General features: G+C 36.3%; 1 protein-coding gene across 1 annotated transcript; it reads right to left on the reverse strand.

Moving 5' to 3' along the window:
• Positions 1-34,794: 34,794 nt before the first annotated feature.
• Positions 34,795-114,239, reverse strand: LOC149259094 (uncharacterized). Its single transcript, XM_089374895.1, has 5 exons — positions 114,101-114,239; positions 113,837-113,958; positions 113,380-113,584; positions 113,203-113,285; positions 34,795-35,011 (listed from the first exon to the last, which is right to left on the reverse strand). Exons 1-5 carry the CDS (start codon positions 114,168-114,170, stop codon positions 34,952-34,954), a joined length of 540 nt encoding a protein of 179 aa, XP_089231021.1. The 5' UTR covers positions 114,171-114,239; the 3' UTR covers positions 34,795-34,951.
• Positions 114,240-144,179: the final 29,940 nt, after the last annotated feature.

The raw sequence follows: 144,179 nt of genomic DNA on the forward strand, positions 1-144,179 counted from the left end.
CTGATTTCAAAAAAAAAAAAAATCAGTTGAATCAGAGTCCGAATGAAGGAGGTATCGCTGATCTAAAAATCAGTGGGGTTACAAACAATTTTTCAGGGTAGTGAGTTTGCGGTGCATATCTGGATGTCTTGGTGCAAGATCTACAAAATCTAATAGCATATTTGGATTCTTTGTGAAAAATTACCCAATTTAAAAAAAAAATCAGTCAAATCGGAGTCCGGATGAGGGAGATATCGCTGATTTAAAATCAGCTCTTTTTTGAGAATTTTTGGTGACGGCGAGAGAGTTGCAAGCACAAATCTGAAATTCCAGTGCCTGAATCAAGATTTCTATCACATGGGAATATGCAAAATGGTTGTTCCATTTCCAAAAACAGGTCATAATAGGAATTCTGAGCAATATTGACGGAATTGTGGCCATTTCAAATTTTCGCCAAGTAAGTGACTTTTTTTCAAAACCTTCTTCATGGCGGTTCTATATTTTACAAGAAAAGATAATGGTCTTACTATTAAAGAATACATAAAAGAATACAAGAGGTCAAGGAAAAAAAATTGGAAATGGTTTGTAGTGCAACTATTTAAAGATGATGCAGCCACATGGTGGGGATTGCTTAACCAAAAGAAGTGTTACAACCTGCTTGATGAAGAATTTGAAAAATTCCTTTTAGACCAATGGTCTCATACTAGAAAACAAGATAAGGAGAAACATGTGGGGTTATTTCCTATTGGTATATCTTTATTGCAGGTTCATGGATTGATTCAGAAGGAGAAAATCATTGTGTCTATAAATCCTAGTTGCAAGAAAAATCTTATAAGTGTTAATTTGGCAAAAAGATTGCAAGTTCCAGTGAAACACATTGAAACCACATAGATTGATAATGAGGATGTTCAACTTTATAAAGATTTGAAGTTTTCTATGGACAACTATGTATTTCATTCTAATTTTAATGCTTCAGATATGGCTAATGTGGATTTTGTTTTGGGATACCCTTGGATGGAATCAGTGGGTACTATCAATATTAATGTGCAGAAGAAATTCCTGAAGCTTTAGTATAAAAAGAAGAAAATTACCTTACAGGATATTTCCATTAATAAATAGTTAAAGTCCAAGGAGGCTGAAACAAAAGATGTTCCAGGGACTGACATATCAGATGATGAGCCAGTGATGATTGACAATCAAACGCAAACAGAGGCTGAAGTAGAAAAGTTTACAGGTGTTGATACATCAGATGAGGGCTCAGTGGTTGAAGTAATATTGAAAGATAAGACACCACAGCAGGCACCACAACATAACATTTAGGCTCCAGTAAGGGGTGAATTAAAGAAAAAGACACCGTGGGTGAAAAATTCAACATATCATCACCCACATCACCCCGTAAGACAACAACCAACAAGATGGCAACCAATTAGCCACAAGGACAACAACCCCCGTAGGAAAAATAGAGAGGAGCCAAGATCCACCAACTACACATCAACAGAGAAGAACTACCACGGTCAACTTCCATCTCAAGCGAGCAAGGCACTAGCGAGATCGAGGGTTCACCTTTCTCTTGGATGGCTAGATGCACATGCATGGTACCAGTGGACTACTCTTTTGAGTAGATCTTATTATTTGTGTTTTTCCCATGTTTCATGGACGAAACATGCTAAGGGGGGTGGAATGTTATATACCTAGGGGGGATAATATGGGGTACAAAGGGAGGTACCCAAGGTAATAATGTAATAATGGGATGGGCCATAGTAATAAATAAGGTGGTTAACCCATATCATGTAAGGGAACACAAGTAGTTAGTAATAATGTAATGGGTCCATGGTATTAGTCGATGGTACGAGGGAACCATGGTAATGACCCATGGTATTGTATGTATGAGGCCTATATAGAGGCTAGAGACTCCACATGGAGAGATGGCAAGGAATATTGTATGAACAGGGATATGGCTTGTGGAGTGTTCTCCTTCCTTAAGGAGTGAATGTATGGTGTTGCCCTACCTTAAGGGTTTGATCAATAAAGAGAATCATTTCTATCTATTTCGATCTTATTATTCTTGGGTTTATTTCTATTATCATATATTTTTGGGTTAGATCTATAACAGGTGGATTGACTTTAAGAATGCTTTCCTCTCTTTCTTCCTCAACCTCCATAGGTGGAGGTGGAGGTTGGTTATCTAGGAGAACTCTCCCAGATCTCAGGATAATCTCTTGGATTTCCATGGCATAAGATGGATATGATGTCTCTCCACTGTATACTTGCTAATCCTATCTATTGTTCGGGTTCGGATTTGGCTGGGCAGGCATCTGGGGTTGCTTGGGTGGAGCAGACTGTAACAACTTTTGTTGGGGAGGTGGTGGAGGTAATAAATCTAGAGCATTGTTGTATTGGGGCCTCCACCCCTAGGGTGGTGCATTGCACTGAGGTTTTGGTGGAGCATATGGTTAAAATGACTGGCTGGGAGTGATACTGAGATGCAAAGGACCAAGGAGGGGGTGTATACTAGGAAGGATGAGGAGGGAGTCCCCAAGAAGGTATGGCCATGGTTTGGTTGGGGTTATAATATGCATGGGATGACCCTTGCATGCCCTACTAGTATGGTCTAGGCCCATGAGGTCTCCTTTGGTTTATGTAGTAGAGTTCCTCAGTGACTCCTTCATCTCCTTGATATACAACTTTGAGTCCAGGCAAAGAAGGGCACTTCTCTGTGGAATGGTTTTCTTCATAGGTTGAGCAAATTTCAATAGAATTCAATGGACATTCATTCCTAGGATGCCTCTTAGTGCATATAGGACAAAAAATGGCCAAAGCTCTCTTTGATTCCTCCTGCTTTCTCTTAATGTGCATAGTGTCCATTTGCAAGGCAAGGGTTTGCAGCATCTCACTTTTGAAATCTTCCAACATGTTTCCAATTTCACCCTTGATGGATGAGTTGGAAGAGCATGTACTGACCATAGGTTGACTACCCCTACCATTTTTCCTAGCTACCCTAGAGTGGTTTCTAAAGACAGTCTTGATATCCTCATAGGGTAATTGGTAGATATATCCTCCTGCTAACAAGTGTACGGTATCCAGAAGAGCTTCCCTTACTCCCCTAAGTAGGACTAGCTTTAGTGACTCAGGGTCAAGTGTTCACCTAGCCCTTTTGTAACTAAGCTGGAATATTTCTTCGTAATCCTCTAGGGATTCATCATTGCCTATAGTCATCCTAAAAATTTCCTCCTTAGTATCCTTTGACCAACAGTAGTCTCGATACTTGTTGTTAAAGTCTTGCTGCATTTGAGCCCAAGTTGTGATGCTATCCCTAGGTAAACCCATGAACCAATGCAATGTTGCATCCTTGAGGGTAGATGGAAATAGTTTTAACTTCTGCTCATCATCTGCATAGTCATAGGTTCGGCATATAACAACAAACTCAAATAGGAAAGTGTTGGGGTCTTTTGTGGTCAAGCCATGGAAATGAGGTAGGGAAGAGGGGCTTATATTTTTCATTTAGTGTCCCCATTGGTTTCCCTAATGTGGAAGGCATCCTCAACTCTCTCTCTATTCCCTTTGTCATTTCTATTTTCAGCCATTGGTTGAGTAGCAATGGGTTCTTCTTATTCTTCTTCCCATATAGGTTCTTCAAATATGTTAGGTTTCTCACCTAAGGATTCCTCTAGTTCATAGCCACTGAAGAAGAGGGAAGGTTGGTTGTTTGATGAAGTGGGGGTATTTGCCAAAAATTTCCCTAAGTTATCCCTATTCCTACAAGGCATGAAAGGAAATGTTTTTGGGTTCATTTGGTGTTTTTTTTTCAAACTTGGAAAGTACTTTGCAGAATTGAAATTGTTGATTAAATAAAAACTACTAACTGAGTGAAAAGCTACTTCCTAAATTGAAATCTTGCTTGCAAAATGGAAAGGAGAGCAGAAAATGTAGAATGAAAAAGGAAGAAAATAAATTACTTTTGCATAAATAAATTAATTGCAAAATATTAGAGACAAGAAATAGAAGAAAGAAGCAATATTCACATATTACTCAGACACCTCCCCGACAATGGCACCAAAAAGTGATGAGCACTAGTATTGAAACAAGAATGCTGCAACTCTTGGGCTACCAACTTTACTTTGTCAACCCGGGGTTCATACAAACTTGGAGGTGTCAGTGTTGTATACATAAGTAAAATTGATGGTTCTTCCTTTTTTCATTGTTTAGCTGGAGAGAGACCACTAGGGTTTTCAAGCCAGACTTCTATGGAGTTAGAAGAAGCTTGGTTTCTTGATGGAAAAAAGGGAAATCTTCTCTGAGGGAGAGCTACTCTACTGCAATAATGGAAAAGACCGAAATTCAATGCTAAATCACACCATTTCCTAATTAACTGCCAAAAAACTATGCTTTGCAATTATGCTAAATTAACATGAACCAAATGCCACTATCTAAGAATGGAAGTAAGAAGCATCAAACATCACTAATGTGCAAGTAAAGGGACTAAAATAAATTAGTTTTTGTCTTTTTGTCTTTTGATGCAAAATCAAGTATGCAAACTAATTTCTTTTGGTGATGTGGCAGGTGGATTAGGGATGTTGGAGGATGACTGGAATGGTTAGGAAATGGTTGGATGGTGTAGAAGACCCTTGGGAGGCTTTTGGTAACTTCCTAGAGGTTTTCCCTCAATTCGGCCTCAAAACAGGCCATTTCAGGAAAACCTACAGGATGTACTAGAAACCTACAAGATTCCCCGTAAACCTATAGGATACAGCTGAGAGAAAAATGGAACTTGTTGGAGGTGATGGAAGGATTAGGGAAAGTAGTAGATGAGTGGAATGAAGTGAAGAAAGGTATAGGATCACTCAGAAGCCAACAACAAAGATAGAGGATGGTTGGATTCGCTCAATGTGCTTGGAAGGATTTCTATGAAAAATGATGAAAACTAGTGAAGGTGATGGTGAAATCAAGGAATGACTATGGTGGATGGAGTGGAAGGTGTTTGCTGGCTACAAAGTCTTTGTCTCCTCCTAAAGCACCTTCTCTTCATAGAACATGTATAATTCCCAAAATAGTATGTAAACAAGAAGCATTCTCATAAGCTAGAAAAGTAGAATTAATGAACTAACTGCCTACATGATGCATGAGGAAAGCTGCTGAAAGGAATGAAAGCATGGATGAGATCTACTGCAATGGTGAAGATAGAAGACATGGCAATGAAATCCTACTTTGAAAAACTGATCAAATTCTAACTTAAATACAGTAAACTGTAAAGCTTATGTAAGAAATAGAAATATGTGTTTTTGGGGCTGCATAAAGGTCCCTTCCTCACATCATGACCCCAAAGGGGGAAATGAGGCCAAGACACCCATTAACAACCTTGTGGTACTTCTCTTATCCCTACTAACCTACTATTGAAGTAAGGAACAAATGGAAGCAAACTAATAAACAACCAATCTAATCTACACTACTTGCAATGAAAACACATCTGAAAGCAAATTAACAATGAATCTATGAGACTAATCTAAACATACAGATACAAGAAAATAGTTGCCTTGGCTGCTAGGGTTGGGCCCTAACCCAAGAGCTTCAACCCTCTAAGTTAACTCAGTGCTGGCTCAAAACAAAACTCATTCTTATTACCAAAATAGAAAATTACATCAATAAAACTTTCACAAGTCTGGAGCTTGAAAATAGCTTAGAGTGTTATGAAACCAGCTCACAAAAAGATAGAAAGGATAGATCAACGACTTAGAATTCAGCCTCTTTGAGGGGTCAACCTCCTTTACATTACACAAAAGAACAATTCTTGGATGATTCAAATGACAAAACCTCCTTTCTATATATAGGAGTATAAGGGGTCACAATATAACCAAGCCAACCTAACAATAATAATATAAAGGCACAAAAATAACAATAGTGGGATTCTATGGGGCACAATAATAAAAATATGGGGAAAATAGGGGCACAACAATAACAATAAGGGATACAACGATAATAGTAATGGGGGAATCACTATTATAGGGACCTAACATAACCCTCCCATTTAAAAAAGTGTTGTCCTCAATGCTTGAGTAGTTCTAGATGCTTCTGTATAAAATTATCATCCTCCCATGTGGAATCTTCAATGGGTAAGTTCTTCCACATGATGAGATACTCTGAAATTGATCGATTTCGTAGCTGTCGAGTTCTTCTTTCTTTGACTGCTTCAGGTTCCAATATTATTTTTCCTTCCTCATCAAGTTCTAGCAAAATTGTTTGAACTGGAAGCTTGTTACCTATAACCTTCTTTAAATATGAAACATGGAAAACTAGGTGCACTCGGGAAGCTACGAGAAGCACCAATTTGTCTGCCATAGTACCTATCTTTTGCAGCACCTTGTACGAACCATAATAATTTGGTGATAATTTATTATACTTCTTAGCTTGCTTGAGGGACACTTTTTTATGTGGTTTTAGCCGTAGAAATACCCAATCACCTACATCAAAACTTCTTTCGCTGCGATGTTGATATGCCTACTGTTTCATCCTATTCTGTGCCAAGGTGAGGTTATCCTTTAAGATTCAGAGAACTTGTTGCTGATGCTCGATGTGATCTTCCACTGCTTGAACATTAGAATTTTCTCTTAAATATGACATGATGGATGGTGGATGATATCCACAAAGTGCCATAAATGGGGTCATTTTTGTTGTAGTATGGAAGGAGGTGTTATACCACCATTCAGCCAGAGGCAACCATTTGATCCATTGTGTCTGTTTATCAGATACAAAGCAACAAATATATCATTCCAAACATTTGTTTACTATCTTAGTTTTCCGATCAGATTGAGGATGATAAGATGAGCTATGAGCTAACTAAGTACCAAGACAAGAAAATATTTTTGTCCAAAAATTTCGAGTGAAAATGGCATCTCTATCACTTACAATAATCTTTGGGGTTCCAGAATCCTAGTAGTCCTAGACAAGAATCGCATCAAGGACTATGCCTTGAAGGTAGTTGATGTTCCAGTTGACGTTGATCCGATACAGAAGTACGAGGAGGCCCAGGTGAAGGCTAAATGCATGACGCTATATGAGTTCAAAGATCATGTGGTCCCACACATTTTTGAGAATGACATATCAAGGGAGATGTGGGAAACACTAACCACCTTGTACCAGGGGACTTCCATTCAACGGAAGATGTTATTCGAGAATCAACTAAGACAGTAGCAACTGTAGAAGGGAGAAGAGATTGATCCCTTCCTTCTGGGTTTGCAAGAGATTTGAGACCAGTTGACTTCCATGGGGTCTACATTAGATCCTGAGTTCATGGTTAGGACTACCCTGAATGTATTCATCGAAGACTAGGAGACATTTGTTGAGAGTATCTTGGGTAGAGCTTCTCTCCCTACTTGGGACGAAATGTGGGTAGCTCTTCAACAGGAAGAGATCAGGAGTCTAACAAAGGTAGGAAGTAGCGCAAAGGAGTTTGGGTCAAGAAGGAGGAGGAGGAGGATGTAGCTCTTGCATCATCGGGACAACATGGGCAACAGAAAAGGAAGAAAAAGGATATATCCAAGGTTAGATGCTTCAGGTGTGGTGAGCAAGGACATTTCACCACTCAGTGCCCCCAGAAGAAGGGAAAGGAAGAGGCTCCTGACTCAAAGGTTGGTGTAGTGAAAGCTGACAAGGAGGATGATGACGAGGATTATGCCATGAGTGCTCATGCACCTCTGGAGATGGGGAGACATAGAGCTATAGTCAGGAGAACTACACAAGGGGCAAGATCCTTGAGGTTCCTAAATTCTTAGATCAAATACGGCTACAGGAGCCCTTAACGATAGTAGTAGAATGACAGAAGTTAGTTGGTGCGAGGGATGATGGAGCAACAGTGGCAGAGCTAGAGTGCCAGAGTTTGGAGTAGCGCAGTGGAGGTTGCAATAGTGCAAGAGTCACTGAGCAGATTGCAGTAGTGAAATATTAGCAGGGGTCAACACAGATTAGTAGTAGAGGTAGCTTCAACACCAAGCGGCATCCAGATTGACCAATATGTCAACTTTTGGGTGGATTTTTCAGTTTCTTACTTCTTAGCAACTGAGTTGTAGTGTAGTAGTTAGCAGTGGCAGTGCTGTGGGCAACATGATGCAACATTTTGACAGGGAGATGTAGTACAGATGCCACAGTCATAGTGGCAGTTTCATAGGCAAAAATACAGGGTGTAGTAGTGCAGTGGATGAAGGGAAGCATGCCAAGCATCAGTAGCACATAGGACCGATGATGTGGATCAGTGTGATGCTTCTAGTTGGAAGTATTGCTAGAGCACATTCCTCGCTAAGAGGGAGTGTTGATTGTGGGTAGCATCAGATGTGCTCTAGCTCCAAAATTTTGTGGAGGGGATAGAATACATAAGATATTCAAGACCCAAAAATCGTTTGGAGAAATTCCAACCGAATGAGTAGTTATTAAAATAATTATAATTTTTTTGGGGTTCCTAAGTCTAAACATAGGAAAGTAAATATATTAATTGGGATTAATAAACATATGGGTGAGAAGCTTTTAAGAGGCGAGGATCAAGTTTGTTTTAATCTTAACCATTGATTAGGACTTAATCTCTGTCATTGATCCATCAAGAAGAAGAATATAAGAGGAGGCTTGAGGGTCAGTTGGAGATAAAACAATTGATCAGTCAATTTAATTTTCCTGGGGCGAGGTTTGCTGAGAAAATCAAATACGTGATCTGAGTTATAGTGAGAGGGGAAGTAGCAGAGATTTGGATTAGAAGGGAGTTCCGAGCTAATGAGTACCAGGTAGAGAGGAAGCAGTAGCATCAAAGAGGCAGCAGATAGGCCTACGTAGCCCAAGAAGGGGCTCACGCAGAGATTGTTATGCAACCAACTCACAAAATAGAAGGAAAGTTAGATCAATGACTTCAAAATAAGCCTCTTCAAGGGGGAAACCTCCTTTACATTACACAAATGAACAATTCTTTGATGATTCAAATGAAAAAACCTTCGTTCTATATATAGGAGTCTAAGTGGTCACAATATAATCAAAGTTGAGATAACAATAATAATATAAGGGCACAATAATAACAATAGTGGGATTCTATGGGGCACAATAATAGCAATATGGGGATAATAGGGGCACAACAATAACAATAAGGGCTACAATGAAAATAGTAATGGGGGAATCACTAAAGTTATAGGGACCTAACATGCCCCTCTCCTTCAAAAAAGTGTTGTCCTCAACGCTTGAGTAGTTATGGATGCTTCTATATAAAATTCTCATCCTCCCATCTAGAATATTCACCGAGTAAGTTCTTACACTTGATGAGAAACTTTGAAATTGATTTATTTCGTAGATTTCGAGTTCATGTTTCTGTGACTGCTTCATGTCCCATTATGAATTTTCCTTCCTCGTCAAGTTCTGGCAATATTGTTTGAACTAGGAGCTTGTCACCGATAACCTTGTTTATGCATGAAACATGGAGAACTAGGTGCACTCGGGAAGCTATAGGAAGCTCCAATTTGTATGCCATAATACCAATCTTTTGCAACACCTTGTATGGACCATAATACTTTGGTGATAATTTATTATCCTTCTTATCTTGGTTGAGGGACATTTGTTTATATGGTTGTATCCGTAGAAATACCCAATCACCTTCATCAAAACTTCTTTAATTGTGATGTTGATATTCATGTTGTTTCATTCTATTATGTGCCAAAGTGAGGTTATCCTTTAAGAGTTGGAGAACTTGTTGTTGATGCTCGATGTGATATTCCACTACTTGGACCTTAGAAGTTTCTCTTAAATATGATGTGATGGATGGTGGATGATACCCATAAAGTGCCATAAATGGGGTCATTTTTGCTGCAATATGGAAGGAAGTTTTAAAATAATTTCTTCTTGGCGCACTTATGACCTTTAGTGTATTTTCTATCACAACTGAACAAAGCCTTTTTTCTCTTTTTTCTTCCAATTGTTGTGGTATCAACCTTGTAGGTTGTCAATGGCTAGGGGAAAAAACACTTCCATCTTTATGATTGTGAGTGGTATGCTTCCTTGTTGCCATAATTTTGCTTTCCAATTTTGTTGCCAACCTTAATGCCTTCTCCAATGAATCTGATTCCCAAAGGCGAACCTCTTGTTGGATGTTATCTTTTAAAGTCCCTATGAACACATCAATCCTATGCTCCTTTGGAATATCTTTTACCCTTATATTCAATTTTTGGAAGTCCTCAATGTGCTCCATCATTGAAACCTTTTGTTTGAGATTTATCAATTAGCTAAAAAAAGTGTTGCTTTTTGTATCCTCATAATGTTCTATCATTTCATTTGTAAAAATAGCCAAATTGACAATTTGTTTATGGGAGCAAAGCCATCGATACCATATAAATTGATTTGGTTCCAAATATAAAGTTGCAATACGTACCTTTTATGTGTTTTGCACATTATGGAGATCGAAAAATTGTTCCATCTATAGTATCCATGTTCCAGGATCCTTACCATCAAACTTCCTCTTGTCAATCATTGGAACATGGTGGTTCTTTGATCCAACGTTAGAGTCTATGAAATCATGATTAACATTTATTTTGTTCTCATCATGAGTTTCCTTTACTACCCTTTCACCATTAGTAAGAATTTCTTGTAGAAACTTTGTCAAATCTGTCTTCAAATCTTCCATGCCTTTCTTTAAATCATCCATCTTAGCTTCCACGCCATCCATCATCGCTTCCACACCGTCTATTTTAGTTTCCACATCATCCATCCTAGCTTCCATGCCTTTCTCTAAACCATCCATCTTAGCTTCCATGCCATACATCTTAGCTTCTATGTCTTTCTTTAAACCATCTATCTTAGCTTTTACTTTTTGTGTGAGTGAAATTTGTTGCACTTGGTCTCGTAATTTTGATATATCATGTTGCAATTCTTTCTCTTCTTCATGATTCATGCTAGAGATTTCAGGTTTCTTACTAGGTGTTTCCATTTTCTTTCTTCGGAGCATCAATTATCGATAATAATGCTTCACTATGCCCTTTGAATTCCTTCAAACTAATTTTTCAAACCAAGATTATGCAAAAAATTAAAAACAACTACACACTTTTTTTCACTTTGTAGGAGCTCATTATTGAATCTGATGTGTATCTATAATTTTGGATCTCCAAGGTTTGAAATTGCTTCCCGCGGTAACCCTCTGAGCAATATTTCAAACCCCGCAAGTCTGATCAAGATTGGATTCTCTAATGAAGAGTTATGCCAAATCTCCCACGATGACCTAAGTATAGACTAGTTCAGTAGAGAAAACTTTTACAACGTGCGACAGGTCACTTTCTCAACCTTAGGTTCTCAAAATTATACCCAACAAGTTACAATCTGTCCTCTTTCTATAAATTTTTACGGCAATTCAATCTGATGCTCAAAAAGAAAGTTATGATGATTTTCCCAAAGTGACCTGTTTGGAATGTAATTCAGGGGTTTGAAAAAACCCTAACTTCTTCATATTATATCTCCGAAATTATAGCAAGATGGGATCTGAAATTCGGATCCAAGGTTTAGTCCGATTTATTCTCAAATGGGTTTTTGTTTTAGCTTTTGAAAGTTTGTAGAAAACTAGTTACAACAAAAATTCCACGATGACTTGTTTTAGATGAAATTCTAGAGCTTGCACAATCTCTAACTTCCTCAGATCATATCTCTGAAACTATAGTGATACAAGATCTGAAATTTGGACCTGAGGTTCAGTGAGACTTTGTCTCAAATGGGGTTTTTTATAGCTTCTGAAACGTCGCTAAAAAAATGTTATAGCGAAAATTCCATGATGACCTATTTGGAGCAGTGAAACCCTAGAATCCAAAGCTCTGATACCAAATGTTATGAAACCAACTCACAAAAAGATAGAAAAGATAGATCAATGCCTTAGAATTCAGCCTCTTCGAGGGGTAAACCTCCTTTACATTACACAAATGCATAATTCTTAGATGATTCAAATGACAAAATCTCCTTTCTATATATAGGAGTATAAGGGGTCACAATATAACCAAGCCGACCTAACAATAATAATATAAAGGCAAAAAAATAACAATAGTGGGATACTATGGGGCACAATAATAACAATATGGGGACAACAGGGGTACAACAATAACAATGAGGGATACAATGACAATAGTAGTGGGGAATCACTTTTATTATAGGGACCTAACATAGAGTTTTACAACAAAAATTCGAATCCTAATTAGGCTTTAGGCCTATCTACTTATACAACTAAATTCTTCAACGACTTCCTTAAAATTATTGAGGCTCAGCTCCCAAACTCGACATAAACTAGCTCTTTGTCTCTCACTTGCTCGATTGCCTTCTAATCCTCATGGCTTGGCTGCTTGCACTCCGAGTTGGTGTGATGGATGGAGGAATATTCAAATGGAGGAGAAGTAAATGAGGAGGATTTACCTCCTACAATCCCTCTCCCTTGTCCCATTCAAATTTTAACCTTAGTATTTGCTAAAATTCCTTGATTTTCTCCTTCAATTCTGCATTCAATGCATATTAGTCCACTAGGAATAATATCCAACTCTAACTCATCTCATAAACAAAATATAATCAAAAACATGTAATAAATTGTGAGAAAAGTTGGTTTGACTAAGCTAAGAGGTGAATTAAGGCCCATATAATTACCCAATGATGAGGCTCATCACTAATATGGATGGTTTAAAGAAAGGCATGGAAGCTAATATGGATGGTTTAAAAAATGGCATGGAAGCTAAGATGAATGGCATGGAAGCTAACATGGATGGAATGGAAGCTAAGATGGATTGTATAGAAGAAAAAATTAAAGGCAACATGGACGATTGGAATATAGATTTGACAACGTTTCTATAAGAAATGCTTACTAATGGCGAAAGGGTAGTGAAGGAAACTAATTATGAGAACAAAAAAAATGTTAATCACAATTTCATAGACTCTAATGTTGGATTGAAGACCCACCATGTTCCAAATATTGCTATGGGGATGTTTGATGGCAAGGATCCCATAACATGGATACTACATATGGAGAAATATTTTGATATTCACAATGTGAAAAACACACAAAAGGTACACATTTCAGCTTTGTATTTGAAACCCAATTAGCTTGTATGGTATCGATGGTTTTTCTCTCCTAAACAAATTTTCACTTGGGTAATTTTTACGGAAGAAATGATTGCACATTATGAGGATAAAAAAAGAAACACCTTTTTTAGCCAATTGATAAATCTCAATTAAAAAGGCTCAATGGTGGAGCACATTGAGGACTTCAAAAAATTGAATATAAGGGTAAACTATATTCTAGAGGAGCATAGGATTGATGTGTTCATAGGGACATTAAAGGATAACATCCAACATGAGTTTCACATTTGGGAACATGATTCATTGGAGAAGGCATTCAGGTTGGCAAGAAAAATTGAAAGAAAAATTATGGCAACAAGGAAGCCTGGCAATCACAACTATAAAGATGGAAGTGTTGTTGCCCCTAGCCTTCCATAACCTACAAGGTTGACACCAAAAAAATTGGAAGAAAAAATAACAAAAGGGCTTTGTTACAGTTGTGATAGAAAATACACTAAATGTCGTAAGTGTGCTGAGAAGAAATTATTTTACATAGATTGTGAAGAGGAAGAAGAAAAGGAATAGGAAACATCAAAATAAGAGGATACACGCCAGGAACAAAGCCTAGAGAAAGAAGAAGTGAATCTGACCATATATTGTAATGCATTGGCTAGAATAACCACTCCTCAAACTATCAAGATAGTAGAGCATATCAAGAAGAAAAAGGTAATAGTGTTCATTGATTCGGGGAGTACCCAAAATTTTATTCATTGTAAGATAGTGAAGGAATTGAATTGCTTCCTATATCCAGCACTAGAGTGTCAAGTCATGGTTACAAATGGAAGAAACATAAATCTCTCTGGAAAGTTCCATAATATCAAGCTATCCATGGGAGAATTTGTGTTGAATAGTCCAATGCTTTCCATTCCAATGGGTGGTGCTGATGTTGTACTCGGAGTCCAATTGCTACAATCTTTGGGTACGATAACTTTTAATTTTCAGGAAATTTTCTTGAATTATTTTTTCAAAAGGAAAGGCAGTTGAATTAATGGGTATCGTAGGGAAACCGGGAAGGATAAAAAGCTCTAACGGTGTGACAAAGCTTCTAAAGAAATAACGATGTGGCATAATTGCAAAATTATGTTCGCTAGAGGTTCCCACATCGAAATGATATATTTCTCCAGGTCTCCAAAAATTCTTGGACAATCATTCCAAGGTATTTGAGACTCCCAAAGGCCTCCCACCTATTCATGATCATGATCATGCTATTCATTTGATTCTAGAGAGTTTTCCTCCAAACATCAGGCCTTACAGATATCCCTATGCTTAAAAGAGTGAAATTGAACGTATGGTTGAAAAAATGCTAGAGACTGGTATAATTCAACCTAGTCAAAGCTCTTTCTTTGCTCTAGTAGTATTGGTGCACAAGAAGGATGGATCATGGCGCATGTGTCCATATTATAGGGAGCTTAACAAGCTCACTATTAAAGATAAATTTCCCATTTCTGTCATTGATGAATTATTGGATGAATTGCATGGAACAACTTACTTCACCAAGTTGGACCTTCATTCAGGATATCATCAAAATTTCAGAATGAAGCGTGAAAACATTCTGAAAACAACATTTAGAACTCATGAGGGTCATTTTGAATTTTTGGTCATGCCTTTTGGCCTTACCAATGCACCTTCTACATTTCAAGGTTTGATGAATTCCATTTTCAAACGCTTCCTTTGAAAATTTGTGTTAGTATCTTTTGATGATATATTAATCTACAACAAGTCTTGGAAGGATCATGTTCAACATGTTGATAGAGCGCTCAAACTATTGGAGGAGAAACAATTATATGCAAAAACCTCCAAATACTTCTTTGGAGTACAAGAGGTGGAATATTTGGGTCATATTGTATCTCATGAAGGTGTTACAGTAGACCCTAGGAAAATTAAAGCCATTAAGGAATGGAAAATCCCCACGTCCATAAAGCATCTACGAGAATTTCTTGGGTTGACAGGCTATTATCGCAAGTTTGTTCAGAATTATGGGAGAATAACAACACCTCTTACAACATTAATGAAGATAGATGCATTTTCTTGGACTCCAGAAGCAATGAAAGCCTATGAACATCTTAAAGAGGCAATGTGCCAAGCACTAGTCTTAGCTACGCTAGACTTCACAAAAACCTTTATTGTGGAATTTGATGCCTCAAGAAATGGAATTGGTGTTGTTTTAATGAAAGAAGAAATACTTATTGCCTTTGAAATTCATCCAATCAAAGGAAACTATTTACACAAAGCTATTTATGAGAAGGAAACGTTGGCAATACTACAAGCACTTAAGAAATGGAAACCTTACCTAATGGGAAGACACTTTAAGGTAAAAGAAGATCATCGTAGTCTTAAATACTTTTTAGAAAAATATTATCTTCAGAAGAAAAAGAAAAAATGGGTTACAAAAAAGTTAGGTTATGACTTTGAAATCATCTACAAAAAAGGGAAGCAAAATGTTGTTGCAGATAAAGTCTCAAGAAAGGATGAGGATGTGGAAGCATTTCTTTCTTCCATTTCTATTATCTAACTAGTTTGGATAAATGAAGCAAGGGATGAATGGAAGAATGAAGAAGAAATGTTGGCACTCATTCAAAAGTTACAACAATACCCCAGTACATCTAATACATTTAGCTGGAAAAAGGAATCGTTATGGTACAAAGATCGCTTATACCTCTATAAGAATTCCTAACAAAAACAAAAGATTCTTATGGAATTGCACACCTCTCCCTTAGGAGGGCACTCAGGATTTTGAAAAACTTACCACAAGGTTAAGAAGGAATTTTTTTTTTGATGGCCTTAAATATGATATTCAAATGTTTGTGGCAGAATGTTTGGTTTGCCAACAAAATAAGGTTGAAACAATTAAGACCCCAGGTCTATTACAAACTTTATCCATTCCAAGTGAATGTTGGGAGAAGGTTTCCATGGATTTTATCACAGGTTTACCCAAGTCCGAGGGAAAGAGTGTCATCATGGTGGTAGTTGATATAATTACCATGTATGCACACTTTTGCGCATTATCTCATCCCTTTCAATCTAGTACAGTTGCTACTCCATTTATGGAAACAATTCAAAAGCTATATGGAAACCCAATCATTATTGTAAGTGATAGAGATCCCATTTTCACTGGAAATTTTTGGACAGAATTATTTTATTGTCTGGGTATTCAGTTACTCATAGCTCATCATATCATCCTCAATATGATGAGCAAACTGAGATAGTGAACAAATCTTTGGAAGTATATCTTTGTTGCTTTGTATCTAATAAACAGACACAATGGGTCAAATGGTTGCCTCTAGCTGAATGGTGGTATAACACTGCTTCCATACTACAACAAAAATTACCCCATTTATGGCACTTTATGGATATCATCCACCATCCATCACATCGTATTTAAGAGAAAATTCTAAGTTTCACGGAGTGGAATATCACATTGAGCATCAACAACAAGTTCTCCAACTCTTAAAGGATAACCTCACTTTGGCACATAATAGAATGAAACAACAGGCAGATCAACATCGCAGTGAAAGAAGTTTTGACGTAGGTGACTGGGTATTTCTATGGCTACAACCATACAAACAAATGTCCCTCAAGAAAGCTAAGAAGGATAATAAATTATCACCAAATTATTATGGTCCATACAATGTGTTGAAAAATATTGGTATTATGGCATACAAATTGGAGCTTCCTACAACTTCTCGAGTGCACCCAATTTTCCATGTTTCATGCTTAAAGAAGGTTATAGGTGACAAGCTCCAAGTTCAAACAATATTGCTAGAACTTGACAAGGAAGGAAAAATCAGATTGAAACCTAAAGCAGTCACAGAAACAAGAACTCGATAGCTACGAAATTGATGAATTTCAGAGTATCTCATCAAGTGGAAGAACTTACCCGCTGAAGATTCCACATGGGAGGATGGGAATTTTATACAGAAGCATCCAGAACTACTCAAGCATTGAGGACAACACTTTTGTAAAGGGGAGGGGCATGTTACGCCCCTACAATACTAGTGTATTCCCTTATTATTATTATCATTGTAGCCCCTTATTATTATTGTTGTACCCATATTGTCTCCGTATTGTTATTATTGTGCCCCATAGAAGCCCACTATTGTTATTGTTGTCGACTTGACTATATTTTGACCCCTTAGACTCCTATATATAGAAATGAGGTCTTTTCATTTGTAGCATACCAGAATTGTTCATTTATGTAATTTAAAGGAGGTTCGCCCCTCGAAGTGGCTAATTTTGAAGTCGTTGCTCTATATTTTCTTCTATTTTTTGAGTTCGTTGCATAATACCTTCACCACCCTTGAGGAATTTTCCTGTCTACACCCTTAGGCTTTATCGTGTATCATTCCATTACGGGTCAAGGGATTCCTAGGCCTTTGGGAGTTTTCTTGAGACCACCTCACCGCGGACTTCAAAAACATTCTGTAATCCAAAGCTCAAACTAATAAAGAATCCCATCACACCATGGTTATCTAGCAATGGCAAGGCTAGGCTAAAATCAACTTTCGAATCTTGGCAAAATCCATGCCAGTGATAGCAAAAGAACCAAATACCAACATGCACATACTATGCATGTCAAAACCAACTAGGAAATCATACATGCAACCTATTACCTACAAGTATTTCCGGTGAAGCTTCTTGATCCATGCCATTCTTTTCTTTCCTTGTTCTTCTTTCTTTTCTTTTCCTTTCCTTGCTTTTCCTTTCCTTTCCTTGCTTGCTTACTTTCTTTCTCCTCTTGGTGCTTTCTCCACTCTAAGACAAATTCTAACACAAAAATGAAAAAAGGCTACCAACTGATGTTGAGAATCATTTTTATCCTTGATGCATCTATTTTCTTCAATTTCCTATATTTTCCTTCATTTTCCTCCTCACATGCATCATGTGACCTTTCACCTTCCTTTTCTCCTAATTCCCATTATTTTCATAAATAAAATTCCAATTAATGCCTCGTGCCTTTCCAACGCCTTTTCCAATTTCCCTTAGCCATAAACACATCAAATGATGCCCATTAGGGTATTTTTCCCAACATTCAACTTGGAATAAGTGTCCCTTGCCCGTGGTTTTATTTTTCCTTTATTATATTTATTACATGAACTTTTAACATAGGGATGTTACACTCCCCTACAACACTTTTGAATCTTATAGGGCTAAGTTAGATAGTGGGAATTGAGCCCGTTGTTTATGGCCTTATCTAACTCCTAATCAATGTATGTTACAAAAATACAAGTCTTTACAAGAGAGAAACGTGCTTTTAGTTGTTGATGTACAAAATAAGCACTTTAGATTTATAGGAATTAAATAAAATTCATTATGTATGCAGGCAACTGATAACAATTATGGGTAGATTTTTTAAAGATCCATCAATAGTCGAGAAAGACTGTGCATGTCTTAAAAATTATGACATATGAAAACCAATAGTTAGGCAACATACGTCATGAATATACTCAATATTCAAGAGAGAAATACATGCCAAAAGTCTAATTTCATTAATCAAAGGTGAGTATACAAGCAACTTCCTTTTCAAGTTTTAATGAAAACTCAAAACACAAATAACTTTGGAAGCCAAAGATGTTGAATTTCCATACACTGGGTGGCATGGAAAAATGAAAAGAATAATTTTTTCCTAATTTGTGACTTTCTAATAAGATTGTCACTATCATAGATCTGCAAAAAAATGCACTAATTAGGACTGAAATTACTCATAACTTTAAAAATGGACAAGAAGTTGTAGGAAAACTAAAACAACCTTAAAATAACAAACATGAGTTGATGAGACACAACTCCTTCCTTGTCACTCCTCAAGAAATTCTTGTTGTTAGTAAGACAAATAAGCCTCTAAACTTAGAAAAGAAATTGCATGATTATAATAATGACTACTCAAAAGAGTAGCATACCTCTCTTCACTTTCCCCCTTCCTTCAAAGGAATCTTTATCCTCCTTTTACCTCCAAGTAGTTACAAGGTAACTACCTTAATTTCTTTTAATTTATTTAAGCAATATGTTTTTACTTTTGGGATAAGAGGGTCATTTGAAGCAAAATTTATATTTGTAATTTATTTATGAGTAAGATGGGCCCCTCTAGGTTCCACCTAGGTTCACATCCATCACACATTATTATACATCACCTTGTTACCCCCACATATATAACATGAATGCTAACATGGAATAAATGCAACATCATCAATCATAGTCAATTATATAATCAAATATCTCATCCACACACACACCAAAAGCATAGTAAAAAATCATCAAAAATGGAATGCATGATGTCTTCCTTGTGTTTCCCACATGTACATAAAGAATCATAAAAAGAAACCATAGTATTATTGTCATAATGTGTGTATATGACCATGTCTAAAAATTAAATAAACAAATTCAAGTCACAATCCCAATAACGACAATTCTAGTTCCTTGTGTGAAATAGAAATGTTCCTCTTGTCATCACTCTTATGTCCATTTGTTTTAGATGAAAATATAATAAAAAAAATTCATTTTCTCCCCTCATCATGAATCGTAGGAGTATTGGTGCAAGAATGGGTTGAAGTGACCTTGGTGAAAGAGAAAAAAGCCCAAGGATCATAAGTTTTTTTCCTTTATGTGTTTGCACTGGGGAAATATGAGGCTCTCATACAGGAAAATGTTTAGCATGAGACACAATAGATGGAATTTGAGGGACAACAATAAGTAGAGGAATGTCATGAAAGGAAGCAAAGGGCTAGTTATCAATCCCAAATTTTGGTATGGTGGGGTTGGGGTCCCATCCATCATGATATTAGGGTTTTTATTGTGGAGAAGGATGAGGCTCGGGTATCTTCATGATACTGGGGTGTGGCTGATGATAATTATGAGATAAAAGGGGAATAAGGATAGGTCCTCATATATATAGGTGGTTGGTCTAAGTCGGTTGGTTGAAATCATCTGAATTCACATCAAAATGAATATAGAAACTGACTCTTTTGTTTCTATTTTCATCCAAAGTCACATTTTCTCTTCGATCTTGTCCCCCATGGTTCCCTCTTGAACCCTTATAATGTATTTATTCATTATATCATACATCTTATTCACATGATAAACAAACAAATTAAATAATCACTTGCATGGTTATGCTCAATGCAATAACTCAAGTACTTGAAAACATCGTATGGTAACGAAGAGATAAGAAAGGGGAGTGAAACAGTAAGAAATTTATTTTATTCATGCATGTTATGGAATAGAAGTTCATTGGATGCCACTTAAATAGACGACATAGCTACAACATGAACTGACTGAAATAATACATGAAAAATTGGAAGAGTTCTGGAATGTTGAAGCCGCTGCAATCAATATATTAATGTTGAAACTTAGAGAATAAAGTAATTTTGTTACAAGATGATATAACCATACATGAAAAAAGACTTGACTTTCTTCTGTTTTAGTATGAAAACTATGGAAAAATGAAAGAGTGAAGGGTGAAAAATATGTCTGAGTGATATGATTATGATGGTTGTCAATATTGTTTGTAAAGGAAGAGCCTTTTTGTAGTTGTATAGAACATTAGTAACATGTTGCAATATATTTTTTAAGTGAACTTCTAGTGAGCTTGAATCCTAATTTGTGAGTCTAGATAGGGATAGGTACAATGTAAGGCCCACGTGAAAACTTCTTGATTTGTTTTTGTCACATCAATGATGCATTAATGGAGATACAATCTCATAAACTATATATGGGAATGAAAACATACTAAACACAACAAGGACTTGGAATCGAGTAACTGTATTTCCCATAATTAACATGAAAATAACATCAAGAACTAACCATAGTCATTGCATAGTAACCAATGGCCATAGCAAGGCTAAATGACCAATGAAACTAGTTTTTGTTTTCAAAATAAATCGTTTATCTGTTAACATGAAAATTGTAAATGAAATGGATAATTTTTTATAGAGAAAGTACAAAATATAAGCTAGCAATGAAACATTGTTAACAATAGTGTAATCCCCTCATAATAATATTTTCTCTTAATTCATGCATTCTTGAGTGAGGATCGTGGCTTTTTTGCCACTCTTGTAGCTAAATATCAGTGCCAATGTGATTCATGGGTTCATATAAGTTATGGGGTCTAACCCAGGTCACATAGAAAGAAAGGCATACAAAAGTTTAAACAAATAATAACTACATGTATTTGAAATAAATCTCATAAGGGAATCTATAATTCAAATATGGGCTTGAGTAAATTAATTACAATGTGTGTGAGGATATAATAGTTTAGATTGATTATGGAGTTGTTGTATTCTTTCATTTCTTAAATGGGATATACCATGCACAGTATCGATGTGTAATTTTAATGAGAAGTGAGCATGAATATTCCACTTTAATAAACTCATGCACATCCATTATGGCAAAAACATAGCCAAAATAAGCACAAGAGATAAGATATGGAGAGATATTTAAACTAAACAAGAGAATTAACTAAAAATAATTACAAAAATAGAGCCATTTATGAAACTTCACAATAAGATAGCTACATAGTGAAACTCCATTTCAACAGAGACAAAATCTTGGCATACCTATGTTATTGAACCTTTAAGTTGATTAACAAAAATTAAAGAACCATTAATATGACCCATGCCATGACCAACCAAATGGCCTTCTTGTTAATTCCTCTATGAAATTAGGTTTTATATCAAAGGTAGAGGGTGAGGCGCATGAGAAAAGAGTAGAGTGAAAGTTTGTTGGGTGGAGAGTGAATGCAATTGGTAGGTTGGGGGATAGCCTTGATGCCTTACCACCCATGGTACATGGGAGAAGCATCCCGAGGCATGTCTTTGGGTGTGCACTACTTATTGAAACCATTTTAATCCATGATTGAAATGTGTTGCAACTAATAGTTTTGCTAATGTGTTGTGGTGTAATGCTAATGGACTCATATAATACACCACCAAAATATAATCTATGCGTATTTATACAAGTGATCTAATAAAGTTATAATGAGCCAACCAAATGTAATGTATGTGTCATGGAATATGCTGTGGTGACCAACATATTTTTTTATGCCAAAAACTTTTGCAGGTATTCATTATGCCTCATCAAAGTGCATAGGTCATAAACTAGGTGATGTGTTGACCTTTCTTTACTTTTCATATATATATATATATATATATATATATATATATATATATATATATATATATATATATATATATATATATATATATATATATATATATATAGTTTTCTGAAAGTGCCCTAATTTGTCGATTCAATGGTTTTTTGGTTGCGGCTAACAGCTCTCCACAATTGGATCTCGGAGGTATGGAAGCCTGTCATTTCTGATGAAATTAATATCTACCCTTGTGCTAGGGGTTTCTTTATAGTAGATTTTGAAAATCCTGAAAGCAGACAATGTATTCTAGATTTCGGCCCTTGGTTTTGGGAAATATCAGGCCTATTCATGAAGCCATGGAACCCATCATTCGATCCCTCAACACCAGTGATAACCTCAGCACCAATTTGGGTGAGATTGCCAAGCCTACCTTTGCATCTCTGGAATCTCTCCTCGCTAAAAGCCATTGGAAATGCAATTGGAAAATTTTACTGCAGGTGCCCAGAAACAGAGGAATATGCCAGAACCACCTATGCATGCATTTGTGTGGAAATGGACTTCAGTGCTGGATTCCCAGCGGAAATAAACCTAACAAGTAAAGATTATGTGTGGAACCAGAAACTCGATTATGAAAGTGTCCTCTTTCGATGTCGATCCTGCTTTGAGACAGGCCATCCAGCCAAAAATTTCCCAAAAGCCTCCCAGAAAAGTCTTGGTAGAAAAAACCACCACAGATCTACTTGGTGGGAAGGAGCACAAAAAGAACACTACATTGTCATCAAAGAAGAATACTCTAGAGAAAACTCTGAATCACAAGAAATTGGGCAAGACATAAACAAATCTCAAGACAAGCATGGAGAAAGCCCTCCCCAACAACAAAAAAGTGCACTCGACAACCCCTCAAGCATCAACAGTTATGAAGATTCAAATACCGTACAAAATAAATCTTCATTTAACAGCCAAGCAGATCTCCTAGACCAAACTTCCTCCAACTACCTTCAAAAGGATGAACACAATAGATCGTGAAGCTAAGACACCAATGTCCCAAGAACCAGAAGAGATGAAGGAGACGCAAGATAAAGGCAGTTGGAAGACCGTAGAGAAAAAAAAGAAAGCTACAACACCAATCTCGCCAAGAAAGACGAGGAGCCAGACAATTAAAAACTAAAAATATTATAGGTCCGATAAACCAATTTGGTCTTAGTGGACGGTAACCACTATCATCATCATCATCATATATATATATATATATATATATATATATATATATATATATATATATATATATATATATATATATATATATATATATATATATATATATATATGGATATATATATGTATGTATATACATATATATATATACATACATACATACATATATATATATATATATATATATATATATATATATATATATATATATATATATATATAGATATATATATATATATACATACATATATATATATATATATATATATATATATACATACATATATATATATATATATATATATATATATATATATATATATATATATAGATAAACCTTTTGGCATATCTAACAATTGTGAAATTAAGGGAGGATGCTTTGACAAACAAAACATTTAGTTCATAATGCCTTAGAACCAAAAAAGAAAGAGTTATGTCATGCCATCAAATTCCAGAGGTACTGAAATATAGAAAGAGTGTATTCATAAATAGATATAGCGGTCATGTTTATTGTTTCTCATGGATTAATAGAGCCATTACTTTAGACAAAATTAACCATAGAGCCGATAATCAAGCTAACCTATCAGAGTTGAGTTTTTCCTTTTCTAATTTTATGTCATAGATATCATGAAACAAGCACATGCTATGAGTTGTAGTGATCATAGATCCATGAAACATACAAAAAAAAACATGAGAGCCAACCATATTTTTATTTCTCCTGTAGACGCCACCTACTCCAAATTTCCTATTTTGATATATTGATTTTGTAAGAACATAGAGGGGTTGCAATGGTTTGCATAATTTTTATATAGTAAGTGATTCATAAGTCAACAAAGGCTATGGGTAAGAATCATTAATATCACTTTATGAATAAAATTATCTTCATTGAATGTTTTTTTTTTGGGTTATAGGAAAATGCGGTTGGATACAAGGAACCATAATTCTTGAGTGGTTGCCTACCTATTTTTCTTGGTATAATAAACCCAAACCCACTACCTATGATACCCATTCGTAGAATTATAGAGGGTGTGAATGCTATACAAGATCTAGAATGTTTCATTTCTATCCATAATATGGAATACTCTCTAGTGAAATGGGTACATGGGACTATGGTCCCTTGGAATTAGTGAAGTACACTTTAATATATAGAAGCAAAGGCATCCTTGATTTTAGGGCAAAGGTGATGGAGGGATTCAATTTCTTTTTTAAGAATAAAAATTCCATCCAATTGGGGGGGGATTATTTCATGTCTATAGCCTAGAGAGAAACATCCTTAAATTTTGAGTTTATGAAATAACTATCCTTAATCAAGACTCTTAGAGAAAACGATACTTTTGATGTTTTGAAATTAATTTTACTAACTTGTAGTTGTAGATGGATTTCCAACCACTGAAATAATTTGGCCATAAATATATTAGTTGATATTATCAAACTTTTTTTTATTCTATTACATGAAAAATTGACATATGCATATAAAATCACTCAAGAACTCTCTAAATTCCATAGGAATTGGTACTTATATTTTATTAATTCCATTGGGATATTAGGTGGGAATGTGATTGGATCGAGTAAATACTCCTTCACTCTAAAAAATTAATGTCTTTACTATTGGACTGGATACCACCTTTTTCTCTTTAGATCTAGGGAAATATCTCATAGTGCTAAAGGCTTATGGTCATTATATAGACAAGTCAAACTACTATGACATATTTCTTAAAATGGACAGTATTGAAAATGGATTGGTTGTGATGAGGTGTGCGGCACGAACTTCACCTTAGTAGCATTGAATGTCTAGGTATTGACCACTCAACTCAACTACCTTTATAGAATTTTTTATTAGAATATTGGAAGAAATTGATCTTTTGGATATTGAACCAGTAAAGTTATCTCCCATTTGAAGGAACAAGAGATTTGTGGAAGTTAAAATTGCTATGAGGCATGATATAATTTTAAATGTTTAACCCTTACTTGATGAACTATTTGGGATCAAAGAATAGGTCAATATTGAAGGGGACTCTAACCATAATCTTATCATGTTAGAAGTGCCTTTTAGAATACAGAAATATACCAGACCCTTTAAACTAAATCCATACAGGATCAAGATGGACGAATTTATGGAAAGGATAAAATTCATGTGGAAACATTTTAATGCTAACTTAAAAGTATCTACTACACTTAAATTTTATTAATTTTTTAAAGAGTTAAACATGGTAGTTACTATTGTTGAATTGAGGCTTCTGTGATCCATATTAGGTTTAAGCGAGATTTTTCGGCGTAAATCAAAAGATATTTCATTTGTTGATGCGTTTCGAACCAACAAGTGTGGTTCATCATCAGGACAAGTTGAATGAACAGATCCGGCTAAGCATGTTAAATAGATAGAGTAGAAACCCCAACGGCTATGACCGAGTAACGACTAGATTTGATAGGATGAAAATTAACTAGGGTGGTTAAATTCTTAAAAGTAAATGGGCCCTTTTATACACTTATAAATATATCTCAAAAATAATCATAACCTATAATAATTTACATAACTAGTTAGTTATCAAAGTTGACAAATCTAAAAAGATAGAGTAACAAATGGTTAATTATAAATATCTAGATATATAAGTCAAAGGGACTATTCCATCTGTTAATGAATATTAAAATAATTATAAACCAAATCAATTTTAATAATAGTTAAATAAAGAAGTTATCCAAATACAGAGTAATAGGGTAATTTAAAATTATGATGCTATAAATGTATATATAAAATATAAACTAAATTAATTTAAATAAATAGTAAGATATTCAAGTTATTAAAACTAGATATTTAGATTATTTAATTATAAAAGTTATACATATTAGGGTATAAATAGTAAGTTATATTATTAATTACATTTATAAAATTAAAATTAACTCAATGGTTAATTTAAATAAAAATTCGAGTAGTCCAAGGGTTAAAAAATAAAATAAAATAAAATAATAAGAATTATAATAATAATAATAAAATAAAAATAATATTAAATAATAATAATAATATAAAAATAAATAAATAATAATATTATTAATATTAATATTAAAGAAATAATAATAAAAAATAAAATAAATCAAGGAACAAAGGCTGAAAAAACCTAGAAGACCACAGGGAAAAACAAACTAAAGGGAAGGGAAGGCAGGAAGACCACGACTAGGAGGAGAGGGCTGGGGTCCAGCAACTACTGATCTTCCAGCCATCCTCTCTATTAAGATTGTTTGGTCTTTTTCGATCTCAAGCGCTTCCCTAAATTTCCGGTGATGGAAATGGGACACACTAGCAATCACACTAGCCTCCTCGATGCAGACATGATGATTGGTTTTCTCCACAAGATCTGCTAAAGCAGAATACATGGCCCTTCTATGCTTGAGGTCAATTGCGTGCTCACTAATCCTTTGATTAATGGAATGACCTGTCTCACCAATATAGGGAGTCCCACATGAACAAGGAATAATATACACCCCTTTCATGTCCTTAAGGTCGATAGGATCCTTCACAGATCTGAGGGACTTATGAATGGTGTTGAGAGGTCTAAAGGTCGAGGGGACATTATGCTTCTTAAGAATCCTTGCAATTCTATCTATAGTCCCCTGAACAAACGGAAGATGGACACCGGGAACCCTCTCCTTCTTCTCTCTTTTAGCCCCCAAATTCTTAGCTGCTTTGAGGAACGCCCTCTCACCCAAGTGCCTACTATAACCATTCTCCACAAAGACATTGAGGAGATGGGATTTCTGATCCTATTCGTAGTAGTTTGGTTCCTGAGGACAACGCGTAGGTCTCATTTGGAGGTTTGCATGGAGTGTGGAGTCAATTTTCCTGTTTCGGTGCTTTCTGAACCAAGTCGGGGTTGTTGCATGTTCCTGGTCGATGGTTCGGGCTCGAACCTTCCCCTACGTTTCTCTATCGCTAAGGCATCTTCTGATTTTATTGTTAGTCATAATAAAATTAATAATATTAATTATAATAATATTATTAATATTAACAATTATAATAATATTATTAATAGTAATAATTATAAGAATTGTTTTAGTAATGATAATAATTATAAAAATAATACTATTGATAACAATAATGAGAATAATAATAATAATATTAACAATAGGATTAGTAATAGTAATATTAGTTATAATAAGAATGTGGGTGTTGGTAATATTAAGTATAATAGTATTAATTACAATGAAGAGGACGATGTAATTAATTTTAGGTTAAGGAATATTAACATGGAAGGTAGTAGTAGGTTATTTGATAATAATAATAAGTTTGATGTTCTTAATGGGTACAAGAATTCTAAGTTTAAGAAGAATCCTCATAGTTTTGATCCTCCTCCCCCTCCTTTTCAGAGTAATAAGAAGGTTGTCAATTTGTCTAGTTTCTCTTTTCCCTCTTCTATTTTTAAGGTTTTAAGCAAGGGTTTAAATTTTTCTTTAGCCCCTAAGAGGATCCCAGTTGATGACATTATTTGTGACATAGAGTTTGGGATTTGTGGTTTACCTGATAGCGTTAAAAACACTATTAGGCAGGATTGTGTTGTTGTCCTTAGGAAAGCTAAGACCCCTAAGAGCAACCTAAGTAGGGACGAATTTGAAGCCCAAAAGTCCTTGAATCAAAAAAAAGATATTTTTGTGATGAAGGCTGACAAAGGTGGGGCGGCTGTCATTCTTAACAAGGAGGACTACCGCAATAAAATGGTGGATCATCTTCAGAATAGTGGAAGCTATAAGAAGCTTTCCAAAAATCCATTAAAGAAGATCTCCAGGAAGGTGGCCCTTGCCATCAAATCCAGTGACTCATTGGGTCCCCTACACAGTAAACTCATTGAGAGCAATCCTATCATGCCTAAAATCTATGGTCTCCCTAAGATCCATAAGGAAGGAGCTCCCCTTAGGCCCATTGTCAACACCATTGGAGGTCCTACCTATCTTTTGGCAAAGTTCCTTGCCTTGAAGCTTAAACCCTTAGTTGGTCATACAGGGTCCTTCGTTAAAGACTCGGCCTCTTTTATAGAAGATATCAAGGACATTAAGCTGGACTTGGGAGACATTCTGGTTAGTTTTGATGTGGTTTCCCTGTACACGTGCATCCCTATAAATGAGGCCATGGAAGTTATCAACCGTCTAACCAATCCTGATACCGCTCAGTTAGTTGAGATCTGCCTCACTTCGACCTTTTTTTGTTTTGAAGGGGAGTTCTTTGAGAAAACCTGTGGTGTTGCTATGGGCTCTCCTCTTTCTCCTATTGTTGCGAATCTGTTTATGGAGGATTTTGAATCCAAGGCTCTTAACTCAGCCCGCCTCCTGCCTAAGCTTTGGAAAAGATATGTAGATGACACTAATGTCATCTAGTCTCATGGCCAAGAGGAGTTGGATCTCTTCTTCGATCATCTCAATAATCAGTCCTCGGCCATTAAGTTCACAAAAGAGCAGGAAGTCGATGGCTGCCTCCCTTTCCTTGATATTCTTCTCTCTAAGAATAGTGATGGTTCTCTCTCCCACCAAGTGTTTCATAAGAAAACTCATATGGAGCAATATCTTCATGCTAGTTCCCACCATTTCCCGGCTCAGAAGTTGGGGGTTCTCAACACCCTTGTTACTTGTGCCTTAAGGATCTTTGATGATAAGAGTTTCGAGGAGGAGAAATCCCATTTCCTCAATGTCTTTGTGGAGAACGGTTATAGTAGGCACTTGTGTCAGAGGACGTTCCTCAAATAAGCTAAGAATTTGGGGGCTAAAAGAGAGAAGAAGGAGAGGGTTCCCGGTGTCCATCTCCCATTTGTTCAGGGGACTACAGATAGAATTGTGAGGATTCTTAAGAAGAATAATGTCCCCTCGACCTTTAGACCTCTCAACACCATTCGTAAGTCCCTTAGATCTATGAAGGATCCTATCAACCCTAAGGACATGAAAGGGGTGTATATTATTCCTTGTTCATGTGGGATTCCCTATATTGGTGGGACAGGTCATTCCATTAATCAAAGGATTAGTGAGCACGCAGCTGACCTCAAGCATAGAAGGGCCAAGTCTTCTGCTTTAGCAGAGCATGTGGAGAAAGCCGATCATCATGTCTGCATCGAGGAGGCTAGTGTGATTGCTAGTGTGTCCCATTTCCATCACTGAAAATTTAGGGAAGTGCTTGAGATCGAAAAAATACCAAACAATCTTAATAGAGAGGATGGCTAGAAGATTAGTAGTTGTTGGACCCCAGTCCTCTCCTCCTAGTCGTGGTCTTCCCGCCTTCCCTTCCCTTTAATTTGTTTTTTCCTGTGGTCTTCTAGGTTTTTTCAGCCTTTGTTCCTTGATCTATTTAATTTTTTATTTTTATTTATTATTATTATTTATTTATTTATTTATTTTTATATTATTATTTATTTTTATTTATTTATTATTATTATTATTATTATTTTATTTTTTAACCCTTGGACTACTCGAATTTTTATTTAAATTAACCATTGAGTTAATTTTAATTTTATAAATGTAATTAATAATATAACTTACTATTTATACCCTAATATGTATAACTTTTATAATTAAATAATCTAAATATTTAGTTTTAATAACTTGAATATCTTACTATTTATTTAAATTAATTTAGTTTATATTTTATATATACATTTATAGCATCATAATTTTAAATTACCCTATTACTCTGTATTTGGATAACTTCTTTATTTAACTATTATTAAAATTGATTTGGTTTATAATTATTTTAATATTCATTAATGGATGGAATAGTCCCTTTGACTTATATATCTAGATATTTATAATTAACCATTTGTTACTCTATCTTTTTAGATTTGTCAACTTTGATAACTAAATAGTTATGTAAATTATTTTAGGTTATGATTATTTTTGAGATATATTTACAAGTGTATAAAAGGGCCCATTTACTTTTAAGAATTTAACCACCCTAGTTAATTTTCATCATGTCAAATATAGCCGTTGTAAATTTAGCCATTACTTGGTCATAGCCATTAGGGTTTGTGCTCTATCTATTTAACATGCTTAGCCAGTTCTGTTCATTCTCATTCAACTTGTCCTGACGATGAACCACACTTGTTGGTTCGAAACGTGTCAACAAATGAAATATCTTGTGATTTACTCCGAAAAATCTCACTTAAACATGATAGTTACTAATTTTGCAATGGACAAAAGTCAAAAATATTACAAGGTTCCTACAAAATAGAGGAACCCTAGGATGTGGTGTATAATAAGAAGGCTTTGTATTTATGAATGTAGAATAAAAAATTGAAGTAAAGGTGTTGAAAGATAATAGTAAGAAGATTTTTTTGGAAAAGCAAAAAAGAATGGAAACTCAAGAACAAGATATTGTGGTTATAGGTTATGGAAGATAATATGTTCTTTCTTTTTTTTGTAGGTATTTTAATTGTAGAAAGAATATAATATGTTTGTAACTTTCGATAAGGGAGATGGTACTTGGGATACAAATTTTAAGGACATGGATTTTGAAGGAGTAAAGCATTTTTCCTTTCGAGGTTTCAAACTCCGTCCCTAGTTTTTTAAATGAGAAGGATAATCAAGCATTAATAAAGGAGGTTGGAAAACAATAACTATATAAAACATTATATATATTTCAAAGGAGAAAATTCCCAAGTCTAATGGACTTCATATGAATCTTTCCTAGGCCATTATGAATTTATAGAGGAAAATTATGAAGAGTGGTGGAGCCAACAAGAACTCCAGGAAAAATAATGGGCTATTTCAATACAACATTCCTAACATTGACTCCAAAAGAAGATAACCTTACAATTTTTGAGAAGTTTACAAGCATCTCGTTATGTGAATGTATCTATAAAATTACCTCAAATTTGATTGCTAGGAGATTGTAAAGTGTTCTCTTAAATCGAATCTCTAGATAAGAATTTGGGTTGTTATAGAGAAGGTAAAGTCATGAGTTAGTTGGGGTTACCAAAGAATGCTTACATTCAATCAAATTTAGAAATCAAATATTAATTGTGATGAAAGTGGACCTATCCAAGTATTATGACAAGGTAAATTTTCTTTACGTTAGGCTAGTTCTAATTCATTTAGGATTTTTCCATCAATTCATTCTTTAGATAACGAGTTGCATTTCCCTAATATATTTTATTATTTTATTAAATGGTGGCAACAAAAAATTTCTTCAAATCAGGGAGAGGCCTTAGATAAGGATGCATGATATCCTGACATTCTCTTTCTTTATATTTTAAAAGTTCAAGGCTTATTCAAGACACTTAAACAATTCGAAGGAAATGGAAGTATAATTTGGGCACTTATTGGAATATCATTGCAGTATCACACATCTACTGGTTGTAGATGATGTTTTTATTTTTTGTAAAGGCACCAAAATATTCCTTAAGAAATGTTAGAGTGCCATGCATTTATTTTATAAAGCAACTAGAATAGACATTAATATGTAAAAATCTATGATGACATTATGGGGGATATTTTAGGACATTTTTTTATTACTCAATGTTTTCACTATGAGAAAAATGACCTAGAAGAACATCTAAAGAGTTTAGGTTTATTTTTTAAGCCGAATAGATATAAATTTTTTGATTGTTACTTGTTTATAACTAAAGTAGAGAAAAGTATAAATGCTTGTTAAAAATGGTGGTTCTCTATGGGAGGTTTATTGGTTTTGGTAAAAGCAGTTTTGCAAGCAATTTCAATCTATTGGATATTGTTCAAGCAGGTCCCAAAAGGTGTTCTAGAAATCATTATGAAACATTGGTACAAGTTTATTTGGTCTATAGAAAATAAAAGAAAGGACTGGTGATTGCCTCATAGGAAAATCTATCACTACCAAAATCCATTGGAGGATGGAACCACAAAAATCCTATTATTTTTTCTAAGGGTTCTAGCTACAAGAAATATATGGAGGGTAAATTAGGGAACAAATTTATGGGTTTAGTGGTAATATTTAAATATATATTCACTAATACAATGGAGTATTGTATTATAAATCCCATCAAATAGAAAAATAATACATCAATAATATAGAAAGTTGTTATCTATACTTTCCATTAGGAACCAATTGATTTGGAAAATTAGAAAAGGGGATAAAGTGCTAATTAGCATTGAACCTTTTGAAGGGGAAAAACATGTGCATAACTTTAATCTTCAAATGATTAATGAATTAAGAAATAAAGTTTTTTTTTGTTTATCATAAGCGAGCTACAAATTGGGAAATGTCCATTAATTGGTACTAATAGTGGTTATTATGGCAAGAAATTAGTTAAGAGCAAAGAGTAAAGATGAGTTGAAAAGATACACAAATCTCCTAATAGACAACAATTTTAGGCTCAAGAAAGAAGATGATCCACTAGTATACTATTTAAATTTGTTGGAGCTTATTTTCCTAGATTAGAATACAAAGAACTAGTGGAAGAAGCAAGAAAATATCAACATATTTGTAGGTGGAAAATTATATGAAATTAAAATGCCCAACAAAAAACAAGATGTTTATGTGGTTGATCTTACACAACACAAATCCTAGATGGGGTGATCCACATAACATGAATTTTATAAGGCCAAGATGGTGTTGTCATTATCACCAAGTAGGTGAAACTATGATTCACCTCATGTTGGAATGTTCATACTCCAACGAAGTATGGCAAGAGGTGGAAGTATTAAGTGGGACTGGAAATATATGGGAAGAGGAACGTCTTGAAGATGCCTTGAAAACTTGGTGTAACAAAACTTTAAATTTCCAAGATACACTTCCACTTAACATAGTTTGGGGAGTATGGATAGTTGGAAATATAAAGTTGTTTCAAGACAAATAATCTCTTTCCCTCAAATGTGTTGTCTAATTCTCAAATATTTTTAATACTTACCCACATGTGTTTGAAAAATCTACGCATCATATTCAAGGTAAAGTGACTATGAATAAGGTTATACCGTTGGATTTTTTTTATTGTGCATTATAGGGAACCCTCATAAGGGAGGTTCAAGAGGTATACTACACTTACATTCAAGTCATAATATTTTTGTTTAAAGTGGGAAGTAGTCAAGAAACTATATTATTTTATTAATTAATGAATTTAAATATGGTCTTGATACTAGCACATGAATTTGGTCTAACCCAATTGCAATTTTTTGGAGACTTAAATCTAGTTAATGAATGTCAAAAGAAATTTCGCTAAATATTTTTGCATTACAACCCTTGTATGATGAAGTTGTCAATATACTACCATTTTTCTCATATACATATCTATCTCATATTTACAAGGAGAAGAATAGAGCTACAATGGGATGGAATGTGAACCCTATATTGTTTCAGTAATCCATAATGGCCATAATGTATAATATATTCATGAACAATGGAATCCACTATACTCCTTATATTTTTTATCTCAGTTTTTATTTAATGATAGACTCTCACTATTATTTAGATGGAAGATTAAATGTACTTTAACATGTTGATTTTGTTTGACAAGGCTACTATTGTAACTAAAAAGGAACAATTTTTAATTATTAAATGATGATGGATTGGACACAAAAATGCCATGTAAAGGGTTAAGTGGCGCTAGTGTGGTTGATTTTGAAGGGCCACATTTTCTATGCAACCCGAGTTTGAAACTTTAAGGTTGTAAGGAGGTGATACCTAAAAACAATTCCATGTTAAAAATTGGTGTGGTTCAAGTTGGGGTTTTTTGTAACTTAGATGCCCTTGGGTTGTCATTTCTTAGACCATAGACTAGTCTCGCAAGTCATGGACACACTTAAAAATGGTGTCATATAAAAAAAAAAAAAAACACTTATGAATATCATGGGAATCTAACAATATATTTTATCTCAATAAAAATCAAAACTTTTTCTTATGAAAAAATTCCCTTATATTGTTATTCATCCATCATAACATCAACAATTTTACTAAATAACATCAATTATATAATACTTGACTACCTACATTTTGTCATAACAATTTTCATATTAAAATATAAATTATCTAGTTAAAAATAAAATATAAAATTTAACATAACTACTCTTTCAATTTTGTAATTTAAATTTAATATAACATAAAGTTATTTTAATTAATTGAAATAATAATATTATGTTAATTTAATTAATCAAATTAAATTTAAAATCCAAATATTTAATAAAATAATATGATATTATATATAAAAGATAAATAAATAATAAACTTTAGGTAAGAATTACATTTTGTTGTTTTAAACATCTCACCATTTTAATATGAATAATATAACAATAACTACTTATCCATATTTTTGATATATAACTTTAATTTTTAAAATGCCTCTAAATAACCCGCGAAAATTAAATTAAAAAATCTAGTAGTACATTCTTAATGCATTTATTTAACCTTAAACATTGTAGTACAAAAGCTATAATAATTCTTTAAACTCCATAATTTTACATAAAATGTTTAACATGTACAGTGGAAATAAATATTATAATATTCCATATAAATAAATAAAACCAAAATGTAAATTGATTATTTTGTTATAATTGTTTTTTTAAATACTGACATTATCATAGAATTATAACTGCGTGACTAATAGTAAGCATCCCCAAGTGCTCAAACTACATTGAATTGAGCAATCATCTTGTCTGTATCTCTAGGTTTATAGAGAAGAATAAGTCCTTCAAAGTGAGCGTAGCCTGCACCATAACAAACACATTCACATAATTTTAGTTTACAGCTCGACGACATTGTGTGATGGTGAATAAGAAGTTAATTGAAAATTATAAAATGATTCAAATTGGTACACTACCAAATCATAGCATTTGATCATAAAGTGAAAGTCTTATGTGCCTTTTTCTATGTTTTATTAGTAGAAACTTCAAAGTTTTAACACATTTAATGATATAAATTTCAATTATACATATTAGAATAAGAAAACAATCTAAATGTATAAGCAGTTTTTTTGGATGTAGAAATGTTTTTATTGTGTAAATTAATATTATTATTTGTAATGTAATTTGTAAAATTTTAGAACACAAAAAATGGGATACATAAGTTATTAGAAAGATCTTTATGATAATAGAAAATAGAGAATTATTCATTTTTCTTTTAAAGGAGGTAATTTTCAAAATTGATGTTTTAAATACAACCACACATTTTTATAAAACTTTACATAACTTTCTATTTAATATATATTTATCTATAGAGAATATTAATTACTATTGGGCCTACTTATACTTAGAAAAAAAAATGATCAAGATAATTGTGGGATTGAGCACCGAAACAAGATTGGAAGTGCATTTGTACAAAGACAACTTAAATTTTGAAGAGTTTATGGATTGGATTAATGCCATGGATGCATATTTTGACTATGAGAATGTAGCTTATGAGAAGAAAGTGAAACATGCATAGACCATGATGAAAGTGCTTGTCGCATTATGGTGGGACAACATGCAAGTAGAGTAGAAGAGTAAAGGCAAGAAAAATATTACCAACTGGGATTAAATGGTGTCGAAACTGAGGGGTAAGTTAATACCTAGAGATTATCAATTAAAGATTTTTAGAGAAATGAAAAATCTCAAGCAAAGATTTATCTTTGTGAAAGAATATAAAGAATAATTTTATCAAATAAGAATTATGATTGGTCGTGTAGAAGAAGATATTAAAATGGTAGGGAGATATATTAATTGTTTGAGCTATCAAATTCAGTATGGGTCAACTATTTTGTCTCCAAGCACTATAAAGAAGCATACCAAGTAGCTCTCAAGGTGGAAGAGAAACTCAAAAGGAAAAAATCTATAGAGGAAGGAGTCAAAGCATAGGTTCATTAAGAAAACGACAATCAAGTGGTCGAGTAATATTTTCAATTCAAAATGACGAAGATAGTACTTCCTATCGATAAGAACAGTCATCAAGAAGACAATATTCAGAGAAAGAAGACCATATCAAAGAGGTAGATGAATATATTTTGTTTTTAAATTTTACACATGCAACAAAAACAACCACAAATATAATGAATGTCAAGAGAATTACTTTATAAATAAAGGAATCATACACAATTATAAACTTAGAGAAAAAAGTGTGAAATCATCTATTCATGAGAATGCACTAGAAACTGGAGAATGTTTAACGATGAAGAGTGTATTGTTGAAACCAACAAAGGAAGTGAAGGAACTTCCACAAAGAAAAACATAGTTTAGAAATATTTTCAAATCAAAAGGTACATGTTGTAAATTTTTTATTGATACTGGGGCCACTAACTATTTGGTATCTATAGAAATGGTGGAGAAGTTAGGACTAGAGAAAACAATGCACCCTACTACCTGCATAGTATCATAGTTATAAAAGGGATATTAGATATTGGTCAAAAACCAATGTGAAGTGGTGTTTCAAATCAAATGCTACAAGGATAAGGTGCTCTATGATGTTATGCCCATCAATGTGTGTTAGGTTTTATTACGTAGGTCTTGGAGACATGACAGAAAGGAAATGCATAATGCAAGGAGCAACACCTACACTTTTGAAAAAGATGGATAAAAGCATACACTATTTCCATTGAAAGACAAAATGTATCGATGAAAAGAAATTCTAAGGTTTTGCTACTTAATGGAAAGGAGGTTTTAATAAATCAAACAAGAGGAGGTAAATTTTCCTTGGTTAGTAAGCCCAAGGTAATTCTCATAGCTACTATTTTGAATAATTTGCTTGAAGAAGTTCAAAATTCATTGGATGCTTTTCTTTATATTGTAGTTGATTATTTACTAAATGAATTATCTCCCATAAGGAGTATAAACAATGACAAAGAAATGATTTTGATTACTAGTCTTCCAAATAAAGAAACTTATATAATATGGCTCTAAAGGAGAATGAGGATATTGAAAATTAGATGCAAAGTGTTGTTCCCATGGTATTAACTCCAAGTAAATATGGACGATGGAGAATGTGCATCAACTCCATATCTATAAATAAAATTATAATAAGGTAAAGATTCCCATTTCCTCACGTTTATTATTTACCAGATTGTTTAATTCATCTTAAATACTTCTCAAAAATAGAATTGAAAAGGAGATATCATCAAATATAAATTAATGAAGGAGATGAATGGAAAACAACTTTCAAATCCAATAATGATTGTATAAATGGTTGGTGTTGCCTCTTGGACTAAAAAATGCTCCTAGTAGTTTCATGAGATAGATTGATTAATTCTTTAAAGAATTCGCCATTAAATTTGTTATTGTTTATCTTGATAGCATCTTAATTTATAGTCAATCAAAATAATATTTGAGGCATCTTAGGTTGGTTCTAAGAAAATTGCAGCAAGATGAACTTACTAATTAATTTGAATACATGTAGTTTCATGAAGACAAAATTAGTTTACTTGGGTTTTATTGTATTGAAGGATGGCTTGAAAATGGTTCATGAGAAAATCAAGGCCATAGTCAACTGGCCTACACTAGGGAGTTTTTATGAGGTAATAAAATTCCATGGTTTGATAAGTTATTATAGAAACAACTCAAAAGCTACATGGAAACCCAAAGATTATTGTAAGTGACAAATATCCCATTTTCATTGGAAATTTTTGGACCAAATTATTTTCTTGTCTTGGTACTCAATTAGCTCATTGCTCATCTTCTCATGCCGAATCTGACAAGTAAAGTGAGATAGTGAAAAATTGTTTGGAAGGATATCTTTGTTGCTTTGTATTTGATAAACAAACACATTGGGTTAAGTGGTTACCTTTATCTGAATTACAACACTTCCTTTCATAATGTAGCAAAAGTGACCCCATTTATGACACTTTATGGATATCATCCACCATCCATCACATCATCTTTACGAAAAAATTCTAAGGTTCAAGCAATGGAAGATCACATTGATCATCAGCAATTGAAGTTCTCCAACTCCTAAAGGATTTCCTCACTCTAGCGCAAAATCAAATGAAATAATAGGCAGATCAACATTACAGTGAAAGAATTTTTTACGTAGGCGAGTGGGTATTTTTATAGCTACAACCATACAAATAAATGTCACTCAAGCAAGCTAAGAGGGATAATAAATTACCACCCAAGTACTACAGTCCTTACAAGGTGTTGAACGATATTAGTACTATGGCATAAAAATTGGAGTTTTCTACATCTTACCGAGTACACCTAGTTTTCCATGTTTCATGCTTAAATAAGGTTATCGGTGATAAGCTCCCAATTAAAACAGTGTTTCTAGAACTTGACGAAGAAGGAAAAATAATATTTGAGGCTAAAGTAGTCACGAAAATAAGAACTCGAGAAGTATGGAATCGATTGATTTTAGAGTATGTCATTAAGTGGAAGAACTTACCTGCTAAAGATTCCACATGGGAGGATGAGAGTTTTATACAAAAGCATATGGAACTACTCAAGCGTTGATGAAAACACTTTTTTGAACGAGAGGGGCATGTTAGGTTCCTATAATACTAGTTTAGTCCCCTTATTATTATCGTTAGTGTATCCCCCTATTGTTATTGTTGTTCCCATGTATCACCTATATTGTTATTGATGTGCCCCATATAATCCCACTATTGTTATTACATTGTTTTCGTTATGTAGGATCCGACTATATTGTGACCCCTTAGACTCTAATATATGACAAGGAGGTCTTATCATTTGTATCATCCAAGAATCTTTTATTTATGTAATGTAAGGGAGGTTTTCCTCTAGAAGAGTATAACTTTTAAGTCATTGATCTATCTTTCATTTTGTTTTATGATTTGGTTTCATAACAATTTTATTTTTATATTCAAACACTAAATAAATGGAGACACTACACTATGCCTAAAGAAATATTTTTTTATACTCATAATCATGATTTACAATTTATCAATATCCAAAATAAATTGAATGAGAGGTATGTTAAATGGATTTAGATTTTGCAAAACATTACATTTTTTATCAAACATATAAGTGATAAATGAATTAAGGTAACAGGTGCATTGAGTAGAGTTAATCGGCTTCTACATGAGTTCCAAGTGAATGTTTTAGGGTTTGATTATTAGAAATACATATAAATATGATGTAGAATTTAAGGAAGCCTGTACATATTGTGAAAACCTACTAAGACATAACCCCAATACTATATTATATGATAAAAGAAGGATCGTTATTCAAAGAAAATCAATTATGCATTCCAAAATGTTTAATGAGATATTTTTTTTAAATAAAAGCATCATGGAGGATTAGTAGGGAATTTTGGATAAGATAAAACTTGTGCACCATTACATGCATTATTATTTTGTCTAGGTATGCAGACAAACATCAAAATATTTGTTGAGAGATGTAAAATATGTCAATATGCATATGGAAGGAGTCAGAATGTTGCATTATATCAAGAATTTCCAATTCCAAATAGACCATGGGCTTTATAAGTATGGATTGTGCTAGGATTTTCAAAAATTAAAAGAAGTAATGACATAATCTATGTTGTTGATGATAAATTTTCAGATGACACACTTTATACCTTATAGAAAGACAAGTTATGCAATTAAAATTGCAAATGTTTTCTTCAAAGAAGTAGTTAGATTGCCTAGATTTCCATGAAGTATTTTTTTTTTCTTCTAGTTAAGACTAACCTAAGTACCCACGAGGGATTTGAATCGGTGACCTATCGCAAGGAGTGTCTTAACAGCACGCCCATTCACCGTCAATCCAAAACCCCGTGGGGATTTCCATGAAGTATTACTTCTAATAGAGATACCAAATTTGTGGGCAATATTTTGGGAATTTATAGAAAAATTAGGAACAAACTTCAACTATTGTTCATCATACCATCCTTAACCTAACGAGAAAATAAAGTTAGTAAATATAATTCAAGGAAATATCTTGAGAAGTTTCATAAGCGAACATCCTAAATAGTGGGATCAGGTACTTGATCAGGTAAATTTTGTACATAGTGACTCACCTAAATGAAATATAGGATTAAGTCCATTTCAAAATTTGTATGGAATGCACCGAGGGGAATTTATGAGTTAGGGAATATTTTGAAACCAGAGTTAAGAAGTGATGATGGTGGATATTTTGTAGTTAGTAGGTAGAACTTATAGTTAGGAAATAATTATAAGAAAGTAGTAGCAAGTACAAACAAAGGGGAGACTCAAAAAACAAACAAACTACATTTTCAAGTAGGGGATTTTGTTATGGAACAACTTTGAAAATAGATATTTCCTAAAGGGGAGTATAATAAATTGAAACTTGAACATATTGGGCCATGCAATGTTATGAGAAAATTCTCCTCAAGTTCTTATGAAATAGAACTACCCAAAAGCATTGGAGTTTATCCAATATTTAATCTTTCATATTTGTAACCCTTTAAGGAGTTAATAAATATTTCGAGCTTTTTTTGGGCACTTTAGCTTGAACAGAGGTTTCGACCACCAAACCGGTGGGGCCCAACCTTTATTTTTCATTAGGAAAGTATACCCAGCCTTGGGGGAATAGATTCCAGAATCCGCATGTGCCCATATTAGAGAGTCAGGCCTGTCTAGTAGTCTAACATTTGATCTTTTTAGCTCTTGAGTAAATCTTTGCCAATCCTCTCTCCACCTGATATTTATCCCAAGTTCCGCTTCTGTCTTCCAAGCTTGACCCCAAATGGAGGTTCGCTCCATACAAGCAATTTGCCATAAGCTTCTGAGTCCTAAGTCTTCCAAATGTAAGAGCATATCTGGAGGCAGTGCGAAATCTTCACTACATCCTACCCATGGATCCCTGCCAATTCTCACATTTTCACCATTCCCAACTCTCCATGCCAGACCTTGTTCAATGATCTTGAAAGCTTCTGTAGTGGCTTTCCATATCACTGAGCAATTCCTCCCTTTTTTGAGGGGAGATCTGATCCAGTCTTCTAGGGGGGTAGGGTCAATGTACTTCCTTCTGATCACTCTTGTCCAGAGGTTTTCCTTAGTGATAATACTCCAACCTGACTTTGCCGCAAGAGCGTTGCTAAAATCAGTGAGAATTTTTAAACCCCAACCCCCCCAGTCTTTTGGCCTTGCAATTTTGTCCCAAGCCACCCATGGAAGAACGGAGTCCTCCTTTGATCCCGACCAAAGAAATCTGCTGCATATCTGTCTTATTTTGTGCAATGTACATTTTGGAATCCAGGTCAAGGCTGCCCAGAACACCGGCATAGCCTGCAAAACTGAATTAATCAAAGTCAATCTATCTGCCCTGGACAGCCACTTGAAACTCCAGTGCGCTATTTTCTGTTCAATCTTCGCTATCAACCACTTCCAGTCCTGTTTCTTATAAGAGCATGGTTTAAGCCAAAAACCAAGATATTTGAAGGTATGCTCCATACTACAGGATCGAAAGGGCAGCTGAGCAACAATTGAAACCTCCTCAAGTCTACTGAAGCCTTCAAAAATTAGCTGAGATTTCCTTTCATTTATTTGGAGACCTGTTGCTTTCAGAAATTGATCTAGGATGAGCTTTATTTCAACAATTTCATCAATATTTCCATTAATAAAAAGCAGAATGTCATCTACAAAGAGCAGATGAGTGATAAAGAGATTAATAGCCACTTCCAAACCTTTAACCAAACCTGAGCGCTTTGCCTTTTGAATAAGCCTGCTTAAGCCCTCAGCTGCTAGGAGGAAGAGCAAAGGCGAAAGGGGACACCCCTGGCGAAGACCTCTTTGACTTTTGAAGAAATGAGAGGCTGCGCCGTTTATCAAAACGGAAAAATTCACATTAGAGATGCATCCCATAATCCATTTAATAAAACCTACCTGGAAACCCAGATGTGTCAAGAGCATCTTTATATAGGTCCAACTGACCCGGTCATAAGCTTTGGATAAGTCAATTTTGAGAACTGCCCCCTTCTTATTTGCCTGTCTTAGACTGTGAATTGTTTCTTGTGCCACACCAATAGCTTCATGAATTTGTCTCCCATCCAAGAAACCAAATTGTTCCGATGAAATACACCGTGATAAGCTTGGTTTCAGACGAATTGCAATGACCTTTGCAATAATCTTGTAAATGGTGTTGCACAATGAGATCGGTCTAAAATCTTCAAAAGTTTCTGGATCTTCTTTTTTAGGAATCAGGGCAATGAAAGTGGCATTAAATGGGCCATAAATTTCTCCTTTTGTCCTAGATTCCTCCACCACCTCGGCCAGCTCAGAACCTAAAGATTCAAAAAAATGGGAAAATAGCTCTATAGTCCAGCCATCAGGTCCTGGACTTTTATCTTTTGCCATAGATTTTATAACGCCTTCCACTTCCTCCTTAGTAACTTCTCTGAAGAGGTCTTCCGCCTCCTCCTCCTCCACAAAACGAGGGAAAGCCTGAGCAGTTCGAATAATCTCCGGCAAAGAGATCCCACCGGGGTCAGCAAAAAGAGACTGAAAATGCTTCTTCCCCATATCAGACAAATCTTCAAAAGAGGAAGCCACTCTTCCATCCGAGTCCTTCAGCCTCCAGATTGTATTCGCGATCCTTCTGCCTTTTGCATAATTGTGGAAGAACTTTGTATTCTCATCTCCTGCTTTCAACCAGATAGCTCTGCTTTTCATTCTCCACTCTTCTTCTCTATCTAGTAAAATCTTTGCTTTCTTCTTTTCAAGGTCCAGAATTTTGTCTTTTGATTCGATGCATGCATATGCATCAGATGCTGGGTCTTCAAGGATCCCAAGAGCCTCATCGATAGATTCAAGTTCTTCCACTTGTTTCCTTCTTCTTTCAGAGGCCCATTCAATGGAAGCTCTTTTTAGTCTCTTTAGGTTTTCCATAAAAAACCCCGCTCGGCTCCCCATATACCCCGGATCCGGGTGTCTCCAAGTTTCATTAAAAAGCTTTATAAAAGACTCCTCTTGTAGCCACGATGGATTGAACTTGAAAGGTGCTGCCGGTTTCAACGGGGATTTTGAGAGTTCTAATAAGATGGGAAAATGGTCCGAATTTCCCCCTTCCCCTACCCATTGGCGAAAGCATGGAATCCTTGAAGCCAGGCTTTCACTAATCAGGAACCGGTCCAATCTTTTAGCTATCCTTTCTTCTCCTGTCCTTCGATTTCTCCAAGTGGGTTTTGCTTTCAAAAGATTTACATCAATCAGCTTGTGATTCTGAAGTACATTTGCAAAGAAATCTGAGAGGGGATCTTCCCTCGCCACCGGACCCCAGGCTTCAGAGAGACCCATAGAAAAATTGAGATCACCCCCTATAATAAGGTTTCCAGCTTTCATCAAACTCTTGGAGAGGAGATCGTTCCAAAAAATTACCCTTCCCTGACAAGGGCCATAAATATTTACAATGAACAGGGGAAAATCAAAATCAGGAGACCTCACCTCCATTCCCATAACATTATGTAATCCCCACGTACTCTGAACCTTCAGTTTTCCTACTTTTAATCCAATTGCCAAACCTCCCGAATGGCCTGAGGCATCTACAGCTAAAAAATTCCATCCCGGGAGCAGAGAGTTAAGAGCCGTTTCTACATCCTGACTCTTACCAAGGGTCTCCTGAAGGAAAACAATATCAGGATTACTGCGAGAAATAAGGTCCTTTAGGGCTAGTTTTTTAGGCTTACTAGCTAACCCTCTACAATTCCAGGAGAGGCAAATCATTTTAAACCCGTATCAGGGGGTTTGACTGCTCTAAGCGCCCCAGGAATAGTCATCTGCTTACCATCTGCCACATCAAAAATAGCTTTTGCTTGGGATTTTGAAAACAAAGATTTCCGCCCCCTCCCCTTTTTTAATCCACTTTTGGATGTCTCAGCCCCTAGGCCTCCTACGGGATCCAAGAGCTCAGAAGAAACACTGGATTTCTTGGTTAAAGATCTCAAATTATAATGACGACCGTTTGAAGACCCAGCACCAATACTCAGAGGGGGAAAATTCTCACAGTTCAGATTTAGGGATGGGAGAGCTTCAGATAGGGTTTCAATATTATTCAGATCATCATCATTTTTTTTTGTTCCTTTAGATAATCCCTCACCCATTTTAACTACATTAAAGTCAGAAAGGGGCGAAGAGGGCTGCATACCCGGATGTTCGTCTCCGCCGACGGCATCCTGAGCTGTACCAGAAGCGTCCCTCAACGGCTGATCCTCTGAGGGACGGATTTGAACGTCTTCGTCCTTTGGGAGCTCATCCTCGTCCCGAGTTGCCATTACTTCTGCTACCTCATCTCCGCCGGTCTTCCCATCCGCCTTATATTCAGCATTTTTCACAAACTCCATCCATTCCTCGTCATCCTTTTGCGTCCTCCTCTTTCGTCTTCCCAGGGGACAATCCCGCGCCAGATGCCCATATTCATGACAGCGATGGCATCGAAATGGGAGGAGCTCGTAGTCCAGCTTCTGTTCAATTTCGAACTCTTTGTAGACCAGTGTGATGGATTTTGCAAGTCCCTCTTTCGGGTTAAGCCGCACCAGTATTCTTGCCACCCCTTTCTCGAAAGTGTGCAGATAAGATCTATCTGCATCTAGATACGTCCCCAGCAGGTCCCCTATCGACTTGAACACTGAATCCGCCCATAAAAAAGGTGGTAAACTCGGGGCCCTAACCCACACAGGGAATTCATCCACCTTCTCAGTTTCAGCATCGAAGAGTGGCGTCCACCTCTTGAAGAAAATCGGCCGGCTTCCAAAAGCCCAATTCTGCCCTTCCACCCACTCCAGAGCTTCATTGCTGTCAAAACTTACCATAAACCAACCTCTTACGAGCACATTTGATTTGAAAGATGATGCAGGGGTTCCAGCCCATAACTTCTCTGCCCACATTCGAAGAGCTTTCCCCGATACTGGTCTGCCTCTGACTCTACCTACCAGCGTCACTTCGGCCACGTCGAGAACGTCTTCGACCTGAACATCCATACCCAGTATTAACTTTGCAAAACTCTTCGTCTTCAGAGGTTTTGATTTTTTCCTCTTTAATCCCGCTCTCCTTAATTCCGATTCATCCGCCTGTTCCCCCGGATTCTGAGCTTGGGTTTCATGTCGCCCCCTCGTTCCAATATCTGCTTCTGCTGTACCAGACAAAGGATCGGCCAACCCTTCAGCCGACTTACCCTTCTGCTCGAAATCGAAAAGGTTCTCGGCCCTTTCACTATTCACCCCAAATCCTTGCTTCCCTTCTAGACCCACGACGAACCCTCCTACTCCAGAGATCCGCTCAGGGAGAAACTTGGGAAAGAGGCTCCTGCTAACCGGCGCCGAATTACAATTTCTTCCATCCTCTCTACGAGGAGGTTTCAGGCCTCCTACTGACCTCCAAACCCCCACCTTCTGCGCAGAATTTATAATATCCTCTAAGCCTCCTGATGAATATGGGATTCTGGAAGGTGAAAGCGGCTTACCAGATGTGTCTACCAAAGCCTTACTTCCTCGACGATTCTGAGCATAACCCAGAAATTCACCCACAGCCTCTTGACCAGGTAAACCCTAATTTCCGGATAAATCTCTGCTCTCCTCCAGCAACACTTTCACGTAACTCTGCGCTCTAGAGGCCGCCCCCCTTGCCTTGACAGCTCCGTGCCCTTCCGTCTTCCCCAACAACTCTCTCAAAGTCTGAGCGTTAACCTCCTTCCCCCAAACCGTGAGCAGGTCTTCGGGAGTTGGGTCCAAATCCACCGACTCACCAGAAATAACCATTGTAAAAAGGTAAAAACCCCCAAAATAGCACTTGCAACCGTTTCCCACAGCAGCCGCTGAAACCGCCTACTCGCGAGCAGTGAAAACGAAAGCACAGTTCAAACGGGGTTGAAATGCCAAGGGTTTCACGGGTAACAAAGTTCACTAAAACGACCTTCCCTGCCTTCCTCTAAACAGTAAACCACCCGCCGGAAACCGTAATGAAACTGCTGCTCGAGACCTTTGACCCGCCGTGCTTGACGTCGTCCTGTGCAGCTGCCAGCACTGCAGGCCCCGTACCTGCGTGACCACTGCATAGCCTGTCTCACCTAGGCCTAGGGCCTAGGGTTCCACCTTCGAAGCCCTCCTCCGCCATCCCCGTCAACTGAGGGGTAAGTTAATACCTAGAGATTATCAATTAAAGATTTTTAGAGAAATGAAAAATCTCAAGCAAAGATTTATCTTTGTGAAAGAATATAAAGAATAATTTTATCAAATAAGAATTATGATTGGTCGTGTAGAAGAAGATATTAAAATGGTAGGGAGATATATTAATTGTTTGAGCTATCAAATTCAGTATGGGTCAACTATTTTGTCTCCAAGCACTATAAAGAAGCATACCAAGTAGCTCTCAAGGTGGAAGAGAAACTCAAAAGGAAAAAATCTATAGAGGAAGGAGTCAAAGCATAGGTTCATTAAGAAAACGACAATCAAGTGGTCGAGTAATATTTTCAATTCAAAATGACGAAGATAGTACTTCCTATCGATAAGAACAGTCATCAAGAAGACAATATTCAAAGAAAGAAGACCATATCAAAGAGGTAGATGAATATATTTTGTTTTTAAATTTTACACATGCAACAAAAACAACCACAAATATAATGAATGTCAAGAGAATTACTTTATAAATAAAGGAATCATACACAATTATAAACTTAGAGAAAAAAGTGTGAAAATATCTATTCATGAGAATGCACTAGAAACTGGAGAATGTTTAACGATGAAGAGTGTATTTTTGAAACCAACAAAGGAAGTGAAGGAACTTCCACAAAGAAAAACATAGTTTAGAAATATTTTCAAATCAAAAGGTACATGTTGTAAATTTTATATTGATACTGGGGCCACTAACTATTTGGTATCTATAGAAATGGTGGAGAAGTTAGGACTAGAGAAAACAATGCACCCTACTGCCTGCATAGTATCATAGTTATAAAAGGGATATTAGATATTGGTCAAAAAACAATGTGAAGTGGTGTTTCAAATCAAATGCTACAAGGATAAGGTGCTCTATGATGCTATGCCCATCAATGTGTGTTAGGTTTTATTACGTAGGTCTTGGAGACATGACAAAAAGGAAATGCATAATGCAAGGAGCAACACCTACACTTTTGAAAAAGATGGATAAAAGCATACACTATTTCCATTGAAAGACAAAATGTATCGATGAAAAGAAATTCTAAGGTTTTGCTACTTAATGGAAAGGAGGTTTTAATAAATCAAACAAGAGGAGGTAAATTTTCCTTGGTTAGTAAGCCCAAGGTAATTCTCATAGCTACTATTTTGAATAATTTGCTTGAAGAAGTTCAAAATTCATTGGATGCTTTTCTTTATATTGTAGTTGATTATTTACTAAATGAATTATCTCCCATAAGGAGTATAAACAATGACAAAGAAATGATTTTGATTACTAGTCTTCCAAATAAAGAAACTTATATAATATGGCTCTAAAGGAGAATGAGGATATTGAAAATTAGATGCAAAGTGTTGTTCCCATGGTATTAACTCCAAGTAAATATGGACGATGGAGAATGTGCATCAACTCCATATCTATAAATAAAATTATAATAAGGTAAAGATTCCCATTTCCTCACGTTTATTATTTACCAGATTGTTTAATTCATCTTAAATACTTCTCAAAAATAGAATTGAAAAGGAGATATCATCAAATATAAATTAATGAAGGAGATGAATGGAAAACAACTTTCAAATCCAATAATGATTGTATAAATGGTTGGTGTTGCCTTTTGGACTAAAAAATGCTCCTAGTAGTTTCATGAGATAGATTGATTAATTCTTTAAAGAATTTGCCATTAAATTTGTTATTGTTTATCTTGATAGCATCTTAATTTATAGTCAATCAAAATAATATTTGAGGCATCTTAGGTTGGTTCTAAGAAAATTGCAGCAAGATGAACTTACTAATTAATTTGAATACATGTAGTTTCATGAAGACAAAATTAGTTTACTTGGGTTTTATTGTATTGAAGGATGGCTTGAAAATGGTTCATGAGAAAATCAAGGCCATAGTCAACTGGCCTACACTAGGGAGTTTTTATGAGGTAATAAAATTCCATGGTTTGATAAGTTATTATAGAAACAACTCAAAATCTACATGGAAACCCAAAGATTATTGTAAGTGACAAATATCCCATTTTCATTGGAAATTTTTGGACCAAATTATTTTCTTGTCTTGGTACTCAATTAGCTCATTGCTCATCTTCTCATGCCGAATCTGACAAGTAAAGTGAGATAGTGAAAAATTGTTTGGAAGGATATCTTTGTTGCTTTGTATTTGATAAACAAACACATTGGGTTAAGTGGTTACCTTTATCTGAATTACAACACTTCCTTTCATAATGTAGCAAAAGTGACCCCATTTATGACACTTTATGGATATCATCCACCATCCATCACATCATCTTTAAGAAAAAATTCTAAGGTTCAAGCAATGGAAGATCACATTGATCATCAGCAATTGAAGTTCTCCAACTCTTAAAGGATTTCCTCACTCTAGCGCAAAATCAAATGAAATAATAGGCAGATCAACATTACAGTGAAAGAATTTTTTACGTAGGCGAGTGGGTATTTTTATAGCTACAACCATACAAATAAATGTCACTCAAGCAAGCTAAGAGGGATAATAAATTACCACCCAAGTACTACAGTCCTTACAAGGTGTTGAACGATATTAGTACTATGGCATAAAAATTGGAGTTTTCTACATCTTACCGAGTACACCTAGTTTTCCATGTTTCATGCTTAAATAAGGTTATCGGTGATAAGCTCCCAATTAAAACAGTGTTTCTAGAACTTGACGAAGAAGGAAAAATAATATTTGAGGCTAAAGTAGTCACGAAAATAAGAACTCGAGAAGTATGGAATCGATTGATTTTAGAGTATGTCATTAAGTGGAAGAACTTACCTGCTAAAGATTCCACATGGGAGGATGAGAGTTTTATACAAAAGCATATGGAACTACTCAAGCGTTGATGAAAACACTTTTTTGAACGAGAGGGGCATGTTAGGTTCCTATAATACTAGTTTAGTCCCCTTATTATTATCGTTAGTGTATCCCCCTATTGTTATTGTTGTTCCCATGTATCACCTATATTGTTATTGATGTGCCCCATATAATCCCACTATTGTTATTACATTGTTTTCGTTATGTAGGATCCGACTATATTGTGACCCCTTAGACTCTAATATATGACAAGGAGGTCTTATCATTTGTATCATCCAAGAATCTTTTATTTATGTAATGTAAGGGAGGTTTTCCTCTAGAAGAGTATAACTTTTAAGTCATTGATCTATCTTTCATTTTGTTTTATGATTTGGTTTCATAACAATTTTATTTTTATATTCAAACACTAAATAAATGGAGACACTACACTATGCCTAAAGAAATATTTTTTTATACTCATAATCATGATTTACAGTTTATCAATATCCAAAATAAATTGAATGAGAGGTATGTTAAATGGATTTAGATTTTGCAAAACATTACATTTTTTATCAAACATATAAGTGATAAATGAATTAAGGTAACAGGTGCATTGAGTAGAGTTAATCGGCTTCTACATGAGTTCCAAGTGAATGTTTTAGGGTTTGATTATTAGAAATACATATAAATATGATGTAGAATTTAAGGAAGCCTGTACATATTGTGAAAACCTACTAAGACATAACCCCAATACTATATTATATGATAAAAGAAGGATCGTTATTCAAAGAAAATCAATTATGCATTCCAAAATGTTTAATGAGATATTTTTTTTAAATAAAAGCATCATGGAGGATTAGTAGGGAATTTTGGATAAGATAAAACTTGTGCACCATTACATGCATTATTATTTTGTCTAGGTATGCAGACAAACATCAAAATATTTGTTGAGAGATGTAAAATATGTCAATATGCATATGGAAGGAGTCAGAATGTTGCATTATATCAAGAATTTCCAATTCCAAATAGACCATGGGCTTTATAAGTATGGATTGTGCTAGGATTTTCAAAAATTAAAAGAAGTAATGACATAATCTATGTTGTTGATGATAAATTTTCAGATGACACACTTTATACCTTATAGAAAGACAAGTTATGCAATTAAAATTGCAAATGTTTTCTTCAAAGAAGTAGTTAGATTGCCTAGATTTCCATAACTGAATCAAAACAAATGGTGTTTCCATAAGTAAATTAAGTATGAAGCAAACGATTGGAATATGATTTGGAGGAAATTCATAATTGATTTAAGCAAAGGACATGTCCATGATAATTCCACATTTTTATAAGTTTTTGTAAAAACACAACATTTTTCCTAGCAATGTACATCAATGGATAGTGAGAAAATGGCATTTAGTATCACAGCATTGGATTAACAATCTATCTCAAATAGCTAAATTAATAAAGTTTTTTTGGGATGGATAAATATTGAAGGAGACAACCAAAAATCAATTTATAGAAGGCATGGGTGGGCTATTGAAGAAGATTGACATTGGAAAATAAGGGAATGATTTGAAGTTCTTGGAGATTATTGATTATTGGGATGACAACACAATGCTAAAACTTATCACTCTCTTTTGGGACATTTATAATGCATTTTGTTTAGCTCTAGTGATTTGAAAGGCATATTAAATAATTCAACGAGTTAAGAAATGAATTCCCATGTAGTGTTAAGATAGTGCAACAGAGGCCATGTTGTATTAACCCAAGAGTAAACCAAAGGTATAAGTAAAATCTACAAAATGTTGGATGTGTTTGAAATATGCCTAATATAAGATAGAACCTGGGTCTCCCCATTCATTATTATAAATAAGAAAAATGACAACCTAAGAACATATAAAAAATTCAAATTAGGTAATGGTAAAACATCTCTTCCCATCACATTTCATTGAATAAATCCTAGAGGGAATCACAAGAAGGGAAGTTTTTTCTTTCCTAATGGTTATTTAGTATATAATAAATTGTTCATAAGAAAAGGATAATCCTTTGGCTAATTTTTTAATGAAATGGGGAACTTATGTCTGCCTACTCTTTCCTTTTGGTCTAGTTAATGCCCCAACTTATTTCACAAGAATAATTATGAATATCTTCAAGGATTTTATTCATAAATTCTTGGAACTCTACTTTCACAATTGTTGATCTAGGTGGATACTTGTGGCCACCTACCTATTACACTTGGACACCAACCATTATTTCTTTCAATTTCCTTAATTGCACAATAATTTACTATTTTTGGCATTTTTTGGGTCTTGAACTTCTCGAGTTGTTTTGAGGCCCTAAATGACATTTTTGGGAAAAATGGAAAACTTATAGCCTAGATTAGAGTTTTGAGGTAAAAAATTGTTGTCCCCGAACAGATATTTCTAACAAGGTATCGTATGCATCAAATGAAGATCATACGCCAAAGGTACAACCCCGAGAAGTTGATGTACCAACTAATCCCAATGAGGTCGACAAGCTTTTGGTGCTTCGTGTCCTAAGGTTAGGTTTTTGGATGTTTGGGTTTTTCCCTTGTTTCTCAATAATAAAAAGGCCTACAATCCTTATTTTATCATAGTTCAGAGGCATGTAGCCACCACATCCTTTCTCAGAGATAAGCTACCATTTCCTAAGCTAGTTTATTTTATTATTAATGAATTAAATTTATGTTTTTATTGTAGCTCTGTGTTTTTTTTAAATATGGTTTTCATTTCATTCATGTATAAATATGTATTAGTGGTATCAGAGTGGTCATCTCTTTCTTTTTCTTTTTCTTTATGTGCCCCCAATGAGGTTGAGGTATAAGGAGTTAGGGCTTGAAATGGTTGAACCTTTGTAAGACCTACCTCACCTACCCTGATGACCTCCCATGGTGGAAGAAAAGAAAGTTGAGGGATCAAGGGATCCTTCCAAAATATTTCTCGAAGAATCCCTTGAGTGAAAAGGGAATGACATGATAGATGACTTCGTTTAGATCCTTCGGCAGATGCCCACAAGTGATGCATATTCATCCAACTACCCTGGAGGTACCACTCCCTTTAAGGTGCAAGTCAACTTTTACAATCCCATATTTGAAGGCCAGATAGATACAAATGTCATAGATAAATAGTTAAATCTATTGGAGGGATATTTTCAATTCATGATTTTTCCAATAGGGAAAAGATTACTTTTGCACTCCTCAAAGTTTCCCCCCATGTCAAGGATTGGTGGGAAACCTACTGTGAGTAGAGGGACAAGAGGGAATCCTCATTGTTTTTAGCCACACCCACTTGGAATTATTTCTTAGATGCCATCAAGGAATAGTATTATCCTGTCAGGACATATGAAGATAAGTACATAAACTAGACCACACTACACCAAGGAAGGGATCAAGATGTGTTAGTCTTCACAAATATTTCTCGCACCCTTTGCAAGAAGTTCAATATCAAGGATTCTGAGTAGAATCTAGTACTCATGTCCTGCGACTGTCTACACAAATACATCGAGGATGGGATGGAGTTTCTAGACGTATATTCTCTTAGTTTCGCCTATCGATACACTATTAATATCGAGTAGAAATTTAAACAAAAGAATCCATAATTTGGATTTGTGAATTCGAGGTAGGGGAAAGGCACCCCCAAACTATAAGAAAAAGGACAGAGCTAATGTGGGGTTACCCAGGACAACCCACCGAAGTTGAAAGCAAATAACAACACCAAAAATACAAATAATGACACAAGAAAGTGGTGTGAGTTACATAAGAACCCTACTCACAACATAAGTGAGTGTCGAGCTAAGAAGTCATTGATGGCTGAGCTGAGGCTTTAGATTCAGATACATGTTCTGACTCTACGTTAGAACTTGACAAAGGGGGATGATAAAGGGAAGAATATAATTGATGCAGAGCCTAGTGCCATCATTGCCACCACTAAGATCCAGAAGGTTGATCCTGAAGATCCAGAGGAAGGGGAGCATCTCATCCACTCACTGATGTGGGTGAAGGGGTCGCTACTATAGTTCATTGTCGATGCCAGTACCAAAAGAACCTCATCTCAATAAAGGTAATTAAGAAGCTAGGACTACAACCACACCACACCCGTAGACATACACCATTGGGTGGCTTCACCAAAGATGACATATTCGCGTCAGCAAGTAGTGTCATCTTCCCACAAGGGCTTCACTCAATGAACCTATGACATATCGTGTGTGTTCATGGTATACTAAACAATAGCCCTAATTTGACTACATATTGGAAAATACCTCTAAAAATAATATTATTCAACCCCCTACCAATATGAACCCAATACACCCTCGCAATTTATAAAACCGCTACATTCACTAGATATTGTAGGTATCCATATTTTCATTAATGTTTCTTATACCCTTTTATATTTTTTCATTAACTTTGAGCTCCATTTTTATACCTGCCAACATAAAAACCCTTTACCCCCTATATATCCCCCAATTTATTAAGTCAACTTTTCCTTAATATATATCCCCCAATATGAACCCACATGGTATGGTATTGCTACCCAAGTGAAGCCCCCATGCATCTTCCCTACAACATCAAACCCTTCATGGATGAGGTATTGTGTGATGTTTCTCCTCTTGAAGTTTGTGCTGTATTATTAGGCTAATCATATCTATATAAGTGTCATGATGGGTAGTAGTCGAAGCCTTGCACTGTTATTATTACTTTGGGTAGTAAGTTATAAAGGATATCATAGGTAGCCCCACTTACTACCATCTCTTTGATCTCTACTAAGAAATGCAGTCAGATCATCTCCCAAACTAGGATTTTATTTATTTATTTATTCATTCTCAAATTAAGGGGAAGATCGTGGCCACATCCATGGCCCCTATGAAGGGTTCCACCGCTCAACAAATGTAGGTGGATAAGATCATGGAACAATACAAGGACATATTCTCCTCACCCATAGGTGTACCTTCACAATGTCAGGTCAAACATTCGATTGATTTGACTCCCATAGCACCTCTAACCAATGGGTTGATATACTATCACTCTATTCTATAAAATGAATAAATAAAGCAACAGATCTTGAAGTTGTTGTGAAAATGGAACATTTGACCAAGTTCCTCACCTTGTGGGAGCCCGATTGTACTTGTACAAAAGAAGGATGGAACCTGAAGACTCTGCATTGCTTATCAAGCACAAAATAAAATTAGTATCAGGAATAGGTATCCAATCCTGTAGATTGATGACCTTATTGACCAACTCAAAGGGGCCAAGTATTTCAAGAATATCGATTTAAAGTTTGGATATCACCAAGTTCCAATAGAACCCCATGGATGTATGTGAGAGCACCTTCAAATCCAAGGAGGGCCTTTTTGAGTGGTTGGTCATGAATTTTGGGTTAACAAATTCCCCAGCAACGTTTATGAGATTGATGGATGACATATTGTGGCCCTTTACCATCTCATTCACGGTTTTATATATAGACAACATGCTCATCTTCAATAAGAGTTGATAAGAGAACTTGCAACACATTCGACAGGTCCTCCAAACCCTATGGTAGCATAAGCTATGTGCCAACTTGGAGAAATGCACCATTGGCATGAGTCAGGTCCAATGTCTGGGCTACATCAATGACGCACAAGGCATGCATGTAGATCTGTCTAAGATCCAAGTCATTCAATATTGGCCAGCCCCGAGCACTCTAAGAGAGCTTCATAGATTTTTGGCCCTTACCAATTTATATCAGAGGTTTGTGTTGGGATTATCTCATATCACTTGACCTTTGAGTCAAGCTACCAAGGGTGGAGCAAAAGAAAATTTTTCCTGGTCTGAGTCCCAACATAAGGCATTTATTGACCTAAATAACCGCCTTTGTTCTACACCAATACTCACATTCCCAGACCTGCAACAACCATTTGAAATTAAGATAAATGCCTCTAACTGTGCTATTTGTGCAATTCTCACCCAGCAAGGGCATCCTGTGGCCTATTATAGTGAGACATTTTCTAACACAATTCAGAAGTACCCAACCTATGGTAAGGAGATGTATACCATCATGAAAACTTTCTGACAATGGAAACATTACATTCTAAGGAAGGAGATAATAATCCACATAGATCATTGACCCTTTTGGTTATATAGACCCCTGTGGGAAGTTCCAGAATCATCACCATCAGAAGTGGTCCACATATCTGCAACAATTCCATTTGAATATTAAATACAAGATGGATAACACCAATAATGTTGCAAATTTCCTTAGTCGACCATCGGTCATAGCATTGACCACTCTCCTCAACTCTTGTGGCCACGACACCTTTGGATGGCCACAACTATATAAAAATGATCCAGAGTTCTCCACCACATACCAGATGTTAGTGGATGTCTGGCAAGTTCCAGACTTCTACCTCCACGATGCATTATTATACTACATGGGTCACCTTTGTGTTCCTTTAAGTGAGTGTTCCAGGCTAATTTAGGAGGTGCACTATAGATAAGTCGTGAGACACTTTTTTGTGGAGAAAATTCTAGTCATACTACAAAAGTATTTTTGTTGGCCAAATCTCTGACATGATCTTGGAAAATACATCATATCCTACACTACCTATGCCATCGCCAAGTCAATTATTAAGAAGAAAGGATTGTATACTCCTCTACCTACTCTTTTTTATCTATGGGAATCCATCTCCATGGATTATATCTATGGCCTTCCTTCTACCAATCATGGCTATGACCTTATCTTTGTGGCCATTGTCAAATTTTGTAAGATGTCCATATTGGTTTCCTGCAAGACGAGTATCACAGTAGAGGTCACTATCAAACTCTTCTTCGAATGAGTGTGGGTACATTTTGGGATCCCATAGACCATTATATAATATCAGGATAACCTATTACTAAGCACATTTTAGTTGAACCTTTGGTCATTGTTGGACACCAAGCTCACCAAGTCAACTGCATTCCACCCCCAGACTCATGTCCATACAATGGCCATCAACAGGATGATTTTTCACATACTACCACATGCACAACTCTAAGAATCCATAGACATGGGATGAGAGTCTTACTTAAGTTCAACATAGATATAACATAGTTCTCCATAGATTTACTGGCCACAACCCATTGAAGTGGGCCTAATATTTCAACAATTATGTCCCCAAAATGTTGCACTGCATTTTGGAACTACATAGGAAGAATTTTCCCATGTTCAGTATGAAGTTGATAAAGCCACCAGGTTTATTGACCACATTCAGCACATATTCCAGCATGTTCATAAAGTCTTGGAAATATCCAATGCCAAATAAAAACAATGGCATGATCAACATCGAGTGCCCCATATGTTTCAGGTGGGTGACAAAGTTTAGTTACAATTATAGAAAGAGAACCTCACTGGAGCCCATCGTAAGCTTCAACCACTCTGATATGGGCCTTACACCATCACCAACATTTCAAGAGACAATTATTTCAAGCTCGGTATCCTCACATTCCTTGGATTTCACCAGGTATTCCATGTGGACTACCTTCGACCATACTTTCCACCATTGTTGGAGACATTTGACATTATTGAGCAGTTGACACCAATAGAGCTCAACCCAAACTACATTGAATAACAAACAACTGATCGGATCATGGACACACAAATAAAGAACACTCACAAACAAAGGATCTAACTGTATTGAGTTGTCAAAGCTAGCCAACTCTTACACCAGAGAAAGTGGCTCACGAGGGACTAAGTTCAGTAAAAATTTCCCCATCTCATGGAGGCACTCAACGCAATGGGGACCATTGCTTCTTAAGGGGGGAGAACTTATCTAGGTGGATATTGGTGGCCACCCACCTAATCCACTTGGACCTCCAACACTATTTCTTTCAGTTTCCTTAATCATAGGAAAATTTACTTTTTTTGGCAATTTTCGGGCCGTGGACTTCTTGGAGCCATTTTGATGTCCTAGAAGACGTTTTTTTGGAAGAAGAGGAAACCAATAGCCTTTAAGAGGGGTTTGTAGTCAAAATTTGTATTCATTGAATAGATATCTCTAACAAGGTATCGTACACATCAAATGGAGATCGTATGTCAAAGTTACGACCCCAGGAAGTTGGTGTACAAACTAAACCCAATGGGGCCCAAAAAAGTTTTGCGCTTCATCTCCTAGGGTTAGGGTTTTGGATGTTTGGGTTTTTCCCTTGTTTCTAAATAATAAAAAGGTATTTGAGCTTCATTGTAACACATTTCATAGGCATGTATCCATGTTAGGAAACCAACTCACAAAAAGATAAAAAGATAGATCAATGCCTTAGAATTTAGCCTCTTCGAGGGGGGAACCTCCTTTACATTACACAAATGAACCATTCTTGGATGATTCAAATGAAAAAACCTCCTTTCTATATATAGGGGACACAATATAACCAAGCCGACCTAAGAATAATAATATAAAGGCACAAAATTAACAATAGTGGGATTCTATGGGGCACAATAATAACAATATGGGGACAATAGGGGCACACCAATAACAATAAGGGATACAATGACAATAGTAATGGGGGAATATATCATATTATAGGGACCTAACATGTCCATCTCCTTCCAAAAAGTGTTGTCCTCAACGCTTGAGTAGTTCTGGGTGCTTCTGTATAAAATTCTCATCCTCCCATTTGGAATCTTCGAAGGGTAAGTTCTTCCACTTGATGAGATACTTTGAAATTGATCGATTTCGTAGTTGTCAAGTTCTTGTTTCTTTTATTGCTTCAGGTTCCAATATGATTTTTCCTTCCTCATCAAGTTCTATCAGTATTGTTTGAATTGGAATCTTGCCACCTATAACCTTCTTTAAGCATGAGACATGGAAAACTGGTTGCACTCGAGAAGCTGCAGGAAGTTCCAATTAGTATGCCATAGTACCTATCTTTTGCAACACCTTGTATGAACCATAATACTTTGGTGATAATTTATTATCCTTCTTAGCTTGCTTGAGGGACATTTGTTTATATGGTTGTAGTTGTAGGAATACCCAATCACTTACATCAAAAATTCTTTTGCTGCAATGTTGATTTGCCTGTTGTTTCATTCTATTCTATGCCAAAGTAAGGTTATCCTTTAAGAGTTGGAGAACATGTTGTTGATGCTCGATGTGATCTTCCACTGCTTGAACCTTAGAATTTCCTCTTAAATATGATGTGATGGATGGTGGATGATATCCATAAAGTGCCATAAATGGGGTTATTTTTGTTGCAGTATGGAAGGAAGTGTTATACCACCATTCAGCCAGAGGCAACCATTTGACCCATTATGTCTGTTTATCATATACAAAGCAACGAAGATATACTTCCAAACATTTGTCTACTATTTCAGTTTTCCCATCAAATTAAGGATGATAAGATGAGCTATGAGCTAACTGAGTCCCAAGACAAGAAAATAATTATGTCCAAAAATTTCTAGTGAAAATGGGATCTTGTCACTTACAATACTCTTTGGGTTTCCATGTAGCTTTTGAATTGTTTCCATAAATGCAGTAGAAACTGTACTCGCTTTAATTGGATGAGATAATGCACAAAAGTGTGCATACTTGGTAAGTCTATCAACTACCACCATGATAACACTCTTTCCTTTAGACTTGGGTAAACCTGTGATAAAATCCATTGAAACCTCCTCCCAATGTTGGCTTGGAATGGATAAGGGTTGTAATAGTCCTAGGGTCTTAATTGTTTCAACTTTATTTTGTTGGAAAACCAAACATTCCACCACAAAATTTTGAATATCCGATTTAAGGCCATCCAAAAAAAAATCCTTCTTAACCCTGTGGTAGGTTTTTAGAAATCCTAAGTGCCCTCCTAAGGGAGAGGTATGCAATTCCCTAAGAATATTTTGTTTGAGTTGGGAATTTTTACATAGGTATAACCAATCCTTCTACCATAACAAATCATTTTTCCAGCTAAATGTATTAGATGTACTGGGATCTTGTTGTATCTTTTGAATGAGTGCCCACACTTCCTCATCATTCATCCATTCATCCCTTGCTCCGTTTATCCAATTTGGTTGGATAATAGAAATGGCGCAAAGAAATGATTCCACATGCTCATCCTTTCTTAAGAGTGCATCTACCACAACATTTTGCTTCCCTTTTTTGTAGATTATTTCAAATTCATAGCCCAACATCTTTGTGACCCATTTTTGCTGCTCTTCTGAAGATAATCTTTGTTCCAAAAATTATTTAAGACTATCATGATCTGTTTTTACCTTGAAGTGTCTTCCCATTAGGTAGGGTCGCCATTTCTTAAGTGCATGTAGTATTGCCAACATTTCCTTCTCATAAATGGTTTTGTGTAAATACTTTCCATTGATTGGATGACTTTCGAAAGTAATGGGTCTTTGTTCTTGCATTAAAACATCACCAATTCCATTTCTTGAGGCATCACATTCCACAATAAAGGATTTTGTGAAGTATTTTGTAACTAACACTGGTGCTGGGCACATTTCCACTTTAAGATGTTCAAAGGCCTTCGTTACTTCTGGAGTCCATGAGAATGCATCTTTCTTCAATAATATTGTTAGAGGTGCTGCTATTCTCCCATAATTCTTAACAAACTTGCGATAATACCTTGTCAACCTGAGAAATCCTCGTAGATTCTTTATGGATGTGGGGATTTTACATTCCTTAATGGTTTTAATTTTTATAGGGTCTACCTTAACACCTTCATGAGATACAATATGACCCAAATATTCTACCTCTTGTACTCCAAAGAAACATTCGGACATTTTTGCATATAATTGTTTCTCCTCCAATAGTTTGAGCACCATGTCAACATTTTAGAGATGATCCTTCCAAGACTTGTTGTAGATTAGTATATCATCAAAAAATACTAACACAATTTTTCTAAGGAAGGGTTTGAAAATGGAATTCATCAAACCTTGAAATTTAGAAGGTGCATTAGTAAGGCCAAAAGGCATGACCAAAAATTCATAATGACCCTCATGAGTTCTAAATGCTAATTTTGGAATGTCTTCAGTCTTCATTCTAATTTGATGATATCTTGAACGAAGATCCAACTTGGTGAAGTATATTGATCCATGCAATTCATCCAATAATTCATCAATGACAAGAAGGAGAAATTTATCTTTAATAGTGAGCTTGTTGAGCTCCCTATAATTTGGACACATGCACCATGATCCATCGTTCTTGTGAACCAATACTACTGGAGCAGAAAAAGAACTTTGACTAGGTTGAATTATACCAGCCTCTAGCATTTTTGCAACCATACGTTCAATTTCACTCTTTTGGATATAGGGATATCTGTAAGGCCTGATGTTTGGAGGAACACTTCTTGGAATCAAATCGATAGCATGATCATGATCACGAATAGGTGGGAGGCCTCTGGGAATCTCAAATACATTGGAATGATTGTCGAAGAATTTTTGGAGATCTGGAGAAATGGATGATTTCAATGTGGGAACCTCTAGTGAACATAATTGTGCAATTATGCCTTGTTGTTCTTTATTTAGAAGCTTTGTCATTCCATTAGAGTTGATTATCTTTCTTGGTTTCCCTGTGATACCCCTTAATTCAAATTCCTTTCCTTTTGAAGAGAAGTTCATGAAAAGTTCTTGAAAATTAAAAGCTATTGTACCCAAGGATTGTATCCATTGTACTCCTAATACAAAATCAACACCACCCATTGGAATGGAAGGCATTGGGCTATTCAATACATATTCTCCCATGGATAGCTTGATATTATGGCACTTTCCTAAGCAATTTCTAGTTCATCCACTTGCAACCATCACTTGACACTTTGGTGCTAGATATAGGAAGCAATTCAATTCTTTGGCTATCTTATAATGAATAAAATTATGGGTACTTCCTGAATCAATCAACACTATTACCCTTTTCTTCTTGATATGCCCTTCTATCTTGATAGTTTGAGGAGTGGTAATTCCTACTAATGCATTACAAGACATGGTCAGATTCATTTCTTCTTTTTCTAGGGTTTGTTCCTAGTGCATATCCTCTTCTTTTGACGTTTCTTGTTCCTTTTCTTCCTCCTCTTCACAATCTATGTAAAATAATTTCTTCTCGGCACACTTATGACCTTTAGTGTATTTGCTATCACAACTGTAACAAATCCCTTTTGCTCTTTCTTCTTCTAATTTTTGTGGTGTTAACCTTGTAGGTTGTGGATGGCTAGGGGTAGCAACACTTCCATCTTTAAGATTGTGAGTGGTAGGCTTCCTTGTTGCCATAATTTTTCTTTCCATTTTTCTTGCCAACCTGAATGCCTTCTCCAATGAATCTGGTTCCCAAAGGCAAACCTCATGTTGGACGCTATCTTTTAAAGTCCCTATGAACATATCAATCCTATGGTCCTCTGGAATATCTTTTACCATTATATTCAATGTTTGGAAGTACTCAATGTGCTCCATCATTGAACCCTTTTGTTTGAGATTTATCGATTGGCTAAAAAAAGTGTTGCTTTTTGTATCCTCATAATGTGCTATCAATTCATCCATAAAAATAGCCCAAGTGACAATTTGTTTACGAGAGCAAAGCCATCGATACCATACAATCTGATTTGGTTCCAAATATAAAGTTGCAATGCATACCTTTTGTGTGTTTTACACATTATAGAGATAGAAAAATTGCTCCATCTGTAGTATCCATGTTCCAGGATCCTTGCCATCAAACTTCCTCATATCAATCTTTAGAACATTGTGGTTCTTTGATCCAATGTTAGAGTCTATGAAATCATGATTAACATTTATTTTTTCTTATCATGAGTTTCCTTTACTACCCTTTCGCCATTAGTAAGAATTTCTTGTAGAAACTTTGTCAAATCTATCTTCAAATCTTCCATGCTTGTCTTCAAATCTGTCTTCGAATCGTCCATCTTAGTTTCAAAACCATCCATCTTAGCTTCCACGTCATCCATATTAGCTTCCATGGCATTCATCTTAGCTTATATGCCTTTCTTTAAACCATCCAGCTTAGCTTCCACACCTTTATTTAAACCATCCATCTTAGCTTCTACGTCTTTCTTTAAATCATCCATCTTAGCTTCTGTTACATTTTACGTGAGTCACATTTGTTGTACTTGGTCTTGTAATTTTGATATATCATGTTGCATTTCTTCCTCTTCTTCATGAGTCATGCTAGAGCTTTCAGGTTGCTTACTAGGTGTTTCCATTTTCTTTCTTCAGGGTATCAATTACCAATAATAATGCTTCACCATGCCTTTTGAATTCCTTCAAACTAATTTTTCAAACCAAGCTTATGCAAAAATTGAAAAAAAAAATACACACCTTTTTTTTTCAGTTTGTAGGAGCCTGATATTGAATCTGATGTATTTATGTAATTTTAGCTCTTCTAGTTCTGAAATCACTACCTGCAGTAGTGCTCTGTGTCCTCTTTCTAATGCCACTAGTCTAATCGAAATTGGATTCTCTAAGAAATATGTATGCACAATCTCCCAAGATGACCTGATTATATACCTTTTCAGAAGAGCGAACTTGTATGAAGTGCCATGTGTCACTGTTTTGACCTTTGGATCTAAAAAATATATACAAGAAACTACAATCCGTCCTACTTCTATAAATTCTGACGAAATTTCAATCTGATGCTCAGAGAGATAGTTATGATGATTTTCCCAATGTGACCTATTTTTAAAGTAATTCGAGGGTTTGCAAAAACCCTAACTTGCTTAGACTATATCACCAAAAATATAGTGAGACAAGATTTGAAATTCAGAGCCGAGGTTTATACTAATTTCTTCTCAAATTGGTTTTTGATTTAGCTTTTGAAACTTTGTAGAGAAATATTTATAGCAAAAATCCCATGATGGCCTGTTTTATTTTAAATTATGGAGCTTGCAAAAACCCTAAATTCCTCAGATCATATCTCTGAAAATATACTGAGACAAGCTTTGAAATTCAGACCCAAGGTTCAGCGTGATTTTGTCTCAAACGGTTTTTTTTTTTCGCTTCTAAAATGTCACAGAAAAAAGTTATACCAAAAATTCCATGATGACCTATTTGGAGTAGTGAAACCCTAGAATCCAAAACTTTGATACAAAATGTTAGGAAAATAGCTCACAAAAAGATAAAAAGATAGATCAACGCCTTGGAATTCAAAGTCTTCGAGGGGGAAACCTCCTTTATATTACACAAATGAACAATTCTTGGATGATTCAAATGATAAAACCTCCTTTCTATATATAGGAGTCTAAGGTAACACAATATAACCAAGCACCTAAAAATAATAATATAAAAGGCACAAAAATAACAATAGTGGGATTCTATGGGGCGCAATAATAACAATATGGGGACAATAGGGGCACAACAATAACAATAAGGGATACAATGAAAATAGTAATGGGGGAATCTATAGTATTATAGGGAGCTAACAAGCCACCACATCGCTTCTCAGAGATATGCTACCATCATCTGAGCTACTTCATTTCCATTCTGCATGTAAACAATTTCTATTATTTTGTTATCAATGAATTGAAGTTCATTTTCATTGTAGCTATGTGTTTCTATTGAGATCTATATTTCATTTTGTTCCTACATAAATTTGGATCAATTGGTAACTACTTAAGTGTATAAATAAAAATATTTATAACCTAACAATTGCAATGCCTCCTTGTTATATTTTTAGGGAATCCCTTTCAGTTATATTTCTAGAGAGATGTCTTTAATTAATATAGAGCATAGGATAATAGAATTCCAACACACATCAATGAAGAGCATACGATAATATAATTTAAGAGCATAGGATAATACAATTTAACGATGATGCTACAACAATTTTTTTTAATCAATGAGGTGGCTCATGGAAGTTGCAATGCACATTATACAAATACTTCTAGTGGATACTAGTGGGCATGGTTGGTGACCCCATTCCAAAAATTAGTTTCATAGGCCTCAGAACATCACACTATTGGGGAAATTATCCCTACCAAGTAATAAAACAAGGGTTGCACCTTCTAAGACATGTTTCATCATGCCTTGTCATGAATACAAAATGACTACGTGTTCAATTTACATACCACTAGTTTGTAATAGTAACAAATAAATATTTATCCAAAATATCATGGTGGGACAACACATCATGGGGGCTTCACTCAATAAACCTCTGACATATCATGTGTTTTCATGGAATACTAAACAATACCCCTAATTTGACTACAGATTGGAAAATACCTTTAAAAATTACATTATTTAACCCCCTACCAATATGAACCCAATACAACTTCCCAATTTAAAAAACCCCTCATTTCACTAGATATTGTAGGTATCCTTTTTTTCATTAACATTTTTTATACCCCTTTGTATTTTTCATTAACTTTGAGCTCCATCTTTTATACTTTCCAATATAAAAACCCTTTACCCCCTATATATCCCCCAATATATTATGTCATTTTTTCCTCAATATATATCGCCCAATATGAATGCACGTTGTATGGTGTTGCTCCCCTAGTGAAGGCCCCATGCAACACATGCTCAAATTTAGTTAATCATACATTTTGCAAGATGGTAATACATTATGTAGCTACAAAATTTACATGTAGTCTCAAGTTTCTCTTGCTATCCATGTAAGAAAGTTAAGTGTTATTCCATTAGCTAATTCAGTATGAGCTTCTTTACCCTTAGGTAGATTCGCAATCCTTAAGAGGGTATACATAATTAGGAAAAGAATGAGTATTAGTGACAAAAATCAACTAATAGTTTCACAACCCTTAATGAAGGTATGCAAGATTGGGGCAAATAGTTGTTGGTGGAAATAGATCCACTAACAGTTGCATAATCCTTAATGAAAATATCATGCAAATTCAAGGAACTTCTGCAAAGCTTATGCAAGGAAACAACAAAAGAAAAATTTACAATATGACATAGCCAGTTGTATATATGCACAAATCTTAAACAAGGGAATACCCAAACCATAGTCAACCTGGTAATTTTATTTCATGCTAAGTTTGTTGCATGAGCCAACAATATCAAGTTCCACCATGACACTAACTATTAGAATGCTAAATCAAACTTAAGGTGGCATGAGGCCCTCATACCTTTTACATAATAACAAGGAGTTCTTTATGATATTTGAATCAGTAGGTGCATTATGGTATATAGTTATTTAAAACCAGTGTTCCATTCTAAATCCTCATACATGATTTTATCATCACACACATTATTACGCAACCCTGTAGACAACACTAATATCAAGTTTGTGTGCACAAGGAAAACATACCTAGAGTTATAATTTGGAAACAATGCACAGGAAGGTGGATAATCCAGAAATATTTAGGACTCTAATGGTATTAAGGCTACTGAATGGTCACTAGGATAAGGTCATTCATTCTCCTCCCAACCATTGACATACTGCTAAAAATGCATGGGGGCTTCAACCAATGAATCTTTGGCATATTAAAAAATACCCCTAATTTGACAACATATAGGAAAATACCTATAAAATTCACATTATTTAAACCCCTACCAATACTAAAAATGGATATTGTAGGTATCCATTTTTTCATTAACATTTTTTACACCCTTTTATATATTTTCATTAACTTTGAGCTCCATTTTTTATACTTGATAATATAAAAACCCTTTATCCCCTAATATATGTTGAATATATTATGTCATTGTTTCCTCAATATATATCCCGCAATATGAAACCACATGGTATGGTATTTACCCTAGTGAATCCCCCATGTAACAATGTAGCTACCACCCCATAGCTTATTAAGTTCGTCCCAGTTACCAAACCAAAGGTTCCAAAGGTCTATTCCACCTCCACCCTGCATATGGAATTTAAAATGTGGTTTCTACTGGGTTCCAGAGGAAATCCACTTTCACCCATTCAACAATGAGGGTTTTCTAGAGAAGTTCTCCACCCTTCCTTATTCCGAGGATTCCAAATATTATTCTCCACCCTAAGAGGGATTCTGGAGAAAATATCTACCCATTTATATTTCACGTATTCCAGAGATGGATCTCCATCTCAAGAGGGATTCCAAAGAAAATATCCACCCATCATCCATCAAGGGTTTCCAAAGATAAAGTATCCACCCTCAATGAAATCGAACATGGGCATACATGGAAAGACACAACAGATTGGACATTCACTAGTTCATTTATGTAATTAGTGGCAGCTTTGTATCCTTGTAAGATGGTTAATAAACCCCTCCACAAGGTATTTATTTGAGTGGGCATTAGGATTAGGTTCTATATTTTCCTCCCAATGACTAAGAAGTTGGTAATGATGCAACTATCACCCCCTAGCATGTGAAATTTGTCCCAATGACCAGTCCACCAGATACTAGGGAGTGTAGAAGTTCTCCACAAATTCACCCTTGTGGGTTAAGAAAATCTAGGCTTATTTAGGGATTTCAGAGGTAGTCCCCGTCAACTCAAAAACCTTGTGCGATTGTAGAGATAAAAATATCCACCCTCGGGTAACATGGGGATTCTAGAGGTATTCCTCCACCCTGAGATAGAAAAATCCACCCTCAGCTCGGAATCTAGAGTTTACTAAAATGAAGGTGAGTTAATGTGAGTTTAGAGCAACCAAAGGCTCCCACCCACTCTTCAATGATGGATTCCATAGGCATAATCATCCACCCTCAGCCAATATAAGAACACTAGAGAGCCAAGTAGGATCTTATTTTTGTTCTTGTTTCCCTAGAATCCAAGGGTTCAAATTTATTGTAAAATGTTGTAGTGTGAAAGTTTTCTCCAAGAATTCACTCTACACCTACTAGAAGTTGGTTAAGCCAAAATCATGGAAGCAAGATTTCTACCTTCTAGGTGTATTGAAACATGAGCAATGGCCATACCTAACCATTATTTGTATCGAGAGGACACAATTTCAACATCCTCCCCCCCCTAAATGGTAAGTGGTCAATCAAGTCCATGGTATTAATTAAAGGTCACTCCACCACCTATTTTTTCATAGATGTATGAGAGATAGTAGAATGGTAGTGAAAATAAAGTATTCTAAATCATGTTTGATTTCCAAAACATTCATTTTCACCATTGGACCATACCCTAAAAATTTTGACACACATTGAATGCAAAGACATTCAAATCCTAAGCGCTAAGGGTACAATACACAGACTTACATCTAATACAACAACATTGACATGTGCTCCTCATGGTGCAAATCCCCCTTGATTCTCAGTATGCTTCCCTTCTTTAAATATATACCTTTCTAAATTATCCTTTGAATGTGTATCTTTCATTTGCTCTCATTGTACGAATCTACTTTTGGTTCTTCATGTGTCCTCCTCATCCCCTATCCATGCTTTTCTTATATTCAAATTCTACTCTTCGTAGTTAGGGTCCAGCCCCTTTGGGCCAACCAGATGTGTCCCCCTGTCCCTCCTTGGAACTGTCACTATTGATTAGTTTTGTAGGCCAATATATTTTCTTACATTTGGCCTTCCTCTCTCTCCTTGCTTTCCATTTTCCCTTTCCTCCCAGCTCATTCTTGAATCAGTAATATGTGAAGCAAAATATCCTCCACCATGTGCTATTAATCTTATAAATATTTTATGGTGCTCAAAGGATCCTTAACTACATAATTACCCTCATGCCTACGAGCATAGTCGGGCTTATTCCAGTCTCGCTTGTTGAATTATATGCACTATAACAAATCTATCTTGAATCATATTCACTATCTCCAATCCTATGATTGATACATTAGGCTTATAAGATTGTACAATGATCACACATATATGAATGTATTTACACTTTCATATTAACCATGTAAAATATAATTGCATTCATATTAGCCACATAAAGCCTAAGTGACCAATGCATTTAATTCCTCAAGAAAAATAAAAGGCATATAGTGTGTTTTTTTTCCAAGAATCATATGCATGGCTTTACATTACTTGCAATTAACAACTATTCATTCAAAATATTTCATTCACACATATGTGGATAGGCATGTATACACACACACACTAATAGCTAGATAATTACAATGATTCTATCTATGCAAGGTGATCAAATGATTGTACCATGACTGAACCTTCAACACAACTTATGTGCAAGAGGACTAGGGTCATTACAACCTCTCCCCATTGATGGGAACACCATCCTCGATGTTCTATTACTATATGTAATAAAACAAAACATGTAATGCATTCATTGTATTGTTTATAACACTTATAATTTTATGAATATGTATAATGTCATCACATTTTCTTTACTTAAAAAATAAATATGGATAGGCTCCTGCATTTTCTCAATCATTTCTCATATAGCTTCTTTGGGTTTGAAGTGTTTCCATTGCACTTTGGCTTTCCCTATTGATATGCTCCAAAGAGTAAGCTCCCTCTGCTCTAGGATGTTATAGCCTTGGGCTAGATTGGTCAATTTGTGATAAATCCCTTACTAGGCCTTACTTTTGGAACTATTGTAGTGGAACTTCTTGGCTTCCAAGATGTTATTAGTTCTAGACCAATATTAAAATCACATGTCAATATGGTACAAATTTCATATTATGCAAGATATTTAACAGACCCTACTCTGGTTTCTTTGTTGTCATAACTGCTTTATCAATTTCCTTAGCAATTGTAATTGCACCAATTTGTATGGTTATTTTATTATGAAAATTATTTCCAGTTAAGTATTATGTAAATCGTAATTGTACTTGTTGAAGTGGGATTGGTTCCAAATAAATTTTCACCCCAATTTTTTTTCATTTATTCAATCAAATGCTATATGTAGTATTGGTATTTGTAACTATTTGTATTTATTCTACTTTTTTCCTTTCCATACTTTTATATGTTATTGGATTCATGTGTTATATTTGTAGTTGGTTATGTTATGCATGCCTTTTCCTTTCCCAAGTAACCTGATATGAAAAATATTGTCTACACCTCATCTGCTCATATAAGGTCAACAAGGATTTATTATAGATGTAAATGACCTCAAATAAGATAGTGTTATGGGAGATATAAATAGTAAAAATGCATATTTCATCGACTGGGGTGCTCATCCAAGGTGAGTGTAACTCAAAACTAAGTATCACCAATAAGAGTTTAATTGCTGAACAAAAACTATCAAAATGGAAGTCTGAAAGTGGCATCAAAGGTGGGTGGTTGTAACTACCATGTGAGAATGACCTCTCTGTAGCATTATAATAATAAAATAGGAATTGTAATGGAGTGTGTCCTAACAAAACCATAAAATATGCCCAAGGAGATGACAAATATTTCCCCTTTGTGATTTTCATATCTTTGGAAACCCTCATTAATGTGCCTTAATTACTCATGAGGAAGTTATCATAACTGTGTCTAGAAAATAGTTAGCCACCATCATTAAATGCTAGAATGAATACCATTTAATGTTTCCTAGGAAATATCTAAAAGAAGCCTCAAGAAAACATCTTCACATTTCCCATAACATATGTTACAGTTGAATTTTCCCTTCAAAAATTGTGCCAACCTATTGAAGAATATGGAATACAGAATTTTATTGTTACGGATAAAAGAAAATAGTGACAGAGATATCAAATAAAACTAACTAACACAAAAATGAACCATCCCCTTCCCCAGAGGGTTCCTATGGTCTCTATGTATAACTCTATTCTTTTCACCTACAACAACATCGATAGATTTCCAAGCAGAAAGTAGAAACTATGTAACACCTGGCTTGTTGTCTCCTAATAATAAAGAAAAATACTTGATCCTATTACTTCACTATTAAAGCATCATGACCTAGTCCAACACCAATATAATAAAATATTTGTATACCAAGTGAACTATTAATCCCCTCTACTTATAAGAAAGAAACAAATGGTAAATCTTGATTTATTAACGTTGAAGATATATTGGCCTTCCATTTAGGTAGGTCCTCATAAACTACTTTTACCTTTTGTAGAGATTCAAGGTCCGTGGGGAACAATTGAAAAAAAATATTCCCATCAATCCCTTTGTATGATACCCTAATGCTAACTCACGATAGCCTAGAAAGTATATCAAGATTTGTCAAAATAAGTGTTGAGAAGCCATTAATTTGATAAGAATATTTAAGGGAAACCAAGTCTAGCTAACCACAACGATGAGGTCAATGAGTAGTGGTGCCATATTCATGTATATTTGTTCTAAGATATTCATCAGTTTCATATAAGAATTTTTTTGGATAAGGACCTAAACCAAAACCTGTTGTGTATGCTTTATCAACACCAATCATATTGGCCCTATTTCTTGGATAAATTCCAAATCTAGTACATATTCCACCAAAAAATGGATTAGAAGTGACAAATGGATAAGTTCCAAAATCAACATCTAATATGGTTTTCTAGCCACCTTCAACCAAAAGATTCTTCCCACTTGAGAATATATCATACATCAAATGAACAATGTCAACAATCATAAGGTTATGTTCACTCTAAATTTTTCTCGTAAAGCATTGCTTTAGTCTAAAACATGTTTTTTTTTACTGTTATAATTTTAAGAATGGAATATGGGGTTTACTTAATCAATCCCCAAGATAAATATCATCATCTCCTTCACTAATATGCTCATCAAGGTGCATTAATTAAGCTATAAGTCTTCATGCATTAGTTGTACATGAATTTCCTTCCTAACACAGTTGATAATTTTGCCTTGACTTTGCCTTAATATTCACTTTGTTACTTAGCCTAAATATTGAAGAATATTCTCATGATGATATTTGAATATTATTTACTTTTCGTAGTCCTCCCAACAATGATTAGGCATACCCTCTTTGCAAGATAGGTTTCCTTCTGATAATGTTGAGAAACCACTGTGTCTAATTGTACCTACTAAAAGAATGGAATTCTAGAGATTATTCATGTTCCAAAATTTTGTTTGAATTGTTGCAGAAGCAAAATGTTGGAAACATGATGGCAAAAATTATCCTTTAACAAAGTCATGAAGCACAATATTAAAATGCCTTCCAATCTAGTAATTTAGCCTAGGTTCAAAGCACCTATTAACTTCTCCTATCAATTGTTTGTCAAAAACTAACCAATTTTGCATTACACATAGAATGGAATTGAAATATGACTTGGAAACTAAAAATATCTCTACACATTTTATTTTAATTTCAAATCCAATTAGAGGTTCTTCTAAGAAAAATACATCCATCTTTGGGATAAGTTCCAGTCAAAGCATTAAATCTAGTTGGAGATACAAATTTGGAGGCTTATTCTTGTTCTCAAGCCTAAGTGTTTCCCAAACATAGTGCATTGGTTATGGAAATCCTTCCTCTTGGACACATTCTATAATTTTTCATTATATTTTTTGCACAAGCCTTATCATAGTATTGTGTTCTAGAGCTTGCCAAGAATATGTTTGATTCAATATGAAAGCACATGCCCCTGATTCTATTCTCGAATCCTTTTTAGAAATAGAACAAATTGATGCAATACAAGAATTGAAAAACCCTCCATGGAGTGCTATATTAATATTAGGATTCAAAATATACTTCCCACTGCACAAAATGTTATCTTGATGTCACCCTCATCCTTAATTATGGTTACAAACCAAATATGAACTTCAATAATCAGAATATCAAGACCAAGTAAATGTCCTTCCAAGTAGAATGGTTCTACATGGAAATCTCTTGAAGGGAAAGGCCCCTTATAACCTTTCCCACCTTCCTCTTGAATCTATATCTCTTATGACCTTAATAAATGTTGGAGTTGAATTTGGATTTTTCTAGTCTCAATGTTTCCAACACATCAAGTCTTTCTTGATAAAACCCCCACACATGTAAGATTATTTTAACATATTAATTATCCTCACCCTAAGGCCCAATTTTGAAACCTGGGACTTATATTTACACAAGAAATATTTTGATAGTGCATTGGATCTATTCCTCAAGTTCTTTTCAAAACTGGAATAAGATGTATTTCGGTATTGGCATTGCATGCTACCGTCGAGGGGAACTTTAATTATTAACCTCACTATCCAAAGGCAATGGAATGGATCCCCTAAAATACAAAGTTTGGGCTTCCAATACGCTGGTTGGTTTGGAAACCAAGAAGACAAATGAGGCATGTATTGCATTCAAGCATGCATGGTAGAATATTCTAACTTGTACTTAAAGGAATTGTGAATTCCTTTGCACTAAAGGGGTGGTATATGTGTCTCTCTCATCTCCTGACTTCCTGAATTGCCACTTTCTGACTTTTGTCCTATTTTATTAATGATACATAAACTCACACAATCATATGGACAAATGTGTTTAGGTGTTCTTAGGGTTTTACTCTTAGTACTATAATCCCTTTTCAGAGTCTTTAGTTCCATACCTTTCCTACAAAAGTTATTTTTCAGTTTATATCACTTCCCTTGAGAAATATTTCTTTATTTAACATGAATGAATATATTTCTCTTCATGAATATCAAAAGACATAAAGAAAGTAAGCCATAAAATCTTGGAAATGTTTCACATATAGGGCTGAGTGACTAGTTCCGCACATGGATTTCATTACACACACATCATTGTACACAACATCATATAGGCATTACAAAAGCATAATACCAATAACTATTCTTAGTTGTAGGAGCAACCACATCACACATCATAACTCGTACATCACTAGCATCAAACCAAATCAAATGGAACATATATAAAATTCATTATTCATGTCAATGTAGGGCTAAGGATGTCATGCACATGTATTGCTTACAACTTGGAAAAATCCTGTACACACTTTATATCTCTTGCACCTTACTCAATTTGTAATTTGTTGGTGACTCAGATTGATGAGAACCAGTATTGCTGTAAGAATGCTGCAAATCCTAAGGCTACCAACTTTACCTTATCAACCCAGGTTTCATACAAACTTGGAGGTGACAGTGTTGTATACACAAGTAAAAGTGATGGTTTTGCCTTTTGTCACTGTTTAATTGGCGAGAGACCACTAGGGTTTTTTAAGCTATAATTCTATGGATTCAGAAGAAGCTTGATTACTAATGATGGAAAGAGAAATCTACTCTAAGAGAAAGCTTGTCTACTGCAGTCAGGAAAAAAACTGGAATCTAATGCTAAAACACACCATTTCCTACCTAACTACTAAGAGACTATGTTTCAGAAATAATGCTAGACTAATTAACATGTATGAAATTCAACTATCTTAAGCATGTAAATTCAAAGCATCAACATTCTACTACTTTGCATGTAAATGGCTACAACAAATCTGTTTTTTTATTTTTGTTCTTTTTATGGAACAACAAGTGTGAAAGCTAATCTCTTTTGGTGATGTGGCAGGTGGCTTAGGGATGTTGATGGATGGTTGGAAGGTTTGGGAGACCCTTAGGTGACCTTGTGTGGCTTTCTAAAGGTTTTCCCTCAATTTAGCCTCAAAACAAGCCACTACAGGAAAACCTAAAGGATTCCTGATCCGAATTTAAACAAGAACGAAACAAATTATAGAGATAACCATAAACACAGAGATGTAGCAGAAATAATACTTCATTTCATTAATGTAAAATACTGAAATATGCTTACAAACAGAAATGGAAATAAACCAGCCAAGCCGATGATAGCTTATCTCTGAGAAGAGATGTGGTGGCTACATGCCTCTGAATTTCCTTACAATGAGGCTCAAGGGCCTTTTTATTACTAAAAAATAAGAGCAAACCCTAAACAGCCAAAATCCTAACCTGAGGAGATGTAACACCAAGAGTTTATGGGCCCCGTTGGGGTGAGTTGGACAACCCACTTCCTAGGGTCACGACTTGGTCATATTATCTCTATTTGACATGCATGATAACCCGTTGGAAATATCTCTCCGAGGACTACAATGGAAAATATTACTTTGGACAGCAAATCGCTCGTTGTAGATTTCCAAAAAAATGTCGTTTAGGGCCTCGAAATGGCTCCGGATGTTTAGGACCCGAAAAACTGCTAAAAATAGTAAATTGTGCTACAATTAAGGAAACTGAAAAACTGAAAGAAGCAATGGTGGGGTCCAAGTGGAATTGGCGAGTGGCCACCAATATCCACTTGGATCATTCCTCCCCCCTTAGGAAGCAATGGTCCCCATTGCATTGAGTTCCTCCATGAGATGAGGGAACTTCTGCTGAACTTGGTCCATGGTGAGACACTTGCCCTGGCGAAGGAGTTGGCCTACTTTGACAATTCGGTATAGTTCGATATTCTGTTGGCGAGTGTTCTTGACTTGTGTGTCCATGATCCGATCAATTGCCGCTTGTTCCATGCAATCTGGATTTAACTCTATGGTTGTGAGTTGTTCTGCAATGTCAGATGTGTTTAGTAATGGTGGAAAGTATGGCCGAAGGCAATCCACATTGAACAGTGGGTGCAAAGTTAACCAAGGAATGGGGGAATGTTGAGCTCAAATGAATTGTCTCCTACAACCTTAGTAATGGTGTAAGGATCATATCAGAGTGGTCAGCGTTTCCGATAGGCTCCGATAAGGTGTTCCTTTTGAAAATGCAACCAGAATTTGTCGCCCACCTAAAACTTGTGTGGCACCCGGTGTTGATGATGTTGTTGCTTGTACTTGGCATTTGATTTCTCCAGAATTTCATGGACCTGCTGACAAATATGTTCGATGTGCTTAATGAGGTTGTTTTCCTTATCTGTTTCAGACTGGACATGAGCCAAATCTGCATGAGTAGCTCCAAATGGCATGGCCACATCAATGGGACATAGTGGCTGGAATCCCAAGCCCACCTAGAAAGGGCTGTGGCCAATCGAGATGTGGAGAGCTCGGTTGTAGCTGTGCTGAACATAGGGGAGGTTGTCATCCCATGTGCGTGGATGCTTTGAGTTTTACATGGGTAGAATGTGTACGATCATCTTGTTGACAACCTCTGTCTGGCCATTAGTTTGAGGATGGAAGGCGGTGGATTTAGTGAGTTTGGTGTCCAACATTGACCAGAGACTAGACCAAAATGTACTAAGGAACCCGCTGTCCTGATCTAAGATGATATACTGTGTGATCCGAAAGTGTACCCACACTTGTTTAAAGAAGAGTTTAGCAGTGGCTTATGCTGTGATATTCTTCTTGCAGGCCACCATAATGGCCATCTTCAAGAACCTGCCAATGACCACAAAAACACAGTCATTTCCATGCTTAGTGGAAGGAAGGCATGACATGTAGTCCATGGAGATGCATTCCCAATGTAGATTAGGGGTAGGAAGTGGGGTATAGAGGCCTTGCTTCTTGATGGTCGATTTGGAAATGGCATAGGCAGTGTATGATCTGATGTACTTCCTGACATCCTGTTAAAGATTCAGCCAATAGAAATACTTCTACAGTACCACCACTATTTTCTCAACCTCGAAATGCCCAACAGCCCAACTATAGAGTGCTTCCAAAATCATCTTGGCACACTTGCTTGAAGGAACACAAAGGTCACCCAGGTCGCATAACAGGGCATCCTACTGGTGAAAATCTGTAACATGTTAACCCTCCAAGAGTGTCTGGTATGTGGCCAAATTCTGGGACACTTTTGTAGAGAAGTGGCCAATCAAAAGTCTCATGCCCACAAGAGTTGAGCACGGTGGTTAATGCTAGGATCAGTGGTCGACTCAGGAAATATAAACATTATTGGTGATGCCCTTCTTATACCTGATATTCAAATGGAACCATTGCAGGTATGTGGACCACTTCTGATGGTGATCATTCTGCAATTTCCCTTGGGTTTGTATGAACTACAATGGTCGATGGTCTATGTGGATGACCATTTCCTTCCCCAAAATGTAATGCTTCCATTGTCAGTAGGCCTGCATAATGGAATACATCTCTTTGTCATAAGTGGGATATTTTCGGACTGTGTTTGAAAGTGTCTCGCTATGATATGCCACTGGATGCCCGTGTTGAGTAAGGACTACCCCAATAGCATAGTCAGAGGCATCTGTCTCGACCTCAAATGGTTGTTGCAAGTCTGGTAATGCAAGCACTGGTGCTAAGTAGAGGTGATCTTTCAACTCTGTGAATACCTTCTATTGAGATTCAGACCAAAAGAATTTTGCTTTCACTCCTCCCTTGGTGACTTGACTCAAAGGCCAAGTGATATGAGAAAATCCCAACACGAACCTGCGGTAGAAGATGGCAAGACCTATAAAGCTATGAAGATCTGTCAGAGTGGTTGGAGATGGCCAGTATTGAATGATTAGATCTTGGCTAGATCCACATGCACCCCCTTCTCATCAATAATGTATCCCAGATACTAAACCTGGGTCATGCCAAAAGTGCATTTCTCCAAATTGGCACATAGCTTGTGTTGTCGCAATGTTTGGAGAACCTGTCAGATGTGGTGGAGGTGTTGTTCCCAACTATGGCTAAAGATCAAGATGTCATCCAAGTATACCACTACAAATGAGTTGGTGAATGGCCACAAGATGTCATCCATTAGCCTCATGAAGGTTGTAGGAGCATTCATCAATTCGAAAGGCATAACCAACCATTTGAAAAGGCCTTCCTTGGCTTTGAAGGCAATCTTCCACACATTGGAGGGTTCGATTGTTACCTCATGATATCCTGACTTCAAATCAATCTTGCTAAAATATTTTGCGCCCTTCAGTTTGTCTAGGAGGTCATCAATCTATGGCATCGGGTACCTATCATGGACAGTGATTTTGTTCAGCGCTCGATAGTCAATATAGAGTCTCCAAGTCCCATCCTTCTTTTGTACCAACACGATCAGGCTCCCACAGTGCAATGAAATTGTATGGATGTGACCTTTCTGCAGCAACTCCTGAATCTGCATTTTGATTTCATCGTTCTCTAGAATGGAGCGTCGATAGATTCATCCATTTGGCAGCGATGCACCTGGGGTCAGATCGATGGAGTGCTTGACCTGACAATGTAGAAGAACCCCTGTGGGGGAGGTGAAGATGTCCTCGTACTCGTCCATGACCTTGTCCATATGTAATTATCATGTGGAGGGGCCCTGTCTGGAGGTCATGGCCACCATCTTCTTCTTTTCTTGAGGGCATATCATCAGGAAATCAAATTTCTCAGTTTTGGAAATGAGCTTACTACACTATTTTACAGTAACCAAAGAGATGGCAATAGGTGATGCTACCTCTGGTATCCTATACAACTTATTTCCCAAAATAACAATAACAGCACAGGGCCTTGGTTCATACACAGCATGTCACTTCCATAAGTAAGGTTTTCCTAATAATACATCACAAACTTATAGGGGAGCAATTTCGCACAATACCTCATCTGTGAAGGGCATGATGTTGTATGGAAGGCAACATTGCTGGCTCACGTGAAGATCCTGTCCTTGGTGAAGCCACCCAATGGTGTATGGTTGTGGATGTGCTATGGTCGGTAAGCCCAATCGCTTCATGACCTCTAGCGAAAGGAGATTCTTTTGGCTCCCACTATCGACAATGAACTGCAGTGGGGAGCCATTTACCACAAACTGGGAGTGGAAGAGACACTCCTCCTCCTCTTGATCTTTGGTTTCCTCCTTTTGGATCTTCATGGTGGCAATGGTGGCGTTGGGCTCTGCATTGATAATCTGCTTCCCTTTGTCATTCCCCTTGTTTGGTTCTGCATCTGATTCTGAAACCTTTAGCTCGACCACCAGTGACTGCTTGGCCCGACACTCACTTGTGTTGTGAGTGGAACTCTTATGGAACTCACACCACTTTCCCATGTCCTTTTTCGACTTCGCGGTGCTGGTCTTTGCTTGCAGCTTTGGCGGGTTGTCTTGGGCTACCCAGCCTTGGCTTTGTCCTTTGTTCTGTGGTTTGGGGGCACCTTTCCTTTGCTTCAGATTCATAGATCCAAAGTCTCACTTCTTCTGTTTAAACTTTTTCTTGACCTTGACGGCATATCAGCATGCCATGTCGAGCAAGGAGATGTTCAGGAATTCTATTTCTTCCTGGATGTACTTCTGTAGGCAGCCACAGTATTTGAGTACCAAATGCTGCTTCATAGTCCGGATACCCAACTTTGTGCAAATGGTATGGAAAATATTGGTAAACTCTAGCACGTCTTGGTACCTTCCCTACCACAGCGTGGTTCACTTTATGTATTAATCCTCATAGCTTCTAAAAAGGTAGTACTTCTCCTTGATGGCATCCCGGAATGAATTCCAAGTGGGTGTGGCTAAAAATAGTGAGCTTGTACTTTCATCCTTTTGCTCGCAGTAGGTTTCCCACTAGTCCTTGACATGGGGGGCTACTTTGAGAAGAGCAAAAATAATCTTTTCCCGACTGGAAAAATCATGAACAAAAAAATAACCCTCTAGCATATTTAAACATTTATCGACGGCATCTGCATCTGTTGGCTTAAGGGGGATTGACCCAGGTTTAGTGGTGAATTAGCCAAACAAATCCTGAAACTACTGGCCCTTTCAGAAATAGTCCACGCTCCCCTGAGGTAGTATGGAAGGGTGCTGGAACTAGGTTTCCACATCCTTGGGATGTCTTGACGGTTCTTGGGAAGTTCGCAATCTGATCCTGTGCAGCGTCCGCGTAGCTGTCTATCCTGTGCACCTACCATTACGAGGCTTAATAAAGAGCATGAAGAGCCTTTACTGGTGACTGTGCTTAGTATTATAGTTCCTTAATTAAATTAAGTGGGCCCAATACTTTCCTTTATCATTCAACATAAACATATATGCGCGCAATCATAAAACTGTAAAGCGATGCATAAACATAAACACAGAAACACGGATACACAATATTTCGAAATCAACTTATCTTTATTATGGCTTCTTCCAGTTACAATCCCAACTCCTACCATGCGTACACAACTACAGGGGTCCACACACACAGCTGTGGACTCTACTAGGCTTCTGCTCACTCAGCTGTAGAATCTCTGTCTACTCCTACAACCTAAGACCCAGACTTACAGACTCTGAATTCTCTAATCTCTCATCATTACTTACTCAAAACTTAAAGCTACTTTACATCTTAGAGCTTCGCTCTATTTATACACTCCCATGGTCCATGAACCATGGGTAGGCTGACACACTTTACATTAAATTATATTATTTTAGTGAGGACAACCCTTTGACCTGACTCTATACTTTGTGCTCCGCGCACTTCACAGAGTCTTTACAATACCATTGACCCAAAACTGTGGACTTTAAGCCCCAAAACAGTTACGCAGGGGATCCGCTACCCAATAGACCCCCAACACAAACATCATGACTCACCCTCGAGTCACTGTGCGGTGATCCTGGTGCGAAGTCCTTCCAATTACTCCTGTGCTACGTGAAGGTCCATAGCACACTGTTCTGCTGACCGTTGAATTTGCTTTACTCGCACAACTGAATACTCGCTGTCCAGTGTACATCCCTGTCTGAACACTTGTACTTCTTTCATCTGCGTGAGCTTCTCCTCAATTGCGGTGGTGATGAAGAAGGCCTCATCAATCCAAGGTTGTACGCACAGTTTTAATATAGCCTCATTTTGGCACGCTACATCTACTTACTGCTTCAATTCCTTCACCTGTTGGAGCCTTACGAGCCGCTGGGTCAAGACAACTGTTTGTACTGTCTTACGCACATTATCATATTGTACTTGAAGCTCTCGTGCCTCTGTTTCCAACTTCTGTATGGTGGGGTCCTCCTGTAAGGCCATGAGGACGTTAAAGGATTCTTCCAATAGCTTGGTACAATTCTACACGGCTTGTGCATTTTCATCTAGTCCTTGCTAGATCTCGCCTATGCGCTGCTCCAAAAATTTCAGTGGTGTAGATGGTTGCGCCTTTAGTCGCAGCTCTAAAATCTACAAGTTGAGGTCCAGTTGGATCCTTGTTCATTTCTCCTTTGCCTCGCGGAATCCACAAGCCAATTTGTGGATTCGTACTCCTACTGGAAGATATGCTGCAATCTCCAGCTCAGGGACGCGGTAACATGCTTCCTTAATGATCTGTTCTAGCTGCTGATTCTATGCCACTGCTTCATCGCACTAGAGGCTCACTTTCTCAAGTTTGAGGTGATGTTCATTGAGTACTTGGTTCGCACGTCCTTCCCTAGCATGGAGCTCTATTGTTGCTCCATCCTACAACTGATATAATATCTCTCATGGAAGGGCAGCCAGGTTTATGCCAAGTCCCTAGATCTATCCTACCACGGCTTTGTCTTCCATGCTATTCATTGTCAATGCTCCTTCCGGCAGTGTGACAGTATGAAGTTCGCGATCCGACTCTGTGTGCTTCGCTTCTTCCGCGCAACTGTTTTCCCTGTGCAACTACCTTCGTGAGGCTAGATAAAGAGCGCGAAGATACTTTACCCTTTAATGTGGTTAATATTATAGTTCTTAACATAAATTAAGTAGGCCCAATACTTTCATTTGCCATTCAAAATAAACAGATATGTGCAAAATAAAAAACTATAAAGAGATGCATAAACATAAACACAAAAACCCAGATACACAGTATTTCCAAATCAACTTATCTCTATTAATGCAAAATATAATCAAAATAAATCCACTAGGCATAATATCTCACTTTGACTCATCTCATTAAACAAAATATAATCAAAATATGTAATAAATTGTGAGAAGAGTTGATTTGACTAAGCTAGGAGGTGAATTATGGTCAATATAGTTACCCAATGATGAGGCTCATTATCACCCCCCTACTGAAAATATTGCTCATCCTTTGAGCAACTCAATCAATATCCATATCTTTCATAGCCCTCGTGGCCTGCCTTACATCCCATGGTTTTGTTGTGGTCTCTTCTTCTTGTGCATAGAATCTTGCCTTCCTTTCTATCTCCTCCCACTGCTTTCTTTCTTCCTCTTCCTTCTTTCCTCTAACATCCCTAAGAGCAGTGGCGGACTGAATCTCAAGCCAATCCAATTGACTTTGAGCCTTTGGATGGTTTGCTTGTACATGGGTGTACTGTTCATTGCTTCTCTCATTATTTGAGGAGAATGGTACTCTTTGATTTTCAAACTGTATGGCAGAGTATTCCATCTCCTTTGGCAAGCCTGCATGTTGTCATCCCCTAACAACCTGAACATGTCCTCAAAATGTGTAATTTCTTGCTCTTTGGAAACAAGATACCTAGGTGCTAATTGAGGACCATTTGAAATTAAATTATGTGTGCTTGTGATAGCCATTGGATTTGACTACTCAACTCTTATCACGAGAGGCTCTGTTTTTTCCCTTGCCAATATCTTCTTCATTTCTGTAGCCCTTGCTTCCTCGTGGTTCATCCATGATGCCAAGGCCATCAACTATAAATCCCCTAGTTTTTTGTTAGGGTCCCATACATTTAGATCTGTCAAGGCCATGTTATGCAAGTAGAACTCAAACATCTTAGCATTATCCTCCAATGTGCTTTTATTACAAAGATCAATATATTGTCTATAATCCTGGAACGACATGGTGCCTCTCTATGCTAGTGTCTTGATTTGTAACTGCAACCACTGTTCCCTAAGGTATAATGCATAGGACTTAGCTGGCATCCTACCAAAGATAGACTGGGCATGGTTGCCAATTGATTCTCTTTTCTTGTAGTTGTCCTTTCAACCATGCATTTTCAACCTCCAATTGAGTTTTCATTATGGCCTCTCTATCCCTCAGGCTGCTTAGTTCTCTGCCCAACTCTTTGAGCTTTTCCTCCATGTGACCTATGTTCTCTACTCCCTTGGACTTTGCAATCTGCATCCATCTATGTGTTCTGGCTCTTTCTTTCTCAAGCTCAAAGAATAATGGGATGGCAAATTTTTGTCAAATGACCCTACCCCCTTCAATAAATCTATTGTAGGAGTGAAGGTTAGGTTGACGACTAGGTTCCCTTAGCTCTAGGTCCTCTTTCTTTGGTTCTTTCTTCATAATCCCTTCCTTGTCCAATTTTTGAGTTTCCTATAGGTTTAGTAGAGTTTCCTATAGGATTTCCACTGCTTCCTATAGGTCCTGTTGTGTCACCTGTAGGATGTCTTTTCCATTGGATGAGGCAGATCTAGTTACAGGCCTCCTTTCATAAGTGATAGGAGACTTAGCGAAGGTTTGTGCTAAGGATCCTTCTCCTTGAGTTCTAATAAGAGGAGCCATCTTTTCCTGCTGTTTATGTGAGTCTTCAATAACAATGCGAACCTTGGTGGGAGTTTGAGGTTTTCCCTACCTTATCCTTGTACTCTTTCTTGTTCTAAAGTATAATGGGGTTTGTCTCTATCTTTTACCTTTTTTTTTTATAAGGGTGTTAAGGGCAGTGAGGGAAGCTAATGCCTCTCTCTCAGTGGGCTCTGGAGACACCCTGGGTGACTCCTCCTTTTCTTCTGCCTCCTCTTTTCCATTCCCCTTTTCATAATTTTATTTCTCCTCTTCTTTACCTTGTTCATCGGTTTCCTCCTTGGCATCTTCCTCTATTTCTTCACCACTTTCCTTCTCTTTCTCTTCCTCTTCTTCCTCATCTATTTCTTCTTCATCCCTCTCTAGATCCTCATCTGTTTCAGTTTCCTCTTCATCCCTTTCACTCGTAGTATGGCTTTTGTCATATGTGAGGGCTTTTATATCCTCCTCTATCTGTATGTCTCTAAAAGTAACCCATGTGATCAAAATATAAGGTTGTGGATGGCATCTTCTATGATGAGTCTAATTAACCCAAGATGGGCAAGCTATTGGTAGTTTTCTTCCTTCACTTTTATGCTCATATCTATCAAGGATTGAAGAAGGAAGTAGGGTATGCTGAGTCTTTGGTGAGGAGGTGTATCTACTCCAAACCTCCATTATTCAAGAATCCTAAAGTGGTATCCATATAGCACACTATACCTACCTTCACATGATATGTATTTTATAAGGTGGTAGCTTATTTCATTCTAGGGGTATGGTAGGCTTGCTCTTCTCACTCCATTCTTTTCTTCCATGGCCTCCTCTCCCTCTAGAAAGAATTTCTTCTTTGCAGTTTGGCTATTTCCCTTGTCTTCCTTTCTCCAAGGCACTCCTAAGAGAAGTGTGGTAATTCTTCTTATGAATTTAGGGGTGAGATCTATGGAGATGCCTGTCACCACAATAGTGGCATGCATCCTAGTCAGTGGAATGAGGCAGAGAGAAAAATCTCTGGTTACCACATCATCATACCCTCTCAATTTCTCAAAGTACCCCATCCAATTATGCCTTGTGAATATTTCTAGCATAGAAGGGTGTTGGTGAATCCTCACACTATTGATGGGCTGCCTTCTATTAAACCCCCTGTCATTTTGTCTGGTGAATGGAGGAGTAGAGATGTATGATACAAAATTTTAATGAAGGAGGAAATGGGACTGAAATTTCTCTGGATACAATTCTCTTATACAACTATCAATTTCAATCAAACTAGAATATTTTTTTTCCTTTCACTTGAAAAAATGGGAGGAAATGTACAACCTATCTCCTTACAATGCTTGATGTAGCCAAACCCTGCATTTCCTCCTCTGAAATTGCTCGTTGCCAATCCTGTAGACTGCCTGACTATATCCTGTAGGATTCCTATGGGATCCTCTAGGATTTCCTATAGGATCTTGTAAGAGGATTTGCGCAGGAAAAAATGAAATTTCCCTCTCCTGTAGGTTGCTTGAGGTCCAAGAGTTAATTTGCTAGAGTGAGCCTCGAGAAGATGAATGCATGTATGCATGGGGATCAACGTTTATTTCCTCTTATGCTTGAGTTCATTGAGGTGGTGTGCTAGTAGCCAAGGTATGAATTTCTATTTTTGGATGTTGGTCCCCACTACCACATCATCATTCACCTCACCTCATAATCAAATCCCACTTCGGGCATCCGTAGTCTTAACTGCTTTTGACCTCATCCTCCTTTTCTTTGACTTGACTATTGCCACGTGTGTCAGGACTAACTGTTTTGTCCTCGTTGACTAAACGAAGGTGGCCAAGTTAACTAACCACCTTTCACTTATAAACCAACTCGTTCACAATATTTACGTATTTTGATTACATTGTGAAAATCAAAGAGTGAAGCGAGATACTTACCTGTGGTAACAATACCTTGCTGTAGTTTGTTGAAGAAATGACGTGTTTGTCGTATGTTGGCTGCATGTGATTTCTCCCTCTTTTTTTATATATTTTCCTTTGATGATTTTCTTGATGTTCATTTACCTGGTGTTGAGGATGATGATGTTGCTGCTACTCAGGAGGATCTTCTTCTACCCTTGGATCTCCATGCTTGAAACTTGTTGCAACCTATGATTTCTGTTTGGTGGGATAGGTTGCTACAGGTTGTCCTATAGTTGCTTCTCCCTCAAAAATTTTAATCATATTCCACTACTAGGACCTGAGGATGATGAACATGGATAGATAGGAGGTCTAGGGGTGTGAGAATAATGAAAAATAACATTAAGGTGTTTTTCCCCTTGCTCTCCATCTCATATTTTTTCCTTGTGTTTTTTCTTGAAAACTTAAAAAAAAAACGAAAATTGATTTTTTTAGTAATGAATGCAGGGGTGATCAAGGTGGATTGTGGTATGTTAATGAGATGGTGATGTAGGAATTTATTTTTTTGACAAGGGAAGGTAATTTCCTTGCCCTAGGGTTGCTTCCTTTAGGATTCCCAAGCCACTGTAATTCCTACAGGATCATCCTGTAGGTTTTCAAGGGATCCTGTAGGTTTACAAGGAATCATGTAGAAAACATAGAACCCTTGCAAACTGAGTCAAATGGGTGAAAAATGAAAGGAATGTGGAATGGTGAAGGATAATGAATGGAGAAATAAAAATATCAGTTGAATAGGTCCCTTTTTATTCTCTATTAATGCTTTGATCATCCTTCTGCTGACCTACAAACAATATTTTCATATTTTTCTTTTCTCTATTTTTTATATATATTTTTAAAACAACTAGTCTACCTCCAAGAGGTTTTCATCCTAGCTGCTTGCCCTAGGCACCTCAAGAAAGTTTTCACCCAAAGATCTTTTGATTTCTCTTTTTTTTTTTTTGACACCATTGGGCCGCATCAAGAGGTTTTCACCCCAACAATGGGACTTAGGTGCCTCATGGAGGTTTTCATCTCAGTCTCCTTATTTTCTTTTCTCTTTTCTCAATGACTTGATGAGGTAGGAGATGAGACATCCACCACCACCATCACTGTTTTTTTGATACCATCTATGAAATATTTCTTTGACAATGGCCTTTTGTAAACTTTCAATCTGTGCACATTAAAAAGTAAAGTAATGGCCTCTGCATCTATGGTTCTGATCTGCTTTGAACCATTATCATGACATCTCTCTATAATATAATGCCCTAACCATCTAGTCCTTAACATTCCCTTACATTCTTTATATTTGGAACCATATAACAAAGCCCAATCACCTTCTTGAAATTTATTATCCTTTATGTTCTTATCATGCCAGATCTTCCTCTGAATTTGAGTTACCTCTGTGTGTAGGAGGGTTGGCATCCTAAACTCATCTAAACCATTCAACTAGAGCAATCTCTCTTTTTGTGCACTGTTGAGATCTAGATCTAGTTGGGCTGCAATCCTCATTGTAATATACTCAAATTCAATGGACAGTAGGGCCTTCTTCCCATATACCAGATCATAGGGTGTGAATCTAGCAGTGGTCTTCTAGGTGGTACTATAGGCCCAGGTGGCCTCAACTAATCTATCTGCCCAATGTTTTCTGCTGCTGCTAACTACTTTGGTAAGAATGCCCTCCAACACTCTATTAGTCAAATCTAGTTTCCCATTAGCTTGTGGGTGACAGGGAGTGGAGGTTCTATGCTTAATCTTGTGCTGGTTTAACAAGTCCTCAATCATGTTGGAGGTAAACTGGATGTCTTGATCAATGACCAATTCTCTATGGTACCCAAAGTTGTAGAATACATTCTCCCTTAAGAACTCAACCACCGTCTCCTCTGTTGCTACCTTGATTGCCTTGGTTTCAACCCACTTAGTCAGATAGTTAGTGCACACAATGATATACTTCTTTTCTTGGAAGGAGCGTTAATAAGCCCAATGAACTCCATGCCCCACTTGTCAAATGGCTCAAAAGTCAATTTAGCCTATAGAGGCATTTCATCCCTTGGAGTAGGCTTCCCCATCTTTTGGCACCGATCACACTAAGTAGTATATATTTTCACATCGTGATAAAGAGTGGGCCAATAATAACCAGCTTGTAACACCTTGAATTTTGTCCTCTTTGCTGCAAAGTGACCTCCACAAGGCCCATCATGATAGGTTAGAAGGATGTCAAAGACTTCCTCCTCCCTGACACATCTTCTTAGAATTTGATCCAGGCCTAGTTTGAAGAGGTTTCCCCCAATCCAAGTGAATGGGGCACTCCTCCTCACAATCTTGCTTTAAAATTTGGTGGGAACTGTGCAAATACCAAATAGTCTGTTATGTCAGCAAACCATGGAGAGAGAAATGAAATGGTGAATAAGTGTTCATCTGGTAGCTAATCATCAACCATTCCTTCCTCACCTACAGGAAAAGTTAATCTAGACAAAAAATCTGCAACAACATTTTCATTTCCAAGCTTATCAACAATAGTTAGATCAAACTCCTGTAATAAAAGTAACCATGTAATAATTTAGGCATTCACATCAGCTTTATTCATTAAATATTTTATTGCAACATGGTCAATATGTACAAATGTTTTATAACCTATAATGTAATTCCTAAATTTGTTTAATGAATGCACAAAACCTAGGAGTTCCTTTTTAGTTACTATGTAGTTCAGTTCAGCATTTAACAGATTCTTACTAATAAAGTAAATAGTATAAGGAAATTTTTTATCTATCTAACCTAGAGCTACTCCTATGGTTGTGTGAGGCATCAACATATATATGAAAATGAAGGGCCCAATTTGGGCCTTGGAGAATCAGTGCAATGGTTAACTTGTCCTTCAGGGTGTCTAGGGCCTCTTGACAACTTTTTGACCATACAAACTCAGAGTCTTTGGCCAACAACCCAAATAAAGGAGAAGCTAACTTGATGAAGTATTTTATAAACCTTCTATACTATCCAACTAACCCTAGGAAGCTTTTGACATCTCTCTGCTTTTGCAGAGGTGGGACCCTTTGGATGATAGCTATTTTGTTTGGTTCCACCTAGAGTCCTTGTTGGGATATTGAATGACCTAGCACCGTCCCTTCAGTCATCAAGAACTCACATTTTTTGGGACTAAGGGATAGGTTAATTTCAATGCACTTGTTCAGCACCTTACTTAAGTTGGACAAAGCCTCCTAGAAATCACATCCATAATGTGTAAAATCATCCATATAAATCTCTACTGCATCATGGACTAACTCTAAAAAAGATAGTCAGGACTACTCTCTGGAAAGTGGCAGGAGCATTGAATAGGCCAAAAGGAAGGACCGTACAAGTGAGAGTACCCCAAGGACAAGCGAAGGTGGTTTTATCCTCATCTTCTGGGTTGATCTAGATTTGATTGTACCCATTGAATCCATCTATGAAAGGGAAAAACTTTTTCCCTACATCTAGCACCTGGTCGGTGAAAGGTAAAGGGAAATGGTCCTTCTTTGTGGCTTTGTTTAATTCTCTTTAATCGACACAAATCCTCTACTTACCATTTTCCTTTGGAACCAACACCAAAGGAGAGACCCACTCACTGTCTGAGATAGGGTAAATGAATCCTGCATCTAGTAGCTTTTGCAGTTCTTCTTTGATTATATCTTTGAGAGTTGGATCTATCCTCCTTTAGGGTTGCCGGATTGGTTTGCAAACTCTGATATAAATGTGGTGAGTACACACCGAGGGGTGCAATCCATTCATTTCATTGTAACTCCAAGAAAAGTGATCCAGGAGGATCCATCGATCCAATTGTATAGATGTTCAAAGTGTCGTCATCAATGTTCATAGGTATTGTTTAGTGTCGTCATCGCCTCAGTTCATGGGTGTCATTCAGCTTCAACAAATCGATAGTGTTGGTTATGATCAGGTTGTTTAGGTAATATTTATAGTTTTTTATGGTGTTCAGTTGATATGGTTTTAGCGCCTGGTTGTCAACTTGAGTTCATAGACAGTTCCCCAGGGCTTTAGTCGATGGCATGTTTTTTGTCGTTCGACTCTGCAGGTTTGATGTGTCGACATCAGTGTCATCCATGGTATAGATTCATTGTCCGAGTTGTCATTTCAAAGACAGCTGGAGTCAATAATGTGTGTGGGTTGTCCTTGTGGAAGAGGATCGATATCATCATTTGTAAACGATAGGCATGGGTTATTTTTCATTGTGTGATGAATTTCACGAATGTCGCATTGTGACAGAATTGTACACATGGGTTTTTAAAATAACCCCTAATCTATGTATTAAATCCTAATTCCTAAGCTACAAACCATATATCTAAACCTAAGTAAAAATGTACCTAAAACACTAGCCTACCTCTAATCCATGTGTTAAATCCCTATATCTAAACCCATTGCTATGTGCTAAAAACACCTATACAAAAAAAAAAAAAAAAAAAACCTAAGTCATAACCCTAGTCTAATACACTCTCAGCCTAGTGCTATTACAAACAATGTAAAAACAATACAAAATACCATATCACAATCCTAACTGTGGAAGTGACTGCAGTGGAACTGAGCTCATGTGAGCAGAGAAAAAGATTAACCGTCAGGGTTACATGCGTCAAAGCCTGACCACGTAGAGGAACAGACCATAACCATTGTCATATGAATGGGGTGATAGGCGCCAGGGTGATGGAACCGCTGGATTGAACACAGCATTACAACAGTCACCGTAAACCCGCCATGTGAATAGGGATGTTATCGCTCCGTTAGGGGATAAGCACCAGGTGTCTGATAGCGGTTAGACCCCCACTGTTCACATGTGGACGGTTAAACAAATCCTGCCCGGTCAGCAAACCATATGCAGTTTTGTTCAGACTTTAGTTATTTTGGGTTTTTATTGTTAATTTGTTTTTTTAAATAATTTGAAGCCATGGTCCAATGAACCAAGGTGTCTCCTAACAACTTGACTGAGTTGTAAATCCAATCCAAACTTAACCAAATTCACCATACATTGAGCCAAAGTGGTTTTGATGAACCTGGAGGTCTTTAAGAGGCAAAATTATCCTTTGAAAGATAAGAGAGTGGTTTTCAACTTTTGTATGCAGGTTCTAGAGGGATAGAGGCGATTTTGTTTTCCGAGTTTCGGAAGCATCTGGAGTCAGATTTGGAATTCATAAGTGACGTTGGAAATCTGGTTCAGAGAGCTATCTGATGACAAAGGTCAGAATTAACTGTGTGCAAGTTCATTCTGACTAAATCACTATGTAATCAACTTCTTCCTTCTCATTCCTAATAAAATAGTCGCCCATCTTGAAAGTGAACCCGAAGACGTAGTCCATCAGGGACAAACTCCATAATCAATATTGTTGTCTGGTATATCTGTGTTTTCGTTGTTTTCACTTCTTTTTTTCATCTTAATTATGGTTTATCAACTATCTTAAAGTGTTCTACTCTAGCCGTTTTCCTCGATTTTCGTGCTTTCAGTTAACATTCGAACTCATTAATGGATAATCAATTCTACTTCAGTTTTTAGTATATCGTCATATCAGATCATATAATTTGGTATTAGAGTAGGTTTCTTTTGTGGATTTGCCATTGAATGTTAACCAGGTCAAGGTCACAATGAGAAGAAGGAATCCTTGAGCAGATTGATCTAGAGATTGGAAAGCAACGAGTCGTTCAGAAATCGATCATGTCAGGACCTGATGCAGGTGGAAACACTGAGACTAAGATGAGTGAAGAACAATTTCAACAGGCATTCTTAACCATGCAACAAATGTTGGGAGAATTGTATGAAGACAAGAAGGCAAGAGATGCAGCTTCTTCTTCAAAGGCATCGAAGAAGGACAAAGGTAAAGGCAAGGATGATAAACCTCCTTCAACTCCATCATCTCCACCATCCTCTTCTTCTTCTTCTTCTTCTTCTTCCAGTGCAGCATCTAAAATGGGAAATAAACCTAAGAAAACATCTCTTTTGAAACTTGATGTTAAATTTGAGCTACTTGTTTATGATGGCGAAATGAATCCTGAAAAGCTAGATAACTGGATAAAGAAGTTAGAAGTGTATTGTCGCATTCAAAACATTTCTAAAGATAGAACTAAAATTCAGTTAGCTACACTTAGAATGGGGGAAAAGCTTTAATCTGGTGGGAAAGTAAAACTTAGTTAGATGTAAAGCATAAAGGAAGAGTCATCTCTTCATGGTCTAAGTTTTTGAAAGCTCTTAGTAAACAGTTTTATCCTTTAGGAAACATGAAGCAAGTTGTTATTGATTGGCAGCATCTGAGGCAAGGTAAAGGGTAGAGTGTTCAGGAGTTCAGGAAGAAATCATTGGCGCTTGGTATTTCATTGGATACACATGAAATTTTGTTAAAATACATCAGCAGTTTCTTATTTGTAGCATACTTTATTGATGTTTAATCTTGATGATTTTGATGAGGTGTGTGTTCAAGCCATACATATTGAATTAGGTGGAAGACCATTCAAGTTGTCATCTCAGTCATCCAAGGAGATGGAAACCAAATATTCCAGTGATAGTAAGGGGAAGAACATTTCAAAGAGAAAGAAATTAGTGATCGTTCAGAAGGAAAGACCTACTTGTTCTCATTGTCAGAGAATTGGTCATGATGAATCAAAGTGCTAGAAAATTCATCCAAAACTTAAGCCCAAAAAGTTCCTTAAGGCAAAGAATGAAAAGAAGACCATTGCAACAGTCCAACAGGACCTAGGTTCAGATTCAAGTGATGAAAGGAGAATAACCGCCATGGTTACAATAGGTAAAAATTCTGATACTGGTTCAAGTTCGAAAACCAATGTATCTTCTTCAAACATAAATCCTTCACATGAGGATAAACAAGTTAAACTCTTCAACATAAGGATAACTTCTAAGCATACAAAGATTGACACAATGTTTGACAGTGGATCGCAAGAAAATTTAATATCTGAACATATAGTTAATCAATTGGGATTGTAAACATAGAATCATCCAAGACCATAACCATTAGGTTGGATTAATAAATCAGCTTAGATACATGTCACAAATCAGTGTCGATTAAAATTTGCAACTACATCTAAGTACATTAATGAAGTGGAGTTAGATGTGGTCCCAATAGACTTATGTGGAGTTGTCTTAGGAAGTCCTTATCTTTATGATAGAGATGCAGTGTTTTACAGAAGAGAACATATATATCACCTAATGAAGGAAGGGGTTGAATTTATTGTTAGGGCACATAAAGTCAAATCAAACTTGGATTTAATTGTTACAAATCAAGTTAAGCAGTTTATAAGTTCAAGTAAATATGTACTCATGATTATTATGGAACAACATAAGGTTGATTGTTTGAGATGCAAGATTCAGTTTATAGATCAATTGGTCAAGGTGGTTAATTCTTTTCCAAGAAATCTTATTCATGAACAAGATAAGTAACATGAGATACATTTAATGTCCTATGAACATCTTCTTAAAGAAAGAATGAATTCATTCAGCTGAATTATAGAAACTATCATCATCAGCAGTGTATTGCAGGGAAGGGTACATGTGAGTCTAATCAAAGACTTGTTTCGGATGGTATGTTTATTTTTAGTTTCAGGGGTGTAGGTCAATATTAGGGAAAGTCAGTGTTGGATTTCATTGGTATTGCATCATCATTTCATGCTTTAAAAAGTAATGAAGCCTCTTTTCAAGTGGAGAGGAAGTCTATAAGTTTTCATGACAAAGAATTTTCAAAAGCAGATCTAAAGTTTCCTTATCATGATTTGAAAACTAATGCATCAAGTGAAAGTGTTAGTCAATGGAAATATCAGTTAATAGATGAAGAAAGAGTGATTCAAGTAAATCAAAAATTACTTAGATACTTTCAAAATCAAACTAAGTTACAGTAGTCTTTACATCATAGATGGATGAGTTCCGTGCAGCAAGTTCACTTAGTAACCAATGAACAGGAAAGTAAATCAAGTCAAGTAATTGAGATGAAGTCAAAATCAAAGGAGTCTTTGAATATTACAATTATTCCGGAAAGTAGAATGTTAATACCTATTAGATGTATTGAACAAAGTTCTACAAACACTGTTTTCAAAGATGTTTATGAATCACTAACTCATGATTCTTCGTGGAAAGAATTCAATTGCCATGTTGATAACAGGTTGTTTTCCCATTGTCGCAAGTTGTTCATACTCTGGATGGAAGAAACAGGTCACCAAATCAAAATGTATCATGGTCAGCATCATCAAGGTCATCACATGCAGGTGATTGATTGAATGTATTGGTACATCGTCAGGTCAAGGTGGAAAGATAGGGAGTTCTACCCTCATCGACTAATTGTTTATTCAAACGTTTGTGGTCTAAAAGCTTTCAAGTGGAGAGAAATGATCTAGGTGGATCCATCAATCCAATTGTACAGATGTTCAAAGTCTCGTCATTAGTTTTCGTAGGTATTATTTAGTGTCGTCGTCACCTCAGTCCATGGGTGTCGTTCAGCTTCAACAGATCGGCAGTGTTGGTTATGATCAGGTTGTTCAGGTAATATTTATAGCTTTTCATGGCGTTCGGTTGATATGGGTTTAACGCCTGGTTTTTGACTTGAGTTCATCAACAGTTCCCCAGCATTTTAGTTGACGACATGTTTTGTCATTTGACTCTACAGGTTTGATGTGTCAACATTACTGTCATCCATGGTATAGATTCATCATCAGAGTTGTCATTGCAAAGATAGCTGGAGCCAACGATGTGCCTGGGTTATCGTCGTGGCAGAGGATCGATATCATCATTTGTCAATGATGGGCATGGGTTATTTGTCATTGCATGACAAATTTTGTGAACGTCACATTGTGACATAATTGTACACATGGGTTTCTAAAATAAACCCTAATCTATGTAACAAATTCTAATTCCTAAGCTACAAACCATATATCTAAACCTAAGTACAAATGTACCTAAGACACTAGCCTACCTCTAATCCATGTGTTAAATGCCTATATCTAAACCTATTGCTATGTGCTAAAAAAACCTATACAAAAAAATCCTAAGTCATAACCCTAGTCTAATACACTCTCGGCCTAGTGCTATTGCAAACAATGTATAAACAATACAAAATACCATAACACAGTCCTAACTGCGGAAGAGACAGTAGCGGAACTGTTCTCATGTGAGCGGAGATCGAGATTAACCATCAGGGTTACATTCATTGAAGCCTGACTGCACTGAGGAATAGACCATAACTGTTGTCATCTAAATGGGGTGATAGCTGCAAGGGTGACAGAACCGCCAGATTGAACGCAACATTGCAACATTCACCATAAACCCACCATGTGAACAGGGATGTTACCACGCCATTAGGGGATAACCACTAGGTGTTTAGTAGTGGTTAGATCCCCACTGCTCACATGCAAATAGTTAAACAAATCCTACCCGGTTAGCAAACCATATTCCGTTTTGTTCATACTTTGGTTATTTTGGGTTTTTATTGTTAATTTGTTTTTTAAATAATTTGAAGACCATGGCCCAATGAACCAAGGTGTCTCCTAACAACTTGACCAAGTTGTAAAGATAATCCAAACTTAACCAAATTCACCATACATTTAGCCAAAGTGGTTTTGATGAACCTAGATGTCTTTAAGAAACAAAATTATCCTTTGAAGGACAGGAGAGTGGTTTTTAGCTTTTGTATGCAAGTTCTGGAGGGATAAAGGTGATTTTGTTTTCTGAGTTTCGGGAGCATCTGGAGTCAGATTTGGAAACAGTAAGCGGTGTTGGAAATCTGGTTCAGAGGGCTATCTGATGAAAAAGGTTAGAATTGCCTATGTGCAAGTTCATTTAGACTAAATCACTGTGTAATCGACTTCTTCCTTCTCATTCCTAATAAAACAGTCGCCCATCTTGAAAGCGGACCTGGAGACATAGTCTATCAGGGATGAACTCCATAATAAATCATGTTGTCTCATATATCTACGTTTTCACTATTTTCACTTCTGTTTTTCATCTTAATTATGGTTTATTAGCTGTCGTAAAGTGTTCTCCTCCAGTTGTTTTCCTTGATTTACGTGCTTTTAGTTAACATTCGAACTCATTAATGGCTAATAAATTCTACTTCAATTTTTAGTGTATGGTCATATCATATCACAAAGGCATACATATGTTCCTTGAGCATGTTTCACAACTTTTCTTCTTGGTGAAAAAAAAGAGATGGGTTGATTTTCAAAGTTCTCTCAGGGCCGAATTCTATGGTTTTGACACAAATGGTTGTGGAATTGGCTAAGCGTAGATCAACTTGATGGTTATTCTAGATTTCCTTTATTACTTCTTCTAAGGACAATGTATTGGGAGTTGGACTTTGGAGTATATGTTCAATCAAATCATCTTCATCTAGTTGTCCCCTTCCCATGGTTGTTTCTAAGGTATAGAGTTGGGCAGAATAAACTTCGTCTTCTTCCTCCTCTTCCAGTCATAGTAAGTCATGTTCTAGAGATGGATGGGCAGAAGGATATAGGACCAATTTCTTGGACATATGCCCATTCTTGATAGTCATATTCCCAGCCCTGTAGCTAATGTAAGCATCGACAGTGGCTAGCTAGGATCTCCTAAGGATAAGAGGGTAACCAATAAGCTTGGCATTAGGCTGGAGAACTGGGAAATCTGTAGGGTATTCCCAAGAGTCAATGGACACCATCACATCCTCCATAATCCCCTCAGGGGTCACTCTGGAGCGGTCTGCAAGTTGCAGGACCATTGTGGTCTTTCTCAATGAAACCTGGAGGTTGAGCTTGAGCATGGTGTCCTTGGTCATAACATTAATGGAAGCCCCAAGATCAATCAAAGTGTGTGGGACAATGGCTCCATTGATGTGCACATCTACTATAGGGATTCCAGGGTCCAAATACATTGGACAGATTACCTTCCCCAGCATTAAGTCGGACAGTTGTCCAATGACATTAATGGTAGGGGCATCTCATCTTCACCTCCCTCGATGCTTGAAGCACCTCTCCTTGATCAAATTGTTGTAAATAGACACATCTTTTATAGCTTGGAGAAGTGGAATTTTGACACACAAAATTTTCAATTCTCGTATAATTTCAATCTCTCCTGGCGTAGGCTAGAGTGGTTGAGTTAATCTCTCGGGAAAGGGTGGTGGATTTACTTTAGACATGCTTTCCTCTCTTTCTTCCTCAACCTCCCTAGGTGGAGGTATAGGTTGGTTGCCCGAGAGTACCCTCCCAGATCTCAAGTTGATTTCCTAAATCTCCGCGGCATAAGTAGGATAGGATGTCTCTCCACTATATACTTGTTGTGCCTATCTATTTTTCGGGTTTGGATTTGGCTGGGCAAGCATCTGTGGTTTTTTAGGTGGAGCAGGGTGTAAAAGTTGTGGTTGAGTAGGTGGTGAAGGTAATAGGGCTATATCATTGTTGTATGGGGCCTCCACCCCTAGGACGGTGCATTCCACTGAGGTGGTGGCGAAGCATATGATTGAAATGACTAGTTGGCTGGCTGGGAATGATACTAATGTGCGAAGGACGAAGGAGAAGGTGTAGACCAAGAAGGATGAGTAGGGGGCCCCTGAGAAGGTATGGATGTGGTCTGGTTGGGGTTGTAATATGCATGGGATGACCCTTGCATGCCCTGCTAGTATGGCCTAGGCCCATGGTGTCTCCTTTGGTTTATGTAGCATAGCTGTTGAGTTACCCCTTCAATTCCTTGATATACAACTTTTAGTCTAGGGAGAGAAGGGCACTTGTATGTGGAGTGGTTTTCTTCACAGACTAAGTAGATTTCAATAGAATTCAATGGACATTCATTCCTAGGGTGCCTCCTAGTGCATCTAGGGCAGAAAATGGCTAAGGCTCTCTCTGCTTCCTCCTATTTTCTCTTAATGTGCATAGTGTCCATGTGTAGGGCAAGGGTTTTCAGCATATCACTCTTGAATTCCTCCAACATGTTTCCAATTTCACCCTTGATGGATGAATTGGAAGAGGATGGATTGACCATAGGTTGACTATCCCTACCCTTTTTCCTAGTTGCCCTAGAATGGTTTCTAAAGAAAGTCTTCATATCCTCATAGGGTAGTTGGTAGATGTCCCCTCCTACTAACAAGTATATGGTATATAGAATATCTTCCCTTACTCCTCTAAGCAAGACTAGCTTCAGTGACTCAGGGTCAAGTGTGCACCGAGCCCTTTTGTAGCTAAGTTGGAATCTTTCCTCATAATCTTCTAGGGATTCATCATGCCCTAAGGTCATCTTAAAAATTTCCTCTTTAGTGTCATTAGAACTACAGTAGTCTCGATACTTTTTGTTGAAGTCTTGCTGCATCTGAGCCCAAGTGGTAATGTTATCCCCAGGTAAACCCATGAACCAGCACAAAGCTGCAAACTTGAGAGTGGATGGGAATAGTTTCAACTTCTGCTCATCATTGGTGTAGTCAGAGGTCCAGCATATGACAACAAATTCAAATAGGAAAGTGTTTGAGTCTTCTAAGGTCAAGCCATGGAAATGAGGAAGTAGAGGGGCTTATATTCTTCATCTTAGTATCCATTGGTTTCCCTAATGGGGAAGACACCCTCAACTCTTTCTCTATTTCCTCTGTCATTTCTGTTTTCAGCCATTGGATGAGTAGGAATGGGTTCTTCTTCTTCTTCTTCCCCTGTAGGTTCTTCAAATATTTCAGGTTGGTCACCTAAGGGTTCCTCCAATTCACAACTAACAAAGAAGAGGGAAGGTTGGCTATTTGAAGTAGTGGGGGTATTTGGCAAAAATTTCCCTAAGTTATCCCTATTCCTACGAGGAATCAAAAAAAATATTTTTGTTTTGTTTTGAGTTTTTTTCTCAAACTTTGAAAGTGATTGCAGAATTGAAATTTCATACTGAATGAAAATTAACTGCCTAAATGAAAACTAACTAATTGAATGAAATCTTACTTGCAGAATGGAAAGAAAAGAAAAGAATGTAGAATGGAAAATAAAGCAACTAAATTACTCTTGCAGAAATGAAACTACTAGCAGAATATCATAAACAAGAAATGGAAGAAAGACAGAAGTAATCACATATTACTCAGACACCTTCCTGGAAACAACGCCAAAATGTGATGAGCACCAGTATTGCAGCAAGAATGCTGCAACTCCTAGGGCTAACAACTTTACTTTATCAACCCGGGGTTCATACAAACTTGGAGGTGACAGTGTTGTATACACAAGTAAAAGTGTTGGTTCTGCCTTTTGTCACTATTCAGCAGGTGAGAGACCACTACTGTTTTTCAAGCCAGACTTCTATGGATTTAGAAGAAGCTTGATTACTGATGATGGAAAGAGAAATATACTCTCAGAGAAAGCTTGTCTATTGCAGTAAGAAAAAATACTGGAATCCAATGCTAAAACACACAATTTCCTACCTAACTGCTAAGAGACTATGTTTCAGAAAGAATTCTAGATTAAAATTAACATGTATGGATTCAGCTATCTTAAGCATGTAAATTCAAAGCATCAACATTCTACTACTATGCATGTAAATGGCTACAACAAATCTGTTTTGTTTCTTTTTGTTCTTTTTATGGAAAAACAAGTGTGAATGCTAATCTATTTTGGTCATGTGGCAGGTGACTTAGGGATGTTGGTGGATGGTTGAAAGTTTTGGGAGACCCTTAGGTGACCTTCTATGGCTTTCTAGAGGTTTTCCCTCAATTCGGCCTCAAAACAAGCCACTACAGGAAAACCTAGAGGATGTCCTAAACACCTACAAGATTCCCTGTAGTTCTACAGGATACAACCGAGAGAAAAATGATGGGTGATGAAGGTGATGGAAGGCTTAGGGAAGGTGGTTGGTGGGTGGAATGGAATGCGAAAATTCCTAGGATCACTCAAAACTCAAAACCAAGGTTGGGACATGGTTGGATTTGCTCAACATGCTTGGAGAAGTTTCCATGGAAAGTGATGAAATTGGTGAGGATCTTAGTGAAAGAAAGGAAGGATCATGGATGGATGAAGTTGGAAGGAGGTTGTTGACTATGAGATCTCTCTTTTCTTATGAAACACCTGTGTTGCATCAAACAATGATATTTTCCCAAAAATCATGTAAATAAGAAGAATTTCAATGAGCTAGAAAAACATAGTTTAATGAGCTAGCTATCTACTTCATGCATGAGGAAAATATGCAGAATAAGATTAAATCATTGATGAGATCCACTACAAGACTGAATATGGAAGAAATGATAATTAAATCCTACACTTTCAAACTAATCAAATGATTTTTCAAGTACAAATAACTCTAAATTCTATGAGAAAGTAGAATTCTGTCTTTTTGGGGCTACATAAGGGTCCTTTCCTCAAATCATGATCCCTGAAGGAAGAGGTGAAGCCAAGACACCTACTGAAATATTTTTTGATGCTCCTTTTATCCCTTCTAACTTACTACTGAAGTAAAGCACATGGAAGCAAACTAATAAACAAACTAATCAAATCTACACTACTTGTAATGAAATACTTCTAAGGACAATTTAACCATGTATCTATGAAATTAATCTAAGAATATATATATATAAGAAGAGGAGCCTTTGTTGCTAGGGTTGGTCGCTAACCCAAGAGCTTCAGCCCTTTGAGTTAACTCACTACTAGATGAAGAAGAAGCTCATTCTCATTATCAAAATAGAAAATTACATAGCAATGTCTTCCACAAGTCTAGAGCTCAAAAATAGCTAGTGTTTTTATAGCAAAAAATTGAATCCTAATGAGGCTCTAGGCCTATTTATTTATAAAATTGAAATCTCCAACGAATTTCTTAAATCTAGGGAGGCTCAACTCCCAAACTCAAGATGAACTAACTCTTTGACTATCACTTGCTCGACTACCTTTTGATCGTCAAAACTTGGCTCCTTGTACTCCGAGATAGTGTGATTGATGGAGGAATATTCAAATGAGGGAGGAGTAAATGAGGAGGATTTACCTCCTACAATCTCTCTTCCTTGTCCCATTTGAGTTTCAGCCTTTAATCTTGCCAAAATTCCTTGATTTTCTCTCACAAACCTCCACTCAATGCACATTAGTAACTAGGCATAATATCTCACTTTGACTCATTTCATTAAACAAAATATAATCAAAACATGTAATAAATTGTTAGAAGAGTTGATTTGACTAAGATAGGAGGTGAATTATGGTCCATATAGTTACCCAATGATGAGGCTCATCACATACCATGATGATCATTCACCTAATTATATTTCACATTCCTACATCTCTTAGAGTTGGCAAAATATGGTCGCTCTCTTCATTCTAGGCATATAGATTTAGTTGTTCCTTCCTTTTGCAATAGATCCCATTAGGTCAAATTATTGAACTTAAGAGCTCTGATATGAATTGTAACACCTCCTTATTATATGTATATATATGTGTGTGTGTGTGTGTGTGTGTGTGTGTGTGTGTGTATTAGGGAATCCCTTTGATTTATGTTTTTGGATATATGTATTTAATTAATACAGACAGAATCAATCATCATGATTAGCCAAGTAATGACAATGTCAAAGTGAATTTTGTCATTTCTTAAAAACAAAATCTGCATAAAGAACATGGAATTCTAATGTAAATTTGGTATTAATATAAACCCACAGCTCTAAAATATCTAGATACACCAGAAAGTTCATTTTAACAAGCCCCAACAATATGACTTGCTAGAAGGAAATCTCCAAAATTTATAGATTTACTAACGTTATTAGTCCCCATATTATCATATTGGTGAGTAATACTGAGGCCTATTAGGTGGTAGGTGGTGACATGCTTGGAATTTGAATCCATATAATGGAATAATAAGCATATGCACCACCTATATCAATAGGTTTCATGGGTTTTTGCATGTATGCTTGCCTACCATAAGGAACACCACCTATTGGTTTGTAACCTTGCTAAAAAGAAGGAAAATCCTAGATGTAAGGAAAAAATGTAGCTTTGTTGTAGTGGTGAGTAAAACATATTGAGCAAGTGAATAATTCCAAAACTATTGACCTCGATTTCCTTCACCAACATTTGGATCCTATCCCTTAACAATTCCACCATAACGACCTCCTTCCCATTCAAGGTATCTCATTCTTATGAAATATATACACAATGTCAATGTAACTAGATTTGAAATTCAAAAGATTCTATTATCTTTATAGGTAGGCTCTGCAATGACTATTGAATATAATAGCTTATATGTTTCATGGTGTCATGTACATTGCACCTTGTGTGAATCTCTTCCTTCATAATACTTTGTTGGGCTAGATATACCTCTAATTGTAACAAGGTCTAGAATCTATATACCCAAACATAGACTTTCAGATGGATTATTCATATTCAAATTCATTCATCAATATGTAACTATAATACATCGCACTAATAGGCAAACAACAACACTTGGATGTAATTAAGAGAATATGATAATAGAATTTAATGAAGATGCTACAACAATCTATTTTTAATCAGCGAGGTAGCTCATGGAAGTTGCAATGCACATTATACAAACACTTCCAATATATACTAGTGAGGATAGTTCGTGACTTTATTCCAAAACATGGTTTCATAAGGCTCAAAACATCATGCTATTGTGTAAATGCTCCCTTCCCAACAATAGAACAAGGGTTTCACCTTCTAAGTCATGTTTCATCATGCCAATTCATGAATGAAAATGAATGCACATTGAATTTACATACCTCTAGTTTGTAACAGTAACACAAAAATATTTATCCAAAATGTCATGGTGGGACAACACGTGGTCGAATTTAGTTAATCATACATAAATTATTAATAACCTATGACTATGCAATATGGAAATACATTATGTAGCTACAAAATTTACACACATTATCAAGTTTCTCTTTCTATCCATGTAAGAAATTTAAGTGTTATTGATATCACTAATTTAGTATGAGCTTCTCTACCCTCAGGTAGATGCACAGTCCTTAAGAGGATATACGTAATTAGGAAAAATGAGTATTGATGACAACAATCAACTAGTAGTTGCACAACCCTTAATGAAGGTATGAAATATTGGGACAAATAACTGTTGGTGGCAGCAAAACCACTAACATTTTCACAATCGTTAATGAAAATATCATGCAAAATCTAGGAAGTGTTGGCATTATGAGACAAGTGTTGTCCTTGATGGCAAATCACACAAATGACAAATCATAGTGCAGAAGGTCAGCAGCAAGGAATTGATGATTAGACTACAAGTATGAAGAGAAAATACATATACGCAAGTTCATTGTGACCAAGACACGTACACACGCGGGTTAGATGTTACAAAGGTGAGTATGCGTATACATGCACTTTCATGCAAGGAAAAGCACGTATATGTTGGAGAACTTACTTTTGGTCCATGGTAGTTAGTCCTCGGTATTTGAACCTATGGTTTTGGACCATGGTATCTCCTCAAACGTGTTGATCCCAAGTATTGGGTCCATGGTATTGGTTTGTTATGGTTTTGGACCATGGTGTTGAGCAAGGCCTAAGACTATAAAAGGAGAAGAAGATCATTAGGCAAGTGTATATGAAAAGACTAGAATATCTGATGAAGTATGAGATCTAGTATGCAGGTTATGGGTTGATGATGCATTACTTGATCTGAGCTAAGGAGGGATCTCACTGATTGATGGAGAACAAGATCTAAGGATAGATCAGGATCAAATGCTTTGAAATAAACTGTCTCTATATGATTGATTATGTTTATTCTAGATCTATATACTGACGCATGTAATGATCTGAACTGGGTTTAACTTAAGTTTGAAATCGCTGCAAGTCATGATTGAATATTTATAGATCTATACGCGGGTTGGATTTGGTGTAAGCGTGTATGTATGCAAGTTGAGTTCGTTGTAGTAGCGTATACCTTTTGAGCCATGATATTTGAAGTTACAGGTGGTTCTGGTTGTTGAAGGGTTCAGATGACGGTTTAATGGTGTCAGTATTCTGCATATCTTGGTTGGTTGATTGTGTAGTGATGGATGAGAACTAATATGGATCAGGATCATAATGACTCATATTTATGTGATCTGATGGACTAGATCTAGGTGCTAACACATATATTATCCTTGTATATGTAATGATCTAGTTATGTCTGAAGTCAGGAAGTGCAGCGAAGTTATGAATAAGTGATTAATGACATATACGCTGGTTCATCTTGATGAAGTTGCGTATACACGCAGGTTCAGCACTTCCAAGTAGCGTATGCACTCTGATGCATGATTTTGATGATACAGTTGGTTCTGATTGTTATTGCAGAGTTCTGTGTCTACTCTGTGTTCTGGTGAATGTGTTGTTGACAGGGTTTCAGTGTTTCAGTGATTCAGAAATTGATGATGCTAGTAGTGATTGTTTTGAGCTTCAATTATAGTTATGGGTCCAATATGAAAATTTGATGAAACGTGGCCTTCAGATTATAGTTTTGTGCTTTAGGAGTAACCAGTCTGAAAATGTATGAAATGTGGTACCCGGAGGAGAAAAGATTGTAGGCCGGCGCCTACGTACTAGTATCTTAGCTAGTACAAGAGCAAAGGGGGTTGGAGCTCCCTTCCAGGAGAGTCTGGAGAATGAGAGAAGGTTGTAGCCTTCTGCAGGTTGTAGCCTGCGTGCTAGTAAAGGACTGCACCAGTACATTGTAAAAGAAGTTTCTTAATAAAGGAGGATAGAAACAAATTGCAACAGGTGGTTTTCACCCACATTGGGTTTCCACCTTATATCATGGTGTTCATGTGTGTTTCTTATGTGTGTTCTGTTTTACTGCTACTGTTGACTGTTAATATGGCTAATAATGTTTTGATGCACCCATTGAATATCACATAACTGAATCATGAGTTTAATGGTTATACGCTAGTTGCAACAGACACAGTTGCATATATACACGGGTATACTTAACTGAAGTATCGTATATGAATCTGAGTATGAAAATGAAAATTTTTTATTGATTAGATAAGACTGATTCACCCCCCCTCTCAGTATTATTTCCAACAGGATGTTCCACATTTATCATGCAATGAAACACTAGGAGTAGAATTTACAATATCCCACAGTCAGTTGTATATATGCACCAAGCTTAAACAAGGGAATACCTAGAATGAATTATCATAGTCAACCTACTCATTTTATTGCATGCTAAGATTTTTTCATGAACAAACAATATCAATTTCCATCATGACACTAACCACTATAATGTTAAATAAAACTTAAGGAGTAATGAGACCCTCATAGGGTTTGCATAATAGCAAGGAGATTTATACGCTATTTGACTGCGAAGGTTCCTTATGGTATATAGTTATTTAACATCAATGTTCCATTCTAAATCCACATACATGATTCTAGCATCACACTCATTATTCCACAACCTTGCAGACAACACTAATCTTAGGCATGTGTGCATAGAGAAAACTTACCTAGTGTTGTAATTTGGAAACCATGCATAGGACGGTTGATAGTTTAGACATATTTGGGAATCTAAAGGTAGTAAGGCTACTGAATGGTCACTATGATAAGTCAATCATTCCCCTCCCAACCACTAGTAGACTGTTAATAGTTCAACTGTCACCTCCTAGCTTATTAAGTCTATCCACTAGACTATGGGTTCCAGACGTATGTTCTACCTCCACCCAGCATATGGAATTTCAAATGTCTCTTGTACTAACTTCCAAAGGCAATACAATTTTATGCATTCATTAATGATATTTTTCTCGAGAAGTTCTCCACCCTTCCTTATTTCATGGATTCTAGAGATTGATCTCCACCCTGAGAGGGATTCAAGAGAAAACATCTATCCTTTCCTATTTCAAGGATTCCATAGATTGATCTCCACCCTAAGAGGGATTCAAGAGAAAATATCTATCCTTTCCTATTCTGAATAAAATATCCACCCATCGACCAACAAGGGATTCCATAGATAAAGTCTGCACCCTTAGTGAACTCGAAAATGGCCATATAGGGCAAGAAACTACATATTGGACATCCACTAGTTCATTTCTATAATTAGTGGCAACTTTGTATCCTTGTACACATGGTCAATAAAACACTCAACAAGGTACATCTTATATTGGGCATTGGGATAAGGTTTTAGATTCTCCTCCAAACCATTGACAGACTGCTAATGATGTAGTTATCACCCCTTAGAATGTGACATCTATCTCAATGACTAGTCCACCAGATACTAGGGAATCCAAAGGTTCTTCACACTTCCACCCTACTAGCTTAAGAACATCCAAGCTTATTAAAGGATTTCAGAGGTAGTATTCCTCCTCCCAACAACCTTGAGGGATTGCAGAGATACAAATATCCACCCTCCCATGACTCAGGGATTCCAGAGGTATTGCTCCATCCTAAGATAGAAAAATCCACCATAAGTTTGGAATCTATAGTATACTAAAATGAAGGTGAGTTAAGGTGAGTTGACGAAAACCAAAGGCTCCCACCCATTCTTCAATGAGGGATTCGAGAGGCACATTCCTCCACCTTCAATAAATCTAAGAACACCAGAGAGCTAAGTAGTCTCTTATTTTCCTTTCTTTCCCTAGAAGCCAAGGGTTCAAGTTTATTGTACAGTGCTATGAAGCACGGAAGCTTTCTCTAAGAATTCACAATTGACATGTTGGAAGTTGGTTAAGCGATAGTCATGGAAGCAAGGCTCTTGCCTTCTAGGTGTAAGTAAAACTAAGAAATGGCTGTGCGTAACCATTTTTTGTATCAAGAGGACAAAATTGCAACATCCTTGCCCCCCTCAAATGGTAAGGGGTTAATCAAGTCCACAATATTAACGAAAGGTCACCCTACCACCTATTTTCTAGTAGATGTATGAGATATAATAGAATGGCAATGACAAGAAAGGAATCTCAGTTATGTTCGATTTCTAGAAGATTCATTTTCACCATTGGACCATGCCCTAAAAATATGGATGCACATTAGATGCAAAGAAATTGAAATCCTAGGTGCTAAGGGTATAGTACAAGGACTTACCTATAATACAACACCTTGACCTTCCTATCCTCATGGTACAGATCCTCATGATTCTCATTGTGCTTCCCTCCTTGCAATAGAAACCTTTCCAAATTGACCTTTGAATTCCTATCTTGCCTATTCCTTCATTGTACACATCAGCTTCTAGTTCTCTATATGTCCTCCTCATCCCGTCTCCCTCCTTTTCTAATATTCAACTTCTACTCCTAGCAGTTAGGTCCCAACCCATTTGGGTCAACCAAAGGTGTCCTCCTATCACCCCTTGGACCTGTCACTACATTTTGTAGGCCAATAGATTTTCTACCATTTGTCCTCCCTTTCTCTCCTTGCTTCTCATTTTCCCTTTTCCCCCGACTCATTCTAGAATCGATAAGATGTGAAAGAAAAAATCCTCCACCATGTGCTATTAATCTTTTAAATATTTATCAGTGCTTGGAGGATCCTTAACTGCACAATGATTGTCAAGCTTGTGAGCATATCTGGGCTTATTCCAATCTCACTTGTTTTATTATATGCGCTATAACAATTTTTTTTTGACTCATATGTGTTATCTCCAATCCTCTGATTAATACAAAATTAGGCTTATAACCTTTTACATTGATCACACATATACTAATGTATTTACACTTTCATATTAGCCATGTAAAATACAGATTCATTCATATTATCCATGTACAACCTTAGTGACCAATGCATTTAATTTCCCAATGAAAATAAAAGACATATAGCATTTTTTTTTTCAAGAATAATATACATTCCTTTACGTTATTTGCAACTAACAACAATGCATTCAAAATATTTTATTCACACGTATGTGGATAGGAATGTTTACTAACTTTTCCATATATATATATAGAGAGAGAGGGAGAGATATACTGACAACTACATAATTACAATGATTCTATCTATGGAATGTGATCAAATTATTGTACCATGACTGAACCTTCAACAAAACTTATGTGCAAGAGGACTTTAAAGGTCATTACAACAATGATGCTCAACTAGTGTAAGAAATCAAGAGGGCCCTAGAAGTTGAGATGGTGACTAATGCAAAAATTAAAAGAATCAACATTTATTCTCCGCATTCATCCTCCCAAAGGAAATACCCCAAGCTCAAATCCTACTCTTCCTTAAAAGTTCAAAGTTATTCTCCAAAAAAAATGGTAGACCATTGAAGACATCAAATCTTCTATAATGTGATGAAAAATATGCTCTAGATCATAGGTGTAAAGTACATAAATTATTCCAAATTGATATGACCATTTTGACACTAACCAAAGACATATTTACCAAAGAGACATAAGAGTTATATGTTTAATACACCAAAAAACAAACTTAGATGGATATCAAACCTCCATTTCCTCATGATAACTCTCTAATTTCCATACATACATTTGGTTATTTCAACTTTAGAAACCTTGAAATTGTTGGAAAATGTAACCAGTTTCAATCTTCATAATTGTCATTGTACTCATTTCAATATTAATATTTTATGTGTCAAGCAAAATAAGAAAGAAAAATTATTGTTTTCAAGCATGGGTTTCATTCTTCATTTGATTGGTCTTCTAGATAAAGCATGTTCTTCATGCTTCTAGGTTTTTTCATGTCATAATATTTTTTTTCATGAGTCAAGAGATTCAATTTCGTGTATATAAGACCCATCCGAGTAAGATGTATCATGTAAAATAATTTATTTTGAGTCTTGAAAGACAAATATGCCTCCAAGCACAAGTCAGCCATAGCAAGGATAAGTCAACCTAGAGAGGGCTAATTCAACCTCATAAGAAGGCTCTACATAAGATGAACTCGACCTCCTACGACACACGCTTTTGTAATTCACATTCAAGAAAGAAGAGGAAATACAAGAAGAGTGAGGAAGGAAGAAAGAAAGGAGAAAACAATAGCATAAAAGAGAGAGACAAAATTTTGGCATTTTCTAGTCACATGTGTGAGAGGATTAAAGCTTCATACCTGTCACAGGAGGATGAAAGTTGCAAGCCAAAATTCAAAAGTCACTACAAGTCCAAAGTCTTGGAATCACAGGCTGAAATCTAAATTTGGATCAGACTTGAACAAGGTTAACTCTTGTTGACTTGAGTGGACTTTTAACTTCTTGGGAGGGTTTCTTTGGAGGGTTGACTTGGTTCTTGGAGGGTGTCTTGGTCTTGAGGTTTAACTCTTGGTGTTCTCATTTGAAGAAGATTATATAAGAGGAGAAGATATTATTTCTAGGCTTTCTTCTTGGAGGGGATTTTCCTTGGCTTGGATCCTATATCTTGTGTCCATTGTCTTTATTTTTTTTCTCTTGATAATTGTTTGATGAAAAAAACTAATAAAGAAACATAATAAGATAACTAAATTTCACAAGAAACTATTAAGGATAAGGAAAATTTGAATTAATAGTTGCTCTATTGCATTCTCCAACATGGTTTCGTAGCTAAGGTGCACAAGAGAAAGAAAATCCAAGATAATATTGAAGGGTTTTCCTGTTAAGGGGAATGATTTTCAAAAGGACACAAGGAAAGAAGAAGAAAACCTATTGACCTAGAAGGAAGAATACTACATGACGCTTTCACTAAATAAGACATCATCATCAAGCTCTCATTAAAGGAAGGAAGAACAAATTTTCATCGAAATTTCTCTAGTGTACTTAATCATTATGAAGAAGAAGGAAACAACAAAGAGTCTTGGGATCATCATTCACTCTTTGAGGTTGTTCAAAGACATCATTGTTCAAGGAATCCTAGAAGTTATCATTCTAGGGAATTTTTTGAAGTCTCCTTGTAGGTCTTCAAAACATCAAGATAGTTGGAGACATGATCAAGAAGGAGAACTATTGGTTGACAAGTAAGTATCGTATTATTTTCTATGTCTCAATCTACATATAATATAGCTATATTTTGCAAGGAGAGCAACAAGATCATTGGATCAGTAAACTTCCTAGCATGGAAGAACAAGATTGACTTAGCAGTCATGGAATATGTCCTTGGTGAAGTAGTTGTACCAAATAAATAGAAGACTCAAGATTTATAAAAATACAAGAAGGGAGAAGTGAGGGCACAAAACATCATTGTTGAATCAATAAAAGATCATCTTTCTCCCTTTGTTGTTTATCTTAAGACATCCAAGGATATGTATGATAACTTGGTCAAGTTGAACTTTATAAGTACATCATGTCAACAATTTCCTTGAGGAATAAATTATATATAATAAGGAATTCAAAGGATGAAAACATGACCACGTATCTTATGAAGATCTCACAAATAAGAGACCAGATGCAAGTTCTCGAGGAAACTGTTTCTGACTCCTAAATATATATTCATGTAATAAATTCTTTGTGAGTTGATTGGAGCACTTTCGCAACTAGTATCTACTCGAAGAAGGTACTACACCTTTTCATGAGTAATGGGCTCAATTTATCTTGGAAGAATCTAGGATCAAGGCAGAGGATGACACTGAATGAAATGAAAAATATCAAGCCTTTATTGTAAGGTTCAAGAAGATGAAGAAAGGGAAGTTTAGAATGTTCAAATAAATTCAGATATGTACAGAATCCATGCTTTGGATGTAATGAGTATGGACACTTTAAGAGGGATTGTTTGAACATCATGAACAATGAAAGAAAGGAAATAAGTGAAGCTCACATAACTTAAGAAAAGGGATAACTTGAGAATAAATCAAAAGGAGAAGATCCCAAGGATGTCTACTATTGAAGGAAGCTCCATCCCTACAAAGTTCTTTATGAATTTTTTCTTTCTTTTCTTAAGTAGAAATTAGAGTAGCATACAATATTTCATTCTCTAGAAGAGTCTTGGTTTTGTAAGAGCATGGAATCATAGTTAGAAGTATATGATAGTAGAATTAGAATCTACATAATCAAGTTTCTTTGAAAAGTCATCTAGCGATCAATGAATGAGAAGATTGGACCATATTTCATATTGTAGTTCGTCTAAGAATTTTCTAACATATTGTTAGAGATAGTCATTTTATAAAGAGCGATCATTGAGATCCTATAAGAACTATCATTTTGGAAGGTTCTTGGAAACATAATTATGACATGACTAATATATATTCCATCTAGTATGCAAACGATACATCTGAATGATGAAGGTATGCAGATGGTCAAGTTGCAATGTGAAGGGCATAATGAAATTATTTCTACTGTTCGAAAAAGGAACCTATCTTTGATAGGTTTAAGAAGCAAGTCTGCTCAAGAAAGGATGGCTAGATGATTATATGGAAGCAAAGGTATGCATACTTTAAGTAACTCTTCTATAATGTAAGGTTCATATCTACAAGAATCTTGTAGAAAGATTTGGATATAGAAGTGTAATCTGTAAGTCTTCCATGTGGATGCATGATGATCAAAAGAAGAAATTTGACATGCTTTGGAATGGATGGAGATAAATACTCTCTCATAATATTGCATGGCATAAATATAAAAATTTTGATCAATATCAAGTATAGTATTTTGAAGAAAGAAAGAGAGTTAATTATAAACAAATTAGCTTGATTGATGGGTACCCTGATTAAAATAGATGCATGGAGAAGGATTCTTGTACAATGTGGAGAATCATGCTAAAGGATGTTGATCTTAAAGGGTACAAATAAGAAAATACTTTGATGAAAGGGCCATCATGATAAGGTAATTATGATATATAATATTTTGGTTATTTGATTGAGATATTGTTTGGCTACCTAGAAGGATGTTCCAAAAGTACATAATGACAGTTGAGGAAAGTTCAATTGTTTGTACTAAAACTTGATTCAAAGAATATATGGATTGAGTGATTGTTTTTGATAATCCTTAAAGGATTGTGAATTAAAGATGTTTATATCATCATTTTGGAATTGAAAGGTATCAGTGTAAGAAGATAACTTGATTGTCATGTTACAACTTCAACACAGATCACTTTCATGTTTATAGGAAGCTATCACTAGCTTGAAGTTTGATAAGGCTCAATGTAATGCCTTCGTTGATGATGACTTGAGGAAAGTGATATGAAAGATTTATGGCTTGAATATTATCATAAGATTGAATGGAGAAGATGGCTCTACAACATCGAGGAAGAAAGAAACCTCAATATGATGAGATACAAAAGAAAGAATGAGCCATGCAGCTATATCCATGAAGAACTGGTAGTTGATACACTTATGGAAACAAGCTAGAGAGCTTGTGATTATGACTTCCCAATTAAAAGGAAGTGAAAGAATCGCCTCTATGATTTAGAGGGAGTATGAAGTCTCCTTAATATTTTTGGAGCAAGGATCTATTTCCTAAATCAAGTGGGAAACAAGATCTCCTCTCTGATTGAGAGGGAGTGATCATAAACATCATATGTGTATTCTCTTATTCATGTGTCATGCACTAGGCAAGGACTCACAGTCGTACGTCTAAGTGAAGGCCATGGGGAGGAAATGGTGAATCAAGGAATGGATAAGCATCTGTGATTTCCTTTAGGATAGAAAATCCAAGATAAGAAGTGGATCGATGCTCTTTGAGGATTGGATAGGTAGCCAAGACAAGAGTGGTCGAAGAGGGCCAGTATTCTTTGAGAAATGGGGATCCCTGATAAGAATATTCCTAAAAGCACATACCTATTGATGATATGGATGGGCTATGTACCTTGAAGAGGTAGTGTGGTATCTCACATAAATCCTCCCAACATTATGCTTTTGTATAAGTATGATATTTTCACGTTAAGGTCTTACTATGTTGACAATGTTGATGCTTAAAGATGGCTTACCAATCTGATTCTTATGAGAACTTTTCAGTTTGAGAATATCCTTATATCGATTGTACAAATATGAATACCTCCCTAGTTAAAACGAAGTGTTGGAAAATGTAACTTGTTTCAGTCTTCATAATTTTCATTGTACTCTTCTCAATCTATATATCTTATGTATCAAGGAAAAGAAGAAAGAAAATTTATTTTTTTCAAGCATGGGTTTCATGCTTTGATTGATTGGTCTTCTAGGTAAAGAATGTTTTTGAAGCTTTTAAGATTTTTCATGTCATAATATTTGTTGTCATGAATCAAGGGAGTCGATGTCATGTATATAAGACCCATCTCGGCAATTTGTATCATGTAAAAGGATTTATTTTGAGTCTAGAAAGTCAAATATGCCTCAAGCACAAGTCGACCCTAGTCGAGGACAAGTTGGGCTAGAGAGGGCTAATTCGACCTCATAAGACGACTATATATAAGATGAACTTGACCTCCTTTAACACAAACTTCTGAAATTTGCATTCAGGCAAGAAGATGCAAGAGAAGAAGAGCGAGGAAGGAAGAAAGCAAGGAGCAAACCCTAGCAAAGAAGAGAAAGACGAAATTTTGGCATTTTCTGGTCACACATGGGAGAGGATTAGGGTTTTAGATCTGTTGCAGGAGACTGAGAGTTGTAGGCCAAAATTCTTAAGTCACTGCAGGTTCGAAGTCTTGAAATTGCAGGTCGAAATTTGAATTTGGAGGAGACGTGAAGAAGGTTAACTCTTGTTGACTTGAGTGGAATTTTGACTTCTTGAAAGGGTTTATTTGGAGGGCTAACTTAGTGCTTGGAGGGGCTCCTGCTCTTGAGATTTGGGTCTTGTTTTTCTCATTTGAAGTAGATTCTATAAGAAGAGAAGAGATTATTTCTAGGTTTTCCACTTGGAGGAGTTTTTCCCTAGCTTGGAGCCAATATTTTGTGTCCATTATCTTTACTGTTTTTGTTCTTGATAATTGTTTGATGAAAAAAATATAATAAAGAAACAAAAGAAGAAAGATAAAGTTGACAAGAAATTATTAAGGATAAGGAGAATTTGAATTAATAGTTGCCCTACTACATTCCCCAATAGAAACTCTCAAGATACATCAAGCATCAAAAAGTTGTAGACCTAGTTGATAGTGGTAGTACTCATAATTTCATTCACTAGAGACCCAATGCATATATTTCAAATCATGATCTTCAATTGAGGGATGATGAAATGTGGAGGAAAATGTAAAAATATCAAACTCCAAATCGGAGACTATAACCTCAAAACCCATATATTTTCCATCAATACAAGTGATACGATATGGTATTAGGGGTAGAATTGATATGCACATTGAGACTAGTCACAATAGATTTCAAAGAACTCATAGATGAGTTTCACTGAAGAGGGCATCCAAAGACCCTTTGAGGGATTTAGGTAGGCTCCCCTAAAATAGTTAGCTGTCACCATGTGGATAATTTATTAAAGAAGGGCCACTCTAGAATTATTGCTCAATTTAATACCATAATCCAACATAATAAATCTACCTAGATTCATTGTTGGCCCTTGAAAACATCACCAGGTGTTTGAGATACCAAAAGATTTACCCCCTTTTCAAGGAGATCATCATCATGGAATTCCCTTGATTTTGGGAGGTAAACCACCAAATGTATCCTTATCGACATCTTTTTTCATTAAATAATAAAATAAAAATGATCTTTGAGGAACTATTGGAAGTAGGGGCCATATGTCCTAATATAAGCCCTTACCCATCAACAATAACCATGGTGTTAACAAAAAAAGATACTTAGAGAAATTGTCCTAATTTTAGGACTTTCAATACTTTGATTATGAAAAACAAATTCCCCATCCCGATGATCTCTTAAATGAATTTGAGGAATTAATATTTTTCACTAAACTTGATCTAAATTCAAGATACCACAAAATAAGAAGAAAAATACACACATCTCTAAAATAACTTCACATACGCATAAAAATAATTATGAGTTTACTATGATACCTTTTTATTCTTTGTAATTCTCCGTCACCTTCCATAACCTCTTGAACAATATTTTTAAACCTTCATACGCAAATTTGTGCTAGTAGGAAGTATGAATTGAAACCAACAAAATAGCACCTCTACGAGATTGATCTTACCCAGAAACGCTCGAGATGGAGACGCCTCAATGTTTTTGGTCCCACCTAAAAACATATGCGACAATCCCACCATAATACTCCCAAAAAAAGCATGCGTATATATATATATATATATATATATATATAACCACTTAAAATCTATTTTAGCGCTCAATCCAATCCAGAGAGACAAACCAAGAAAATAGCACCTCTATCCCAAAAACAGTCGAGAGATTGAGACACCTCAATGTTTTTGCTCCTACTTAAAAACATTTGCAACAATCCCACCATAATACTCCCAAAAAAACACATGTATATATACATATATTTTCAAAACCACTTAAAATCTATTTTAGTGCTCAATCCCGAGAGACTTACGGTTACGTTTATCCGCCCACTTACGGTTGTCATCCGTCGGTCTCGGCTTCTGTGATCCTCGCAGAGGCGGGGCAAGTAGACACCTGCTCAAATTATATATAAATAAATTCAACGTAAGGAATATATGCACCCTTGCAGGAATGTATCATGTAGTACGTCTGCTATAAAAATGAATACCTTTCCCTGCTGCATCATTGAAGTAGAAGTCGATGATGTTGGGGCAGTTGTTGTAGCAGCGCGGAGAGCATAACTTCTCTGTAAACACACCCTCTGCTAAAGATTCTGCAGACATCCCCACAGTCATCCTCTCAACCCCACAAGCCTTCATGCATTCTTCCGTTTCTATCAATTCATTCAGACTCTCCGCCATAACGTCTGATGTCTGCACATCATCCATTAAGATTCTGCAGACATCCCCACAGTCATCCTCTCAACCCCACAAGCCTTCATGCATTCTTCCGTTTCTATCAATTCATTCAGACTCTCCGCCATAACGTCTGATGTCTGCACATCATCCATTGCCCAATCAATTAAGAGGAACAGAGTGAGCAGAAAATAGAAATGTATGCAGTACTTCCCATAGAATTTGTAAATGTGAATAATCAATTATCAATGGAGAATGACATAAACTCACCTGGCATTCATATTGTACATTGCCATCCATCAAGATGGACTTCTGAAGCACACAACGTGCTCCAGAAGACGACACAGAAAACGCGCAAATCTCTGCCGGCAGCTTCTCGCATACAATCTTACCTGATGAAGGATCAATCCAAGATTAAGGTACTCCATAAATTAAAAGATTGTTAACTCCATTAACACTTACTATAATTTGGTAACCAACGAAGGCATTACAGAATCTCTACGAACATCGTAAAATGAAATGAATTGTGCGTACCGTAAACAACTTGCAGAGTTGTAAGTGAAAGGAGGGCTGAGATTGTCAAAAGAAGCCTCGCAGCAGCCATTTCTGTATTGTTCTGAATCTGGGTGACCTCTCTGTTATACTATGGATGTATGTATAACAGGTGCTAACTAATTTATGTTGGGGATTTTTCCGATAAAATCCTAAAAACAAAAAAAAATAAACTCCACAGAGGCAATGCTCTGTTTCTATCTTTCCAGGATCTTTTGTGCACAGGGAGCTTTTTAAGAAAATTACTGAGGAACAAAGTATTTTACCACCATAAAAACATTTCTATTCATTAAAACAAAAATCACTAATACATATTCATCCTCTTTTACTGAGAGGGATTTACCAAAAACAACATTCAACCATAACTCTGTTTTCACCCTCAGAATTCACTGAGCTAGGTTTACTGCTATAAAACCCTTTTCACTTTTACTACTGTAAAACACTTTTACTCATACTGCTGTAAAAAAACTTACAAATCAATTCTTCACATTACATAAACTGCGATGCATTTCTATTGCATGAGTGCATTCCCCTTCACACTGCTGTGTGAAAAACCTATGTTATTTTTGCACGCTGCTCCTTTTTTCTTTTTACAATGGTCAACACAACTTTATAGCCCTCCCCTGTTCTCCTTTTTCGCACTGCTGTGCGTTCATGTTGTTTTTTTTAACTCTCTTACACCATACATGATAAACTAACTACAAAATAAAACTATTTACTTTACAATAACGCACGAGCTCCAATACTTTGGAAATTACATTGCGTATAAAAAAAAAACTTACCATACCTTTCTTTAAATTCTCCATACGTTCGTGAAATTAAAACTGAGACATCTCACCTACTATCTACGAACACAAAAATTAATTCATTAAATTTCTTTTCGGCGGTCAACCCAAAATCTTTTACTCCACGCAATCCTTGATTTGATGCGGGCCCGTATGCAGCTTCAGGCGATCGACGGCGGAGAGCGAAGGATTAAATAGGACGGTGGAGGAGAATATCGGGAGGCATTACATAACTGAACAATAGCACCCGAAAAATTACGTTTGCTTACGTATGGGGAGAGCCCCGCGTCTGCACCAAATTTTATCGGGCCCTTGTGTACGGAAACCACTCCATACCAAAGAGCGGTCCGATATCCCTCACGCGGTTTTGTGGTTTTGCTGCGGTGGTTTGAGCGATGTACGGCTGCGCAGTTGGAATTATGACTTCAACACTCCCCTTTAATTTCAACTGCTGGGCATTCGGTCATACCCAGACACTTTCTCAAAAATTCAAAGCTTTTCTGATCCAAATGCTTTGTCAAGATGTCTGCTACTTGTTCTTGAGTCCTGCAATGTTCTAAGACAATTTCTCCATTGTTCACCAATTCTCTGATGTAGTGAAACCTTGTATCAATGTGTTTCGTTCTCTTATGAAACACTGAATTTTTTGACAATGCAATAGCTAAGCTATTGTCACAAAAAATCACTGTCGCTTTTGCCTGCTCTTGGCCTAAGCTCCTCAACATTCTTCTCATCCAAACTGCTTGACATGCTGCTGCTGTAGCTGCCACATATTCAGCCTCTGCTGTAGACAATGCTACAATGGACTGCTTCTTAGAAGCCCATGAAATGGCTCCTGAACCCATGTGAAAAACATAACTGGAAGTGCTTTTCCGATCATCTACACTTCCAGCCCAATCACTATCAATGTATCCAACCAAATCTGAATGTTCTGAGACAGTATATAAAATTCCAAACATTTTGGTACCTTTGACATACCTTAAAATTCTTTTTGCTGCCTGCCAATGTGCCTCCTTTGGCCTCTCCATGAATCTGGAAATTAAACTAACAGCAAACATAATGTCAGGCCTAGTTGCTGTTAAATACATAAGGCTGCCAACAATACTCTTGTACAAACTAGGATCAAAATCCTTGCTGTTGTCCTCTCTGTTGAGTTTTAATCCCATTACTGTGGGAGTGATCGCTGCCTTGCATTCTTGCATGTTAAATCTGCTCAACACTTGATTTACATATCTAGTTTGTGAGATAAAAATTCCTTTTTCATTTTGATCTACTTCTATGCCTAAGAAGTATCTCAAGAAACCCATATCAGTCATTTCAAATTCCTCTTTCATGACTGATTTAAAATTCTCAATGAGCTGATCATCATTACCTGTGAAAATAACATCATCAACATATAAGACAACAATTAAAATTTTACCATCATTTTCTTTGATGTAGACGGTGGGTTCTCCTTCACACTTGTCAAATTTATTATCCAATAGATAAGAATCTATCCTACTGTACCATGCTCTTGGTGCTTGCTTCAACCCGTAAAGAGCTTTCTTCAATTTGCACACTTTGTGCTCTTCACCTTTCTTCTCATAGCCGAGAGGCTGTTCAATGTACACCTCTTCTTTTAACACTCCATTTAGGAATGCTGACTTCACGTCCATTTGGTAGACTTTCCAATTGTTTTGTGCTGCTATGGACAGCACTGCTCTCACGGTTTCCATTCTTGCAACCGGGGCGAAATTCTCCTCATAATCTCTCCCATACTGCTACTTATACCCTTTGACAACCAGCCTTGCCTTGTGTCTTTCTATCTTGCCTTCAGCATTGCTCTTGGTTTTGTAAACCCATTTTACTCCAATGACTTCTTTACCTTTTGGTAGCTCAACCAAATCCCATGTTTTGTTTCTATCTATGGCATTCATTTCCTCATCCATAGCTTCTATCCATTTCTTATCTTTAATTGCATCTTCGAAATGAATAGGATCATCAACATGACAATACAAGGCAAATAAGGAATTCATTCCTTCATCATAAATGTCACTTAGATTTCTAAACTTCTTACCTCTTTCATTTGGTGTGCAAGTGCTTGATGATGCACTTGAGTTTCCTCCTTGTGGTGTGCTTGGAGAAGCACTCTCATTTATCCTCAATGGTGTCCCTTGCTGTCCTTCTGTTGGCGCTGCTGTTTGGGGATGTATTTCAGCCACCTCCTCTTCATCTTCATCATGAGACAAATAGTTTTTAACATTCACTATTTTCTCTATGCTTCCATCCCAAGCTTCCTCTTCAATGAATTGAACATCTCTGCTGACAAAAAACTTCTTGGTGGATGGGATATACAACCTGTAGGCTTTAGATTCCTCACTGTATCCAATGAATAGACATTTCTCCCCTTTGCTGTCCAACGTCCTCCTTAGCTGATTTGGAATGTGTGCATAGGCCACACATCCAAAAACTCTCATGTGGGTGACTCCTTGCTTTCTCCCACTCCATGCTTCTTCCGACACCTTGTTCAACACTGCTTTTGTAGGACACCTGTTCAAAATATACACTGCACAATTTACAGCTTCAGCCCAATAATCATTTGGCAAATGCTTTGCCTTCAACATGCTCCTCGCCATATCTATGATGGTCCTGTTCTTCCTTTCAGCAACTCCATTTTGTTGCGGAGTGTACCTTGCTGTAAACTGTTTGTGAATTCCATTTTCTCTACAAAATCTTAGGAATTCCTTGGAGATATACTCACCTCCTCTATCAGTTCTCAAAACTTTAATGTGCAGCCCGCTTTGGTTTTCCACAAATGCCTTGAAGTTTTGGAATTTCTCAAACACTTCACTTTTGTTTTTAAGGAAATATACCCAAGTTTTCCTTGTAAAATCATCAATGAATGTTAGGAAATATTGGCTGCCTGCTAATGATGGAGCTTGCATCGGTCCACATAAATCTGAGTGGATGATCTCTAAGGGTGCCTTTGCCCTTATGCTTTTACCTGATGGAAAACTTTCTCTATGTTGTTTTCCCAAAATGCAACCTTCACATAGGCTGTCCGGTTTCTCTATCAATGGTAGTCCTCTTACCATTCCTTTTCTGCTTAACAAGTTTAGACCTCCAAAATTGAGATGTCCAAATCTCAAGTGCCACAACCAATTTTCATCCTTTGGCACGCTTTGGAAAGCCTCTTGGATGACTGCTGCAATTTCTCCTTTGTTTTTCAAATCTGCCCTGATCCTGAGAGGGAACATCCTGTTCCTCGTCATCTTCACTTCAGCAATGCATCTTTTGCTGGGTGCTATATCCATGATGGTACATACATCATTTTTAAAGAAAACATTGTACCCCTTATGGACAAGCTGTCCAATACTCAAGAGGTTACATCTCATTCTAGGGACATAGTAGACATCTGCTATGGTTTTCCTTTCTCCTTGCTTTGTAAATATTTTTACCTCTCCTTTTCCCATAACAGAGATTTTGGTATCAGTTCCTAGTGTGACTTCTGATTTCACATTTTTATCTAGGGCAGAAAAGAAGGCTATGTTTCCTGTCATATGGTTGCTGCAACCTGAGTCTAAAAACCATATGTCTTCACTGTTTGTTTCAGCCATGTTACAAGCTAACAACACATTATTTTGGCTGATGTTTTCTCTAGTGACATTTGCATTTTGTCTATTACTCATATCATGCTGCTTCTTCCTACATTCACTGGCATAATGCCCATATTTTTTACAATAATAGCATTGGACATTGGATTTTTCATACCTTTGTCCTTGAGCATGATGTTGTCCTCCTTGTTGGTTGCTGCCTTGACCTTGGTTCTGATTTGGATTGCTGCCTCTTCCTTGAGCATTTGCTGGGCTGTTCCTTCCACCTCTGTTCTGGCTTCTACCTCTTCCTCTCTTGTTTCCTCTGCCTTGACCTCTTCCTCTTCCAAAGGACATCTGGGTCTTGAAGGCTTGCTCTAGAGATGAGTTTTCATTTCTACTCAACCTCTGCTCATGTGTTATCAGTGATGCATGTAGCTCATCAACTGAAAATTTTGAGAGATCCTTTGTCTCTTCAATGGTGGTGACAATTGCATCAAACTTTGAGGGTAAGACCCTCAATATTTTCTCCACAATCCTCCTATCTTCAAGGGTTTCTCCATGAGTCCTTATCTGTGTGACCAAACCAATTACATGTGTGAAAAATGAGTCAATGTTTTCTGACTCCTTCATGCACAGATTCTCAAAATCTTTCCTCAGCAATTGTAGTTTTGCTGTCTTCACTCTCTCCATGCCTTGATAGGCTGTCTTGAGGGTTTGCCATGCTTCATTGGATGTCTTAGCTGCTGCTAACCTTGGAAACACGCTTCCATGCACTACTTGATACAAGAAGAAAAGGGCTTTTGAATCCTTCTTCTTGCAACTCTTTAGCAAATCCTTCTTTCCTTGAGTTAATGCATTAAACTCATTTTCATCTGCTGGTTGTTCAAAACCTTCCTCAACTATTTCCCATAAGTCTTGGGAAGCAAACAATGCTTTCATTGTTATTGCCCAATAGTCATAGTTTTTACCATCAAATAATGGGAGCTGCATACCCATGCTATTACTGGTGCTTGTGCCAGCCATTCTTGTAGCCTCAACTATGCTTCAATTTCTTGATTGTGTATTTTAAAACACTGACTCTTTCTTCAGCAACACATAAAAAACTTTGTGAAATACCTGAATCCTTTGCCTGAGACTTCACTTTGCTGGAGAGGATCTACTGCTGCAAAAAAAGACTCCTCCTTTCAGCTTCTTGAACACTTTCAAAAAGCCTAAGCCTGCTCTGATACCACTGTTGGGGATTTTTCTGATAAAATCCCAAAAACAAAAAAAATAAACTCCACAGAGGCAATGCTCTGTTTCTACCTTTCCAGGATCTTTTGTGCACAGGGAGCTTTTTAAAAAAATTACTGAGGAACAGAGTATTTTACCACCATAAAAACATTTCTATTCATTAAAACAAAAATCACTGATACATATTCATCCTCTTTTACTGAGAGGGATTTACCAAAAACAACATTCAACCATAACTCTGTTTTCACCCTGAGAATTCACTGAGCTGGGTTTACTGCTGTAAAACCCTTTTCACTTTTACTACTGTAAAACACTTTTACTCATACTGCTGTAAAAAAAAACTTACAAATCAATTCTTCACATTACATAAACTGCGATGCATTTCTATTGCATGAGTGCATTCCCCTTCACACTGCTGTGTGAAAAACCTATGTTATTTTTGCACGCTGCTCCTTTTTTCTTTTTGCAATGGTCAACACAAATTTACAGCCCTCCCCTGTTCTCCTTTTTCGCACTGCTGTGCGTTCATGTTGTTTTTTTTAACTCTCTTACACCATACATGATAAACTAACTACAAAATAAAACTATTTACTTTACAATAACGCACGAGCTCCAATACTTTGGAAATTACATTGCGTATAAAAAAAACTTACCATACCTTTCTTTAAACTTACCATACCTTTCTTTAAATTCTCCATACGTTCGTGCAATTAAAACTGAGACATCTCACCTACTATCTACGAACACAAAAATTAATTCATTAAATTTCTTTTCGGCGGTCAACCCAAAATCTTTTACTCCACGCAATCCTTGATTTGATGCGGGCCCGTATGCAGCTTCAGGCGATCGACGGCGGAGAGCGAAGGATTAAATCGGACGGTGGAGAAGAATATCGGGAGACATTACATAACTGAACAATAGCACCCGAAAAATTACGTTTGCTTACGTATGGGGAGAGCCACGCGTCTGCACCAAATTTTATCGGGCCCTTGTGTACAGAAACCACTCCATACCAAAGAGTGATCTGATATCCCTCATGCGGTTTTGTGGTTTTGCTGCAGTGGTTTGAGCGATGTACGCCTGCGCAGTTGGAATTATGACTTCAACAATTTAGAGAAACAACAGCAGATGGAATAAGTGATTGATGACTCTCCACTTGTTAATCGCCGTATAGTTAGGGATAACAAATGGAAAGTAAACAACCAATCAGGTGGTGACATTTTAAATGCGGAAGCTGATTCCCGAATTAGATGATGCCTCATGGAATCGCCCCTTAATTTTCCTGCAAAATTATTTTATTGTAATAGATTATGAGTGGACATTTCTTAAACGAGGTCTGGCCCATCATAGAATGACATAAAATTATTATCCGTCTAAATAAAAATTAAATCAGAAATAAGGACTTTTTCAGTTTTTTTTCAAGAGTAAGACAACTTTTTACACATCATCTTTTTTATGAATCTTTTTCTGTGGTGGAAATAAGAAATGTTATCAGGTTTTCATTATTAATGATAGTGAAGGGAAGGAACATTATTTGCACCTTTGCCGGCTATCGCTTTCTGTGGATTGGATCCTTGCCGATCACCGTTGATTGCTTATGCCAATAGCTACATACTCCGGCAAGCAGCTCAGACGCCGTTATGGTTTTTATGGTGAGCCCGTTTCCACAGACGACGTCCATATTGAATTAGAATGCAAATTGTATTGCAGTAGTGTAAGTAAGTCTGGAAAATAGTGGAATTTATTTTGTAAGATTTAGAAAAATGATAATTTTTTTTTTGGAAATTTAGGTTACAGTGATCAAAATTCGGTAATAATGATAAATCTATTTCCGCTCTAAAAAAATATTTAAAAAATCTTAAAATTACTTTAAAAAAATCATAGATAAACAACACCCTTACACCCTTGCATTGTGTAATGCATTCTCACGCTCTCAACCAAAATTCTGATAGTGGCGCTTCAGCATTGCTCTCACATCCTCTGTTTTTCATCGAAGGCGGCACAGGCAGAAACGAAGCAGGCAATGGTCAACCAATAATGGTACTCATCACTGACTAAGCGCTTCTACTCTAGTTTCTCCTAGTACTATATGATTTTCATGCACTTTCTTTGATCCGGGTATCTTTATCTGTATTCGAACAATTGTTTAATTTTCTTATTAATAATTGGATTTCAAAATATTCCGGTTATTATTTTGTGAAATCCAAAATATTCCTGAAATCTGAATCATTTATTCTTAATCAAATAAAAAATATACTTATAATATTTTTAGGCTCTCTGTTAATTCTACGGCCATCATTGGCAGCTCATCAAAACTTACTTCCTCTGTCTATGACTTCACAGTGAAGGTAATTTCTATTTTCATATTAATTTTCCTGAATCAATATTGTTAACTTTTATGCAAGACATCAGGGGGTAATGACGTGGATCTCCACGCTGTGTAATGTGTTTATTGCTCCTGCCGCTGGTCGTCATTTTCTCATCTATTGCTGGTAGCTTAGCGGGTAATCTTGCGTTTATCGAACGAAAAATTTCTCTCGACTTATTCTCTCTTTCCTGACTTCAAGCTTGGTTAGTCCAGGGGTTAGTGTGATTATACTCTAGTGTCTGCTTTGAACAGTTTAAACTTGAAAGTACTCTCCTCAGTTCAAGAATGGTCAGTCCAGGCATCAGTATGATTATACTCTAGCGTCTGCTTTGAACAGTGTAAACTAAACTTGGAAGAATGATGTTGAAAGCACTAGAGCGGTGTAAATCAGCAGCAAGGCCAGTGCCTTAGATGGGCTTTCATCTTGCTGTTTTTTGACCTAAACTTTGTCCCATGTACTCTCTTTTCTTGGATGAGATGCAATGTTAGGATTGGGAATGGACTGATTGATTAGGTTGAGTGAATATGGGAAATAAAGAAATTGGTACGTTGGAAAATGTTAGGTGTGACTTTTTATATAAAAGAGCTGGTTCTTATTTTATAGGAGTGGTTATATCTATATGTTCCTAGTATGGTGTGTGGTTGAGATATTCTCTCAACCAAGTGATTGTTTGTCTAAGATAGTTTCCCTATTTTGAGACACCACTACTTATATATATGTAATATCATAATTGATCAATGAATAATTTTGTATTATCAAATTTTAACTTGATATCAGAACCCGTGAAGGCCTGGGACCTTGGCCCCTACCCAGAAAAATAAAATGTTTATTCGTCCCTCCTTGGCCAAGGGGAAATACAAAGTTTATTTGTCCATTAAAGTTTTCTTTTATTATCCATCGGATTATTAAAATCATTTTGGAGTTGTGGAAGAGTGTGGACCATAGCTAGGCTATGAGGGCTGACATATCTGTGGGCGGTGAGTTAAATAGTGTTATGTCTAGTCTTATGCGATTACGTGCTTGGAGAAGATGATGCCTGCGTGAATCTTGAAAGCGTTGTGTGTAGACGTCGGAGTTGGAATAGATTATTGCATTTTTGTTTGAGCAATTTCAATTTACCATGGTCTTTTTCTCCTGCATCGATTATGACCTACGGCAAAGCCACTGTGAGCGATTTCTTCAGTCTTAATTCTTTTGACGACAACGGACATAATCAATGGAGATCCAGAAACGTTGCAGAACTTCCGCATGGCAGACAACCAGGATTCTCCAAAGCGCCCTCGTAGAAGATGTTTTTGTAGATGGTGGTGGTGAACATAATGGGCTCCTGCTGCACGAGTCCGACGTGGCACCCTAGCGATTTGAGGTTGTATTTTCGTATATATTTTCCATCGATGAGCACCTGTCCGATGGGCGGGTCGTAGAATCGATGTTTCAGAGCGATGACGGAGCTTTTGCTGGGCATCCAACACGCTTGGATTGATCATCCTTCGCATAGATATTGGCGTTGGAAGGGTTGTTGCTAGCGGTCGTGGCGCCCATTTGGGCCGCTTTCTACAACAGGGCCGTGGCGGACATCTCAGCCATGATGGTGGATCTTTGAGAAGAGAATCACTGTTTGTAAAGATGTTTTCTTCGTCAGCGATGGAAGGGATTTGAACTCCAGACCTGAAAAGTAGGAGATCGATGATGGCGAAATCGATGTTGAGAGCCTTGATTATGATCCCATTGAGAATTTTGTGGTCTGAAAATTTTATTTAGTCGGTTTCATTGGAGGAGAATGTTAGGAAATATTAATCTCAACCACCCTCTTAAACACACTCACAAATACCATACTTGCCCAGTCACTTTTTGCACAGTTTTAATTTTTTTTTGCAGGCGAAAAGAAGCAGAAGTACAATGTAGACCATTTCGCAACACATCACAGAAGTTAAGGCATTTGATAAATTTTGGTAAACAAATATGGGTAGAGATTCACTCCCCTACTATTGCCCACAGTCCACAACACCTTGAAATTTCAAAAAACCAATTACTATGTAAAATCACCCATGTTGGGTATTAATTATTTTCTCTGTCATGTAATAATGTCAAATTTGTATGTTGAGATAAATATGGATGTAAAAGTCATTTGTAATGTTGGGCAATTGAGAGAGCAAGAGAGGGCGAAAGTCTTTGATGTAGTTAGTAGAAAATCGTGGAGGAAATATTGGTAGAAGTGAAAACTAGTTTTACCGAGTTTTACAGACATTTACTCGACAACTCTAGTGATGCATAAATGGCAATAAGTCTTTTGTATTTTCACTTGGAGTTGGCCTCCATTCATCACGGGAATGTATTTTCCTATGTTTTATCCTATGTTTTATATTATAATCAAGGGTATGTTATGTTGCGATGTGGTCTTAAACATTCATGAGTAAATTTACTGCAACTTTATTTTGCTTTTACTCTATTTTGTCATGAGTTATTTCCTACATTTTATGAAGCCTCTATGTAGTTGTGATTTCCATAGTGTGACACAAGTGAATTCTCATAAGACTTACCTTTCCGCAAACGAATTCTAAGTGAGACTCCTCTCCTCTGCCCCCATAAAAGGTTTCTAACATGGTACTAGAGTGGGTTAAATATTGTTAGTGTAAAAACAAGTGATTTTAATAGCAACTAAAATTTGTTTTGAGGGAAGAATTTTTGAAGTATATTTACTAGCAGGTATAGTTTTTTCTTCACTAAAAAATGACAACATAAGCACAACCTTGACTAATCCTCAGATAAGTCAGTTTAACGGAAAAAATTATGATTATTGGGCTATTACAATGAAGGCCGTGTTTTCTTCTCAAGACATTTGGGATTTGGTGGAGAATGGCTTTCAAGAACCAGCAAATGCAAAAGCATACAATGCCTTCTATCAAGCAAAAAGGGATTTGTTAAGGGGCAATAGTAAGAAGGATGCAGAAACCCTCTTTTATATTTTTCAAGCAGTTCATGAAAGTATTTTCAAGGGTTACAGCAGCAACGAAGTCCAAGCAAGCATGGGACACCCTCTAGACAACCTACCAAGGCATGGCAAAAGTAAAGACAACAAAAGTACAAATGTTGAGAAGAGATTTTGAAATAGTACTTTGTATGAAAGAGTCTGAGAATGTAGACTCATTTTTTACACATGTAATTGGGTTGGTTACTCACATCAAGTCTCATGGTGAGACACTTGAGGAAAGGAGAATAGTTGAGAAAATTTTGAGAAGTTTACCAACAAGGTTTGATGCCATTGTTGTGACCATAGAAGAGACAAAAGATCTCTCATAGTTCTTAATGGATGAGCTTCATGCATCACTAATTTCTCATGAACATAGACTAAATATAGCAACAAGCTCCTCATTGGAGCATGCCTTCAAGGCACAAGTTTCATTTGGACAAGGTTGAGGGAGAGTAAGATCATATGCTAGAGGAAGAGGAAGAAACACATACAGAGGTGGAAGAAGTAGCCCTTCAAGCTCCAATGGAAGGCGCAGCAATCAAAATCCAAGTCAAGGCCCAAGCCAAAATCAAGCACAAGGTTAGAGGTATGATAAATCTCAAGTTCAGTGTCATTACTGTAAGAAGAATGGTCACTATGCAAATGAATGTAGAAAGAAGCAGTATGACATCAGTAACAAACCAAGTGTAAATTTCACAAAAGAAAATTAGAACCATGATAACATGCTTTTAGCTTGTAATGTAGCATAGGAAAAACAAAGTGATATATGGTATCTAGATTCAGGGTGTAGAAACCACATGTGAGGGAAAATTGAAATGTTTTCCAATCTAGATGAAAGTGTGAAATCTAAAGTGACATTAAGGACATATAGAAAAGTCTATGTCATAGGAAAAGGAAGAGTTAATATCCTAACAAAGAAGGGGGAGAAGAAGTACATCTCAGATGTTTACTTTGGCCCCGGTCTGAAGCATAACCTTATAAGCATTGGACAACTCATGCAAAAGGGCTACAATGTTTTTTTGAAAAACTATGTATGCACAATTTTGGATAGGCCTCCAAGTTGACAGTTGATTGCAAAGGTGCAAATGACAAACAATAGAATGTTTCCTCTAAAGATAAGATCAAATTTGAAAGAAGAAGGTGCACAAGTAGAACTATCAATGAACTCACAAGAGGATGAAGGAAAAGATGCAGTTGTCACACAAGTGAACTATCAAGCAGAGGTCAAAGATAAAAACTAGTTATTGCATTTGAGATTTGATCATCTCAAATTTGAAGGTTTGAATTTGCTGCATAGGAAAGGCATGGTGAAGGGATTTCCGCTTATAGAAAAACCAAACATCCTATGTGAAGGATGTATCTTGGGCAAACAACATAGAGAGACATTTCCAACAAGAAAGTTAGTAAGGGAAAATGATACCTTTGGAGATTGTCCATTCAGATTTATGAGGACCAATGCAAACACCATCAATTGGTGGCAGCCACTATTTATTGACCTTCATAAATGACTACACAAGGAAGACATGGGTCTATCTCCTCAAACAAAAAAGTTAAGTGTTTGAGTGCTTTCACCAATACAAAGCTCTTGTTGAGAAGTAAAGTGGACACTACATCGAATTCCTTAGGACTGACAGAGGTGGTGAATACATCTCAAATGACTTCCTTCGTTTTTGCAGGGAACATGGAATTCACAAGCAATTTACAACAAGATATACACTTCAGCAAAATGGTGTGGTGGAAAGGAAGAATATGACCATTATGGAAATGGAAAGGACTATATTGAAGGAAAAGCATTTGCCAAATGATTATTGGGTTGAAGTTGTCACATGCGCAACATATATCTTGAATAGATGTCCAACCAAAAGCATCCAGAACATAGTTCTTGAAGAGGAATAGAGTGGAAGAAAGCCTAGTGTCACTCACATGAAAGTCTTTAGTTGTGTGGCATATGCACATGTCTGAGATCAGTCGAGGAGGAAGTTGGAAGGGAGAGAAATGTATTATTGTGGGATATAGTGATGAATCCAAAGCACACAAGCTCTACAATTCATCAACCAAGAAGGTCATAATCAGCATAGATGTGCAGTTCATAAAAGAAGAACCATGGGATGGAAGTTTAGAGAAGACAGTCAATTTGAAAGCATGTATAGCACATGAGGACAAAGAGGAATTGACAACAGCAAACAATTCTTTAATAGTGATTCCCTCTACTCCTATTCAAGCACGATAAAGTAGGCAACAAGGAAAACCATCAACAAATAATAGGACAGTGTGACGCAGTCAAGCAAGTGCTTCTCCAAGCATGCCACAAAGTGCAACACCAAGTGACATGTCAGGCCCATCTTCAACAAGCACAAGAAGACCAAAATTCAGAAATCCAAATGAAATTTATGAGCAAGATGAGGTTGATAGCAACACTGGTCTAAATTCCTTATTTGCATTATTTTGTCATGTGGATGACCCTATCCATTTTGAAGATGTAGTCAAAGAAGAAAATTGGGTTGTGGCGATGGAGGAAGAAATAGACGCAATAGAAAAGAATGACACATGGGAGTTAGTGGACTTGTCGCAAGGAAAACAAGTCATTAGAGTGAAGTGGGTCTATAAGACCAAGAGAAACATTGAGGGAAAGCTTGAAAGACACAAAGCAAGGCTAGTTGTCAAAAGATACAAGCAGCGACATGGAAGAGATTATGCAAAGACGTTCATGCGAGTTGCGCGGATGGAGATAATGCGTACAATTGTGGTGATTGTTGCGCAACATAAATGGAAATTTTATCAAATGGACGTAAAATCAAAGTTCTTGAATGGAGTGTTGAAAGAGGAAGTATATGTTGCGTAATCGCCTGGTTATGAGGTAGATGGCAAAGAAGAAAAAGTGTATCGGTTGAGGAAAGCTCTTTATGGGCTGAAGCAAGCACCGCGTGCATGGTACAACATGATAGAGGCCTATTTGTTGGACAATGGTTTCAACAAATGTGATGGAGAGCCTACCCTTTACATCAAAGAGAGCGACAGTAAGATTCTTATTATCATCTTATATGTAGATGATTTGATTTTTACAGGAAGTGATGATTTCAAACAAGTCATGAAGAATGAATATGAAATGACTGACTTGGGGTTGTTAAGCTCTTTTTTGGGCATAGAAGTGAAGCAAACAGAAAATGGCATTTTCATTTCTCAAGCAAAGTATGTAACAAACATTTTGGAGAGGTTTAAAATGCAGAACAACAAGCTTGCACCAACTCCAACAGCCATGGGGTTGAAGTTGAGCAAAGAAGATTGATGCAACAATGTCAATCTGACATTATACAAAAGCATGACAAGCAGCTTGATGTATTTGACCGCCACTAGGCTGGATATAATGTATTTAATAAGTCTGGTGTCAAAGTTCATGGAGACACCTAAGGAAACACATTGGCAAGCAGCGAAAAAGATTCTAAGGTATGTCAATGGAACAAAAACAATATGGAATTTTGTACATTGCAACAGAAGATTTGAGGCTGGTTGGTTACAGTGATAGTGATTGGGCATGAATTGTCAATGACAGAAAGAGCACGTTAGGATATGTTTTCATTTGGGCTCTAGAGCCATTTCATGGGCCTCCAAGAAGCAACCGATAGTTTCATTATCAACAGAAGAAGCTGAATATGTCGTTGCAACAACAACATCGTGTTAGGTAGTTTGGATGAGAAGGATGTTGACTGATATTCGTCACGACCAAGAGGAAATGACAACTATTTTTTGCGACAACACCTCAAAAATTGCATTGTCAAAGAATGTTGTCACAAGAGGACCAAGCATATTGATGCTAAATACCATTTTATCAAAGAGTTTATTAACAATGATGAAATTGTGTTGCAGCACTATAGGTCACAAGAGTAGTTTGCTGATATTTTCATAAAGCCATTGGCATGTGAAAGTTTTGTCAATCTCAGAGACTGTTTGGGAATTTTAAATGGCAACAGTTGTTATTAAGGGGGAGTGTTGGAAATATTAATCCCAACCATTGCCTTAAACACACTCACAAACACCATGCTTGCCCAGTCAACTATTGCACGATTTCCATTTTGTTTGTAGGCGAAAGGATTGAAGTCAGAGAAGAAGTACATAGCAGACCATTCCGCAACACATCACAAAAGTTAAGGCATTTAATAAATTTTGGTAAATAGATATGGGTAGACATTCACTCCGCGACTGTTGCCCTTAGTCCACAACACCTGCAAGCTCAGAAAATCAATTACCATGTAAAATCGCCCATGTTGCATATTAATTAATTGCTCTATCATGTATTAATGTTAAATTTGTATGTCGAGATAAATATGGATGTAAAATTCATTTGTAATGTTGGGCAAGTGAGAGAACGAGAGAGGGTGAAAGTCTATTAGGTAGTGAGGAGAAAATCATGGAGGAAATATTGGTGGGCACGTGAAATCCAGTTTCACGGATTTTTATAGACATTTACTCTGCAAGCCCAGTGATGCATAAATCACAGTAAGTCTTTTGTATTTTCATTTGGAGCTGCAACCTCCATTTATCACGCGAATGTATTTTCCTATGTTTTATATTATAATCAAGAGTAAGTTATGTTGTGATGTGGTCTTAAACATTCATGAGTAAACTTACCGCAACCTTTTTTTGGCTTTTACTCTGTTTTTCTGTGAGTTATTTCTTGTGTTTTATTAAGCATCTGTGTAGTTGCAATTTCCATGTTGCAACACAAGACTTACATCGACACAAGTGAATTCTCATAAGACTTACCTTGCCGCAATCAAATTTTGAATGAGAATCCTCTCCTCTGCCCCAATAAAATTTTTCTAATAGTGGAGTTGCTACTGTAGCTTGTGATCAACGAGAGCAAAGTGTTCATGGCATGTGAGCACACTTTGCTCACTTTGGATGGTTGTTGTGCTCATGGGTGTCCTCATTCTGGGCCGGAGATGGTGCAACAGGAAGAATAAGAATCATGGTCAAAGTCAACACCTTCGCTTTCAGTTTTTCGCTGATAATCAAAAAATTAGCCAGATGATGTGCCAAGCAGCACGTTTGAACCATGCCATTTTATGCACGTTTGAACCAGGATTTTTTTTGCCTAAGGATGGATTTGTGCGACCTGGATCGGCTGACGGTGGAACGCTGACTGTGGTACAGTGAGTGTGGAGTTTCACCCAAGTGGAGAGCTGAATGTGGTGTGATTGTTTTTCAAATAGTAGTGTAGAATCATCTGTGGGCAAAGATAGAGAAATTTAATGTTTTTGCCAATCTGAAAGTTTTTTTTGTTTGTTTTGGAATTATGGATAAAATTTTTGAGATTATTGAGTCTAGCTAACCCAATCTAGGTAAAGTAATTTTGTTAGAATACATGACTCTAACAAATGACAAGTTAAGCATGGAGTTCCAAAATTTAATTGACAAAGACAAAGATGGCCATGAGGTGGATAATTTAAAAAAGATGAAGTAAAGGAGAAGCATTAGTGATTAAAGGATGATGGAAAACCAGTTAAAGTTTGTGTGAGTTCATGGAATAGACTCATGATCATGGTGTATTATGAGTCTATTCCACAAACTCACAAAAACTTTAATTGGTTGTCTATCATCCTTTAATTGCTATTGCTACTCCTTTACCTCATCTTTTTTAAATTATCCACGTCTTTGGCATATTTTTGTTTGCCAATTAAATTTTGAAACTCCATGCTTAACCTATCATTGGTTAGAGTCACTAATTATAACAAAATAACTTTACCTACATTGAGTTAGCTTGGCATCACTAACAAAATAACTTTACCTGCATTGAGTTAGCTAAGCAGGTAATCTTGGGTTTATCAAAGGAAAAAATTCTCTTCACTTATTCTCTCTATCCTGACTTCAAGAATGCTCAGTCCAGGCATCAGTATGATTATATTCTAGTGTCTTCTTTGAACTGTGTAAACTTGAAAGAATGACGTTGAAAGCAATAGAGCTCTGTAAATAAGCAACAACACCAGTGCCATAGATGGGCTTTCATCTTACTATTTTTTGAGCTAAACTTTGTCCAATGTACTCCCTTTTCTTGAATGAGATGCAATGTTAGGATTGGGAATGCACTGATTGACTAGGGTGAGGTAGGATTGGAAATAATGAAATGGTTAGTCTCTGGGAGCGAGAGTACGCTCATGAATCACTCGTTATTTTTTCTGAAAGTCTTTGGAAGCGAGAGAAATTTCAATTCAAATTTCATTTTCATTTTTCTAAAAGTCTCTGGGAGTGAGAGAAGTTACAATTGGAATTGCATTTACACTCCAGTGCAGCTGGAAGCCAAAGATGAGTGGAAAAAGTTTTCAATTGGAATTTTGAGGTCTAAAAATAAAGAATCCATTCACGCTGATGGAGTCAACATCACTGTTCGGATCACCTGGAAAATTACATTGCTAATAATGGAATTTGTTGAACATTTGAAAGATACCTTGGACTAAGCTTATATTAAAGGTGGATGGCTTGTCTACCTCTCTTGTGCTCTAATTATTAGCATAAGCCTAATAAAAGATTATATTTTGAACACTAAAGAAAGGAAATTGTGGTATTCTTCCCATATGTTTCTCAAGGCAGCTCTTGTCAAGTCTAATGCCTAAAACACATGTGTCTGCCAAATGTTGTTGATAGATCGAAAAAACTTAAACCTCCCAATTATACGGATATAATGTGTTTTTAATAACTTGAATTTTTTTTATCGTTTGGGCATCGTTTTCTTCACCCAAACAAATCATATTTTAACATGTGACACTCTGTAGCCTTCCCAGACTGGACGAGCCTACTCCATTGCCTGTTTATCCAGCTGCTTTGTCAGCTTTCCCCGGCTGCTCCACCGGCTCCCACCACATATAGGATCTAGTACAACCGCATACCCAGCATCGATGTACGACCCCATGCCCAACACCGTTGTGCCCGTGAACACCATGTCGTCATGTTTTCCACCATCACTCCTCCTTGTTTCTAGCTCTGCGTCTTCCTCCAAGATCCCTCCAAGCCACGAATGATCATCTGTAACAATGCCTAGTATAAACCTTTGAAATACATCAATGCCTAGTATAAAGTAATGATCACCTATGTTTGAATCACTTATGTGTACCGGGAGGACATGCCAAAATTAAACCTCTGTTTCCATGACCGCTGCCAATTATGGCTCTCATTTTTCCAAATGCTAGCAACACCAATAAGGTAGTTTCCATAAATCAAACAAACTCTTTCGTATTCAGCGAAGTTGTAAGTTATTTTTTTTCTAATTTGTCTCTCAGAGCATTACAAGTTGCGATGCCTTGTTATTCTTCTGAGAGTTAACTCCCCGAGGATGAGGCGGGAGGGCATGTGGCCTCATGTAGGGATGCACGTTACCTTAATGGAGTGTGGAGGGCACTTGGCCTCATGCAGGGCTGCACATTACTTGAACGAAGGTGTGGGTTATCTATGTATTAAATTTATATTTTTTATTGTTTATATAAAAAAAATTGTCACGGACAGATGGTAAGATGCATGACATGTTTTTTAAATAAGAATGGGTATGCCAGAATTCTTAAAAAAAGAATTGAAGAGGACCATAAGGCAGTTTACACTAAGTTATTCTATGCTCAATCAAAATCAATTGTGAGAGAAAGTAAAGATCAGAAGAAAAAACAAATATTCAAGCAATACATTAATTGGAGCATCATGGCACCCAAGTTACCATCAACTCAAAGTTTTTTCATATTTTTTAGTGCAACAAACTACCCACTCATGCATTTTCTACTGGAAAGGCATGAGATGACATTCATTGAGGTTCAAGTTCATGCACATTACACTTCATTATATTTCATTTTTGCTCATCGCATCCATCATCCACGGGACATTCAAAATATAGATAACTACAGTTTGTAGAGATGAATTTATGGAAAACAAAAATTCAAATGAATGTACAAAAGTGGTGCTAACAGTGACATACAGGGAAACCATGTCAGATAATTTGTTTCCGAACCCCCCAATAATTGACTAAATCTATAAAAATACACATGTTTTGCCTTTGTTGATTGAAATTATTCAACAATTAAGTAAACAATGAACATTCCACCCTTTAGTAGTAAGGCGGAGAGATGAAAGAAGTGCAAGCATTAAATAGAGATGAAAATGATGATAAATATGTTCGGTCTTGTGCAGGTTTCAATGAATACTGATAGGTATATCCAATGAAATTAGTAGTCGTATCCATCTAAATCAAAAATTGTTAGACAGAATATTTGACTAGGTGTTATTTAAGTGATTTATATCCAGAGAAAAAACATGCTAGGGTAGAAATGAAAAGTTCGGAGGTTAGTTTAGACTTTTTCTTATTTCAATTAAAATTGAATGAAATAGATGTCATGGGTTAATGAATTTCACAATATAAGAATTTTGTCCATTTTTTCAGTGTTTCACCGTTAAATTTTTTATAAGTAACCAAATTAAAAAATTTATATTCTTTTGAAAACTATAATCGTGCACCTTTAATTTTTGAAAACTACAATCCCACACCATAGATTTGGAAGTTTTTAGTAGTTAATGGGTAAATTACAATGTTATTTTTCACATGTAGATACATATTCTTGGTTTGTTGTGATTTGTTTACCTTGATTTCTAACTTATTTTTGAAAAATAATTTTAAAAGACTCTTTTGAAAAGATTTTTGTCATGATTTTTTATCTCATTTTTTATTACATTTTTAAAAATGACACAACATTTAGGAATTTTTTTTCGCAGGTAGGAAACAAAACATTTATGATATTTTAAAAGTCTCATGAATTTTTTTGTCATGACTTTTTATTTCAATTTGTAACTTACTTTTTGAAAAATAACACAACATTTATGACATTTTAAAAGAGTCTTGAATTTTTTTTTAATATTTTTTAATAACAAGAAATGGCTTATCACTTTTATTTATGTTACAAGAATTTCATAATTGAATAAATAAAGGAAGAATAATTCTCTTTTGAACTCACTTCAACCATTTTGATGTTTTGAATTTTGTAATTAAATGAATTTTAACGAAAAGTGTTTATTTTTTATGGTTTGATATTTTTTTAATAATAATTGAGACATATTATTATAAACTAGCTTAGATCTATCTTAACTTTGGATCTCTGAAGCGTTGATAGGATAAAATTTCTCGAGGTGTAAACATTTTCTCAATTTTACATTGCAAGTGTTGATGCTACTTTTCTATGCTTGTGCTAGCTATTTCCATGGGGGGCAGGGCACATGCAGAGCTGCACATTTCCTAAAAGGAGGTGTGGGTTATTTATATATATTTTTTAATTTATATTTTTCTTTCTTGTAATTGTTTATATAAAACAAATTTCCACAACATACTATGGAGAAATAGTAAGATGCATGGCATGTTTTTCAAATAATGTTTAGACATACATTTGTGATTACACTTTTTTTTTTTTTTGTAATTAGTATTAATTTTTTCCTTGGTATTTACTCGACTATGGAATGAAAGAGGCAACAGGGCATGCAACACTATCTCGAGAGACAAAAATACATAGGGAGACCCCATCATAATTCTTCTCCATTGTTCATTTGTTCTGCAATTATGTTGACAATGCATCACCTAATAGATTTAGTAGGTAGTTCCTAGTCAAGCTGACAATGTTAATCGATGAAGATAAGGAGAGTAGGGACAGACCTAATGATTAATTACATTTTACATGTCCCTATTTTTCTACAAGTATAATTTCTTCGCCGGGATTTGAACTCCCTTGCTTAGCACCAATATGGCATTTTTCGCTTTAGATCTTTTCAAATCTCACACCAACTTGTCCTTTTCACCACATGTTCTAGCTGGTGCTAGCCAATCCTACCAAACTGACAAGTTGGAAACTCCCATTTTATATGGCTTTAGTGACATTATCATCCACACAAAAACTTCAATAAAAAAAATTTCCTCTCCCCCAACCCCCAAGGACCCCAACGTCTCCTCTATATTAGAACAAATATACCATTAAAAAAGAAAATAAAATATCAATTTGGTGTCACTTAGCTATTGAGAAAACAAAAATCAATAATAATCTCAATGACATAACTTATGTGTCGGCATCCCATTGCTTGTTGGGTAGTCCAAGGGTAATGGACTAAACATTTTATTTTGTTTTATTTATTTATTTATTTATTATTATTATTGTTATTGTTATTATTATTATTATTATTATTATTATTATTATTATTATTATTATTCCGAGAATCTATGGAAAATTATCAAATTCTTTAATAACATGTTTCTCTCCCAACATCTGAAGAGGATGCCTAGGCCTAATTGTAGTAGAATAAATTAACCATTCACTCTGTTAGGTTCCCATAATCTCAAAATAAGAATCCAAGTATTTGTCTTTTTCTATGCTAAGACCATCATGGAAAATTATCAGTGAAATTATAATTTAGTAAGGGAAGATGGAAACCTCTACATAAAAAATTGTATGAGAATAATTGAAGCCTCTTAGGTTCCCGTGATCTAAAAGCTAAGTATCCTCACATTGTTTTTTGTTTCTTTCACATAAAAGTAGTCAACACAATCTTTTCATGTATATCTGCAATAAATAACTCCAAGATTTAAAAGATCATATGTATGTTGTGCATTGATATCGATAATATCTTGAATTAGAGAGAGACCACAGTGACATTAAATACATCATAAATTTGGCATCCATATGATCCCTCATCTATTTAGTGGATTCCAATTGTAATGGTATTTGTTATAATTTGACACACTAGTCCCGTTGTAATGATAAGTACTATTATTTTAGACACTCTGTCAAATAGTGCTATTATTTGTCAAATGTGTTTGTGTTGCTAATCTATCCTCTTACACTTCAGGAAGGTGAGTTTTTATTCAATATTTACAGTGAAGGTGTCCATCTATGGGGTTAGAATAGGCATATATCCATGGAATCATTGTAATGAAAATCCTTCATAGCATCCTTCAGGACCTTCATATCAAGGGTGCCTACTCGAATCGACATGGCTTATGCTACAACCATCCTTTCGTCAAGAATAGAAGTGTTAGCCATGGGAAGACCAGTGAGACCTGTAATCATCGTTTGGGAACTAAAAGGTACCTCCAACCTCCCCTATGCAATCTATACCTCATCAATGTTTTCAATAGATTTTTATATTTGTCATATGAGTTTTGTTGACAACAACAATGTGAAAACTAATCATTTTATGTCTTCAAAATTTTCTCTTTCCAACATGGCAACATAAATAAACCAACAATTTCCTCAATACTCAAAGAATTAAATTAAGGATTGTATTAATTTTGTGGTCATTTAGATATTTATCTATGTAGTTTTCCATCAATCATCTTACATCGGGCATAACCAAATGTTGCAATTACAAATGTCCGTCGACAAGTAAGAAACCATTGAAGTAGAATTTCTCGTTGTAATAGAGATTTCTCATCTTTTTTTCAAATAATATTTTGTATAATATTTATTCTATTAGAAATAAAAGTTTTTATATCAAGTGATCTAGTTTTCAATATGATCGATGTATCTTTGCACCTTTAGGGGAAATTGCCAGTTCTATCTTGTCTTGTTAATATTCTAAAAATGAAAGTTAAAATCGAAGAAGATATAAGTCCTAATTCCAGTAACTATAAGTCATAATAAAATGTGTTTATCTTTAGCTCCTTCTTTCAATATGTATAATAAATATAAATATTTTAATGGAATTTTAGTGCATGGACCTCTCCCATGAACCCTTGTAATTCTCAATAGAATGTGTTTATCTTTAGCTCTTTCTTTCAATATGTATAATAAATATAATAGGAATATTTTAATGGAATTTTAGTGCATGGACCTCTCACGCGACCCCTTATATCAGTGAGAAACATAATTTTCTTAGAATAAAGAAACATATAGAGAGTTAAATTCACTAGAGATATGGTGTATCTCTCAAAGAAATCAACAATAGGGATATTCTTGTTCTAGTGGCTTGATTTTTAGTAGCTAAGACATTATCATGTGAGATGTAAGTAAATCCTTTGTAGTTTGTTTAATTTTTTCATTGTTTTGTTCTAAACATTGTGTGCAAGCATACATAAGAATTCCTCTAAATGTTTCCTCAAGCTAAAAAAATAAACTACATTTCCTTAAAACTAATTGTTTTATTTCCTATTTCCAAAACACGAGTTTATGGAAGAAACAAATATGAAAAAAATGATATAGGATATGTGTACTAGTGGATTGTTTTGTATTTATAAAATTAATAAATCAAATTATTTTGTACTATATCATTGTTACAATCAATACACTAAATTTTTTTATTGTTGAAATCAATGCACCAAAACATTTTATAATGTACTATTGTTTTTTGTCGTTGTTGTTGTTGACTTGACCCATATGAGATTTAAACCTTGAATCTCATGTCTACATCATACTTCATAACATGGCAATCGCCAATTGAACTTCCACCCATGGAAAATAATGTACCATTGTTGGAATCATACACTAAATCATTTTACAGTGTATTGATATTAACATCATTTCACCTACCATAGGATCATTTTTGTAATGTTACTAAAGTTAATGCACCTTATTTATCTTATGTTATAAATATTCAAATCACACCCAACAAAATAAAATAGTTAATTTTGATGTTATAACAATTTATAATAGAGTGCTCTCAGTGTGTGGTGAAAGCAGGAGCTATCTCATTTTTAGAGACTACTTACATGTGACATTTAATGCTTAGGTATTCACTAGGTCACCCAATAATCCCAATAAGTTACTCAATCATCCCACTAGGATTATCAACTAGTTATAACCATAATGGATATCTTATTTTCCTAAATGGGTTTTGAAGTTCAAGAATGATTAGCATACTTATGTTATATCCATATTAATTTCCTTAACACATAAAATTATCATAAACATATAGTTCCAAACGAGACAAAAATATCCTTTCATTAAATGCAAATCCCTTAAGGTTGGGTAGCACCATAAAAAAAATATCTTTATGGAAAGATAAACGCATGTTCACTTCCTTCTTCAAGAGATAAACATCCAACTAAACAATGCTCCAATATAATCAAAGGACTTGAGATCTCATAAGAAATACTCCATCCTTATGTGTAGTTATCTAACAAAATTTAACCACTATTAACTCCTACATTAATGGGTGCAGGTGCACTTGGTTACATTTATTCCATGATAATTACCTTGCAGGTTTATTTAGTAGTGACTAATATAGTGGATCCAGTCCACATTAAGTTAAGTCCACATCATACCTATACTACTTATAACCCTAATGGATTCTTCACTCCCCATTATATAAATAGGAGGGATCCCACCACTTCATATCCCCTTAAGAAGAATTTCCTTTAATTCATCTATCTGCAATGTGCACCCATAATCCAAGGCTCCATGGGCATGTGTTTCTCCTAACATTGAGAGTGAAGTAATACAAGAAGTGTCTATAAGGGGGCTCATCTATAAGTGAAGGTTCCATGCATGAGAACTCGCATTGAAACCTACATGAAATCAAACAATGGATGATTTTTGTGCATAAAATACAAATTGAATTCATATCGATCAAAAAATTAATGGTAAAAAATAATTGTGAATGTGGAAAAAACATTGCAAACTAAAAAAAAATGGATATAACCTTCTCATAACTCTTCCCAATCATGATGAATCCATATGGAGGATAAGATTCGTCAAAGATAAGTTGAAAGTAGTTAGGCTCCCATAAATGACAACTATCCATGCACCATTCCTTGCAAGCTTCCTTTAAATCACACTATATGTATATGTCTCTTATATAATTCTCTTCATTATGTCCCCAAATTCATAACCTTTGGATTGATTCAGATGCTTTTTAGAGCTTTTGTAGTTGATTATCCAAGAGAAATAGTTTCATACAAACTATTTCAATGTTGGAATTATGTTAGTGTGGATAAGCAAATTTCTTAGTTTCAAAATAACTATTTCTCGTTATGTTTTTCTTATTATCCATATCGAATTCATGAAAGATTAAAAGATAAATTTCCTCTAAAAAAGTTGCATGTAAATTTGAATATGCCTCAATGGTGGGTGCCAACATATCCATGCTAAATGCAATATTCCGCTATCAAGAGGATAGATAGGGTATTAAAACAAGATTAAGAAAGTTTTACATTCAATGGATCTCATTTATATGTCTATGATATTAAAATCACCATAAATTCTTCAACATTTATCAAATATGTTACTATGATTTCCAATTAGACATGGAATTATTTCTTAACTACTAATTGCATCGATCGAAATAGTGATATGGAATATTATTAGAGAAATAATCATGCCACAATAACTACACCCTAAGGCATTCCTTTGGCAAAAATTCCCATCGCGTGCCACTATTTACCTTCCAATATCATTTATTTTTGTGTTAGACGATGTAATTATTGTTGTCCATTAGATCATGATTACAGATGTTGGGTGGAGGTAAGGTGGGTGGTTGCTAAAACGGTTTGACGTTATATGTTACCAAGCTCGAACTATGGAATGCTCCTCCCTCCTAATGTTATTGATGTCGTATCTCCTCTGTCGGGCTGGATCATGGATTCCATGAAAGCCGTCAAATACGTTGATGCCTAGCATTTTGTTGTCCTACAAGGTAGGAGGGTTGTAGAACTCATCAATGGTAAGGAAAGTGTCATATCCAAGACTGTTAGAATGATTTATAGCAAACTCTACCACCTGAGATTTGCAGTTCTGAACTGGACACCAAGGCATCTCCTAACGATTATGTCATGTCTCCTTGGAATCTGCTACCCTTTAGGCCCTTGGTAACCGAACACGCACCGGCAAGGTGAACATCAAACTAGTTTCATGTTTTCCAGTGAGAAACTTAGACAAGTGACAATGTGACTTCGAGTGAGAAGCATAGAACTACTAACATTTGCTACAATAATCATGTTCGACCTGCATTAGCCTCGAGGGCACCCTATGTGGAATAAAGTGAAATGATATGTATCCAATAGGGAAAATTGCACAAAGTTTGATCCCTCTTTGATTTGATACCTCATTTTTTTGACGTTGATAAATTCCATGTTAAAATGAAAACAAATATATCAAATAATTTCAATTGTGTATGCTTTGTAATATGGGTATTGGTATTTCACTTTCAGATTAGTATTTGGGGCCAAAAATTCATGGTGGTGGAGCGGCGGGGTGTCTTTGTAGTGATAGTTCAATGGATGATTGCTCAGTTTGGCAAGGTTAAGGAATTATTAAAAACACTTACATTTTTACACTGTAAGAATTGTTTTCGAGTATAAGAACTTCTACATCATGTAACTGCAAAAATCACCTTCAACCTCTTGAGTTGCATTTTAGTAATTTCACACCCATTAATAAAAACCGTTTTCTTGCAACCACTCGCATTAGCTTGAAGATTGTCCCCTAGATTCAAATGTGGACTTATGACCTGATTTGGATTTTGACCTACTTGTTTAATCAGACACAAAATAAATAGGGTACCTAAATCATTGAATTTCAAATCTTAAATCATCCCACCAGCCAGATTTTATCAAAGCCAATAGAGAAATAGATTGTTCACCATGCCCCAAAATCCAGATACTTTACCATACCAATAGTTCTTAGGCTTTAACTTACAAGGTGGATTAGTAAAAAAAAGTAGGATAACCATTTCTTCTAGCCAAAGTGGCCTTTCATTCACACTAAGATGTTCTTGTCATAGTTGATTAGTAAGACATTCATCTTCAACCTTCTTGATTTTTTGAACCTCTAAGGCACTTAGGAGATGGCTCAAAAATTTTGAGCTTTTACCCAGACTTGACTGCTTTGAATCATCAATAGGCATATCAGTGCAACTTACTTTTACGGCATCTATCGCACATTCCTTTCTTCCTTTGTTTCTCAGCTCTTGTGTCTTTATTTCATGATTTTCTTTTGACCAAACCATTTGATGCAATAGGTCTCAAGGATGGATCTAGAGAATTTAAATGAGAAGGACCAACTTCCTTATTATCCATCTATTCTATTTCTTATTTGTCACCGCTGCCAATTGTTTTGTGTCACTGTTATGTAAGTTGACCAACTCATGAGGTGGAATGAGGATGAGATTGAAGCGGGAGTAGATTCATCAATCTCGGATGAATTTGGATTGGTGGAGTCCACTAAAAGTTCAAAACTTTGTGATTCTCCTAAAATCGATGTTGTTTCTGGCTCCAGAAAGACTAGATTCAATAAATTTGAATTGTTCTCATCGTTCCCAAATTCTGACTGGAGACGACCTTCCTCCATGGATATAGACTCATTTTCTCCAACATCTTTAGATTCTGACTGTACATAATTATCAATTTCTGATTCTAAGTGAGCACGATCAATACTCTCTCCTACATTATTATTTTCTAGTTGAAAGTGATCCCTCTCTTGGGATTATTTTTGGAGTGACATTAAATGTTCTCGAGCATTGCCAAACATTGATTATGAGGAGAATTTCTAGGCAGTTTATCATGAAAGACCTTACTTTCTCTAGCATGATCAGATTCCAACTATGGGTGAAACTTCTCCAAGGACAACTTTCTGGAAAATGTTTCCCCTTCCTTAGTGCTATTTAATTATGGTTGTAGATCTACTGATGCTTTCTCAAGAAACTTTATACTTTCTCCCACGTTACCTGAGTAAAATTTCTTGTTTTCAATTTTGTTGATACCAGGAATCATAGTGGCACTCGAAGGTGGGAAATCATCTCCATCTGCATTCTTAGGTACATAATCATCACAGGATATGACATGTGTTCTTCCTTGTATCAATGCAATCTTAGAAGAGTCCATTGCAACTACAAAGTACCTAATTTGGGTGGAGTCATTTTGAGGAATTTCTGCACCACGAAGCTTTCTTTTGAATCTTGTTTCAGAAATACCCTTCTTAGTAGTGAGATTACTCCTATCAAGATGAAAGAAAGTTGTTGTGGGAAGATGAAATCGGTTGGATAACTTGGAATGAATGTAAAGAAATTAATGACCATGTAATATCTATAGTCAAAATTTGGCTTGGATCAACTAGATCCATTTTCAAGACCTAGTAAGAAATGACCCAACCTTGATACTCCATGGCAAAGGGATAATTGATCTCGTCCTATCTAGGGATTTGAGCTCCAAGGGGAAGCACACTTCTCAAAACATCCTTCCACACCTTCTCATCCATAGACATATCATCTATCATTTTCTATTAATTCCTAGTTAACTTCAACCTCCTTTTTCCCCAAATTAGCGTTTAAAAGTTAGGGATTCTAGCCAAGGTTTTCCAAAAATATATGAAATAAGAATGAATTTGCAATGAAAAAATTAGGGCTTCAAATCGATGTTTCCCCGGAATAAATAAATTATGATCTATATAATCTAATTCTTTGATAACTCCATGTTTGGAAGCGAAATTAAAACCACGGACTGTTCTGTTCATCCTTTCCACCACTCCATTTTGCTGAGGATTCCTAGCTGTAGAGAATTCCCTTCTTATTCCATGTTCTTCACAGAAATCAAAAAATTCATTTAACATAAACTCCCCACCTGTGTCAGACCCGAGGCACTTAATTTTGTGATCTGGTTCGTTTCAGCCAAGGCTTTGAAGGATTTGAATTTTTCGAATGCTTCGTCTTTGTGCTTCATAAGTCCTAACCAAACCATCCTAGAGAAGTCGTCAATGAATAATGTAAAGCATTCTTCTCCTCGAGGTGGCCTTGTCCTAAATGGACCACATACATCGATATGGACTAGCTCAAGAGGCCTGCTAGCTAATCCTTCCTTCTCAGGGAAGTTAGTTTTGGTTTGCTTACCAAACTGACATGATTTGCATATTGTGTTGTCTAGAATTTTGATATCTGGAAGACCATGAACTGCCTGGTATTTGCATGCTTTCCTTATTTGTGAAAAGCTTAAATGCCCCAACCTCCGGTGCCATAACCAGTGTTCATCATCCTTGCTCAAATAGCATTGTTGTTGTCCTTCTTCAAATATGTATAGATTATTTGGAGTTCTTCTACCTTTGATCATTGTTTTTCCTGTATCAAGATCACGAACACTACATCCATTTGATCGAAATATTACCTCAGTTCCTTGATCGCACATCTGACTGACACTCAGTAGATTATGCTTCAAGCCATCAACATATAAAACATTTCCAGCTTTGACCTTTTCTTTCAACTGAGCAGTGCCTCTTCCTTTTATGACTGCAGGGGTATCATTTCCAAAATAAACTTTCTTTCGCTTTTCTAAAACACTATATGACTCAAGTTTTTCTTTATCACCTGTCATATGCTTCGAACATCCACTTTCGATGTACCATAGGTTTTCCTGTCCTTCTGCATAAACAACTATCCCACATCTTTCTGGTTGTGGTTCCTTTATTCTCCATGTTCTGGCACCTGAGGTTTGTTCCTTCTGAGTTGTCTTCCAGAACCTGCCCCTGCATTCAGAATCTTCATGACCGAAGTTATTACAAATAGAACATTCAATTTCATTTTCAAGGGCGGAAAAGTTGTTATAGGTCCTTTCTGTGATTCCAGTCATACTTCTTTGTTTTTGAGCTTCTCTAGTCATGATTGTCTTATAGGCAACACATTGAGCTACTTTGTGACCAAAGTTATGGCAAGAGAAACATTGGCCATTGAAGAAACTTCTGCGATTATCAAATCTACCAGCCAAATGATTGTAGTTTCGATTGTCATCCATTCTTGAAGCAAATTGAGAAGTTTTTACTTGTGGCTTGTTGTAGCTTTTGTTCATCCTTAAGATGCATTGCCCCCGATTTACCTGGTGGTATTTGTTTATTCTTAATGTAATTCATCCCTGTTTTACCTAGTGATCTCCATTGGGCTTTTGCTCATTCCTCCTTGCTGCATCAAGATAAATCTTTGAGGTGGATGCTTGAGATGCTTCTCCATTATACCCCAGACCTGTCTTGATTAGTGGAGAACATTGTACATTGATAATCTCATCCAGAGTTTCATATCCTTTAGCAAATTTAAGATTAAGAGCCTTTGTTTTCTCAATTTCTTTTCTAAGGCCAACAATTTCACATTCTAACTTCTCAAGAAATTTTTCTTTTTCATCAAGTTGGAATTGCAGAGTATCAATGATCA

The sequence above is a fragment of the Pinus tabuliformis genome, chromosome 6, assembly GCF_031772625.1.
Source record: "Pinus tabuliformis cultivar Carrire ecotype Pingquan chromosome 6, CPIR1, whole genome shotgun sequence".
NCBI lineage: Eukaryota > Viridiplantae > Streptophyta > Pinopsida > Pinales > Pinaceae > Pinus > Pinus tabuliformis.

Bases quoted from the DNA above. Each gene is read 5' to 3' on its own strand.
- LOC149259094 (XM_089374895.1), bottom strand. From the start codon at position 114,170: ATGGCTGCTGCGAGGCTTCTTTTGACAATCTCAGCCCTCCTTTCACTT. The intron at 113,585-113,836 runs GTGAGTTTATGT...GATGATGTGCAG, and splicing joins ATGTACAATATGAATGCCAG to ACATCAGACGTTATGGCGGA. The intron at 113,286-113,379 runs GTATTCATTTTT...TAATTTGAGCAG, and splicing joins CAATGATGCAGCAGGGAAAG to GTGTCTACTTGCCCCGCCTC.